General features: G+C 42.0%; 1 protein-coding gene across 2 annotated transcripts; it reads right to left on the bottom strand.

The window, feature by feature from the left end:
• Positions 1 to 80,483: 80,483 nt before the first annotated feature.
• ENTREP1 (endosomal transmembrane epsin interactor 1) lies at positions 80,484 to 143,370 on the bottom strand. Of its 2 annotated transcripts, XM_060100889.1 has the most exons (11): positions 142,842 to 143,370; positions 132,415 to 132,471; positions 105,946 to 106,056; positions 98,422 to 98,550; positions 96,806 to 96,913; positions 96,552 to 96,685; positions 89,820 to 89,949; positions 89,568 to 89,646; positions 88,116 to 88,268; positions 85,577 to 85,869; positions 80,484 to 82,623 (listed from the first exon to the last, which is right to left on the bottom strand). In XM_060100889.1, exons 1-11 carry the CDS (start codon positions 143,259 to 143,261, stop codon positions 82,420 to 82,422), a joined length of 1,818 nt encoding a protein of 605 aa, XP_059956872.1. In that variant the 5' UTR covers positions 143,262 to 143,370; the 3' UTR covers positions 80,484 to 82,419. The 2 variants fall into 2 exon arrangements, with proteins under 2 accessions (XP_059956872.1, XP_059956873.1); XM_060100890.1 differs by lacking the exon at positions 132,415 to 132,471 and having other exon boundaries at positions 142,842 to 143,008.
• Positions 143,371 to 144,179: the final 809 nt, after the last annotated feature.

The following is a 144,179-nucleotide window of genomic DNA, read 5'->3' as shown; positions in this document are numbered from 1 at the left end:
TAAGGAGACATCAGGTTTTGGGGGTTTATCCGTGCACATTCCACTCTGATTTATAACCGAGGACCAACACTGGCAGGAAGGTCTGTTTCCCTAGTTATCAGATTTGGAAAAGCAGAACTGCTGCCGCCCTCTGACCGTTACGTGCAACAGCATATTTTCAACCTGTGTTATGGGTCACTTACTATGGACCAGTACTGGAGAGCTTTAAATGAAACCTGGCCTCAAAGTGTCTTGAGGGAAGAATGGCCAAAATAGTTCAAAATGTCCCACATACTTCAAGAAAATCTTTTCAAGAGCTAAGCTATACTCACAGTTTGAAGAAAAAAAGGTCATGCCAGAAAACTCAATTTCATGGGATTATGAGACGCATGCAAATCCAACCACAAAGAGGTATCAGCTCACACTAGGCAGAATAAACATCAGCAAGAAAACTACAAACAATAAATGCTGAAGGTGTTGTGGAGAAGTGCATACCCTCAACTTCAAGTGGGACGTAACCTACTAAGAGCCACTAATGAGAACAGAATGCGGGTGCCTTTGCAAGGTAAACATTTGGCTACCATAAGATCCAGCAAGCTCACTCCTGGGCCTATAACGTAAGAAGACAGAATTGGACAGACACAGGCAGGCAAATGTGCATTGCTGCAGTATTACAATAGCCAAGACATGGAAGCAACCAAAAAGTCCATCAACAGATGAGTGGACAAAGAAGAAGTGGTACATGTACAGACAGAATATTAGCCAAGCAAAAATAAAAAAAGGACACATAGGGCTTCCCTGGTGGCGCAGTGGTTGAGAGTCCGCCTGCCAATGTAGGGGACAGAGGTTCGTGCCCTGGTCCGGGAAGATCCCACATGCCACAGAACGGCTGGGCCCGTGAGCCATGGCCGCTGAGCCTGTGCATCCAGAGCCTGTGCTCCACAACGGGAGAGGCCACAACAGTGAGAGGCCTGTGTACACAAAAAAAAAGGACACAATGACATTTTCAGCACTGTAGATGAGTCTACAGGTAATGACATTTTCAGCACTGTAGATGAGTCTACAGGTAATCACGCAACTTGTAGCAAGTCAGAAAGAGAAAGACACATGTTTTATGATATAAGTTATAGGGGTTACCTAAAAATTGATTCCAGTGAAGACATTGCCAGAGAAAACGGCAATCACAGATTCATTAAACAAACTTATGGTTCACCAATGGAAAGGTGAGGATTGGTTACATTAGGATATTGGGGTTAACAGACATATACAGACACAGGTGAAATATATAATCACCAAAAACCTGCGGAATACCAAGAGAAGACTACTCAACATTCTGTCATAACGTACATGGGAAAAGGATCCCAGGAAGAATAGTCATATGTATATGTTTACAAGAACCACATCTTGCACACCTAGACCAAGCAAAGCATTGTAATCAAACTTGCTGTGATAAAAATATTAATTAAATTAAAAAAACGAACTAGAAGTAGTGGGACATAAACTTAAGGGGCTTTTTCCTGGCACATTCCATTCTAAATTACAACCTAGAACATGACTTCCATTGAGGTGCTGTTTCCCTAGTAAGCAGATTTGGCAAAGGAGAACTGCTGCCACCTTGTGGCTGTTGGACACAACAGCAGGTTTAAACCCAGCGGTAATGGTCAGTTGATATTCAAAATAATTGCAGGCGTGTAAATGACACCTGACCTGAAAAAAAATCCTGGGGTCGTATATCAACCAAAAAATTCGAAAGATGTCCACATTTCAAAACGACCGTTTCAAGAGGCATATTTTATGAACATTTGTCTTCAGATTATTTTTCTATCTTTTTTTTTCTTAAAAAACGGGAATGGAGGGCCTCCCTGGTGGCGCAGTGGTTGAGAGTCCGCCTGCCGATGCAGGGGATACGGGTTCGTGCCCCGGTCTGGGAGGATCCCATATGCCGCGGAGCGGCTGGGCCCGTGAGCCATGGCCGCTGGGCCTGCGCGTCCGGAGCCTGTGCTCCGCAACGGGAGAGGCCACAACAGTGAGAGGCCCACATACCGCAAAAAAAAAAAAAAAAAAAAAAACGGGAATGGAAAAAGGCTGAACATCAGGAATTAATAAAGCCATGTAAATGCAGTGTACAAAAACGTTCACCTCACAGCCATCAGAATGATCATCAACATAAAAGTCTAGAAAGAATAAATGCTAAAGGGATTTTAGCGAACTGCATACCCTTTAGCTGCTGGTGGGATGTAACCGGCTAAGAGCCAGTAGTGAGAACAGAATGGAGGTGCATTTAAAGGTAAAAATTGAGCTACCATGTGATCTGCTAGGCCCACTGATGGGACTATCACCCGAGTAAACCAGAATAAAAAAGACACAGGCTGACAATCCTGCACTTCAGCAACATGTACCATAGCAAAGATCTGGAAGACACCAAAATGTCCACCAACAGAAAATGTAGCAAGCAGAAGACGTCCATGTACACAATGGAATATTAGCGATGCAAAAGTATGGAACAGTGCCGTTGGCACCACTATGGAAGCATTTAGAGATAATCACACTACTTGAATTAAGAAAGAAACCGAAAGACAGATATCCTATGACATCACTTGTAGCTGTTACCTAAAAGTTGATACCCATGAAATAATTTCCAAGAGAAGGACACACATAGATTCAGAAAGCCAAATTATGTTTAACCAAATGGAAAGGTGTAGGGATTGTATGAATTAGGTTATGGGGTTTAACAGACATGTACTAATACATATGATATATACAATCACAAAATACCTATGGAATACGAAGAGAGGTCTACTCAACACTCTAATAACATACACGGGAAAGGATCCAAAGAGGAATAGACAGATACATTGATAGGATGAACCAGAATCGGTACACCCAAGAGAATCTACATTTTTATCAAATTTGCTCTGTTAATTCATAAAAATTAAATTTCAAAAGCAAACAAAAATTTAGCAGCTATAAGATCCTGCGCATTTGTGCAGGCACATTCCACTCTAATTTGCAGCTTACTAACATGATTTCCAGGAAAGCTCTGTTGCCCAAAACCCCAGAGTTGGAAATGAAGAAATGCCGCCTTGTGGCCGTTTCCCGCAAGGGCAGCTTTAAACCCACAGCTAATGGTCACTTAACATTCACAAGGATTCAGGCCTCTAAAGAACACCTGCCGTCAAAAAATGTCCTGAGGTAGGGAATGGCCAAAAAAATTCAAAACTGGCAAAATTTTCAAGGAGATAGTATGGAGGGGAAAGTTTTACTCACTCTTTTTCAACAATGAGGAAAATGGATAAAAGCTCAACATCAGGAATCATTAGACTCATGAAAATCTAACCTCCAAAACGGTTTCAACTCACACATGTCAACTACCATCAGCAAAAAGTTTACAAACAATAAATGCTGAAGGGGATTTAGAGAACTGTGTACCCTCTAGCTGCTGGTGAGATGTAAAGTGGTAACAGCCAATACTGAGAACAGAAAGGAGCTGCGTTTAAAAGTAAAACTTGAGCCACCATTCCATTCAGCAGGCCCACCGATGAGCCTCTCACCTGAGAAGTCCAGAGTCGAGAAGGCACAGGCTTCAACAGCTGCACTGCAGGAACTTTCACAATAGCCAAGACACGGAAGCAACCAAAATGTCCATAAACGAATGAATGGATAAAGAAGAAGTAGTCCATGTACACAATGGAATATTAGCCATGGAAAACAATGAAACGCTTCTCTTTGAGGCACCATAGATGAGCCTAGAGATAATCACAGAACATGAGGTAAGTCGGAAAGCAAAAGACATATCTTATGATACCACTTATAGGCGTTATCTAAGAACTGACACACATGAACATATTTCCACAGAGAAAGACACTCACAGACTTAGAAAACAAACTATGCTTATCTAAAAAGAAAGGTGGGGGGAATGGAAAAATTAAGAGTACACTTACCATACGTGTACAGATACCTATTAAATACATATATCAAAAAGACCGAACATATAGCAAGGGAGGTCAATGGAACACTCTGCAATAATTTACATGGGAAGTGGATCTGTACGTGAACATATATATGTAATGTACAAATGAACCAGATTGTGTACACCTAGGACAAACAATATTCTAATCATTACCGCGATAAAAAAATTAAAACAAGAAGTAATGTGACATAAACTTATGGGGGTTTTTCCTGGCACATTCCATTGTAATTTACAACCTAGGAACAGGACTTCCAGAAAGGCTCTGCTGCCCTAGTAACCAGATTTGGGAATGGAGAAATGTTGCCGCCTTGTGGCCGTTTCCCACAACAGCAGCTTTAAGCCCAGTGCTAACGGTCACTAAATATTCACACTCATTGCGGGCCTGTAAATGACACCTGCCGTCAAAAACAAAAACAAAACCCTGGGGTCGAAAATAGACCAAGAAATTCAAAAGAGGGCCACCTTCCAAGAAGGCAATTTCAACCGGTCTATTGTACTCACTGTTTGTTTTGTTTGTTTGCTTAACAGAAATTTAAAACGGTGTGGAAAATGCTGAACATTAGGAATAATTAAACACATGCAAATCCAAATTACAAAAACCTATCAGCTCACACCAGTCAGAAGGGCAATCAGCAAAAATTCTGCAAACAATAAATGCTGAAGGGGTTGTGGAGAAATGCCTACCCTTGGTTCAACGTGGAACATGATAAGAGCCAGTAATGAAAACACAAAGGAGGTGCCTTGAAAAGGTAAATATTGAGCTACCATTCAATCAAGCATACCCACTTCTGGGCCTATCGCCTGAGAGGATGTGAATCAAAAGGTCACAGGCTGGGCTTCACTCGTGGCGCAGTGGTTGAGAGTCCGCCTGCCGATGCAGGGGACACGGTTCGTGCCCCGGTCCGGGAAGAACCCACATGCTGCGGAGCGGCTAGTCCCATGAGCTATGGCTGCTGGGCCTGCGTGTCGGGAGCCTGTGCTCTGCAACGGGAGGGGCCACGGCAGTGAGAGGCCCACGTACCGCAAAAAATAAGAATAATAATAAAGAAACAGGCCGGCAATCCTGCACTCCAGCAATATTTACCATAGCCAACACTTGGAAGCAATGAAAATGTCCATCAACAGAGGAATTCACAAAGAAGAAGTGGTCCATGTACACACCGGAATATGACTCCAATAAAAAAATATAAATTCATTTTAAAAAACAAAGATAAGTAAGGAGACATCAGGTTTTGGGGGTTTATCCGGGCACATTCCCCTCTAATTTATAACCGAGGACCAACACTGGCAGGAAGGTCGGATTCCCTAGTTACCAGATTGGGAAGAGCAGAAATGCTGCCGCCCTCTGGCCGTTACCTGCAACAGCAGCTTTAAAACCTGTGTTAAGGGTCACCTCCTATGCACCAGTACTGGAGGGCTGTAAATGAAACCTGCCCTCAAAGTGTCTTGAGGGAAGTAATGGCCAAAATAGTTCAAAATGTCACACATACTTCAAGAAAACAATTTGAAGAGCTAAGCTGTACTCACAGTTTGAAGAAAACAAGGACATGCCAGAAAGCTCAATTTCAAGGGATTATGAGACGCATGCAAATCCAACCACAAAGAGGTATCAGCTCACACTAGTCAGAATAAACATCAGCAAAAAAAACTACAAACAATAAATGCTGAAGGTGTTGTGGAGAAGTGCGTACCCTCAACTTCAAGTGGGACGTAACCTGGTAAGAGCCACTAATGAGAACAGAATGGAGGTGCCGTTATAAGGTAAACATTTGGCTACCGTAAGATCCAGCAGGCCCACTCCTGGGCCTATAACGTAAGAAGACAGAATTGGAAAGACACAGGCAGGCAAATGTGCATTGCTGCAGTATTACAATAGCCAAGACATGGAAGCAACCAAAAAGTCCATCAACAGATGAGTGGACAAAGAAGAACTGGTACATGTACAGACGGAATATTAGCCAAGGAAAAAAAGGACACAATGTCATTTGCAGCACTGTAGATGAGTCTACAGGTAATCACGCAACATGTAGTAAGTCAGAAAGAGAAAGACACATAGTTTATGGTATCACTTATAGGTGTTACCTAAAAATTGATACCAGTGAAGATATTTCCACAGAGAAGGGCAATCACAGATTCATTAAACAAACTTATGGTTCACCAATGGAAAGGTGTGAGGATTGGTTACATTCGGTCATTGGGGTTAAGAGACATATACAAACACAGGTGAAATATATAATCACCAAAAACCTACGGAATACCAAGAGAAGACTACTCAACATTCTGTCATAACGTACATGGGAAAAGGATCCCAGGAAGAATAGACATAGGTATATGTGTAAAAGAACCACATCTTGCACACCTAGAACAAGCAAAGCATTGTAATCAAACTTGCTGTGATAAAAAATATAAATTCAATTAAAAAAACGAACAAGAAGTAGTGGGACATAAACTTAAGGGGCTTTTTCCTGGCAAATTCCATTCTAAATTACAACCTAGAACACGACTTCCATTGACGTTCTCTTGCCCTAGTAACCAGATTTAGTAAAGGAGAGCTGCTGCCACCTTGTGGCCGTTTCACACAACAGCAGCTTTTAACCCAGTGCTAATGGTCAGTTGATATTCAAAATAATTGCAGGCGTGTAAATGACACCTGCCCTGAAAACAAATCCTGGGGTCGTATATCGACCAAAAAATTCGAAAGACGTCCACATTTCAAAACGACAGTTTCAAGAGGCATATTTTATGCACATTTGTCTTATGATTCTTTCTTTTTCTTTCTTTCTTTCTTTCTTTCGTTAAAAAAACGGGAATGGAAAAAGGCTGAACATCAGGAATTAATAAAGCCATGCAAATCCAGTGTACAAAAACGTTCACCTCACGGCCGTCAGAATGATCATCAGCAAGAAAACTCTACAAAAAATAAGTGCTGAAGGGGTTTTAGAGAACTGCATACCCTTTAGCTGCTGGTGGGATGTAACCTGGTAAGAGCCAGTAGTGAGAACAGAATGGAGGTGCGTTTAAAGGTAAAAATTGAGCTACCATGTGATCTGGTAGGCCCACTGATGGGCCTATCACCTGAGTAGACCAGAATCAAAAAGAAACAGCCTGCCAGGCCTTCAATTCAGCAACATGTACCATAGCCAAGACCTGGAAGAAACCAAAATGTCCACCAACAGAAAAATGTACCAAGAAGAAGTCGTCCATGTACACAATGGACTATTAGCCATGAAAAAGCATGGAACAGTGCCGTTGCCACCACTACAGAAGGATCTAGAGATAATCACCCAACTTGAAGTAAGAAAGAAACCGAAAGACAGATATCCTATGACATCACTTATACGTGTTACCTAAAACTTGATACCCATGAAATAATTTCCAAGAGAAGGACACGCATAGATTCAGAAAACCAAATTATGTATAACCAAATGGAAAGGTGTAGGGAATGTATGAATTAGGTTATGGGGTTCAACAGACATGTACTAATGCATATGATATATATATAATCACAAAATACCTATGGAATACGAAGAGAGGTCTACTCAACACTCTATAATAACATACATGGGAAAGGATCCAAAGAGGAATAGACAGATACATTGATAGGATGAACCAGAAACTGTACACCCAGGAGAATCTACATTTTTATCAAATTTGCTCTGATCATTCATAAAAATTAAATTTCAAAAGCAAACAACAATTTAGGAGATATAAGCCCTTGGGGGTTTGTGCTGGCACATTCCACTCTAATTTGCAGCGTTCTAACATGATGTCCAGGAAAGCTCTGTTGCCCCAAATCCCAGAGTTGGAAATGAAGAAATGCTGCCCGCCTTGTGGCCATTTCCCACAAGGGCGGCTTTAAACCCACAGCTAATGGTCACTTAACATTCACAAGGACTCAGGGCTCTAAAGGACACCTGCCATCAAAAAATGTCCTGAGGTAGGGAATGGCCAAAAAAATTCAAAACTGGCAAAATTTTCAAGGAGATAGTATGGAGGGGAAAGTTTTACTCACTCTTTTTCAACAATGAGGAAAATGGATAAAAGCTCAACATCAGGAATCATTAGACTCATGAAAATCTAACCTCCAAAACGGTTTCAACTCACACATGTCAACTACCAACAGCAAAAAGTTTACAAACAATAAATGCTGAAGGGGATTTAGAGAACTGTGTACCCTCTAGCTGCTGGTGAGATGTAAACTGGTAACAGCCAATACTGAGAACAGAAAGGAGCTGCGTTTAAAAGTAAACATTGAGCCACCATTCCATTCAGCAGGCCCACTGCTGAGCCTCTCACCTGAGAAGTCCAGAGTCGAGAAGGCACAGGGTTCAACAGTTGTACTGCACGCAGGAATCTTCACAATAGCAAAGACACGGAAGCAACCAAAATGTTATTCATCAACAGATGAACGGATAAACAAGAAGTAGTCCATGGACACAATGGAATATTAACTATGGAAAACAATGAAACACTGCTCTTTGAGGCACAACAGATGAGCCTAGAGATAATCACAGAACATGAGGTAAGTCGGAAAGCAAAAGACATATCTTATGATACCACTTATAGGCGTTATCTAAGAACTGACACAAATGAACATATTTCCACAGAGAAAGACACTCACAGACTTAGAAAACAAACTATGCTTATCTAAAAGGAAAGGTGGAGGGAATGGATAAATTAAGATTAGGGTTCCCATACGTGTACAAATACCTATTAAATACATATATCAAAAAGACCAACCATATAGCAAGGGAGGTCTATGGAACACTCTGCAATAATTTACATGGGAAGAGGATCTGTACATTAATATACACATATATACTTATACGTATATATATATATGTAATGTACAAATAAACCACATTGTGTCCACCTAGCACAAACAATATTCTAATCATTACCCCGATTAAAAAAAATTAAAACCATGAACAAGATGTAATGTGACATAAATCTATGGGCTTTTTCCTGGCACATTCCATTGTAATTTACAACCTAGGAACAGGACTTCCAGAAAGGCTCTGCTGCCCTAGTAACCAGATTTGGGAATGGAGAAATGCTGCCGCCTTGTGGCCGTTTCCTACAACAGCAGCTTTACACTCAGTGCTAATGGTCACTAAATATTCACACTCATTGCAGGCGTGTAAATGACACCGGCCCTCAAAAAAAAAAATCCTGGGGTCGAAAATCGACCATAAAAGTCAAAAGTGGGCAAGCTTCCCAGAAGTCCAATTTCAAGGGGTTTATTGTATTCACAGGATTTTTCTGTTTTTCTTTAACAGAAATAAAAAAAGGGGTGGAAAATTGTGGAATATTAGGAATTATTAAAGACATGCAAATCCAAATTACAAAAACCTATCAGCTCACACCAGTCAGGATGGCCATCAACAAAAATTCTGCAAACAATAAATGCTGAAGGGGTTGTGGAGAAATGCGTACCCTCGGTACAACGTGGGACATGGTAAGAGCCAGTAATGAAAACACAAATGACGTACCTTGAAAAGGTAAATATTTATCTACCATTCAATCAAGCACACCCACTGCTGGGCATATCGCCCGAGAGGATGAGAATCAAAAAGACACAGGCTGGGGCCTCCCTGGTGGCGCAAGTGGTTGAGAGTCCGCCTGCCGATGCAGGGGATACGGGTTCGTGCCCCGGTCTGGGAGGATCCCATGTGCCGCGGAGCGGCTGGGCCCGTGAGCCATGGCCGCTGAGCCTGCGCGTCCGGAGCCTGCGCGTCCGGAGCCTGTGCTCCGCGACGGGGGAGGCCACAACAGTGAGAGGCCCGCATACCGCAAAAAAAAAAAAAAAAAAAAAAAAAAAAAAAAAAAAAAAAAAAAAAAAAAAAAGACACAGGCTGGCAATCCTGCACTCCAGCAATATTTACCATAGCCAACACTTGGAAGCAATGAAAATGTCCATCAACAGAGGAATTCACAAAGAAGAAGTGGTCCATGTACACACCGGAATATGACTCCAATAAAAAAATATAAATTGAAATCGACAGTAACACAATCATAGTAGGGGACTTTAACACCCCACTTTCACCAATGGACAGGTCATCCAAAATGAAAATAAATAATGAAACACAAGCTTTAAATGATACATTAAACAAGATGGACTTAATTGATATTTATAGGACATTCCATCCAAAAACAACAGAATACACATTTTTCTCAAGTGCTCATGGAACATTCTCCAGGATAGATCATATCTTGGGTCACAAATCAAGCCTTGGTAAATTTAAGAAAATTGAAATTGTATCAAGTATCTTTTCCGACCACAATGCTATGAGACTAGATATCAATTACAGGAAAAGAGCTGTAAAACATACAAACACATGGAGACTAAACAATACACTACTTAATAACGAAGTGATCACTGAAGAAATCAAAGAGGAAATTTAAAAATACCTAGAAACAAATGACAATGGAGACACGACGACCCAAAACCTATGGGATGCAGCAAAAGCAGTTCTAAGAGGGAAGTTTATGGCAATACAATCCCACCTTAAGAAACAGGAAATATCTCGAATAAACAACCTAACCTTGCACCTAAAGCAATTAGAGAAAGAAGAACAAAAACATCCCAAAGTTAGCAGAAGGAAAGAAATCATAAAAATCAGATCAGAAATAAATGAAAAAGAAATGAAGGAAACGATAGCAAAGATCAATAAAACTAAAAGCTGGTTCTTTGAGAAGATAAACAAAATTGATAAACCATTAGCCAGACTCATCAAGAAAAAAAGGGAGAAGACTCAAATCAATAGAATTAGAAATGCAAAAGGAGAAGTAACAACTGACACTGCAGAAATACAAAAGATCATGAGAGATTACTATAAGCAACTCTATGCCAATAAAATGGACAACCTGGAAGAAATGGACAAATTCTTAGAAATGCACAACCTTCCAAGACTGAATCAGGAAGAAATAGAAAATATGAACAGACCAATCACAAGCACTGAAATTGAAACTGTGGTTAAAAATCTTCCAACAAACAAAAGCCCAGGACCAGATGGCTTCACAGGCGAATTCTATCAAGCATTTAGAGAAGAGCTAACACCTATCCTTCTCAAACTCTTCCAAAATATAGCAGAGGGAGGAACACTCCCAAACTCATTCTACGAGGCCACCATCACCTTGATACCAAAACCAGACAAGGATGTCACAAAGAAAGAAAACTACAGGCCAATATCACTGATGAACATAGATGCAAAAATCCTCAACAAAATACTAGCAAACAGAATCCAACAGCACATTAAAAGGATCATACACCATGATCAAGTGGGGTTTATTCCAGGAATGCAAGGATTCTTCAATATACGCAAATCAATCAATGTGATACACTATATTAACAAATTGAAGGAGAAAAACCATATGATCATCTCAATAGATGCAGAGAAAGCTTTTGACAAAATTCAACACCCATTTATGATAACCCTGCAGAAAGTAGGCATAGAGGGAACTTTCCTCAACATAATAAAGGCCATATATGACAAACCCACAGCCAGCATCGTCCTCAATGGTGAAAAACTGAAACCATTTCCACTAAGTTCAGGAAGAAGACAAGGTTGCCCACTCTCACCACTCTTATTCAACCTAGTTTTGGAAGTTTTAGCCACAGCAATCAGAGAAGAAAAGGAAATAAAAGGAATCCAAATGGGAAAAGAAGAAGTAAAGCTGTCACTGTTTGCAGATGACATGATACTATACATAGAGAATCCTAAAGATGCTACCAGAAAACTACTAGAGCTAATCAATGAATTTGGTAAAGTTGCAGGATACAAAATTAATGCACAGAAATCTCTGGCATTCCTATATACTAATGACGAAAAATCTGAAAGTGAAATCAAGGAAACACTCCCATTTACCATTGCAACAAAAAGAATAAAATATCTAGGAATAAACCTACCTAAGGAGACAAAAGACCTGTATGCAGAAAATTATAAGACACTGATGAAAGAAATTAAAGATGATACAAATAGATGGAGAGATGTACCATGTTCTTGGATTGGAAGAATCAACATTGTGAAAATGACTCTACTACCCAAAGCAATCTACAGATTCAATGCAATCCCTATCAAACTACCAATGGCATTTTTCACAGAACTAGAACAAAAAATTTCACAATTTGTATGGAAACACAAAAGACCCCGAATAGCCAAAGCAATCTTGAGAACGAAAAACGGAGCTGGAGGAATCAGGCTCCCTGACTTCAGAGTATACTACAAAGCTACAGTAATCAAGACAGTATGGTACTGGCACAAAAACAGAAATATAGATCAATGGAACAGGATAGAAAGCCCAGAGATAAACCCACGGACATATGGTCACCTTATCTTTGATAAAGGAGGCAGGAATGTACAGTGGAGAAAGGACAGTCTCTTCAATAAGTGGTGCTGGGAAAACTGGACAGGGACATGTAAAAGTATGAGATTAGATCACTCCCTAACACCATACACAAAAATTAGCTCAAAATGGATTAAAGACCTAAATGTAAGGCCAGACACTATCAAACTCCTAGAGGAAAACATAGGCAGAACACTCTATGACATAAATCACAGCAAGATCCTTTTTGACCCACCTCCTAGAGAAATAGAAATAAAGACAAAAATAAACACATGGGACCTAATGAAACTTCAAAGCTTTTGCACAGCAAAGGAAACCATAAACAAGACGAAAAGACAACCCTCAGAATGGGAGAAAATATTTGCAAATGAAGCAACTGACAAAGGATTAATCTCCAAAATTTATAAGCAGCTCATGCAGCTCAATAGCAAAAAAACAAACAACCCAATCCAAAAATGGGCAGAAGACCTAAATAGACATTTCTCCACAGAAGATATACAGACAGCCAACAAACACATGAAAGGATGCTCAACATCTTTACTCATTAGAGAAATGCAAATCAAAACTACAATGAGATATCATCTCACACCAGTCAGAATGGCCATCATCAAAAAATCTAGAAACAATAAATGCTGGAGAGGGTGTGGAAAAAAGGGAACACTCTTGCACTGCTGGTGGGAATGTGAATTGGTACAGCCACTATGGAGAACGGTATGGAGGTTCCTTAAAAAACTACAAATAGAACTACCATATGACCCAGCAATCCCACTACTGGGCATATACCCTGAGAAAACCATAATTCAAAAAGAGACATGTACCAAAATGTTCATAGCAGCCCTATTTACAATAGCCCGGAGATGGAAACAACCTAAGTGTCCATCATCGGATGAATGGATAAAGAAGATGTGGCACATATATACAATGGAATATTACTCAGCCATAAAAAGAAATGAAATTGAGCTATTTGTAATGAGGTGGATGGACCTAGAGTCTGTCATACAGAGTGAAGTAAGTCAGAAAGAGAAAGACAAATACTGTATGCTGACACATATATATGGAATTTAAGAAAAAAATGTCATCAAGAACATAGGGGTAAGACAGGAATAAAGACACAGACCTACTAGAGCATGGACTTGAGGATATGGGGAGGGGGAAGGGTAAGCTGTGACAAAGTGAAAGAGCGGCATGGACATATATACACTACCAAACGTAAGGTAGATAGCTAGTGGGAAGCAGCCGCATAGCACAGGGAGATCAGCTCGGTTCTTTGTGACCGCCTGGAGGGGTGGGATAGGGAGGGTGGGAGGGAGACGCAAAAGGGAGGGGATATGGGAACATATGTATATGTATAACTGATTAAATTTGTAAAATAAAAAATATATATATATAAATTCATTTTAAAAAACAAAGATAAGTAAGGAGACATCAGGTTTTGGGGGTTTATCCGGGCACATTCCCCTCTAATTTATAACCGAGGACCAACACTGGCAGGAAGGTCGGATTCCCTAGTTACCAGATTGGGAAGAGCAGAAATGCTGCCGCCCTCTGGCCGTTACCTGCAACAGCAGCTTTAAAACCTGTGTTAAGGGTCACTTCCTATGCACCAGTACTGGAGGGCTGTAAATGAAACCTGCCCTCAAAGTGTCTTGAGGGAAGTAATGGCCAAAATAGTTCAAAATGTCACACATACTTCAAGAAAACAATTTGAAGAGCTAAGCTGTACTCACAGTTTGAAGAAAACAAGGACATGCCAGAAAGCTCAATTTCAAGGGATTATGAGACGCATGCAAATCCAACCACAAAGAGGTATCAGCTCACACTAGTCAGAATAAACATCAGCAAAAAAAAACTACAAACAATAAATGCTGAAGGTGTTGTGGAGAAGTGCGTACCCTCAACTTTAAGTGGGATGTAACTTACTAAGAGCGACTAATGAGAACGGAATGCGGGTGCCTTTGCAAGGTAAACATTTGGCTACCATAAGATCCAGCAGGCCCACTCCTGGGCCTATAACCTAAGAAGACAGAATTGGAAAGACACAAGCAGGCAAATGTGCATTGCTGCAGTATTACAACAGCCAAGACACGGAAGCAACCAAAAAGTCAATCACCAGATGAATGGATAAAGAAGAAGTGGTCCATATACACAATGGAATATTAGCCATGGAAAACAATGAAAAACTGCTCTGTGAGGCACCATAGATGAGCCGAGAGATAATCACAGAACATGAGGTAAGTCGGAAAGCAAAAAATATATCCTATGATATCACTTATAGGCATTATCTAACAACTGACACAAATGAACACATTTCCACAGAAAGACACTCACAGACTTAGACAAAAAACTATGCTTATCTAAAATGAAAGTTGGGGGGAATGGAAAAATGAAGATTACACTTACCATACGTGTACAAATACCTATTAAATACATATATCAAAAAGACCGAACATATAGCAAGGGACTCTATGGAACACTCTGCAATAATTTACATGGGAAGTGGATCTGTACATGAATATATATATATGTAATGTACAAATGAACCAGATTGTGTATACGTAGGACAAACTATATTCTAATCATTACCCTGATTTAAACAATTAAAACAAAGAACAAGAAGTAATGTGACATAAACTTATGGGGGTTTTTCCTGGCACATTCCATTGTAATTTACAACCTAGGAACAGGACTTCCAGAAAGGCTCTGCTGCCCTAGTAACCAGATTTGGGAATGGAGAAATGCTGCCACATTGTGGCCGTTACCCACAACAGCAGCTTTAAGCCCAGTGCTAATGGTCACTAAATATTACACTCATTTCAGGCCTGTAAATGACACCTGCCCTCAAAAAAAAACCCTGGGGTCGAGAATAGACCAAAAAATTCAAAAGAGGGCAACCTTCCAAGAAGGCAATTTCAACAGGTCTATTGTACTCACCGTTATTTTTGTTTGTTTGTTTCACAGAAATTAAAAATGGTGTAGAAAATGCTGAACATTCAGAATAATTAAAGACATGCAAATCCAAATTATAGAAACCTATCAGCTCACACCAGTCAGAAGGGCAATCAGCAAAAATTCTGCAAACAATAAATGCTGAAGCGGTTGTAGAGAAACGCCTAACCTTGGTTCCACATGGAACCTGGTAAGAGCCAGTAATGGAAACACAAAGGAGGTGCCTTGAAAAGGTAAATATTGAGCTACCATTCAATCAAGCATACCCTCCTCTGGGCCTATCGCCTGAGAGGATGTGAAACAAAAGGTCACAGGCTGGGCTTCACTGGTGGCGCAGTGGTTGAGAGTACGCCTGCCGATGCAGGGGACACGGGTTCGTGCCCAGGTCCGGGAAGATCCGACATGCTGTGGAGTAGCTAGTCCCATGAGCTATGGCTGCTGGGCTAGCGTGTCCGGAGCCTGTGCTCTGCAACAGGAGGGGCGACGGCAGTCAGAGGCCCATATACCGCAAAAAAAAAAAAAAGAAACAGGCTGGCAATCCTGCACTCCAGCAATATTTACCATAGCCAACACTTGGAAGCAACGAAAATGTCCATCAACAGAGTAATTTAGAAAGAAGAAGTGGTCCATGTACACACTGGTATATGACTCCAATAAAAAAAATATAAATTCATTTTAAAAAACAAAGATAAGTAAGGAGACATCAGGTTTTGGGGGTTTATCCGTGCACATTCCACTCTGATTTATAACCGAGGACCAACACTGGCAGGAAGGTCTGTTTCCCTAGTTATCAGATTTGGAAAAGCAGAACTGCTGCCGCCCTCTGACCGTTACGTGCAACAGCATATTTTCAACCTGTGTTATGGGTCACTTACTATGGACCAGTACTGGAGAGCTTTAAATGAAACCTGGCCTCAAAGTGTCTTGAGGGAAGAATGGCCAAAATAGTTCAAAATGTCCCACATACTTCAAGAAAATCTTTTCAAGAGCTAAGCTATACTCACAGTTTGAAGAAAAAAAGGTCATGCCAGAAAACTCAATTTCATGGGATTATGAGACGCATGCAAATCCAACCACAAAGAGGTATCAGCTCACACTAGGCAGAATAAACATCAGCAAGAAAACTACAAACAATAAATGCTGAAGGTGTTGTGGAGAAGTGCATACCCTCAACTTCAAGTGGGACGTAACCTACTAAGAGCCACTAATGAGAACAGAATGCGGGTGCCTTTGCAAGGTAAACATTTGGCTACCATAAGATCCAGCAAGCTCACTCCTGGGCCTATAACGTAAGAAGACAGAATTGGACAGACACAGGCAGGCAAATGTGCATTGCTGCAGTATTACAATAGCCAAGACATGGAAGCAACCAAAAAGTCCATCAACAGATGAGTGGACAAAGAAGAAGTGGTACATGTACAGACAGAATATTAGCCAAGCAAAAATAAAAAAAGGACACATAGGGCTTCCCTGGTGGCGCAGTGGTTGAGAGTCCGCCTGCCAATGCAGGGGACAGAGGTTCGTGCCCTGGTCCGGGAAGATCCCACATGCCACAGAACGGCTGGGCCCGTGAGCCATGGCCGCTGAGCCTGTGCATCCAGAGCCTGTGCTCCACAACGGGAGAGGCCACAACAGTGAGAGGCCTGTGTACGCAAAAAAAAGGGACACAATGACATTTTCAGCACTGTAGATGAGTCTACAGGTAATCACGCAACTTGTAGCAAGTCAGAAAGAGAAAGACACATGTTTTATGATATGTTATAGGGGTTACCTAAAAATTGATTCCAGTGAAGACATTGCCAGAGAAAACGGCAATCACAGATTCATTAAACAAACTTATGGTTCACCAATGGAAAGGTGAGGATTGGTTACATTAGGATATTGGGGTTAACAGACATATACAGACACAGGTGAAATATATAATCACCAAAAACCTGCGGAATACCAAGAGAAGACTACTCAACATTCTGTCATAACGTACATGGGAAAAGGATCCCAGGAAGAATAGTCATATGTATATGTTTACAAGAACCACATCTTGCACACCTAGACCAAGCAAAGCATTGTAATCAAACTTGCTGTGATAAAAATATTAATTAAATTAAAAAAACGAACTAGAAGTAGTGGGACATAAACTTAAGGGGCTTTTTCCTGGCACATTCCATTCTAAATTACAACCTAGAACATGACTTCCATTGAGGTGCTGTTTCCCTAGTAAGCAGATTTGGCAAAGGAGAACTGCTGCCACCTTGTGGCTGTTGCACACAACAGCAGGTTTAAACCCAGCGGTAATGGTCAGTTGATATTCAAAATAATTGCAGGCGTGTAAATGACACCTGACCTGAAAAAAAATCCTGGGGTCGTATATCAACCAAAAAATTCGAAAGATGTCCACATTTCAAAACGACCGTTTCAAGAGGCATATTTTATGAACATGTGTCTTCAGATTATTTTTCTATCTTTTTTTTTCTTAAAAAACGGGAATGGAAAAAGGCTGAACATCAGGAATTAATAAAGCCATGTAAATGCAGTGTACAAAAACGTTCACCTCACAGCCATCAGAATGATCATCAACATAAAAGTCTAGAAAGAATAAATGCTAAAGGGATTTTAGCGAACTGCATACCCTTTAGCTGCTGGTGGGATGTAACCGGCTAAGAGCCAGTAGTGAGAACAGAATGGAGGTGCATTTAAAGGTAAAAATTGAGCTACCATGTGATCTGCTAGGCCCACTGATGGGACTATCACCCGAGTAAACCAGAATAAAAAAGACACAGGCTGACAATCCTGCACTTCAGCAACATGTACCATAGCAAAGATCTGGAAGACACCAAAACGTCCACCAACAGAAAATGTAGCAAGCAGAAGACGTCCATGTACACAATGGAATATTAGCGATGCAAAAGTATGGAACAGTGCCGTTGGCACCACTATGGAAGCATTTAGAGATAATCACACTACTTGAATTAAGAAAGAAACCGAAAGACAGATATCCTATGACATCACTTGTAGCTGTTACCTAAAAGTTGATACCCATGAAATAATTTCCAAGAGAAGGACACACATAGATTCAGAAAGCCAAATTATGTTTAACCAAATGGAAAGGTGTAGGGATTGTATGAATTAGGTTATGGGGTTTAACAGACATGTACTAATACATATGATATATACAATCACAAAATACCTATGGAATACGAAGAGAGGTCTACTCAACACTCTAATAACATACACGGGAAAGGATCCAAAGAGGAATAGACAGATACATTGATAGGATGAACCAGAATCGGTACACCCAAGAGAATCTACATTTTTATCAAATTTGCTCTGTTAATTCATAAAAATTAAATTTCAAAAGCAAACAAAAATTTAGCAGCTATAAGATCCTGCGCATTTGTGCAGGCACATTCCACTCTAATTTGCAGCTTACTAACATGATTTCCAGGAAAGCTCTGTTGCCCAAAACCCCAGAGTTGGAAATGAAGAAATGCTGCCGCCTTGTGGCCGCTTCCCGCAAGGGCAGCTTTAAACCCACAGCTAATGGTCACTTAACATTCACAAGGATTCAGGCCTCTAAAGAACACCTGCCGTCAAAAAATGTCCTGAGGTAGGGAATGGCCAAAAAAATTCAAAACTGGCAAAATTTTCAAGGAGATAGTATGGAGGGGAAAGTTTTACTCACTCTTTTTCAACAATGAGGAAAATGGATAAAAGCTCAACATCAGGAATCATTAGACTCATGAAAATCTAACCTCCAAAACGGTTTCAACTCACACATGTCAACTACCATCAGCAAAAAGTTTACAAACAATAAATGCTGAAGGGGATTTAGAGAACTGTGTACCCTCTAGCTGCTGGTGAGATGTAAAGTGGTAACAGCCAATACTGAGAACAGAAAGGAGCTGCGTTTAAAAGTAAAACTTGAGCCACCATTCCATTCAGCAGGCCCACCGATGAGCCTCTCACCTGAGAAGTCCAGAGTCGAGAAGGCACAGGCTTCAACAGCTGCACTGCAGGAACTTTCACAATAGCCAAGACACGGAAGCAACCAAAATGTCCATAAACGAATGAATGGATAAAGAAGAAGTAGTCCATGTACACAATGGGATATTAGCCATGGAAAACAATGAAACGCTTCTCTTTGAGGCACCATAGATGAGCCTAGAGATAATCACAGAACATGAGGTAAGTCGGAAAGCAAAAGACATATCTTATGATACCACTTATAGGCGTTATCTAAGAACTGACACACATGAACATATTTCCACAGAGAAAGACACTCACAGACTTAGAAAACAAACTATGCTTATCTAAAAAGAAAGGTGGGGGGAATGGAAAAATTAAGAGTACACTTACCATACGTGTACAGATACCTATTAAATACATATATCAAAAAGACCGAACATATAGCAAGGGAGGTCAATGGAACACTCTGCAATAATTTACATGGGAAGTGGATCTGTACGTGAACATATATATGTAATGTACAAATGAACCAGATTGTGTACACCTAGGACAAACAATATTCTAATCATTACCGCGATAAAAAAATTAAAACAAGAAGTAATGTGACATAAACTTATGGGGGTTTTTCCTGGCACATTCCATTGTAATTTACAACCTAGGAACAGGACTTCCAGAAAGGCTCTGCTGCCCTAGTAACCAGATTTGGGAATGGAGAAATGTTGCCGCCTTGTGGCCGTTTCCCACAACAGCAGCTTTAAGCCCAGTGCTAACGGTCACTAAATATTCACACTCATTGCGGGCCTGTAAATGACACCTGCCGTCAAAAACAAAAACAAAAACAAAAACCTGGGGTCGAAAATAGACCAAAAAATTCAAAAGAGGGCCACCTTCCAAGAAGGCAATTTCAACAGGTCTATTGTACTCACCGTTATTTTTGTTTGTTTGCTTAACAGAAATTTAAAACGGTGTAGAAAATGCTGAACATTAGGAATAATTAAACACATGCAAATCCAAATTACAAAAACCTATCAGCTCACACCAGTCAGAAGGGCAATCAGCAAAAATTCTGCAAACAATAAATGCTGAAGCGGTTGTAGAGAAACGCCTAACCTTGGTTCCACATGGAACCTGGTAAGAGCCAGTAATGAAAACACAAAGGAGGTGCCTTGAAAAGGTAAATATTGAGCTACCATTCAATCAAGCATACCCACTTCTGGGCCTATCGCCTGCGAGGATGTGAATCAAAAGGTCACAGGCTGGGCTTCACTCGTGGCGCAGTGGTTGAGAGTCCGCCTGCCGATGCAGGGGACACGGGTTCGTGCCCCGGTCCGGGAAGAACCCACATGCTGCGGAGCGGCTAGTCCCATGAGCTATGGCTGCTGGGCCTGCGTGTCGGGAGCCTGTGCTCTGCAACGGGAGGGGCCACGGCAGTGAGAGGCCCACGTACCGCAAAAAATAAGAATAATAATAAAGAAACAGGCCGGCAATCCTGCACTCCAGCAATATTTACCATAGCCAACACTTGGAAGCAATGAAAATGTCCATCAACAGAGGAATTCACAAAGAAGAAGTGGTCCATGTACACACCGGAATATGACTCCAATAAAAAAATATAAATTCATTTTAAAAAACAAAGATAAGTAAGGAGACATCAGGTTTTGGGGGTTTATCCGGGCACATTCCCCTCTAATTTATAACCGAGGACCAACACTGGCAGGAAGGTCGGATTCCCTAGTTACCAGATTGGGAAGAGCAGAAATGCTGCCGCCCTCTGGCCGTTACCTGCAACAGCAGCTTTAAAACCTGTGTTAAGGGTCACTTCCTATGCACCAGTACTGGAGGGCTGTAAATGAAACCTGCCCTCAAAGTGTCTTGAGGGAAGTAATGGCCAAAATAGTTCAAAATGTCACACATACTTCAAGAAAACAATTTGAAGAGCTAAGCTGTACTCACAGTTTGAAGAAAACAAGGACATGCCAGAAAGCTCAATTTCAAGGGATTATGAGACGCATGCAAATCCAACCACAAAGAGGTATCAGCTCACACTAGTCAGAATAAACATCAGCAAAAAAAACTACAAACAATAAATGCTGAAGGTGTTGTGGAGAAGTGCGTACCCTCAACTTCAAGTGGGACGTAACCTGGTAAGAGCCACTAATGAGAACAGAATGGAGGTGCCGTTATAAGGTAAACATTTGGCTACCGTAAGATCCAGCAGGCCCACTCCTGGGCCTATAACGTAAGAAGACAGAATTGGAAAGACACAGGCAGGCAAATGTGCATTGCTGCAGTATTACAATAGCCAAGACATGGAAGCAACCAAAAAGTCCATCAACAGATGAGTGGACAAAGAAGAACTGGTACGTGTACAGACGGAATATTAGCCAAGGAAAAAAAGGACACAATGTCATTTGCAGCACTGTAGATGAGTCTACAGGTAATCACGCAACATGTAGTAAGTCAGAAAGAGAAAGACACATAGTGTATGGTATCACTTATAGGTGTTACCTAAAAATTGATACCAGTGAAGATATTTCCACAGAGAAGGGCAATCACAGATTCATTAAACAAACTTATGGTTCACCAATGGAAAGGTGTGAGGATTGGATACATTCGGTCATTGGGGTTAAGAGACATATACAAACACAGGTGAAATATATAATCACCAAAAACCTACGGAATACCAAGAGAAGACTACTCAACATTCTGTCATAACGTACATGGGAAAAGGATCCCAGGAAGAATAGACATAGGTATATGTGTAAAAGAACCACATCTTGCACACCTAGAACAAGCAAAGCATTGTAATCAAACTTGCTGTGATAAAAAATATAAATTCAATTAAAAAAACGAACAAGAAGTAGTGGGACATAAACTTAAGGGGCTTTTTCCTGGCAAATTCCATTCTAAATTACAACCTAGAACACGACTTCCATTGACGTTCTCTTGCCCTAGTAACCAGATTTAGTAAAGGAGAGCTGCTGCCACCTTGTGGCCGTTTCACACAACAGCAGCTTTTAACCCAGTGCTAATGGTCAGTTGATATTCAAAATAATTGCAGGCGTGTAAATGACACCTGCCCTGAAAACAAATCCTGGGGTCGTATAACGACCAAAAAATTCGAAAGACGTCCACATTTCAAAACGACAGTTTCAAGAGGCATATTTTATGCGCATTTGTCTTATGATTCTTTCTTTTTCTTTCTTTCTTTCTTTCTTTCGTTAAAAAAACGGGAATGGAAAAAGGCTGAACATCAGGAATTAATAAAGCCATGCAAATCCAGTGTACAAAAACGTTCACCTCACGGCCGTCAGAATGATCATCAGCAAGAAAACTCTACAAAAAATAAGTGCTGAAGGGGTTTTAGAGAACTGCATACCCTTTAGCTGCTGGTGGGATGTAACCTGGTAAGAGCCAGTAGTGAGAACAGAACGGAGGTGCGTTTAAAGGTAAAAATTGAGCTACCATGTGATCTGGTAGGCCCACTGATGGGCCTATCACCTGAGTAGACCAGAATCAAAAAGAAACAGCCTGCCAGGCCTTCAATTCAGCAACATGTACCATAGCCAAGACCTGGAAGAAACCAAAATGTCCACCAACAGAAAAATGTACCAAGAAGAAGTCGTCCATGTACACAATGGACTATTAGCCATGAAAAAGCATGGAACAGTGCCGTTGCCACCACTACAGAAGGATCTAGAGATAATCACCCAACTTGAAGTAAGAAAGAAACCGAAAGACAGATATCCTATGACATCACTTATACGTGTTACCTAAAACTTGATACCCATGAAATAATTTCCAAGAGAAGGACACGCATAGATTCAGAAAACCAAATTATGTATAACCAAATGGAAAGGTGTAGGGAATGTATGAATTAGGTTATGGGGTTCAACAGACATGTACTAATGCGTATGATATATATATATATATATATAATCACAAAATACCTATGGAATACGAAGAGAGGTCTACTCAACACTCTATAATAACATACATGGGAAAGGATCCAAAGAGGAATAGACAGATACATTGATAGGATGAACCAGAAACTGTACACCCAGGAGAATCTACATTTTTATCAAATTTGCTCTGATCATTCATAAAAATTAAATTTCAAAAGCAAACAACAATTTAGGAGATATAAGCCCTTGGGGGTTTGCGCTGGCACATTCCACTCTAATTTGCAGCGTTCTAACATGATGTCCAGGAAAGCTCTGTTGCCCCAAATCCCAGAGTTGGAAATGAAGAAATGCTGCCCGCCTTGTGGCCGTTTCCCACAAGGGCGGCTTTAAACCCACAGCTAATGGTCACTTAACATTCACAAGGACTCAGGGCTCTAAAGGACACCTGCCGTCAAAAAATGTCCTGAGGTAGGGAATGGCCAAAAAAATTCAAAACTGGCAAAATTTTCAAGGAGATAGTATGGAGGGGAAAGTTTTACTCACTCTTTTTCAACAATGAGGAAAATGGATAAAAGCTCAACATCAGGAATCATTAGACTCATGAAAATCTAACCTCCAAAACGGTTTCAACTCACACATGTCAACTACCAACAGCAAAAAGTTTACAAACAATAAATGCTGAAGGGGATTTAGAGAACTGTGTACCCTCTAGCTGCTGGTGAGATGTAAACTGGTAACAGCCAATACTGAGAACAGAAAGGAGCTGCGTTTAAAAGTAAACATTGAGCCACCATTCCATTCAGCAGGCCCACTGCTGAGCCTCTCACCTGAGAAGACCAGAGTCGAGAAGGCACAGGGTTCAACAGTTGTACTGCACGCAGGAATCTTCACAATAGCAAAGACACGGAAGCAACCAAAATGTTATTCATCAACAGATGAACGGATAAACAAGAAGTAGTCCATGGACACAATGGAATATTAACTATGGAAAACAATGAAACACTGCTCTTTGAGGCACAACAGATGAGCCTAGAGATAATCACAGAACATGAGGTAAGTCGGAAAGCAAAAGACATATCTTATGATACCACTTATAGGCGTTATCTAAGAACTGACACACATGAACATATTTCCACAGAGAAAGACACTCACAGACTTAGAAAACAAACTATGCTTATCTAAAAGGAAAGGTGGAGGGAATGGATAAATTAAGATTAGGGTTCCCATACGTGTACAAATACCTATTAAATACATATATCAAAAAGACCAACCATATAGCAAGGGAGGTCTATGGAACACTCTGCAATAATTTACATGGGAAGAGGATCTGTACATTAATATACACATATATACATATACGTATATATATATGTAATGTACAAATAAACCACATTGTGTCCACCTAGCACAAACAATATTCTAATCATTACCCCGATTAAAAAAAATTAAAACCATGAACAAGATGTAATGTGACATAAATCTATGGGCTTTTTCCTGGCACATTCCATTGTAATTTACAACCTAGGAACAGGACTTCCAGAAAGGCTCTGCTGCCCCAGTTACCAGATTTGGGAATGGAGAAATGCTGCCGCCTTGTGGCCGTTTCCCACAACAGCAGCTTTAAGCCCAGTGCTAATGGTCACTAAATATTCACACTCATTGCGGGCCTGTAAATGACACCTGCCCTCAAAAAAAAAAAAAACCTGGGGTCGAAAATAGACCAAAAAATTCAAAAGAGGGCCGCCTTCCAAGAAGGCAATTTCAACCGGTCTATTGTACTCACCATTTGTTTTGTGTGTTTGTTTAACAGAAATTTAAAACGGTGTGGAAAATGCTGAACATTAGGAATAATTAAACACATGCAAATCCAAATTACAAAAACCTATCAGCTCACACCAGTCAGAAGGGCAATCAGCAAAAATTCTTCAAACAATAAATGCTGAAGGGGTTGTGGAGAAATGCCTACCCTTGGTTCAACGTGGAACATGGTAAGAGCCAGTAATGAAAACACAAAGGAGGTGCCTTGAAAAGGTAAATATTGAGCTACCATTCAATCAAGCATACCCACTTCTGGGCCTATCGCCTGAGAGGATGTGAATCAAAAGGTCACAGGCTGGGCTTCACTCGTGGCGCAGTGGTTGAGAGTCCGCCTGCCGATGCAGGGGACATGGGTTCGTGCCCCGGTCCGGGAGGAACCCACATGCTGCAGAGCGGCTAGTCCCATGAGCTATGGCTGCTGGGCCTGCGTGTCCGGAGCCTGTGCTCTGCAACGGGAGGGGCCACGGCAGTGAGAGGCCCATGTACCACAAAAAATAAGAATAATAATAAACAGGCTGGCAATCTTGCACTCCAACAATATTTACCATAGCCAACACTTGGAAGCAATGAAAATGTCCATCAACAGAGGAATTCACAAAGAAGTAGTGGTCCATGTACACACTGGAATATGACTCCAATAAAAACTATAAATTCATTTTAAAAAACAAATATAAGTAAGGAGACATCAGGTTTTGGGGGTTTATCCGGGCACATTCCCCTCTAATTTATACCCGAGGACCAACGCTGGCAGGAAGGTCTGTTTCCCTAGTTACCAGATTGGGAAAAGCAGAAATGCTGAAGCCCTCTGGCCGTTACCTGCAACAGCAGCTTTAAAACCTGTGCTAAATGTCACTTCATATGCACAAGTACAGGAGGGCCGAAAATGAAACCTGCTCTCTTAATGTCTTGAGGGAGGTAATGGCCAAAAGATTTCAAAATGTGCCACATACTTCAAGAAAACAATTTGAAGAGGTAAGCTATACTCACAGTTTGAAGAAAAAAAGGACATGCCTGAAAGCTCAGTTTCAGGGGATTATGAAGCACATGCAAATCCAAGCAAAAAGAGGTATCAGCACACACCTGTCAGGAAAAACTTCAGCAGAAAAACTACAAACAATAAATGCTGAAGGGTTTTTGGAGAAGTGCATCCCCTCAACTTTAAGTGGGACGTAACCTGGTAAGAGCCACTAATGAGAACAGAATGGAGGTGCCTTTACAAGGTAAACATTTTGCTCCCATATGATCCAGCAGGACCACTCATGGGCCTATAAACTAAGAAGCCAAAATGGGAAAGACACAGGCAGGAAAATGTGCACTGCAAGAGTATTACAATAGCCAAGACATGGAAGCAACCAAAAAGTCCATCAACAGATGAGTGGACAAAGATGAACTGGTACATATACAGATGGAACATTAGCCAAGGAAAACATAACACAATGCCATTTGCAGCACCACAGATGAGTCTACAGGTAATCACGTAACTTGTAGTAAGTCAGAATGCAAAAGACACATATCCTATTATATCACTTATAGGTGTTCCCTATAAGTTGATACCAGTGAAGATATTTCCACAGAGAAAGGCAATCACAGATTCATTAAACAAACTTATGGTTCACCAATGGAAAGGTGTGAGGATTGGATACATTAAGATATTGGGATTAACAGATATACAAACACAGGTGAAGTGTATAATCACCAAAGACCTACGGAATACCAAGAGAAGACTACTCAACTTTGTGTCATAACCTACATGGGAAAAGTATCCGAAGAAGAATAGATATATGTATATCTGTAAAAGAACCACACCTTGCACACCTAGAACAATCAAAACCTTGTAATCAAACTTGCTGTGATAAAAAATAAAAATTAAATTATAAAAAAGAACAAGAAGTAGTGAGACAGAAACAGAAGGGGCTTTTTCCTGGCACATTTCCATTGTCATTTACAACCTAGAACACGACTTGCTTTGAGGCTCTGTTGCCCTAGTAACCAGATTTGGTAAAGGAGAAGTGCTGCCTCCTTGTGGGCATTTCACACAACAGCAGCTCTAAACCCAGCGCTAATGGTAACTTGATATTCAAAATAATTGCTGTCCTGTAAATGACACATGCCCTCAAATCCTTGGGTCATAAATCAAGCAAAAGACCCAAAAGACATGCATATTTTAAGAGGCATATTTTATGCACACTTTGTCTTCTCTTTTTGTTTCTTTCTTTTTTTGTTAAAAAAAGGGCATGAAAAAAGGCTCAACATCAGGAATTAATAAAGCCATGCAAATCCTGTCTACAAAAACGTTCACCTCACAGGCGTCAGAATGATCATCAGCAAAAAAGTCTACAAAGAATAAATGCTGAAGGGGTTTTAGAGAACTGAGTACCCTCTAGCTGCTGGTGGGATGTAACCTGGTAAGAGCCAGTAGTGAGAACAGAATGGAGGTGCATTTAAAGGTAAAAATTGAGCTACCGTGTGATCTGGTAGGCCCACTGATGGGCCTATCACCTGAGTACACCAGAATCAAAAACACACAGGCTGGCAATCCTGCACTGCTGCAACATGTACCATAGCCAAGACCTGGAAGAAACCAAAATGTCCATCAACAGAAACATGCACCAAAAAGAAGTCGTCCATGTACAGAATGGAATATTAGCGATGGAAAACCATGGAACAGTGCCGTTGGCATCACCATATAAGGATGTAGAGATAATCACCCAACTTGAAGTAAGAAGGAAACCGAAAGATATCCTATGACATCACTTATAGGTGTTACTTAAAACTTGATACACATGAAATAACTTCCAAGAGAATGACATGCATAGATTTAGAAAATCAAATTATGTTTAACCTAATGGAAAGGTTTAAGGAATGTATGAATTAGATTATGTGGGTTAATAGACATGTACTCATACATATGAAATATATAATCATAAATACCTATGGAATACCAAGAGAGGTCTACTCAACTCTCTATAGTAACATACATGGGAAAGGATCCAAAGAGGAATAAGCAGATACATTGATATGATGAACCAGATTCTGTACATCTGGGAGAATCTACATTTTTATCAAATTTGTTCTGATAATTAATAAAAATTAAATTAAAAAAACAAACAACAATTAAAGAGATATAAGCTATTGGGGGTTTGTGCTGGCACATTCCACTCTAATTTGCAGCCTACTAACACGATTTCCGGGAAGCTCTGTTGCCCAAAAACCCAGAGTTCGAAATGTAGAAATGCTGCTCCCTTTTGCCCGTTCTTGCAAGAGCAGCTTTAAACCTACAGCTAACAGTTACTTAACATTCTCAAGGACTCAGGGCTGTAAAGAACACCTGCTGTCAAAAAATGTCCTGATGTAGGGAATGGACAAAAAAATTCCAAACTGGCAAAATTTTTAAGGAGATAGTGTGGAGAGTTATGTTTCATTCACTCTTTTTCAAAAAAAAGGAAAATGGATAAAATCTCAACATCAGCAATTATTAGACTCATGAAAATCTAACCTACAAAAAGGGTTCAAGTCACACAAGTCAACTACCATCAGCAAAGTCTACAAACAATAAATGCCGAAGGGGTTCTATAGAAATGTGTACCCTATAGCTTCTGGTGAGATGTAAAGTGGTAAAATCCAATAATGAGAACAGAAAGGAGCTGCGTTTAAAAGTAAAAATTGAGACACTTTTCCATTCAGCAGGCCCGCCGCTGAGCCTCTCACCTGAAAAGACCAGAGTCGAGAAGGCACATGCTGCAACAGCTGCACTGCAGGAATTTTCACAAGAGCCAAGACATGGAAGCAACCAAAATGTCCATCACCAGATGAATGGCTAAAGATGAAGTGGTCCATGTACGGAATGGAATATTAGCCACGGAAAACAATAAAACACTGCTCTTTGAGACACCATATATGAGCCTAGAGATAATCATGGAACATGAGGTAAGTCGGAAAGCAAAAAACATATCCTATATCACTTACAGGCGTTATCTAACAACTGACACAAATGAACATATTTCCACAGAGAAAGACACTCACAGACTTAGAAAATTAACTATGCTTATGTAAAAGGAAAGGTTGGGGGAATGGAAAAATTAAGATTAGGGTTACCATACATGTACAAATACATACCTATTAAACAAATATATCAAAAAGACTGACCATATAGCAAGGGAGGTCTACGGAACACTCTGCAATAATTTACATGGGAAGTGGATCTGTACATGAATATATATGTGTAATGTACAAATGAACCAGATTGTGTACACCTAGGATAAACAATATTCTAATCATTACCCCGATTTAAAAAAATTAAAACATCGAACATGTAGTAATGTGACATAAACTTATGGGGTTTTTCCTTTCACATTCCATTCTAATTTACAACCTAAGAACAGGACTTCCTGAAAGTCTCTGCTGCCCTAGTAACCAGATTTGGGAATGGAGAAATGCTGCCACCTTGTGCCCGTTTCCCACAACAGCAGCTTTAAACTCGGTGCTAATGGTCACTAAATATTCACACTCATTGCAGGCCTCTAAATGACACCTGCCCTCAAAAAATATCCTGGGGTCGAAAATCGATCAAAAAATTCATATGAGGGCTACCTTTCAAGAAGACAATTTCAAGAGGTTTATTGAACTCAAAATGTTTTTCTTCTTTTGTTTAACAGAAATTAAAAATGTCATGGGAAAATGCTGAACATTAGGCATTATTAAAGACATGCAAATCAAAATTACAAAAACCTATACAGTCACACCAATCAGAATGGCCGTCAGCAGAAAATGTGCAAACAATGCTGAAGTGGTTATGCAGAAATGTGTAACCCTCGGTTCTAAGTGAGACGTGGGAAGAGCCAGTAATTAAAACACAATGGAGGTTCCTTGAAAAAGTAAACATTGAGCTACCATTAAATCAAGCATACCCACTACTGGGCCTATCGCCTGAGAGGATGAGAATGAAAAATACACAGGTGGGCAATCCTGCACTCCAGCAATATTTACCATAGCCAACACTTGGAAGCAATGAAAATGTCCATCAACAGACGAGTGCAGAAAATAGAAGTGGTCCATGTACACAATGGAATCAGACTCCAGTAAAAAATATAAATTCAATTTAAAAAACAAACATCAGTAGGGAGACATCAGCTTTTGGGGGTTAATCCGGGCACATTCCTATCTAATTTATTACCGAGGAACACCACTGACAGGAATGTCTGTTTCCCTAGTTATCAGAGAGGGGAACGCAGAAATGCTGCCACCCTCTGGCTGTTACCTGCAACAGCCGCTTTAAAACCTGTGCTAATGGTCAGTTAATATGCACGAGTACTGCAGGGCTGTAAATTAAACCTGCCCTAGAAATGTCTTGAAGGAGATAATGGCCAAAATACTTCAAAATGTGGCACAGACTTCAGGAAAACTATTTGGAGAGGTAAGTTTTAGTCATTGTTTGAAAAAAAAAAGGGACATGCCTGAAAGTTCAATTTGAAGGTATTAGGAGACGCATGCAAATCCAACCAAAAAGAAGTATCAGCTCACACTAGTCAGAATAACCATCAGCAAAAACTACAAATAGTAGATGCTGAAGGGGTTGTAGAGAAGTGCATACCCTCAACTTTAAGTGAGACATAACCTGGTAAGAGCCACTAATGAGAACAGAATGGAGGTGCCTTTACAAGGTAAACATTGAGCTACCATATGATCCAGCATGTCCACCCCTAGGCCTATAATCTATGAAGACAGAGTTGGAAAGACACAGGCAGGCAAATCTGCATTGTAGCAGTATTACAACAGCCAAGACATTGAAGCAACCAAAAAGTCCATCAACAGATGAGTGGACAAAGATGAACTGGTACATGTACAGATGGAATATTAGCCAAGGAAAAAAAATGACACAATGCCATTTGCAGCACCATAGATGAGTCTACAGGTAATCACGCAAGTTGTAGTAAGTCAGAAAGTGAAAGACACATATCGTATGGTATCACTTATAGGTGTTACCTAAAAATTGATACCAGTGAAGATATGTCCACAGAGAAAGGCAATCACAGACTCATTAAATGAACTTATGGTTCACCAATGGAAAGGTGTGAGGATTGGATACATTAGGATATTGGGGTTAACACACATATACAAACACAGACCTATGGAATACCGAAAGAAGACTACTCAACTTTGTGTCATAAGCTACATGGGAAAAGGATCCGAAGAAGGATATATGTATCCGTGTAAAAGAAGCACATCTTGCACACGCGGAACAAAGAAACCATTGTAATCAAACATGCTGTCATAAAAAATTAAAATTAAATTTTTTTAAAAAATGAAAAAGTAATAATGAGACTTTGGGCTTCCCTGGTGGCAATGTGGTTGAGAGTCCACCTGCAGATGCAGGGGACACGGATTTGTATCCCGGTTAGGGATGATCCCACATGCCACGGAGCGGCTGCGCCCGTGAGCCGCGGCCGCTGAGCCTGTGCATCTGGAGCCTGTGCTCTGCAACGGGAGAGGCCACAAAAGTGAAAGGCCCGCGTACCGCAAAAAAAAAAAAAAAGTAGAGAGAGATAAACTTAAGGGGCTTTTTCCTGGCACATTCCATTCTAATTTACAACCTAGAACACAACTTCCATTAAGGGTCTGTTGCCATAGTGACCAGATTTGATAAGGAGAAATCCTGCCGCCTTGTGGCCGTTTCACACAACAGCAGCTTTAAACCCAGCGCTAATGGTCACTTAATATTCAAAACAATAGCAGTCCTGTAAATCACACCTGCCCTCAAAACAAATCCTGGGGTTGTAAATCGACCAAGAAATTCAAAAGACCTCCACATTTCAAGAACACAATTTCAAGAGGCATATTTTACGCACAGATTGTCTTTTACATCTTCTTTTTATTTTTTAAAAAATGAGGGTATGAAGAAATGCTGAACATCAGGAATTAATAAAGCCATGCAAATCCAACCTACAGAAACGTTCACCTCACAGCCGTCAGAATGATCATCAGCAAAATGTCTACAAAGAATAAATGCTGAAGGGGTTTTAGAGATCTGTGTATCCTCTAGCTTCTGGAGGGATGTAAACTGGTAACAGCCATTAGTGAGAACAGAATGGAAGTGCATTTAAAGGAAAAATTGAGCGAACATGTGATCTGGTAGGCCCTTTGATGCTCTTATCATCTGAGCGGACTAGAATCAAAAAGACACAGGCTGGCAATCCTGCACTGCAGCAACATTTAACATAGCCAAGACTTGGAAGAAACCAAAATGTCCATCAACAGAAAAATGCACAAAGAATAAGTGGTCCATGTACACATGGAATATTAGCCATGGAATAGAATGAAACAGTGCCATTTGCACCACCATAGAAAGACCTACAGATAAACACTGAAATTGAAGTAAGGAAATAACCGAAAAACAGATATCTTATGATATCACTTATAAGTGTTACCTAAAAATTGATACCCATGAAATTATTTCCAAGAGAAGGACATTCATGGATTAAGAAAACAAAATTATATTTAACCAAATGGAAAAGCATAAGGAATGGATGATGTAGGATATGGGGGTTAACAGACATGTACTAACACATATGAAATATATATCACAAAATACCTATGGAATACCAAGAGAGGTGTACTCAACACTCTGTAATAGCCTACACAGGAATGGATCCAAAGATGAATAGTTAGATACATAGATATAATGAATCAGATTCTGTACACCTGAAACGACATTTTTATGAAATTTGCTCTGATAATGAATAAAAATTATATTTAAAAAACAAACACAACATAAGGAGATTTAAGCTCTTGGGGGTTTGCCCTGGCACATTCCACTCTAACTTGCAGCCTACTAACATGATTTCCAGGAAATCTCTGTTGCCCAAAAACCCAGAATTGGCTATGTAGAAATGCTGCCGCCTTGTGGCCGTTTCCCACAAGAGTGGCTTTAAACCCACAGCTAACACTCACTTAACATTCACAAGGACTCAGGGCTGTAAAGGACAAAGGACAAAAATTATCCTGAGGTAGGGAATGACCAAAAAAATTCACAACTGGCAAATTTTTCAAAAAGATAGTATGAAGAGGTAAGTTTTACACACTCATTTTTTAAAAAAGGAAAATGGATAAAAGCTCAACATCAGGAATTATTAGACTCATGCAAATCTAATCTATGAAAAGGTTTCAACTCACATCAGTCAAATGACCATCAGCAAAATATCTACAAACAATAAATGCTGATAGCACAGGGAGATCAGCTCCGTGCTTTGTGACCGCCTGGAGGGGTGGGATAGGGAGGGTGGGAGGGAGATGCAAAAGGGAGGGGATACGGGAACATATGTATATGTATAACTGATTAAATTTGTTATAAAGCAAAAAATAAAAAATAAAAATTAAAAAAATTAAAAAAATAAAAAAGAAAGTGAGTCCAGCAATAAAAAGCTGGGTAAGGTTAAGACAACTACCTCGAAAGGAAGCAAGGCTACAAAAAAAAAAAAAACAATAAATGCTGAAGGGGTTTTAGAGAACTGTGTACCCTGTAGCTGCTGGTGAGATGTAAAGTGGTAAGATCCAGTAATGAGAACAGAAAGGAGATGCGTTTAAAAGTAAAAATTGAGATGCCATTCGATCCAGCACGCCCACTACTGGGCCTATCACCTAAGAGCCAACTCGAGAAGACACAGGCTGACAAAGCTGTACTGAAGCAATATTCAAAATAGCCAAGACATGGAAGCAGCCAAAATGTCAATCAACAGATGAATGGACAAAGAAGAAGTGGTCCAGGTACCTAATGGAAGATTAGCTTTCGAAAAAAAATGAACAATGCCGTTTTCATGACTACAGGTGAGTCTAGAAATAATCATATTAGGTTAAGTCAAAGTGTATGATATATAGCCTATGATATAATTTATAGATCTTAAGATTCCTACCAATGAACATATTTCCAAAGGAAAAGACACTCAGAGATGTATAAAACAAACTAATGGTTAACCAAAGTGAAATGTGGGAAGATGGATAAATTAGGATTATGGGGTTAACATACATACACTGATGTATGTTACATGTATATAAACTTTCAATATATAAAACATAAATTATATAATCACTAATACATATAAATTATATAATCACCAAACACCTACCAAATACCGAGGAATGTCTACTCAACACTCTGTAATAACCGACATGGTAACAGGATCCAAAGATCAACAGATATATGTATGAAAAATTGATCAGAATCAGTACATCCAGAGAATCATGACACTCTAATAAAATTTACTCCAATAGGGGCTTCCCTGGTGGTGCATTGGTTGAGAATCTGCTTGCCAATGCAGGGGACACGGGTTTCAGCACTGGTCTGGGAAGATCCCACATGCCACAGAGCAACTAGGCCCGTGAGCCACAACTACTGAGCCTGCGCGTCTGAAGCCTGTGCTCCGCAACAAGAGAGGCTGCGATAGTGAGAGGCCCGCACACCGCGATGAAGAGTGGTCCCCGCTTGCCACAACTAGAGAAAGCCCTCGCACAGAAACGAAGACCCAACACAGCCATAAATAAATAAATAAATCTTAAAGGCAAAGAAGAAAGGAGAAATTGTAGATAGAGTAAGGATCTAGTTTTTAAAAATTTACTCTTATAAAAAACATAAAATAAATTTAAAAAACATAAGTAGGAGACATAAGCTTTTGGGAGTTTGTCCTGGAACATTCCACTACAATTTGCAACCTAGGAACACAACTTCCAGGAAGGCTCTCCTGCCCTTGTAACCAAGTAACCAAGCTGGGAATGTAGAAATCTGCCGCCTTGTGGCCAATTCTCGCAACAGCAGCTTTAATCCCAGTGTTATTGGTCACTTAATATTCACAAGGACTGCAGGGCTTTAAATGACACCTGCCCTCAAAAAATATCCTGCGGTCAGGAATGGACCTTAATATGCAAAACAGTAGAAAATCTGGAGAAGACCATTTCAAGAGGTAAATTTCCTCACAGTGTTTTTTTTAAAGGACATGAAAAAATGTTCAACATCAAGAATTATTAGGGACATGCAAATTTAAACTATAAAAAGGTATTACCTCACAGTAGTCTGAATGGCATCAGAGAAAAATGTCTGCAAACAATAAATGCTGAATGGGTTTCCGAGAATGGATACACTCTTATGCTGTTGCTGGGATGTAAACTGGTAACAGCCACTAATCAGAACAGAATGAAGGTGCCTTTAAAGGTAACAATTGAGCTACTATGTGATCCTGCCAAACTACTAATGGGCCTGTAACCCGAGAACACCAGAATTCAGAAAGACACAGGTACCCAAAAGTGCTCTTCAGCAATACTTACAATAGCCAGACATGGATGCAAGCAAAATGTCCAAGTACAGATGAATGGACAAAGAAGTGGTACATGTACACAATCAAATATTAGCCATGGAAAAGATAAAACAATGCCTTTTCCAGCACCACTGATGAACCTAGGGGTAATCATACTACGTAAAGTAAGTCACAAAAAGAAAGACAAATATCCAATGATATCATTTACTAGTGTTATCTAAAAATTGATATCCATGAACATATTTCCACTGAGAAAGACCCATACAGACTTTGAAAAAGGTGAAAGGAATGGAAGACTTAGGATGTTGAGGTTAACATGCATTTAATAATTCATATAAAATATATAATCAAGAAGGACCTACTGGATGCCAAGGGAGGTCTACTCAACTCTCTCTAATGACCAACATGGGAAAGAATCTAAACCTGATTAGATATATGTATACATATGAATGATCCAGATTCTGTACACCTAGAACAAACACAACACTGTAATCAAATTTACTCTGATAAGAAATAAAAATTAAATTAAACAAGAAGTAATGTGACACAAGATTTTGGGTATTTGTCCTGGCACTTTACACTCCAATTTACAACATAGGAAGAGGAATTCCACTAAGCTTCTCTTTTCCCTAGCAATCAAGTTGAGTATGAATAAATTTCGCTGCCTTGTTGCCCTTTCCTGCAACTTCAACTTTAAAAACAATGCTTATGGGTACTTAATATTCACAAGGACCGTTGGGCTGTAAATGACACCCACAAACAGGAAATGTCCAGGGGTAGGTAAGCAAAATAAATTCTAAAGGAACAGACTTTCAAGATCCTATTTCAATAGGTAAATTTTACACTGTTTAAAAGAAAATCACTTGAAAAGATGCTCTAATTCCTGTATTATTAGCGTCATGGAAATCAAAACTACAATGAGGGATCACTTCACATGAGTAAGAATAGCCATCATCGAAAAGTCTACAAACAATAAATGCTTGAGAGGTTGTAGAAAAAAGGGAACCCTCCTATGCTGCTGTTGGGATCTAACGTGGTAACAGCCACTATAAATAATAGTATGGAGGTGCCTTTACAAGATAAAATTAGAGGTACCATATGATCCAGCAGTCCCACTCCCAGGCGTATAACATGAGAAAACCAGAATTGGAAAACACACATGCACCCATATGTGTACTGCAGCACAATTTACAATGTCTAAGACATGGAATCAACCAAAATATCCATCAGCTGATGGATGGATAAAGAAGTGGTACATGTTCACAGTGAAATATTACTCAGAAATGAAAAAGAATGAAGGAATTCCATTTGCAGCATCATGGATAGAATTAGAGATAATCATACGAAGTGAAGTAAGTCAGAAAGAGAAAGTCAAATATCAGATGATACTACTTATAGCTGAAATTTAAAAATTGATACCAATGAACTAATTTACAAGAGAGAAACAGGCACTTTCCAGGTGGTCCGATGGTTAAGAATCTGAGCTTCCACTTCAGAGGACATGGGTGCGATCCCTGGTGTTGGGAGAACTAATATCACGCATGCCTCGCAGTACAGCCAAACATAAAATAAAAGAGAGAGAAACAGACTCACAAACTTAGAAAACAAACTTATGGTTACCCAATGAGAAAGGTGGACAGAAGGAATAAATCAGGAGGCTGGGAAAAATATTTGCACACTAATACATATAAAATAGATTATCAACAAGGACCTACTGTATAACAAAGGGAAATCTACTCAACACTCTCTAATAACCTATATGGGAAAAGAATCTGAAGATGAATAGACACATGAATATACATAACTGAACAAGATTCTGTACGCCTACCACAAACAGCATATTTTAAATCAACTTTACTCCAATAAAAAAGAAAAATTAAATTAAAACAAGGGCTTCCCTGGTGGCGCAGTGGTTGAGAGTCCGCCTGCCGATGCAGGGGATACGGGTTCGTGCCCTGTTCCGGTAAGATCCCACATGCCGCGGAGCGGCTGGGCCCGTGAGCCATGGCTGCTGAGCCTGCGTGTCCGGGGCCTGTGCTCCGCAACGGGAGAGGCCACAACAGTGAGAGGCCCACGTACAGAAAAAAAAAAAAAAAAAAAAAAATTAAAAACAAGAAGTAACAAAACAGAAGATTTGGGGTGTTTGTTCTGCCACAGCCCACACTAATTTACAATCCAGGAGCCCGTCTTCCACAGTGGGTCTTCTTACCCAAGTAATCAGAGAGGGGCATGAAGGAAATCCTACCATCTGTGCCCATTTCCACAACGGCAACTTTAAAACATGTGCTTATGGGCACTTCATAGTCACAAGGACTGCCAGGGTGTAAATGACACCTGCCCTTAACAAATGTCCTGTGGTAGTTATTGAACAAAAATTCAAAATAGTCAGACTTTCAAAAAGCCAATATCAGCTGTAACTTTTTCTCACAGTGTTTAAAAAAAACATGCAGAGATGCTCAAAATCTCGAATTATTAGACACATGTAGACAAAACTACAACAAGGTATCACCTCGCACAGTCGGAATGGCCATCATCAAAAAGCTTACAAACCATAAATGCTGTAGAGGACACGGAGAAAAGGAAACCCTCCTATGCTGTTGGTGAGATGTAAGCTGGTAAGAGCCACTATAAAGCACACTATGGAGATGCCTTAAAAAGTAAAAATACAGCTACCATATCATCCAGCAGTCCTACTTCTGGGCGTACATCTGCAGAAAGCCAGAATTCAAAAAGACAAAAGCACCCAAACCCAAACATGCACTGCAGCACTATTTACAATAGCCAAGACATGGAGGCAACCAAAATGTCCATCAACAGATGAATGGATGATGAAGAAGTGGTACATGTACACAATCAAATATTACTCAGAAATGAAAAAGGATGATCATCTCTAGGTCCATTCCTGTTGCTGCAAATGGCATTATTTCATTCTAAGTGAAGTAATTCAGATAGAAAAGACAAATATCATATGATATCACTTAGAGTGGAGTCTAAAAAATGATAGAAATGAACAAATTTATAAAACGGAAACAAACCAACAGACTTCAGATATCCTTCACTGAGAAAAATTTTTAAATCTGTTACCAATCATTAAATGTCAACCTGAAAAATGTAAGCAATAAATAACATTGTAAAGGTATTAATTGTCCCCAAATTAACCTATACCAGGCATTAGCAAACTAAACCTGGAGATCACATCCAGCCTATCACCTTCTTTTGTAAATTAAATTTAATGAATGACCCACAAGAAAACCCATAATGTGATGTCAGGTCAAACCTCTCAACATGGCTATTATTCCAAAGTCTATAAATATGAAATGTTGTTCATGACATGGAGAAGGGAATACTAGCACACTGTTGGTGAGACTGTAAATTGGTACACCCACTATGAAAAGAATATGGAGGTCCTGAGAAAAGCTACAAGTAGAACTATCATATTAGCCAACAATTCCACTGCTTGGTATATGTCCAAAGAAAACGAAGACACCAATTTGACAAGATACATGCATCCCAGTGTTCATAGCAGCATTATTTACAATTGCCAACATATGGAAGCAAACTAAATGTCCATCAACAGATGAGTGGATAAAGAAGATGTGGCATGTATACACAATAGACTATTACTCAGCCATTAAAAAGGATCAAATTCTGCTATTTGCAACAACGTGGATAGGCCTAGAATATTTATACCTACTTAAATAAGTTAGAGAAAGACACATACTCTATGTTCTCCCTTCTCTGTAGAATCTAAAAATGCAAGAAAGGAATGTATATAACAAAAGAGAAATAGACTCACAGAGAACAAATTAGTGGTTACTGGTGGGGCGAGTGAAGGGGGGGAGGGAAAGACAGTAGTTTGTTTCTCTAAATCCAATATCCCTACGTATGAAATAAACAAGGATATATAGTACAACACAGGGAAATATAGCCATTATTTTGTAATCTCTTTAGTGGAGCATGATCTATAAAAATATTCAATCCATATGTTGTACCACTCAGACTAATGTAATATTGTAAATCAACTATACTTCAATTTAAATAATCCATAGGGTGGCTGAATGGATTAAAGAAAGTTCAATTATACTGTGTACAAGAGATTCATGTTAACTCTAATCCATATATAGCATAAAATTGAATGATTGGGGGCTTCCCTGGTGGCGCAGTGGTTGAGAGTCTGCCTGCCGATGCAGGAGACGTGGGTTCGTGCCCCGCTCCGGGAAGATCCCACATGCCGCGGGGCGGCTGGGCCCGTGAGCCATGGCCGCTGAACCTGCACGTCCGGAGCCTGTGCTCCGCAATGGGAGAGGTCACAACAGTGCGAGGCCCGCGTACCGGGAAAAAAAAAATTGAATGATTGGGAAAAAATACTCCATGAAAATGATACTTGCCTGACTAGTCTATTATGAGGTAAAAAAGACTTGAAGTCAAACCTCTCAAAGGAAAGAAGGTTATCATATAATGATAAATGGATTAATTCATCACGAAATCAGGACAATTATAAATACGTATGTATCCAGCTTTGCAGCCTCTCAACATATAAAGAATATATTAACCCACGTGAAGGGGATAATGTGCAGAAATAAAATAATGGTAAGAAACATCTATACCCAACTTTCAACACTGTATAGATCATCCGGACAGAATATCAATCAGGAAACACTGAACTTGAACACACACTTGATATCAAATGAACCTAACATACGTCTACAGTATATTCCACTCAACAGCAGCAAACTTTCCATTGTTCTTAAGTACACATAGAACATTGCCTAGGGTAGATCCTATGTTAAGCCACAAAACAAGTCTTCAAAAATCCAAGAATATTGAAATCATATCAAGGATCATTTCCAACCACAATGGTATGAAACTGAAATTCAATATTAAAAAGAATAATTGAAAATTCAAGAACACTTAGAAATTGAACAATAAGCTCCTGAATAGCCAATGCATACAGGAATAAATCAAAAGGGAAATTTAAAAGAAATCTTAAAGCAAACAAAATTGGAAACAGAAAGTACCTAAATTTATGGAATACAGGAACAAGACTGCAATTCAAAGAGTTATGTTTACAGTAATGCATATCTTTTCAAAGAATTCTTGAGAGGGGATCACGATGATAGAGTGGGAAGATACTGAGCTCCCCTCCTGCCATGGAAACACCCAAATTACAACAACTTACACGGAAATTATCTCTGAAGACTAGCAGGGAACGTTTTCCACAACTAAACATATAAGGAAGGAGAAACCACAAGGCAGGTAGGAGGACTGGAAACACAGTCTAATTGGAACCCACACGTGGAGCACAGTGGCCCACAGCTGGAAGATATCACAATTGCCTAAGTCCTCCACATGGAGGGAAGGGTCTGAGCCCGGCACCAGGCTGCTCAGCCCAGGGTTCCTGCACTAGAAGAAAAGAACACAGCAGGTCTGGCTTTGAAAACCTGCAGGGCTCATTTTCAGGAAAGCTAGAGGCTAAAGAAAACTGAGACTTTGCTCTCATAGGGCACACACAAATCTCACATGTTCTCAGTCCCTGTGCAGAGCCAATAGTGTGAAAGACACGTGTGTCAGACCCACTTGCTAATCTCGGAGAGCTTCTTGGAAAGGCAAGAGGCAGCTGGGACTCCCACTAGGAACTGAGACATTGGCAAGCAACATTTTACAGTCTAATTAGAATCAGGGGCCTGCCCCATTTACCACCATGCCCATAGCACTCCTGCACCAGAAGCCCTCACAACCAGACACACTGGGAGCCTACCCTGTCTGCCTGTGCACCTGGAGCACCACACAGCCACCCATAATGGAGGGCTGCCTTGGCTATCAGCACACCCACAGCAATCACACACTGTGGGGGCTCACAGCCATTTAGGCCAGGGCCCAACATTGCCTACCAGCTTGTCTACAGCAGTTGGCCCTGCTGTAAGAGAAAGGTGTGTGCAGCCCACACAGGGGACACCCCTGGAGCATGTGGCTCAGCTGGCCAGAGGACAATGTGCTGCTGGGCCCTATCAGTCATCTCCTATAGAAGGTCACTTCTCTGAGGCCCGGGAATGTAACAACCTGAAACTAGTGAATAGAAATGCACAGAGAATTAGGAAACATAAGGAAATAGAGGAATATGTTACAAATGAAGTAACAAGACACGACATCGAAAAAGAACTGAATAAAACAGGGATAAGCATTCTACCCAATAAAAAAAAGTGTTCACAGTAATGATTATAAAGATGCTCACCCAAGTCAGGAGAAGAATAGATGGACACAGTGAGAATTTCAACAAAGAGTAATAACATGTCAAAAAGAACCAAACAGTGAACAAAACAATAAAAGAGATTAAAACACACACACACACACACACACACACACACACGAGAGAAGCCACATTATATTATATGATACAGAAGAACAGATCAGTGAAATGGAAAACAGAGTAGTGAAAATCACCCAAACTGAATAGCACAAAGAAAAAACAATTAAGACTATAGGTAGGGCTTCCCTGGTGGCGCAGTGGTTGAGAGTCCGCCTGCCGATGCAGGGGACATGGGTTCGTGCCCCGGTTTGGGAAGATCCCACATGCCGTGGAGCGGCTGGGCCCGTGCGCCATGGCCGCTGAGCCTGCGCATCCGGAGCCTGTGCTCCGCAACGGGAGAGGCCACAGCAGTGAGAAGCCTGCGTACCACACACACACACAAAAAAAGACTATAGGTAAAGGGACCTCTGAGACAACATCAAGAATATTAACATGAGCATTACAGGGGCCCCAGAACGAGGAGAAGGGAGGAACTGGCAGAGAAATTATTAGAGGATATAGTAAATGATAACTTTCCTAAACTGGGGAAGGAAACACACATCCTGGTCCAGGAAACACAGAGTCCCAAACAAGATGAAGACAAACAGGTCCACACCAAGACATATTATAAAGCACCAAAAATTTAAAAATTTAAAGAGGGATCACAGAAGTAGTGAAATAAAATGATCTAGTTATGTTCAAGGTATTCCCATAAGACTGTCAGATGACTTATCAGCAGAATTTGCAGACTAGGAAGGAATGATAGGATATATTCAATGGGCTAAAAAGAAAAAGTCTACAACAGGAATACTCTACCAGCAAGATTATGATTCAGAATTGAAGGAGAGGGCTTATCTGATGGCACAGTGGTTGACAATCTGCCTGCCAATGCAGGGGACATGGGTTTGAGCCCTGAGCCAGGAAGATCCCAAATGCCACAGAGCAACTAAGACTGTGTGCCACAACTACTGAGCCTGTTCTCTAGAGCCCATGAGCCACAACTACTGAAGCCTGAGCACCTAGAACCCATGTTCCGCAACAAGAAGAGCCACTGCAATGAGAAGCCCATGCACCACAATGAAGAGTAGCCTCCACTTGCCACAACTAGAGAAAAGCCCATGCACTGCAATGAAGACCAAAGACAGCCAAAAATAACTAACTAAATAAATTTATGGAAAAAAAGAACTGAAGGAGAGATGAAGAGTTTCCCAGACTATTTCTGATCTGATTTTTATTATTTCTTTCCTTCTGCTAACTTTGGGGGATTTTTGTTCTTCTATCTCTAATTGCTTTAGGTGCAAGGTCAGGTTGTTTATTCGAGATGTTTCCTGTTTCTTAAGGTGGGATTGTATTGCTATAAACTTCCCTCTTAGAACGGCTTTTGCTGCGTCCCATAGGTTTTGGGTCATCGTGTCTCCACTGTCGTTTGTTTCTAGGTATTTTTTATTTCCTCTTTGATTTCTTCAGTGATCACTTCATTATTAAGTAGTGTACTGTTTAGCCTCCATGTATTTGTAGTTTTTACACATCTTTTGCTGTAATTGATATGTAGTCTCGTAGCATTGTGGTCGGAAAAGATACTTGATACAATTTCAATTCTCTTAAATTTACCAAGGCTTGATTTGTGACCCAAGATAAGATCTATCCTGGAGAATGTTCCATGAGCACTTGAGAAAAATGTGTATTCTGTTGTTTTTGGATGGAATGTCCTATAAATATCAATTAAGTCCCTCTTGTTTAATGTATCATTTAAAGCTTGTGTTTCCTTATTTATTTTCATTTTGGATGATCTGTCCATGGTGAAAGTGGGGTGCTGAAGTCCCCTACTATGAATGTGTTACTGTCGATTTCCCCTTTTATGGCTGTTAGTATTTGCCTTATGTATTGAGGTGCTCCTATGTTGGGTGCATAAATATTTACAATTGTTATATCTTCTTCTTGGATCGATCCCTTGATCATTATGCAGTGTGTTTATTTGTCTCTTCTAATGTTCTTTATTTTAAAGTCTATTTTGTCTGATATGAGAATTGCTACTCCAGCTTTCTTTTGATTTCCATTTGTATGGAATATCTTTTTCCATCCCCTTACTTTCAGTCTGTATGTGTCTCAGGTCTGAAGTGGGTCTCTTGTAGACAGCATATATATGGGTCTTGTTTTTGTATCCATTCAGCCAATCTGTGTCTTTTGGTGGGAGCATTTATCCATTTACATTTAAGGTAATTATCGATATGCATGTTCCTATTCCCATTTTCTTAATTGTTTTGGGTTCGTTATTGTAGGTATTTTCCTTCTGTTGTGCTTCTTGCCTAGAGAACTTCCTTTAGCATTTGTTGTAAAGCTGGTTTGGTGGTGCTGAACTCTCTCAGCTTTTGCTTGTCTGTAAAAGTTTTAATTTCTCCATCAAATCTGAATGAGATCCTTGCTGGGTAGAGTAATCTTGGTTGCAGGTTTTTCTCCTTCATCACTTTAAATATGTCCTGCCAGTCCCTTCTGGCTTGCAGATTTTCTGCTGAAAGATCAGCTGTTAACCTTATGGGGATTCCCTTGTGTGTTATTTGTTGTTTTTCCCTTGCTGCTTTTAATATATTTTCTTTGTGTTTAATTTTTGACAGTTTGATTAATATGTGTCTTGGCGTATTTCTCCTTGGATTTATTCTGTATGGGACCCTTTGTGTCTCCTGGACTTGTTTAACTATTTCCTTTCCCATATTAGGGAAGTTTTCAACTATAATCTCTTCAAATATTTTCTCAGTCCCTTTCTTTATCTCTTCTTCTTCTGGAACCCCTATAATTCGAATGTTGGTATGTTTAATGTTGTCCCAGAGGTCTCTGAGACTGTCTTCTGTTCTTTTCATTCTTTTTTCTTTATTCTGCTCTGCAGCAGTTATTTCCACTATTTTATCTTCCACATCACTTATCCATTCTTCTGCCTCAGTTATTCTGCTATTGATCCCATCTAGAGTATTTTTAATTTCATTTATTGTGTTGCTCATCGTTGCTTGATTCATCTTTAGTTCTTCTAGGTCCTTCTTAACTGTTTATTGCATTTTGTCTATTCTATTTCCAAGATTTTAGATCAATCAAATCAAATCAACATGATACACCATATTAACAAATTGAAGGAGAAAAACCATATGATCATCTCAATAGATGCAGAGAAAGCTTTCGACAAAATTCAACCCCCATTTATGATAAAAACCCTCCAGAAAGTAGGCATAGAGGGAACTTTCCTCAACATAATAAAGCCCATATATGTCAAACCCACAGCCAACATCATCCTCAATGGTGAAAAATTGAAACCATTTCCACTAAGATCAGAAACAAGACAAGGTTGCCCACTCTCACCACTCTTATTCAACCTAGTTTTGGAAGTTTTAGCGACAGCAATCAGAGAAGAAAAGGAAATAAAAGGAATCCAAATTGGAAAAGAAGAAGTAAAGCTGTTACTGTTTGCAGATGACATGATACTATACATAGAGAATCCTAAAGATGCTACCAGAAAACTACTAGAGCTAATCAATGAATTTGGTAAAGTTGCAGGATACAAAATTAATGCACAGAAATCTCTTGTATTCCTATACGCTAATGATGAAAAATCTGAAAGTGAAATCAAGAAAACACTCCCATTTACCATTGCAACAAAAAGAATAAAATATCTAAGAATAAACCTACCTAAGGAGACAAATGACCTGTATGCAGAAAATTATAAGACACTGATGAAAGAAATTAAAGATGATACAAATAGATGGAGAGATGTACCATGTTCTTGGATTGGAAGGATCAACATTGTGAAAATGATTCTACTGCCCAAAGCAATCTACAGATTCAATGCAATCCCTATCAAACGACCACTGGCATTTTTCACAGAACTAGAACAAAAAATTTTGCAATTTGTATGGAAACACAAAAGACCCTGAATAGCCAAAGCAATCTTGACAACAAAAAACGGAACTGGAGGAATCAGGCTCCCTGACTTCAGACTCTACTACAAAGCTACAGTAATCAAGACAGTATGGTACTGGCACAAAAACAGGAAGATACATCAATGGAACAGGATAGAAAGCCCAGAGATAAACCCACACACATATGGTCATCTTATCTTTGATAAAGGAGGCAGGAATGTACAGTGGAGAAAGGACAGCCTCTTCAATAAGTGGTGCTGGGAAAACTGGACAGCTACATGTAAAAGTATGAGATTAGATCACTCCCTAACACCATACACAAAACTAAGCTCAAAATGGATTAGAGACCTAAATGTAAGGCCAGAAACTATCAAACTCTTAGAGGAAAACATAGGCAGAACACTCTATGACATAAATCACAGCAAGATCCTTTTGACCCACCTCCTAGAAAAATGGAAATAAAAACTAAAATAAACAAATGGGACCTAATGAAACTTCAAAGCTTTTGCACAGCAAAGGAAACCATAAACAAGACCAAAAGACAACCCTCAGAATGGGAGAAAATATTTGCTAATGAAGCAACTGACAAAGGATTAATCTGAAAAACATACAAGCAATTCATGCAGCTCAATATCAAGAAAACAAACAACCCATTCCAAAAATGGGCAGGAGACCTAAACAGACATTTCTCCAAAGAAGATATACAGATTGCCAACAAACATATGACAATGCTCAACATCATTAATCATTAGAGAAATGCAAATCAAAACTACAATGAGATATCATCTCACTCCAGTCAGAATGGCCGTCATCAAAAAATCTACAAACAATAAGTGTTGGAGAGAGTGTGGGGAAAAGGGAACACTCTTGCACTGCTGGTGGGAATGTGAATTGATACAGCCACTATGGAGAACAGTATGGAGGTTCCTTTAAAAACTACAAATAGAACTACAATATGACACAACAGTCCCCCAACTGGGCATATACCCTTAGAAAACCATAATTTAAACAGAGTCATGTAGCACAATGTTCATTGCAGCTCTATTTACAATAGCCAGGACATGGAAGCAACCTAAGTGTCCATCAACTGATGAGTTGATAAAGAAGATGTGGCACATATATACAATGGAATATTACTCAGCCATAAAAAGAAATGAAATTGAGTTATTTGTAGTGAGGTGGATGGACCTAGAGTATGTCATACAGAGTGAAGTAAGTCAGAAAGAGAAAAACAAATACCATGTACTAACACATATATATGGAATCTAAGAAACAAAAAAAGTCATGTAGTGCCTAAGGGTAAGATGGGAATAAAGACACAGACCTACTAGAGCATGGAATTGAGGATATGGGGAAGGGGAAGGGTAAGCTGTGACAAAGTGAGAGAGTGGCATGGACCTATATACACTACCAACGTTAAATAGTTAGTGGGAAGTAGCCGCATAACACAGGGAGATCAGCTAGGTGGTTTGTGACCACCTAGAGGGGTGGCATAGGGAGGGTGGGAGGGAGGAAGATGCAAGAGGGAAGAGATATGGGAACATATGTATATGTATAACTGATTCACTTTGTTGTAAAGCAGAAACTAACACACCATTGTAAAGCAATTATATTCCAATAAAGATATTTTTAAGAAAAGAAATTAGAAACTAAAAATTAAAAAAAAAGAATGCTCAGCATCATTAATCATTAGAGAAATGTAAATCAAAGCTACAATGAGATATCGTCTCACACCGGTCAGAATGGCCATCATCAAAAAATCTACAAGCAGGGCTTCCCTGGTGGTGCAGTGGTTGAGAATCTGCCTGCCAATGCAGGGGACACGGGTTCGAGCCCTGGTCTGGGAAGATCCCACATGCCGCGGAGCAACTAGGCCCGTGAGCCACAACTACTGAGCCTGCGCGTCTGGAGCTTGTGTTCCGCAACAAGACAGGCCACGGCAGTGAGAGGCCCGTGCACCGCAATGAAGAGTGGCCCCTGCTTGCCGCAACTAGAGAAAGCCCACGGACAGAAACGAAGACCCAACACAGCCAAAAATAAATATATAAATATAACTTGTTTTAAAAAATCTAGAAACAATAAATGCTGGAGAGGGTGTGGAGAAAAGGGAACCCTCTTGCACTGTTGTTGGGAATGTAAATTGATACAGCCACTATGGAGAACAGTATGGAGGTTCCTTAACAAACTACAAATAGAACTACTAAACGACCCAGCAATCCCACTACCGGGCATATACCCTGAGAAAACCATAATTCAAAAAAGAGTCATGTACCACAATTTTCATTGCAGCTCTATTTCCAATAGCCAGGACATGGAAGCAAGCTAAGTGTCCATCGACAGATGAATGGATAAAGAAGATGTGGCACATATATACAATGGAATATTACTCAGCCATAAAAAGAAACAAAATTGAGTTATTTGTAGTGAGGTGGATGGACCTAGAGTCTGTCATATAGAGTGAAGTACGTCAGAAAGAGAAAAACAAATATCATATATTAACGTATATATGTGGAATTTAGAAAAACAATGGTCATGAAGAACCTAGGGGCAAGACGGGAATAAACACACAGACCTACTAGAGAACGGACTTGAGGACACGGGGAGGGGGAAGGGTAAGCTGGGATAAAGTGAGAGAGTTGCATGGACGTATATACACTACCAAACGTAAAATAGATAGCTAGTGGGAAGCAGCTGCATAGCACAGGGAGAACAGCTCGGTGCTTTGTGACCACCTAGAGGGGTGGGATAGAGAGGGTGGGATAGGGAGGGTGGGAGGGAGATGCAAGAGGGAGGGGATATGGTGATATATGTATACATGTAGCTGATTCACTTTGTTATACAGCAGAAACTAACACACCATTGTAAAGCAATTATACTCCAATAAAGATGTTAAAAATTAAAAAATTAAAAAATAATCAAATTAAAAATGGTTAAAATGGTAAATTTTATATTATGTATAGTTTACCAAAACTTTTAAGATAAAAATACACAGGATGGAATGAGTTTGGAGGTAGTATTTTATATGGAATGGCTAGAGAAGGCCTCAGTGAGAGGAAGTAAGGTGGGGCCCTGTAGATGTCTAGGGGATGAGGGTTCCAAAGAAGGGACAGCACACACAAAGGCCCTGAGGCCCCCTCTTGCAGGGAAGGCTGTAGGGCGGCATAGCTGGAGCAGAGAGAGGGAGTCAGCAAGTGGTTGGAGATGAACTCACTCCAGTGGGGTAAAGTGCCATAGTGGTGAATGTAGGTGAGGGTAAGTTCTTTGGTGCCACGTGAGCACACATGCACAAACATACACACACACACTCCCCTAATCGTTTCCACACAAACCCCTTTGCTCCATCACACTCATCTCACACTCCTCATCACCTCCTCTGTGCTCCCATCAGTAGCAGGAGCTAGGAATTGGCACCCTCCGGTGATGTAACATTGGAAATGCCAAATCCAGATGACTAACTGGATCCCAGATGGTTACTGAGTGAATGAGGAATCTTAGCCACCCATTGCAGGCCCCTTGCTTCCAAATAAGGAAACCAAAGTCCCTGGGACTTCCCTGGCGGTCCAGCAGTTAGGACTCTGTACTTTCACTGCCGAGAGTGCAAGTTCGGTCCCTGGTCAGGGAGCTAACATCCCGCGTGCCACAACACGGAAACAGAAGTCCTGAATAGGAACAGGACTCATCCGAAGCCACGCAGTGAGTAGTCAGCTAGAAACCCACTCCCTGGCTCCCAGCCTACTGCTCCTTTGTGTAATCCCAGCTGCTGACCAATGGGGTAGGGGCAGGCTCATCTTCCTATTGGCCAGGCTGGGAGCTGCCTAGGGCAGGCTGAGCACACTGCCGTGACCTCAGCCTTGGGCCACCTCCAGGGTCTTTGTGAGAGCTGGGCAGAAAAGCACAGAAAACTGCTGGTAGCCCATCACTTCTGCTAGGCTGGGAGAAGCCACTCCAGGAGGGCTGAGGGTGACAGTGTGAGAGGCAGAAGGTGGGAATCACAGCCTCATCGCTACTCTGCACCCCCTTCCCCAGAGCCCACTCCACACTCTGCTCCTATCGGCCACCTTACCAGCGGCCTAACTATATGACAGCTCTCTTTCCCCTCCACTAAAGAGTTTCTTATGGGTAGGGACCAAATTTTTCTCAACTTTGTAGTCATGGTGGGTTATAATTAGAAGAAGAGTCATAGACAAGGATTTGAATTATAGCTCAGGTTTTGTATTAATTATATTCTCACTGTGTTACCCTGGGCAAGTTAATTAACTACTCTGAGCAACTATGTCTTCATCTGTACAATAGGCACAGCTTGGCTCAGCTCTTAAGATTAGAGATTCTGTCCTTGAAGCATTAACGTGCAATAGAGGCAGGCATTAGGTACAAAGTACAGACCTGGTCCTGGAGGGAAAGTGTCAGGGAACTCTTTTCTGAGGAGGTGATATCTCTGCAGGGTTTTGAAGGTGCTATAGGAACTTGCCAGGTGCCACGGCTGGGGAGAACAGTCCATGCAGAGGCATGGAGGCCTGGAAGAATGTGGTAAGAGGATCCAAAAGCACTTGGTACTATGAAAGCATGGCGTGGTGACTTTCCACCGTGTCAACTTAGCTAAGCTGGAACTTGGTTTTCCAGACTTCTCTTCCCTGTGTGATTCCAAATTAGGGTTTTCCACAAGAGAATGAGTGAGATTTGGATGGCAGATATGAAGCAGCAGCCAAAATGCACTGAAAATGTAGCAGAGAGCTGGATGCTGCTGCAGCACACACACAGTATCCCTGGGCTGCTGGTCCCCACAGTTGGCTCAGGGCGAAGACTGTCCAGCGGCTCCTGCAGGTCCTCTTCTAGCCTTTCTGATTCCTGGGCTAGGTGTGTATTTACAATACATGTGTACATATACGTGTGTATATATGTGTGCACACACACACACATATATTCCCTCCAGAGAGCCGGTTGTTAAACCCTTACCAGCACACCTGCTCCAGTCCAGCTTCTCCAGTTGGCTTGTACCATCTCCAAGCTTACTTGTGGGAGTGATCCTGCAAAGCTTTATTCATAAAATAAACAATAATCTTTTTATGGCCCATATGAGAGCAAAGTATCAACAAACCTTGGTGAGTCTTGGTCACAGCACTAGATGGGCAGGCTCTGTGGAGTCCCCAGGGCCTGCCTTGGCAAGGTGAGAAGAGAGATGCATTCTGGGTGACATCTGAGGGTTCCTTGGGTGCATTGGCCTCAGAGCAAAACAAAATGTTGCCACTCACCAGGGTTTAATAAATTCTAACCAGCCCCACTAACAGTCATAATGAGAACTTGCATTCTTTGACCACCTCTAAGATGCCAGGCATATGAGTTGCATGTATGTTACATCATTTCATCGCACAGCAATATCACAAAGCAGATACTGATGAAGAATCTGAACTCAGATGTGGTAGGTAAGTTGCCCAAAGTACCAGAGTGATGATTTCAACTCAATCCTGGCTATGCAGTGCCACTCACTCTTCCTGCAGGAGCGTGTGGTCAGAGGCGTGGCCTGCAGGTACACAGGTACCTGGACTGCCAAGCAGGATGCTCATCCCAAGATGGCACCTACAGGGGGCTTGGTGGCAGGGGGATTGGATGGGGGGTAAGGTCAGAGGGCCAGGGAGATAGATATGCAGCCACCTTAGAATAGGGGGTAAGAACAGGATGTTTGGGGCCACAGGGAGCACAGTCAAGTCACAGTGTGTCAGGAAAGGTTGGCTACACTTAGGTTTTGAGGCCCATGCAGTCCAGACAGGAACAAGTCCATATGCAGCTTCATGGTATTTCATTTATTTCACTCTTCACTAAAGAGTAACTCTGGGGGAGGGCACACACAAATTCTACCTGTGCTGCTATTTGCCAGCTTCCATTCTCACACCTGAGACTTCCTTAGTCCATTTCTTCAACTTCTGAGCTTGGTGCCAACCACTGTGGTGGGAACTGAGGATGCAGGGTTGGACCAGAGGCACCATCTGTGCCCGGGGGCTCACAGCAAGGGCCCAGCATCAGCTGTGTGGCTGGACGGTGGGTAAGTGCGTGGTGAGTTCTGGTTCCCTTACTACCTGGGCCCTCACCAGCACGGAGGCATTTGGTAAATTACTTCATCTTATTGTGCTTCAGTATCCTCATCTGAGAAATGGGACATGCTAGCAGTGCTTACCACTGAGGGTATCTCTGAAGTGTAAATGACATAAACAGATGAGGGACTTGGAATGGAGCCTGGCTGTAGTAAGCACTCCGTGGGTGTCACCAGTGATTGTCCCAGGAGAGTCTCAGTGGCCGGCATCTTCATCTGGGGTCCCCATTAAGATACTCAGAATCACCCCGTCTGGAGGTGAGCCAGGCATCTCTGTGGTGTGTCTGGCTCTCCTGGCCTCCTGCGATTGCTGGGCTGATCTGTGATATTCTACAGCCCCCTGGTGGGCCTTATGGGAGTATAGCAACTAATTCAATAAACTCCATGATTCTGATTCTAGAGGGAACAAAGTCTGAGGGCTGGCATGGTCTAGATTTCACTCCCCATGCATTGCTCAGGGCCTACGTTATCCTCATTTCTCTTTAGTAAAAGAAAAAGTAGTCAGTAGCTATTCCCTTGGCTTATCCATAGTGGGTGAAGACAGGGCACGGAATAAACCCTTCCTGTTCTATTGCTTTGCTCAAGTTACTGCCATGCAAAAATAGATTAGGTGGAGAGGAAATATCTGGCTGGAACCAGGAGGCAGGGGAGGGGTCTCCACCAACCCCACCCTGAGTTCCAGAACCTTCCATCCAGCACAGTGGCTCTCATTGGCCAGGGTTCCAGGGGTCCCATCCAATCCAGCAGGGGGTGGGGGCACTCTGCAGTTTTGGACACCAGAAGCAAGGGACATCTAGGGAGCCACAAGCACAGCTCATCCCGTGGATGTGTTGACAACCGCCTGGAGTTGCCTTCTTAGTGGATGCTGGATATGGGATGCCCAGAAATCCCCCAAGCGGAAACCACCGACACCACCCTTGGACTTGTGCTTCCCCAACCAGAACCAGTCCTGCAACTGCTACCAGAGCGTCTAGGGCACCGTGCTGGATCCAGCACATCAAGGATGGCACTTTCACACACTCTTGGAGGGATCAGCCCCGGCAAACCCCAGCCTCCCTTCTGCCAGGGTCCCCGCCTCAGTTACCCACCTCCACTCCCAATCTCTAAGCCACAAATAGAGTCATGTTATTCCTGCAAACACAGAAACCAACAAATCACGTGGGAATAGAATACTTTAAAGTGGATTCTAAATGCACCAAGAAGCCTAGCCACCTAATGGCATTTACTAAACAATGGTAAATCTGATGGTCTTTTGGTGGTGAAAGAAATGTTTGGGTTCTTTATTCAGATTATGGTCATTCATTCAGCCAATTAGCATTTATTTAGGGTTAATTCTGTGCCAGGAACTGGGGACACCACAGCGAACAATACAGACAAAATCCCTGCTCTCCTGCAATTTGTGTTCTAGTGGAAGAGACAAAAAATAAAAAGTAAGGGGCTTCCCTGGTGGCACAGTGGCTGAGAGTCCGCCTGCCGATGCAGGGGACACGGGTTCGTGCCCTGGTCCCAGAAGATCCCACATGCCGCGGAGCGGCTGGGCCTGTGAGCTATGGCCGCTGAGCCTACGCGTCCGGAGCCTGTGCTCCGCAGCGGGAGAGGCCACAACAGTGAGAGGCCCGCGTAGTGCAAAAAAATTAAATTAAATTAAATTAAAAAATAAAAAGTAAGTAAAATATATAGTTATTTGAAGTCGTGACATAGGCTAGGGAGTAAAATTAAGCAGGGAAACCATAGGAGTGCCAGAGGGCTCCAGTTTTGGAGGCTGGGGGGGGCGTAGGGGGGAGGGAGAGGAGGCTTCACTGATAAGGGGACGTTTGAGTTAAGACTGATGGAGGTGAGGGGGCAAGTGATCAGAAAGCATTCCAGGCAGGGAGAGGGCAAGTACAAAGGCCCTGAGGTAGGAACACGTGGACATGTTTAGAAATAGGGAGGAAGTCAGAGCAGCCTGAGCAGAGGGAGAGGGTAAGAGAAAACCAAGCCAGAAATAATCCCAGGGTAGGGTGGGAGCTTTACGTGGGGCCTTGTAAGTGACTCCAGGGTTCTGGATTTATTCTGAGCCAGGTGGGAGCCATTGGAGGGTTCTGACCAGAGGAATGTTTTAACAGGACTGCTCTGGCTCCTTCGTGGAGAAGGGATTGAAAGAGGTGATGCTTTAGTCCTTTTATAGTCTTCCTCTCACACCCTATCTGCTAGCAAGTTCTCCCAATTCTGCTTCCAAAGTATGTAGTCCTCTAAATCAGGTTCCTAAGGACAGGCTTTTCAATTATATTAAGTCGTTATTTTAATTTTTAATTTTTATTTATAACCAATTTTTCTGATTACAAAACATGCATATTCATCTAAAATTTTTCAAAAATTTAGAAAACTGAGAAGAAAATGGCAATCACATGTACTCTCAGTACCCAGAGAGAATCATGAGGAACTTTTTGGTATGTTTCCTTTCAGACTGTGTACTGTGTTTGTGCTGTGTTCCTAGATCCTACTTCTTTCGTTTAACATTCTATCATAAACTCTTCCCCAGGCCAGTAAGAATTCTTTGAAACCATATTTAATGGCAATATACTGTTCTATCACATATATAATTTTTTTAATTTTTTTTTTTTTTTTTTTTTTTTTTTGCGGTACGCGGGCCTCTCACTGTTGTGGCCTCTCCCCGTTGCAGAGCACAGGCTCCGGACGCGCAGGCTCAGCGGCCATGGCTCACGGGCCCAGCCGCTCCGCGGTATGTGGGATCTTCCCGGACCGGGGCACGAACCCGTGTCCCCTGCATCGGCAGGCGGACTCTCAACCACTGCGCCACCAGGGAAGCCCAATTTTTTAAATTTTAATGCAGAATATTTTAACTAGTCTTCTTGCTGGACAGTAGGCCTATTTCAATTTTTTTTCTTGGTATTTCAAACTGTGCCACAATCATTCTCTTTGCTCTGAAATCCTAAACCTTTCCTAACAGTATTAGCAATAACATTTCAACAAAGGTTCATATTTCCAGTTTTTTCCACTCTAACCTATGCTCCCTGCTGCTTCTGGGTTCTGTTAGGGGCTCCCATATGTCTGTAGGATAAAGTCCAATCACCTTAGCAAGGCATTCCTGGGCCTTTACAAGCCTGGTTCTAACTCTTCATCCTGCCTCTTCTGCAACTCCTCACTGCTTCTGGATACTATCTTTTCTCCATGTACAGCTTTTCCCGTTGCCACTTCATTCTCTGCCTGTAACGCCCTTGCTGCCTGTGGAAACCCTCTTTAATCTTCTGTGGCCCCTTCCAGGACAACTTGCTTGCTGTTGTGTGATGCCTTGAGTACTTTTTACAGCATTTATTACACTGTGCTGTAATGTATCTTTAATCCACCGCTCTTCCCTGCTCCTCTATGAGTGCCTTGTGGGTGGGGACTGTGTCTGTCTTGCTCACTTCTTTACCCATTACACCTAGCAGAGTGCCTGGCACATGGTAGAGAACACAGGTATTTGTTCAAAGAATGGTCACCAATTGGCTAGGGGTTTACCAACGTGGCAGAAGTTTCATTGTCTTATGTCAGTAGCACCACCTCCTGGACGTAAATGGTTGTGGCACGAGCCACATCTGAATCCGACCATGTTACTCATGACCTCTACTGTGCCCTCCTTAGAACAAGCCACTGCCATCATTACCTGGATTAATGCAGCAGCCTCCTAACTGGTCTCCCATTTGCTCTCTTCTGTCCACCTACCCCTCCAACCGTAGGCAGAATGAACCCGTTAACATGGCAAAAGAATGTTAACCCCCTGCTCAAATCCTTCCAACTGGGACTCATCACACGTAGGCTAAAACCAAGGGCCTTAGATCCCTCCTACACTGTTGGTGGGAATGTAAACTGGTGCAGCCACTGTGGAAAACAGTATGGAGGCTTCTCAAAAAACTAAAAATAGAACTACCATATGACCCAGCAAGTCCACTTCTGAGTATATAGCTGAAAAAAACGAAAACACTAACTCAAAAAGATACATGTACCCTTAATGTTCATTGCAGCATTATTTACAGTAGCCAAGATAAGAAGGCAATCTAAGGGTCCATTAACAGATGAATGAAGAAGATACTGTGTGTGTGTATATATAATATATATATATATATATATATATATATATATATACACACACACCATTTACACCATATATATATGCCATATCTTATTTATTCATTCATCTGTTAATGAATATGTATATATCTGTATACACACACACACACACGCACACAATGGAATGCTACTCAGCCATAAAAAAAGAACGAAATTTTGCATTTGCAGCAATATGGATGGACTTGGAATGCATTATCCTAGGTGAAATAAGAAAGAGAAAGACAAATAATATATGGTATCACATGTGGAATCTAAAAAATAAAACAAACTAGTGAATATAACAGAAAAGCTCACTCATAGATATAGAGAACAAACTAGTGGTTACCAGAGGGGAGAGGGAAAGGGGGAGGGGCAAAATAGGGGTAGAGGATTAAGAGGTACAACCTATTATGTATAATCTACAAACACACATTGTAAAACACAGGGAATAGAGCCAATATTTTATAATAATTATAAATGGAGTATAACCTTTAAAAATTGTGAATCACTATATTGTACACCAGTAATTTATATAATACCGTACATCAACTATACTCAATAGAAAATAAATAAAATTAACCCAAGAGCCTTACAACAGCTGACATGACCTGGTCCCTGGCTACCTCTCTGATCTCATTTCCTATCAATCTATTTTTTTTTTGCTAACTCCATTCCATTCACAATACTCCTTGAGCACACACCAAGAGCACTCCTACCTCAGGGCCTTTGCCCTTCCTCTACCTGCTCCCATGTGGCTCATTCTCATTTCATCCAGATTCCTGCTGAAATGTCACCTCAACAAAGAGGATTTCCCTGAGCACTTCCTCTAGTGCAGCAGGGCCTAACCTGGTCACTCTGTCCGAAGCAGCAATGCTCATCACCTCCTAACCCTTTATCATGCTTTATTTTTCTTAATAGTCCTTACTATCATTGCTGTTATTTTAATTTTTTTTAATCTGGCTCCTTTCACTCAAATATAATTTGTTTTAGGAAGCAAATATAACACTGATACCTAAACCAGATATAAAGAAATATACAGAGAAGTACTGTTCATAAATATCATTGTTAACTTTCTGAATAAAATATTAGCAAACACAGTGAATCTAAAACCACATTCAGAAAATAGTACACCATGAATAAGAGGGATTTATTCAATAATGCAAGGTGACTCACTATTAGAAATCCATTAACATCATAGTCCACATTAAAAAAAAATCTAAAGGGAAAAATAATGATTATCCCTATCAAGCCTGAGAAAAATTTAACACCCTTTCATGAAAAAAACAAAAACAAAAAACAAACAAGAAAAACAGACAAGAACTTAGGAACTGAGGTATAAGTATACCTCAACATGATAGAATGCATATACTTTCATCCTAAATCTCTTATTTAATGAGGAAGCATCAGAGGCATTTCCTCTAAGATCAGGAACAAAGCAAGGATGTCAATGATCTCTATTACTCTCCAACACTGTACTAGAGATATCAGCTAATGCAATTAGACAAGAGAAATCAAGTCAAGTTATAAGAACTGGTTGTTGGGCTGCACCAAGCTATAAGAACTGGTTGTAGGCCTACAAGGCCTGTACACAGCCAGCTTCAAGACCAAAGAAAGAGTCAGCAACAAACATCAAAGGTTTAATGGATAGGGGGAGCTTACATGCCTGAAGCAAGGTCCTGGAGTGACACTTCACCATGGGTGGTGGATGGCAGGCAGGGCATGGGGGCAGGCTTCACTACTGGGGAGAAGGGTAGATTGCCATTTGTAGAAGAAACTGACCTCAGGTTGACTTGTTGATTACCAGGGAAACTAGCAGAGAGTCACATCCTTCACTGCCACCCTGATAAGAACAGTCACTAGCTGGGGCCTGAGGCTAGTAGGTAGGAAGTTCAGACATGTGAGTAGGGTATAGGTGAAGCAAGCACTGGTTGAGTAAAGGATGTACAGAGAGCAAAAGAACAGCCACATTCTTGAGTTCAGGAGCACCACAAAACTGGGGGAAACAGAGACTCCACTCTTGGGGGGTGCACACAAGTTTTCACATACACTGGGACACAGCATAAAGCAGTAACTCCATAGGAGTCGGGGCTGGAACTACCTATGAGTCTTGGAGGGTCTCCTGGGGAGGGGGTGTCGGCTATGGCTCACTGTGGGGGGCAAGGACACTGGTGGCAGATGTCACAGTGTGAGCTCTCCCAGAGGGTGCCATTTTGGCATCAAGACCTGGCCCTACCCAACAGCCTGCAGGCTCCAGCGCTGTAATGCCTCAGGACAAACAACCAGCAGGATAGAAACACAGACCCACCCATCAGCAGACAGGGTGCCTAAAGTCATACTGAGCTCACAGTCACCTATAAACACACCTCTTGCCACAACTCTGCCCACCAGAGGGACAAGACCCAGCTCCACCCGCCAGTAGGCAGGCACCAGTCCCTCCCACCAAGAAGCCTGCACAAGTCTCAGGACCAATTTCACCCACCAGAGGGCAGACACCAGAAGAGAGAGGAGCTACGATCCTCCAGCCAGTGGAAAGCAGACCACAAACACAGAAAGTTAGACAAAATGAGGTGGCAGAGAAATATGTTTTAGATGAAGGAACAAGATAAAAACCCATAAGAACAAAGAAATGAAAAGGAGATAGGCAACCTACCCGAAAAAGAATTTAGAGTAATGATAGTAAAGATGATCCAAGATCTCGGAAAAAGAGGCACAGACAGAGAAGTTACAAGAGATGTTTATCAAAGAGCTAGAATATTTAAAGAACAAACAAACAGAGATGAACAATACAATAACTGGAATGAAAAATATACTAGAAAGAATCAATAGCAGAATAACTGAGGCAGAAGAATGAATAAGTGAGCTGGAAGACAGAATGGTGAAAATCATTGCCTCGGAATAGAATAAAGAAAAACAAAAAAGAAAAGAAATGAGGACAGTCTCAGAGATCTCTGGGAAACATTAAATGCAGCAACATTCACAATATACGGGTCCCAGAAGAAGAGACAGAGAAAGGGCCTGAGAAAAATTTGAAGAGATTACAGTTGAAAACTTCCCTAACATGAGAAAGGAAACACTCAACTCCAGGAAGTGCAGAGAGTCCCATACAAGATAAAACCAAGGAGGAACATGCCAAGACACATATTAATCAAACTGACAAAAATTAAAGACAAAGAAAAACTATTAAAAGCAACAAGGGAAAAGCAACAAATAATATACAAAGGAATCCCCATAAGGTTATCAGCTGATTTTTTTTCAGCAGAAACTCTACAGGCCAGAAGGGAGTGGCATGATATATTTTAAAGCGATGAGAGGGAAAAACCTACAACCAAGAATACACTACCCAGCAAGACTCTTGTTCACATTCAACAGAGAAATCAAAAGTTTTCCAGACAAACAAAAGCTAAGAGAAGTCAGCACCACCAAACCAGCATTACAACAAATCCTAAAGGAATTTCTCTAGGTGGAATAGAAAAGGCCACAACTAGAATCAAGAAAATTTCGAATGAGGAGGCTCACCAGTAAAGGCAAGCATAAAGTAAAGGTAGGAAGTCATCCACTCACAAATATGATATCAAAACCAGCAATCAGGGCTTCCCTGGTGGCACAGTTGTTGAGAGTCCACCTGCCAATGCAGGGGACAGGGGTTCATGCCCCGGTCCAGGAGGATCCCACATGCCACGGAGTGGCTGGGCCCGTGAGCCATGGCCGCTGAGCCTGCGCGTCCAGAGCCTGTGCTCTGCAACGGGAGAGGCCACAACAGTGAGAGGCCCACGTACAGAAAAAAAAAAAAAAAAAACAGCAATCAAGAGAAGATAAGAGTACAAATTCAGGATATTGGAAATTTATTTGAAATTAGATCACTAACTTAAAACAATCTTGTACACATATAGACTGCTATATCAAAACCTCATGGGAACCCAAACCAAAAATCTACAATAGATACACACACACACACACACACACACATACACATATACACACACAAGCAATCTAAACACATCACTAAAAATAGATATCAAATCACAAGAGAAGAAAACAAAAGAGGAAGGGAAGAAAAAGGATCTTCAAAAACAAACCAAAAACAATTAACAGAATGGCAATAAGAACATTCATATCTATAATTAACTTAAACATAAATGGATTAAATGTTCCAACCAAAAGACACAGACCAGCTGAATGAATTAAAAAAAAACAAGAACTCTATATATGCTGTCTATAAGAAACCCACTTCAGATCTAGGGACACAAACAGACTGCCAGTGAGGGGATGGAGAAAGGCATTCCATGCAAATGGAAATCAAAAGAAAGCTGGAGTAATAATACTCATATCAGACAAAATAGACTTTAAAATAAAGACTGTAACAAGAGACAAAAATGAACACCACATAATGATCAAAGATCACTCAAAGAAGAAGATATAACAATTGTAAATATATAGGTACCCAACATAGAAGCACCTCAATATATAAGACAAATGTTAACACCCATAAAAGAATAAACTGATAGTAACACAATAATAGTAATACCACACTCTCATTAATGGGCAGATCATACAAACAGAAAATCAATAAGGAAACATAGGCCTTAAATGACACAGTAGACCAGATGGCCTTAATTGATATTTGTAGTACATTCCATCCAAAAGCAGCAGAATACACTTTCTTATCAAGTGCACATGGAAGATTCTTCAGGATAGATCACATCTTGGGCCACAAATCAAGCCTCATTAAATTTAAGAAAACTGAAGTCATATCAAGCATCTTTTCTGACCACAATGCTATGAGATTAGAAATCAATTACAGAAAAAAAAACTGTAAAAAACACAAACACATGGAGGCTAAACAATATATTACTAAACAACCAATGGATCACTGAAGAAATCAATGAGGAAATCAAAAAATACCTAGAGATAAATGACAATGAAAACACGACAGTCCAAAACCTTTGGGTTGCAGCAAAAGCATTTCTAAGAGGGAAGTTTATAGCAATACAATCTTACCTCACAAAACATGAAAAATCTCAAATAAACAACATAACATTACACCTAAAGCAACTAGAGAAAGAAGAACAAACAAAACCCGAAGTTAGTAGAAGGAAAGATATCATAAAGATCAGGGCAGGAATAAATGAAATAGAGAGGAAGAAAACAATAGCAAAGATCAATGAAACTAAAAGCTCGTTCTTTGAGAAGATAAACAAAATTGATAAACCTTTAACCAGACTCACCAAGAAAAAAAAGACAGAGGACTCAAATCAATAAAATTAGAAATTAAAAAGTAGTTACAACTGACACCACAGAAATACAAAGGATCATAAGAGACTACTACAAACAACTATATGACAATAAACTGGACAACCTAGAAGAAATAGACAAATTCTTAGGAAGGTACAACCATCTAAGACTGAATCAGGAAAAAAAAAAGAAAATATGAACAGGTGAATCACAAGTACTGAAATTGAAACAGTGATTAAAAATCTTCCAACAGGGCTTCCTTGGTGGTGCAGTGGTTGAGAGCCCGCCTGCCAATGCAGGGGACGTGGGTTCGTGCCCCAGTCCGGGAAGATCCCACATGCCGCGGAGCAGCTGGGCCTGTGAGCCATGGCCGCTGAGCCTGCGCATCCGGAGCCTGTGCTCCGCAATGGGAGAGGCCACAGCAGTGAGAGGCCCGTGTACCGAAAAAAAAAAATCTTCCAACAAACAAAAGTCCAGGACCACATGGCCTCACAGGTGAATTCTATCAAACATTTAGAGAAGAGTTAACACCTATCCTTCTGAGACTATTCCAAAAAATTGCTGAAGAAGGAACACTCCCAAATTCATTCTATGAGGCCACCATCACCCTGAAACAAAATCAGACAAAGATACCACAAAAAAAGAAAATTACAGGCCAATATCACTGATGAACATAGATGCAAAAATCCTCAACAAAATACTAGCAAACCAAATCCAACAATACATTAAAAGGATCATACACCATGATCAAGTGGGATTTACCGCAGTGATTCAAGGATTCTTCAAAATCCACAGATCAATCAATGTGGTACACCACATTAACAAACGGAAGAATAAAAATTGGATGATCATCTCAATAGATGCAGAAAAAGCTTTTGACAAAATTCAAGACCCATTTATGATGGGTCTCTAGAAAGTGGGAATAGAGGGAACTTACCTCAACATAATAAAGGCCATAGATGACAAACCCACAGTTAACATCATTCTCAACAGTGAAAAGCTGAAAGGATTCCCTAAGATCAGGAACAAGGCAAGGATGTCCACTCTCACCACTTTTATTCAACATAGTTTTGGAATCCCTAGCCATGGCAATCAGAGAAGAAAAAGAAATAAAAGGAATCTAAATTGGAAAAAAAGAAGTAAAACTGTCACTGTTTGCAGATGACATGATACTATACATAGAAAATCCTAAAGATGCTACCAGAAAACTACTAGAGCTCATCAATGAATTTGGTAAAGTTGCAGGATACAAAATTAATACACAGAAATCTGTTGCATTTCTATACACTAACAACAAAAGATCAGAAAGAGAAATTAAGGAAACAATCTCATTTACCATCTCATCAAAAAGAATGAAATACCAAGGAGTAAACCTATCTAAGGAGGCAAAAGACCTGTACTCTGAAAACTATAATATGCAGATGAAAGAAACTGAAGATGACAGAAACAGATGGAGAGATATACCATGTTCTTGGATTGGAAGAAGCAATATTCTGAAAATGACTATACTACCGAAGGCAATCTACAGATTCAATACAATTCCTATCAAATTACCAATTGCGGGCTTCCCTGGTGGCACAGTGGTTGAGAGTCTGCCTGCCAATGCAGGGGACATGGGTTTGTGCCCTGGTCTGGGAAGATCCCACATGCCGCGGAGCGGCTGGGCCCGAGAGCCATGGCCACTGGGCCTGTGCATCTGGAGCCTGTGCTCTGCAACGGGAGAGGCCACAACAGTGAGAGGGCCATGTACCGCAAAAAAAAAAAAAAAAAAAAAAAAAAAAATTACCAGTGGCATTTTTCACAGAAGTAGAACAAAAAATTTCACAATTTGTATGGAAACACAAAAGACCCCGAATAGCCAAAGCAACCCTGAGAAAGATAAACGGAGCTGGAGGAATCAGGCTCCCTGACTTCAGACTCTACTACAAAGCTACAGTAATCAAGACAGTATGGTACTGGCACAAAAACAGAAATATAGATCAATGGAACAGGATAGAAATCCCAGAGATAAACCCACGCAATTACGGTCAACTTATCTTTGATAAAGGAGGCAAGAATATACAATGGAGAAAAGACAGCCTCTTTGATAAGTGATGCTGGGAAAACTGGACAGCTACATGTAAAAGAATGAAATTATAACATTCTCTAACATCACACAAGAAAATAATCTCAAAATGGATCAAAGACCTAAATATAATGTTGGACATGATGAAACTCTTAGAGGAAAACATAGGCAGAACACTCTTTGATATAAATTGCAGCAATATCTTTTTGGATCCATCTCCTAGAGTAACGAAAATAAAAACAAAAATTAAAAAATGGGACCTAATTAAACTTAAAAGCCTCTGCACAGCAAAGGGAACCATCAACAAAATGAAAAGACAACCCACAGAATGGGAGAAAATATTTGCAAATGATGCAACAAGCAAGAGATTAATCTCCAAAATTTACAAGAAGCTCATGTAGCTCTATGTCAAAAAAGAAAAAAAGCAACCCAATCAAAAACGGGCAGATCTAAATAGACATTTCTCCAAAGAAGACATACAGATGATTAAAAAGCACATAAAGAAGATACTCAACATCACTAATTATCAGAGAAATGCAAATCAAAACTACAATGAGGTATCCCCTCACACCAGTCAGAATGTCCATCAAAAACTCTACAAATAATAAATGCTGGAGAGGGTGTGAAGAAAAGAGAACCCTCCTACACTGTTGGTGGGAATGTAAATTAGTGCAGCCACTATGGAGAACAGTATGGAGGTTCCTTAAAAAACTAAAAATAGAACTACTATATGACCCAGCAATCCCATTCCTGGGCATATCCAGAGAAAACCATAATCTGAAAGGATACATGCACCCCAATGTTCATTGCAGCACTATTTACAATAGCCATATATGGAAGCAACCTAAATGTTCATTGACAGAGAAATGCATAAAGAAGATGTGGTACATATATACAATGGAATATTACTCAGCCATTAAAAAAATGAAATAATGCCATCGGCAGCAACATGGATGAACCTAGAGATCATCACAGTAAGTGAAGTAAGTCAGGCAGATAAAGACAAATATCATATGATATCACTCATATGTGAAAACTAAAAAAAATGATACAGGGTTTCCCCATGGCGCAGTGGTTAAGAATCCGCTTGCCAATGCCGGGGACATGGGTTTGAGCCCTGGTCAGGGAACGAAGATCCCACATGCAGCGGGGCAACACAGCTACTGAAGCCCGAGCACCTAGAGACCAGGCTCCGCAACAAGAGAAGCCACTGCAAGGAGAAGCCTGAGCACCACAAAGAAGAGTAGCCCCACTCACCACAACTAGAGAAAGCCTGCACGCAGCAACAAAAACCCAACAAAGCCAAAAATAAATAAAATTAAATCTTTAAAAAAATGATACAGGACTTCCGGGTAAGATGGCGGAAGAGTAAGACGCGGAGATCACCTTCCTCCCCACAGATACACCAGAAATACAGCTACACGTGCAACAACTCCTACAGAACACCTACTGAACGCTGGCAGAAGACCCCAGACCTCCCAAAAGGCAAGAAACTCCCCACATACCTGGGTAGGGCAAAGCAGAGAGATTCCCGCACAGAGGAGTGGTGCCGAGCAGCACTCACCAGCCCGAGAGGCTTGTCTGCTCCCCCGCCGGGGCAGGCGGCGCTGGAGCTGAGGCTCGGGCTTCGGTCAGAGCGCAGGGAGAGGACTGGGGCTGGCGGCGAGAACTCAGCCTGAAGGGGGCTAATGTGCCACAGCTAGCCGGGAGGGAGTCCGGGAAAACTCTGGAGCTGCCGAAGAGGCAGGAGACTTTTTCTTCCCTCTTGGTTTCCTGGTGCGCTAGGAGAGGGGATTAAGAGCGCCGCGTAAAGGAGCTCCAGAGACGGGCACGAGTCGCGGCTGAAAGCGCGGAGCCCAGAGACGGGCGTGGGACGCTGGGGCTGCTGCTGCCGCCGCCAAGAAGCCTGTGTGCGAGCGCAGGTCACTGCCCACACCGCCCTTCCGGGAGCCTGTGCAGCCTGCCACTGCCGGGGTCCCGGGATCCAGGGGCGGCTTCCCTGGGAGAACGCACGGCGCGCCTCGGGCTGGTGCAACGTCACGCCGACCTCTGCCGCTGCAGGCTCGCCCCGCACTCCGTGCCCCTCCCTCCCGCCCGGCCTGAGTGAGCCAGAGTCCCCGAAGAGGCTGCTCCTTTAACCCTGTCCTGTCTGAGCAAAGAACAGACGCCCTCCAGCGACCTACACGCAGAGGCGGGGCCAAATCCAAAGCTGAGACCCAGGAGCTGTGAGAACAAAGAAGAGAAAGGGAAACCTCTCCCAGCAGCCTCAGAAGCAGCGGATTAAAGCTCCACAATCAACTTCATGTACCCTGCATCTGTGGAATACATGAATAGACAACAAATCATCCCAAATTGAGGAGCCAGGAGTCAGTGCTGTGCCTCTGAGGTGGGAGAGCGAACTTCAGGACACTGGTCCACAAGAGACCTCCCAGCTCCACATAATATCAAACGGCGAAAATCTTCCAGAGATCTGCATCTCAACACCAGCACCCAGCTTCACTCAACGACCAGCAAGCTACAGTGCTGGACACCCTATGCCAAACAACTAGCAAGACAGGAACACAACGCCACCCATTAGCAGAGAGGCTGCCTCAAATCATAAAAAGTCCGCAAACACCCCAAAACACACCACCAGACGTGGACCTGCCCACCAGAAAGACAAGATCCAGCCTCATCCACCAGAACACAGGCAGTAGTCCCCTCCACCAAGAAGCCTACACAACCCACTAAACCAACCTTAGCCACTGGGGACAGACACCAAAAACAACGGGAACTACGAACCTGCAGCCTGCAAAAAGGAGACCCCAAACACAGTAACATAAGCAAAATGAGAAGACAGAAAAACACACAGCAGGAGAAGGAGCAAGATAAAAACCCACCAGACCTAACAAATGAAGAGGTAATAGGCAGTCTATCTGAAAAAGAATTCAGAATAATGATGGTAAAGATGATCCAAAATCTTGGAAATAGAATAGACAAAATGCAAGAAACAGTTAACAAGGACCTAGAAGAACTAAAGATGAATCAAGCATCGATTAAAAACACAATACATGAAATAAAAAATACTCTAGATGGGATCAATAGCAGAATAACTGAGGCAGAAGAACGGATAAGTGAGGTGGAAGATAAAATAGTGGAAATAACTGCTGCAGAGCAAAATAAAGAAAAAAGAATGAAAAGAACAGAGGACAGTCTCAGAGACCTCTGGGACAACATTAAACGCACCAACATTCGAATTATAGGGGTTCCAGAAGAAGAAGAGAAAAAGAAAGGGACTGAGAAAATATTTGAAGAGATTATAGTTGAAAACTTCCCTAATATGGGAAAGGAAATAGTTAATCAAGTCCAGGAGGCACAGAGAGTCCCATACAGAATAAATCCAAGGAGAAATACACCAAGACACATATTAATCAAACTGTCAAAAATTAAACACAAAGAAATCATATTAAAAGCAGCAAGGCAAAAACAACAAATAACACACAAGGGAATCCCCATCAGGATAACAGCTGATCTCTCAGCAGAAACTCTACAAGCCAGAAGGGAGTGGCAGGACATACTTAAAGTGATGAAGGAGAAAAACCTGCAACCAAGATTACTCTACCCAGCAAGGATCTCATTCAGATTTGATGGAGAAATTAAAACCTTTACAGACAAGCAAAAGCTGAGAGAGTTCAGCACCACCAAACCAGCTTTACAACAAATGCTAAAGGAACTTCTCTAGGCAAGAAACACAACAGAAGGGAAAGAACTACAATAACGAACCCAAAACAATTAAGAAAATGGGAATAGGAACATACATATCAATAATTACCTTAAATGTAAATGGACTAAATGCTCCCACCAAAAGACACAGACTGGCTGAATGGATACAAAAACAAGACCCATATATATGCTGTCTACAAGAGACCCACTTCAGACCTAGAGACACATACAGACTGAAAGTAAGGGGATGGAAAAAGATATTCCATGCAAATGGAAACCAAAAGAAAGCTGGAGTAGCAATTCTCATATCAGACAAAATAGACTTTAAAATGAAGACTACTAGAAGAGACAAAGAAGGACACTACATAATGATCAAGGGATCAATCCAAGAAGAAGATATAACAATTGTAAATATTTATGCACCAAACATAGGAGCACCTCAATACATAAGGGAAATATTAACAGCCATAAAAGGAGAAATCGACAGTAACACAATCATAGTAGGGGACTTTAACACCCCACTTTCACCAATGGACAGGTCATCCAAAATGAAAATAAATAAAGAAAAAAAAAAAAGAATTATCAGGCATGTATAGAAATTGGAAAATGATACTCATAATGAAGAGAAAAATCAATCAAAGGAGAAAAAACAGACCAGAATTGAAAAAGATGTTGGAAATTGTAGAGATAGATATTAACAAGTCACTATAGATCTTGCAGTCATTAAAAGGATAATGTGAGAATATTATGAACAACTTTAGCCTCATAAATTTGGCAAGGTAGAATAAATGGACCATTTCTTCAAACACCAAAACTCAACTAAGATGAAATAGATCATCTGCATGGTCCTATAACTATGTAAAAAGTTGATTTTTAAAGACCTCACAAAAAAGGAAAAAATGGTTTCACTGGAGAATTCTACCAAAATTTAAAGAATTAACACTGATTTTACACAAGCTCTTCCAGAAAACAGAAGAGGAGAGAATACTCCCCAAATCATTTTATCAGGAAATTATTGCCAAAACCATACCAAGACTGCACAGTGAAAGAAAACTACAGATCAATGTGTCCCATGAACGTAGACATAAAAATCCTCAAAAAATATTAACAAACCAAATTCAACAATCTATAAAAAAATTATACACTATGACTAAGTGAAATGTATTCCAAGTATTCAAAGCTGGCTCAAAATAGAAAATTAGCCAACAAGATACAAAGAAAAAGTAAATGATTATATCAATTGACACAAAACAGGCATTTGACAAAAATCTAATACTCATGAAGGATAAAAAAAATTCTCAGCAAAATAGTAACAGAATGAAGAGCATATACCAAACAAATAAAAAACAAAAAAATACAACCCACAGAAAATATAATACTTAATGATGAAAGACTGAATGATTCCCCTCTTAGATCAGGAAGACAATGATGTTTGCTCTCACCATTCTACTTCAACATAATACTGGAAATTCTACCCACTAAAATAACACAAGAAAGAAAAATTAGAAGCATACAGATCAGAAAGGAAAGAAATAAAACTGTCCCTATATGCAAATGACATGAATGATTGTCTATGTAGGCAATCCAAAGGAATTTACCAATATTATGCATAAAACTAAGTGAGTTCAGCAAAGTAAGAGGATACAAGATCAACACAAAAATCAACCACATTTCTCTATACTAATAATAAAAACATAAAAAAAAAAAAAAAAGATACAAATGAACTTATTTATAAAACAGAAACAAACTTACAGATATTGGGAACAAACTTATGGTTACGAAAGCCGAAATGTGGAGGGGAGGGATAATTCAGGAGCTTGGGATGAACACACAGGCACTACTATGTATAAGATGGATATCCAACAAGGACCTACTGTATAGCTCAGGGAACTCTACTCAAAATTCTGTGATAACCTATATAAGAATCTAAAAAAAATGTATATATGTATAACTGAATCACTTTGCTGTACACCTGAAACTAACACGACATTGTAAATCAGCTATAAGTCAATTTTTTTAAAAAAACCAAAAACTTAGTTTCAAGTTTCCAAAATCTGGAGAGATTATTTTAGATAGACATTCCCCAAACATAATTATTCCTGTAGAGTTTACCTAAAAGCTCTTTTTTTCCCCTTCACCCTTAGAGATCACAAATGATTAAAGTTCCTGAGAGCCCAGGCAAGTCATTTACATCTCAAAGGCACAAGAAGAGAAATACCAGTTTCTTCTAGAGCAGAACAAATTACTTAAACCAATTACAAAAGGCTCACTTGGATGCAATAGCAGAGCCATTAGGGGCCATTGTTCTCCAGATCTCTTGGCAGCCCCCATTCCGCAAGGACAGCCACCACAAGCCCCACATACTGGTGGACGGCCACACTGGGACTTCCCCCGCAACTTTCAGGATCACCCCTGGAACTTCTGGGCCACATGAGCCAGTGGACGGCCCTTGCAACATTCGATTCCCCGTCCTGTATTTCCCGACATCTCAGCGCTCACAGGAGCTTCCTCGGTCTCCTGGCTGCCCCTCCAATTAATGGGCTGCTCCCCGCGGGCCTACAAGGCCTGTACTCGCCCAGCTTCAAGACCGAAGAAAGAACCCGGGGTCAGCGACAGAGACATCAACGGTTTAACCGATGGGGGAACTTACCTGTCTGGAGCAAGGTGCTGGAGCGACACCCCACCATGTGCGGCCAACACTGAGCAGGACGGAAGCAGGCTGCGCTCCCGGGTGGGGAAGGAGACTGCTAGTTATAGGGAGATTGACAGCAGGTGGGCTCATTGGTTACCAGGGAAACCGGCAGAGGGCACGCCCCTCACTGCCCCCTTGATAAGAACAATCCCCAGCTGGGTCCTGGGGCGAGTATGTAAAAAGATCAGTCAGGTGAGTAGAGTATAGTTGAAGCAGGCATTGGGCAAGCAGGGGTTATACAGAGATCAAGAGAACAGCCATCTTGGGTGGCCTGACCATACACTGGTGAATTATGAAGGTTATTGTGAAGATTGCCTGCTCGTAAGATAGCTCTAGAGGGCTCATAATAAATGTTAGTCATGATTACTATTTTGCAGTGATACACTGGTGTTAATGTTTCAATTCCCGTGGGTTCCAGTGGTGTTTCTTTTACCTTCCCATAGGTCTGCAGACAAAAAAAAAAAGGTTGCCTGCCATTTCAGTAAACAAAGAATGTTGCCTGCCGTCAAGTCATCAGTCACTGCAGCTGCCCCTAATTGTGAGCACTGAGGAGAATTCAGGGTGGAGGAAAACAGGATACTAGCTCTAGATAGTTAAGATGTATATCTAAGGAATACTGTCAACGAGCCCAGAACTTTGCACCTTCTCACACATAGAAAAACACTGAAATCATTACCATGAGATGTCTGTTTTTTGTAATGAGTCAGTAGTAATCTTTTTTTTACAACTTTATTGGAGTATAATTGCTTCACAATGGTGTGTTAGTTTCTGCTTTATAACAAAGTGAATCAGTTATACATCTGTTCCCATATCCCTTCCCTCTTGCTTCTCCCTCCCTCCCACCCTCCCTATCCCACCCCTCCAGGCCGTCACAAAGCACCGATCTGATCTCCCTGTGCTATGCGGCTGCTTCCCACTAGCTATCTACCTTACGTTTGGTAGTGTATATATGTCCATGCCTCTCTCTCGCTTTGTCACAGCTTACCCTTCCCCCTCCCCATATCCTCAAGTCCATTCTCAAGTAGGTCTGTGTCTTTATTCCTGTTTTACCCCTAGGTTCTTCATGACTTTTTTTTTCTTATATTCCATATATATGTGTTAGCATACGGTATTTGTCTTTCTCTTTCTGACTTACTTCACTCTGTATGACAGACTCTAGGTCTATCCACCTCATTACAAATAGCTCAATTTCGTTTCTTTTTATGGCTAAGTAATATTCCATCGTATATATGTGCCACATCTTCTTTATCAACTCATCAGTTGATGGACACTCAGGTTGTTTCCATCTCCAGTCTATTGTAAATAGAGCTGCAATGAACATTTTAGTACATGACTCTTTTTGAATTATGGTTTTCTCAGGGTATATGCCCAGTAGTGGGATTGCTGGGTCATACAGTAGTTCTATTTGTAGTTTTTTAAGGAACCTCCATACTGTTCTCCATAGTGGCTGTACCAATTCACATTCCCACTAGCAGTGCAAGAGGGTTCCCTTTTCTCCACACCCTCTCCAGCATTTATTGTTTCTAGATTTTTTGATGATGGCCATTCTGACTGGTGTGAGATGATATCTCATTGTAGTTTTGATTTGTATTTCTCTAATGATTAATGATGTTGAGCATTCTTTCATGTGTTTGTTGGCAGTCTGTATATCTTCTTTGGAGAAATGTCTATTTAGGTCTTCTGCCCATTTTTGGATTGGGTTGTTTGTTCTTTTTGTTATTCAGCTGCATGAGCTGCTTATAAATTTTGGAGATTAATCCTTTGTCAGTTGCTTCATTTGCAAATATTTTCTCCCATTCTGAGGGTTGTCTTTTGGTCTTGTTTATGGTTTCCTTTGCTGTGCAAAAGCTTTGAAGTTTCATTAGGTCCCATTTGTTTATTTTAGTTTTTATTTCCATTTCTCTAAGAGGTGGGTCAAAAAGGATCTTGCTGTGATTTATGTCATAGAGTGTTCTGCCTATGTTTTCCTCTAAGAGTTTGATAGTTTCTGGCCTTACATTTAGGTCTCTAATCCATTTTGAGCTTAGTTTTGTGTATGGTGTTAGGGAGTGATCTAATCTCATACTTTTACATGTAGCTGTCCAGTTTTCCCAGCACCACTTATTGAAGAGGCTGTCCTTTCTCCACTGTACATTCCTGCCTCCTTTATCAAAGATAAGATGACCATATGTGTGTGGGTTTATCTCTGGGCTTTCTATCCTGTTCCATTGATGTATCTTCCTGTTTTTGTGCCAGTACCATACTGTCTTGATTACTGTAGCTTTGTAGTAGAGTCTGAAGTCAGGGAGCCTGATTCCTCCAGTTCCGTTTTTTGTTGTCAAGATTGCTTTGGCTATTCGGGGTCTTTTGTGTTTCCATATAGATTGTGAAATTTTTTGTTCTAGTTCTGTGAAAAATGCCAGTGGTAGTTTGATAGGGACTGCATTGAATCTGTAGATTGCTTTGGGTAGTAGAGTCATTTTCTCAATGTTGATCCTTCCAATCCAAGAACATGGTACATCTCTCCATCTATTTGTATCATCTTTAATTTCTTTCATCAGTGTCTTATAATTTTCTGCATACAGGTCTTTTGTCTCCTTAGGTAGGTTTATTCCTAGGTATTTTATTCTTTTTGTTGCAATGGTAAATGGGAGTGTTTTCTTGATTTCACTTTCAGATTTTTCATCATTAGTGTATAGGAATACAAGAGATTTCTGTGCATTAATTCTGTATCCTGCTACTTTACCAAATTCATTGATTAGCTCTAGTAGTTTTCTGGTAGCATCTTTAGGATTCTCTATGTATAGTATCATATATCTGAAAACAGTGACCTCTTTACTTCTTCTTTTCTGATTTGGATTCCTTTTATTTCCTTCTCTTCTCTGATTGCTGTGGCTAAAACTTCCAAAACTATGTTGAATAAGAGTGGTGAGAGTGGGCAACCTTGTCTTGTTCCTGATCTTAGTTGAAATGGTTTCAGTTTTTCGCCATTGAGGATGATGCTGGCTGTGGGTTTGTCATATATGGCCCTTATTATCTTGAGGAAAGTTCCCTCTATGCCTACTTTCTGCAGGGTTTTTATCATAAATGGGTGTTGAATTTTGTCAATAGCTTTCTCTGCATCTATTGAGATGATCGTATGGTTTTTCTCCTTCAATTTGTTAATATGGTGTATCACGTTGATTGATTTGCATATATTGAAGAATCCTTGCATTCCTGGAATAAACCCCACTTGATCATGGTGTATGATCCTTTTAATGTGCTGTTGGATTCTGTTTGCTAGTATTTTGTTGAGGATTTTTGCATCTATGTTCATCAGTGATATTGGGCTGTAGTTTTCTTTCTTTGTGACATCCTTGCCTGGTTTTGGTATCAGAGTGATGGTGGCCTCACAGAATGAGTTTGGGAGTGTTCCTCCCTCTGCTATAATTTGGAAGAGTTTGAGAAGGATAGGTGTTAGCTCTTCTCTAAATGTTTGATAGAATTCGCCTGTGAAGCCATCTGGTCTTGGGCTTTTGTTTGTTAAAAGATTTTTAATCACAGTTTCAATTTCAGTGCTTGTGATTGGTCTGTTCATATTTTCTATTTCTTCCTGATTCAGTCTTGCCAGGTTGTGCATTTCTAAGAATTTGTCCATTTCTTCCAGGTTGTCCATTTTATTGGCATAGAGTTGCTTATAGTAATCTCTCATGATCTTTTGTATTTCTGCAGTGTCAGTTGTTACTTCTCCTTTTTCATTTCTACTTCTATTGATTTGAGTCTTCTCCCTTTTTTTCTTGATGAGTCTGGCTAATGGTTTATCAATTTTGTTTATCTTCTGAAAGAATCAGCTTTTAGTTTTATTGATCTTTGCTATCATTTCCTTCATTTCTTTTTCATTTATTTCTGATCTGATTTTTATTATTTCTTTCCTTCTGCTAATTTTGGGGGATTTTTGTTCTTCTATCTCTAATTGCTTTAGGTGCAAGGTCAGGATGTTTATTCAAGATGTTTCCTGTTTCTTAAGGTGGGATTGTATTGCTATATACTTCCCTCTTAGAACTGCTTTTGCTGCATCCCATAGGTTTGGGGTCGTTGTGTCTCCACTGTCGTTTGTTTCTAGATATATTTTTTATTTCCTCTTTGATTTCTTCAGTGATCACTTTGTTATTAAGTAGTGTACTGTTTAGCCTCCATGTATTTGTATTTTTTACAGATCTTCTCCTGTAATTGATATCTAGTCTCATAGTGTTGTGGTCGGAAAAGATACTTGATACAATTTCAATTCTCTTAAATTTACCAAGGCTGGATTTGTGACCCAAGATATGATCTATCCTGGAGAATGTTCCATGAGCACTTGAGAAAAATGTGTATTCTGTTGTTTTTGGATGAAATGTCCTATAAATATCAACTAAGTCCATCTTGTTTAATGTATCATTTAAAGCTTGTGTTTCCTTATTTATTTTCATTTTGGATGATCTGTCCATGGTGAAAGTGGGGTGTTGAAGTCCCCTACTATGAATGTGTTACTGTCGATCTCCCCTTTTATGGCTGTTAGTATTTGCCTAATGTATTGAGGTGCTCTTATGTTGGGTGCATAGATATTTACAATTGTTATATCTTCTTCTTGGATCGATCCCTTGATCATTATGTAGTGTTCTTCTTTGTCTCTTCTAATAGTTTTTATTTTAAAGTCTATTTTGTCTGATATAAGAATTGTTACTCCAGCTTTCTTTTGGTTTCCATTTGCATGGAATATCTTTTTCCATCCCCTTACTTTCAGTCTGTATGTGTCTCTAGGTCTGAAGTAGGTCTCTTGTAGACAGCATATATATGGGTCTTTTTTTTGTATCCGTTCAGCCAGTCTGTGTCTTTTGGTGGGAGCATTTAGTCCATTTACATTTAAGGTAATTATCAATATGTATTTTCCTATTCCCATTTTCTTAATTGTTTTGGGTTCGTTATTGTAGGTATTTTCCTTCTGTTGTGTTTCTTGCCTAGAGAAGTTCCTTTAGCATTTGTTATAAAGCTGGTTTGGTGGTGCTGAACTCTCTCAGCTTTTGCTTGTCTGTAAAAGTTTTAATTTCTCCATCAAATCTGAATGAGATCCTTGCTGGGTAGAGTAATCTTGGTTGCAGGTTTTTCTCCTTCATCACTTTAAATATGTCCTGCCAGTCCCTTCTGGCTTGCAGATTTTCTGCTGAAAGATCAGCTGTTAACCTTATGGGGATTCCCTTGTGTGTTATTTGTTGTTTTTCCCTTGCTGCTTTTAATATATTTTCTTTGTGTTTAATTTTTGACAGTTTGATTAATATGTGTCTTGGCGTATTTCTCCTTGGATTTATTCTGTATGGGACTCTCTGTGTCTCCTGGACTTGTTTAACTATTTCCTTTCCCATATTAGGGAAGTTTTCAACTATAATCTCTTCAAATATTTTCTCAGTCCCTTTCTTTTTCTCTTCTTCTTCTGGAACCCCTATAATTCAAATGTTGGTGCATTTAACGTTGTTCCAGAGGTCTCTGAGACTCTCCTCAGTTCTTTCATTCTTTTTTCTTTATTCTGCTCTGCAGTAGTTACTTCCGCTAGTTTATCTTCCACGTCACTTATCCGTTCTTCTGTCTCAGTTATTCTGCTATTGATCCCATCTAGAGTATTTTTAATTTCATTTATTGTGTTGTTCATCATTGCTTGTTTCATCTTTAGTTCTTCTAGGTCCTTGTTAAATGTTTCTTGCATTTTGTCTATTATATTTCCAAGATTTTGGATCATCCTTACTATCATTATTCTGAATTCTTTTTCAGGTAGACTGCCTATTTCCTCTTCATTTGTTAGGTCTGGTGGGTTTTTACCTTGCTCCTTCATCTTCTGTGTGTTTCTCTGTCTTCTCATTTTGCTTATCTTACTGTGTTTGTGGTCTCCTTTTTGCAGGCTGCAGGTCCGTAGTTCCCGTTTTTGGTGTCTGTCCCCAGTGGCTAAGTTTGGTTCAGTGGGTTGTGTAGGCTTCCTGGTGGAGGGGACTAGTGCCTGTGTTCTGGTGGATGAGGTTGGATCTTGTCTTTCTGGTGGGCAGGTCCATGTCTGGTGGTGTGTTTTGGGGTCTCTGTGGACTTTTTATGATTTTAGGCAGCCTCTCTGCTAATGGGTGGGGTTGTGTTCCTGTCTTGCTAGTTGTTTGGCATAGGGTGTCCAGCACTGTAGCTTGCTGGTTGTTGAGTGAAGCTGGGTGCTGATGTTGAGATGGAGATCTCTGGGAGATTTTTGCCGTTTGACATTATGTGGAGCCGGGGGGTTCTCTTGTGGACCAGTGTCCTGAAGTTGGCTCTCCCACCTCAGAGGCACAGCACTGACTCCTGGCTGCAGCACCAAGAGCCATTCATCCACACGGCTCAGAATAAAAAGGAGAAAAAGTAGAAAGAAAGAATTAGTAGAAGAAGAAAGAAAGAAAGAAAGAAAGAAAGAAAGAAAGGGGGAGGGAGGGAGGAAGGAGGGAAGGAAGGAAGTAAAAAAGAAAGAAAGAAGATAAAGTAAAATAAAATAAAGTATGATAAAATATAATAAAGTTATTAAAATAAAAAATAATTACTAAGAAAAAAATAAAATAAAATAAACAGACGGATAGAACCCTGGGACAAATGGTGGAAGCAAAGCTATACAGACAAAATCTCACACAGAAGCATAAACATACACACTCAGAAAAAGAGGAAAAGGGGAAAAAAATCAAATCTTGCTCTCAAAGTCCACCTCCTCAATTTGGGATGATTCGTTGTCTCTTCATGTATTCCACAGATGCAGGGTACACCAAGATGATTGTGGAGATTTAATCCGCTGCTTCTGAGGCTGCTGCCCTTTCTCTTCTTTGTTCGCACAGCTCCCGGGTCTCAGCTTTGGATTTGGCCCCACCTCTGCATGTAGGTCGCCGGAGGGCGTCTGTTCTTCCCTCAGACAGGACGGGGTTAAAGGAGCAGCCGCTTCAGGGGCTCTGGCTCACTCAGGCCGGGGGGAGGGAGGGGTACAGAGGCGGGGCAAGCCTGCGGCGGCAGAGGGCATCGTGACGTTGCACCAGCCCGAGGCGCGCCGAGCGCTCTCCCGGGGAAGCCATCCCTGGATCCCGGGACCCCGGCAGTGACAGGCTGCACAGGCTCCCTGGAAGGGGGGCGTGGACAGTGACCTGCGCTCGCACACAGGCCTCTTGCCGGTGGCAGCAGCAGCCCCAGCGTGCCACTCCCGTCTCTGGGCTCCGCGCTTTTAGCCGCAGCTCGCACCCGTCTCTGGAGCACCTTTAAGCAGCGCTCTTAATCCCCTCTCCTGGAGCACCAGGAAACAAAGAGGGAAGAAAAAGTCTCTTGCCTCTTCGGCAGGTCCAGACTTCCCCGGACTCCGTCCCGTCTAGCCGTGGTGCACTCAACCCCTGCAGACTGTGTTCACGCCACCAACCCTAGTCCTCTCCCTGCGTTCCGACCGAAGCCCGAGCCTCAGCTCCCAGCCCCGCCCGCCGCGGCGGGCGAGCAGACAAGCCTCTCGGGCTGGTGAGTGCCGGTCGGCACCGATCCTCTATGCGGGAATCTCTCCGCTTTGCCCTCCGCACCCCTGTTGCTGTGCTCTCCTCCGCGGCTCCGAAGCTTCACCCCGCCCCCCCCCGCCACCCGCAGTCTCCGCCCGCGAAGGGGCTCCTAGTGTGTGGAAACCTTTCCTCCTTCACGGCTCCCTTCCACTGGTGCAGGTCCCATCCCTATTCTTTTGTCTCTGTTTTTTCTTTTTTCTTTTGCCCTACCCAGGTACGTGGGGAGTTTCTTGCCTTTTGGGAGGTCTGAGGTCTTCTGCCAGCGTTCAGTAGGTGTTCTGTAGGAGTTGTTCCACGTGTAGCTGTATTTCTGGTGTATCTGTGGGGAGGAAGGTGATCTCCGCGTCTTACTCTTCCGCCATCTTCCCCGGAAGTCCCCGTAGTAATCTTTTGATGTTGTACTACATGTTTTTTTCAACAAAAACTTGTATATATCCTGGCCCCTACCTTACCTCTTTGGAACAGTCCCTCAGAGCTATCAGAAGCAGGCAAGAGAAATGTAACTTTGCGTTTATTATTATAATTGTGGTCTGTCCCCCTCTCACCACTCAGCATTCTCTCAGCACCTGGCTCACTGCTTGCTACTCCGTAGCTCAATAAATACCAGCTGAATGAATGAGAGGATGAAAGCTCCTGCAGAGAGAGAGAAATGGAAGAAATGTGGTACATTCTTGCCCCAGATTTGGCTTCCCTTGCAGAACCCCAGAGATGAAAACCATGTAAACAAAGATGCCCTTGTTCAGGCCCCTAGCCTTGCCCACCCTTTGTTGTTCTCTTCTGCATCCAGCCATGCCTGGGGGGAGGTGGAGATGCATTCCTTTATTCTGCTTCCCCAATTCCTCTCCTGCTGGGTGGAGGCAACAGTTGCCCCTTTCCTCTGCCAGTTTTTCCTAACCCTGAGGGATTCACCAAAGCCTGAGGCCTTCTCGGTGTGGGCTTCTCTGTGAGGGGAGCCTTAGCTGTCAGCCACCCTTGGAGACACGTGGGTGCAGAGGGAAGGGTGTCTTCCTGCCCTCCCCTTCCCAGTCCATTAATCCCTCCCCCTCCATCAATGTCCACACAGAATCACACAGAACTGGGAAACTCAGGCTAGAATGAGAACCCCAACCAGAACCACTCAAAGTGTGGGCTGCACATGAGCCAAGAGCTCTTTGTTCCTGGTCCCTAACAAGAGCAAGTTCAGATTGAGGGTGTTTTGAAATGTTAACTGGGTAGAGTTCTATTATGACTGTTGAATCTAATAATTTAATAAGGGGGTTGAATGAGCCACTAAGCCACCGAAAGATATGGAGGAAACAAATGCATATAGACTAAGTGCAAGAAGTCAATTGGAAGAAGCTCTCTGCTGTGTGTTCCAACGATATGACATTTTGGAAAAGGCAAAACTATGGAGGCAGTAAAAGGACGAGTGGTGGCCAGGGGTTGCAGGGAGGGAGGGATGAATTGGGGGAGCACTGAGGATGTTTAGGGCAGAGAAACTATTCTGTATAATATTATAATGGTAGATACGTCATTATTCATTTGTTAAAACCCACAGAATATACAACACCGAGAGTGAACCCTTGTGTAAACTATGGATTTGGGGTGATAATGATGCATCAATGTAGGCTGGATTATGACGCATGTACAACTCTGGTGAGGGATGTTGACTGTGGAGGAGACTGTGCTTGTGTGGGGGCAGGAGGTCTATGAGAACACTCAGTTTGGCTGTGAACCTAAAACTGCTCTTAAAAATAAAGTTTATTTAATACAAGGTTGGGGTGGGTTGTATTTTGTATGTCTTTTTTTATATTACGGTTATTTCTTTTTCCTGGCAAATCAGTGCTATGGACCGAATGTTTATGTCCCCTCAAAATCCATATGTTGAAGCCCTAATCCCCAGTGTGATGGTTTTTGAATGTGGGACCTTTGGCAAATGACTGGGTTTAGATGAGGTCATGAGGTGAAGCTCCCACGAGGGGACTAGTGCCCTTTAAGAAGATGAAGAGACCAGAGCCCTCTCTCTCTACCACGTGAGGACACAGCAAAAAGGTGGCTGTCTGCAAGCCAGGAAGGTGGCTGTTCTCACCAGATGCTGAATCTTCCAGCACTTTGGACTTCCCAGCTTCCAGTACTGTGAGAAATAAATAATTCTGTTGGTTAAGCCACCCACTCTACAGTATGCTGTTATAGCAGCTTGAGCTAAGATAGCTTTCAGTCAGTTTGTTATAGTTTACAAAAGTTTTTGGTCTGTGACAGATTGGAGGGGAAAAAACTGATTCTCTATCCCAAATAGTTTGAGAAGCTCTGACCTGCACCAACAGCCCCAGTCCAGGAGCCGGAAGCACTGGTCTCCTGCTGCTGCTCTGTATTTAGCTCTCTGCCTCGTTTCCCCATCTGCAAACTGAAGGGTAGAGTGACCAGACCTAGCAAATGTGGCTGTTCAGCAAATGCTGGTTCTTTCGGTAAATATGGGCAACCTCAGGCAGTTAGGGGCCATGGACCCCTTCCCTACCCCTCACTGTTCGTTGGGACATTCCAGAGAAAGCAAGTCTTGGGGAAGTTCTGCCAGCCAGACACAAAAGCTCACTGGCAAGTCTGCACGGAATAGGTTGTAAACTTGGGCAAGTCTTGCTCTGTCTGAGGACACTGGGACACACAACTTGCGTGAAAGGTTGAGGCAGAGGCAACAGCATTCTGGAGGAGCAGCCTGTATCCTGCTCCATGCCAGTCCACTCCATGCCAGTCTCCTGAAGTGGGGACCAGCCTCTCACTCTGCACTGGTGCAGAGGTAACACCGACTGTCCAGTGTTTCTAGCTAGCAAGATCTTGAACATCACTTATTTCCCCAGTGAAAACGTTTTCCAAACACCTCTCATGCCAATTAGTCAACCTTCTGGTGTAATTTTTTTTTTTTTTTTTTTTTTTGCAGTACGCGGGCCTCTCACTGTTGTGGCCTCTCCCGTTGCGGAGCACAGGCTCTGGACGCGCAGGCTCAGCGGCCATGGCTCACGGGCCCAGCCGCTCCGCGGCATGTGGGATCTTCCCAGACCGGGGCACGAACCCGCGTCCCCTGCATCAGCAGGCGGACTCTCAACCACTACGCCACCAGGGAAGCCCTTCTGGAGTAATTTTGATAAGTACCTTTGAGATGTTTTGTTACCACGTCTGGACTGGATTCTTAAGGTGCTCTAAGTGCAAAAGAGCTGCCCTCCGTGGTACATTCAGTTATACATACACATAAATAGCACATTATTAATGCCTACGTATTTTATAGTATATTACTGGGAACTATAGTCACTATTTTATAATAACCTAAAAGGGAAAAGAATCTAAAAAAGAATAAATGAAGGGGACTTCCCTGACAGTCCAGTGGTTAAGACTTCACCTTCCAATGCAGGGGGTGTGGGTTCAATCCCTGGTCGGGGAGCTAAGATCCCACATGCCTCACGGCCAAAAAACCGAAACATAAAACAGAAGCAATATTGTAACAGATTCAACAAAGACTTTAAAAATGGTCCACAACAGAAAAAAATCTTTAAAAAAACTATAACAATCATTTTTCTATACACCTGAAATTAACACAACATTGTAAATCAACTATACTTCAATTAAAAAGTAAAATTAAAAAATTTTTAAAAAGTAAAAATAAATGAGAATAAAAATAAAATAAATAATTTTTAAAGTATATTACACCCAGCAAACTAATAGGGAGATGAATTGCGTGGCCTCTAAGTTCCCTCCCAGGGCAAATATATATTGTAATATATAATATATATTTTTTACTTTAATATTCCTTGAAGACAAAAGTCAGTTATCTGAGTTCACCAATACCTTCAGACCATGGAAATACATGGGACTATCCCCAGGCTGAGGGGCAATTCTTCAAAGCTGAGATAGGTCTGCACTTCCTGCTGATAGGCATCAAGTGATGCCCTCAGTTTCTGTGTTCCCCCAGAACACAGAGCCGCCCCAGCTCCGTGCCTCTGGTCTTTCCCCTCTTCTTTACTCAGTGCCCTGACCTCACCCCAATTCCCACTCTGGCCTTGTTTGTTGTCTTGGAGCTGGGGAAGTCTGTGCTTCCACGAACCAAGCTAGAAGTCTCAGCAACCATCTTCTCACAGAAACATGAAATGGCAAACTGCTACTATTTGGGAGGTCAAGGAATGGAGTGCTTTCTGGAGACGGGTGGCTTGGGTGAGAATGGCATCTCTAGCACTTAACTTGCGAGTGATCTTGGGCAAGTTACTGAACCTCATTTTCCTCATCTTTAAAATGGGGACAATCACAGCTTCCACCTCTTAGGCTGTTGCGAGGGTGACATGAGACTGTCAAGCCCCCAGCACAGTACCCGGAGCCCAGGCGGTACCCGACAAGGACAGCCAGCCTCTCAGTGTACGGCCTCTTTGTTTAGCTCCTCACTGCCACTTTATCCCATATCCTGACCTAAACTAGTCACCACGTGGCATGGTGATCATCTGAAATGTAATTAAACCTGCACTCTTCTGTTGCAACCTCTTCCATCATATCTCACTGTTAGCAGAAAAATCCAGCCAGAGGCTCCTCTCACCTCTCCCCTCGCTCGGGCCTGCAATTACCGTGGTCCTTGCACTGGCCGTTCCCTCTGCCTGGAACACTCTTCCCTGACCCTCAAAGTCAAGTCCAGTTCAAATGTCATTTCCTCAAAGAAGCCCTCTCTAATGGCCCCATCCTCCTTAGCACTAATCCTCAATCTGTAATCACTTTACTGATTTATTGCTCATGACCCCACGAGAAGGCAGCTCAGTGAAGCCAAGCACTGACTGAATGGATAAAGGATGCATTGTTATCCATGGGGCTTGGGTGCTTTTGAGATTAAGCTGCTTTGGTGGCCTGCCCGGACCTGACCCCCTGGCCATCACTGTTGCAAGTTCCAAACCCATTGTAAGGTAAGGCCTGGCCACCTAAGCATAAACAAATGTTGCACAGTGAACCCGGAAGTCCAAGGTAAACACTTTTATTCTCAGTTCTGCCTTAGCTGTCTCTAGTTTTGCAAGCATGAATAAATGGAATCAACAAGAATCCTCTCCCTCAATGTCTTTCAATAAAATCTGTCACCAAACAAGTTTCCTGTTTTTCCTAAAGAGAGTGTGATTTGAAAGTGACCTAATATGAGGCTTGACCATCACAGTATATCAGGGTTAATCATCCTGCTTCCGTGCCACTCTCACTTGGCAGCAAATAGCCGCCCAGCAGATCTGCCCTTCCAGCCAGGTAAAGAACTCAGTGAGGAAGGGAGCCGCGAGGGGTGAGGCGGGCACAGAATCCTGAGCCGTTTCCGCCCAGAGCAGGGCAGACCTGGGCAGAGAAGGAGATGCGGCTTCATTCACGGCCTCCAACTCCGCACATCCAAAAGCCAAATGGGTCCGGAATAACTTGTCATTCCTCCTCAAGTGCCCTTGGCCGGCAGAAAGGGGAGCCAAAGAGAGGGAATAAATGTTCTCCAGAGTGCCCCCTTTCTGAGGAGTACCCAGAGGGGGACCCCTACTCCCAGCCAGGAAACTACAGGGTTAGGAAGGGGATCCATCCCCTCAGAGGCCCTGGGTGCCTTCCAGGGCCCATCTTTCTTCCTGCTCCTCAGGAGCCCGGGCCCCGCAGCTTCACAGGACAGTCTCTCGGATGACGCCAATGAGGCTGTGTGGCCTCTCAGCCTCCGCTCGCCGGGGCCTCCTCTCGGCTCTCGGCCTCCCCGCGGGGACAAAGGTGCTCAGATCTCCGCAACTCCGCAGGTGCAGCAGGCCAGGCTGTCTCCTCGAGGGCAGCACAAGGGCCCTGGAAGTGCTGGGCTGCATCGGGCCCATGATCTTTGGGAGAATAAACAGGGTGACAAAGAGGTTAGGCTTCACCAGATGTGGTCCTCAGACCTGCCTCCTACATTTATCCATGTAATATTTAGTTTAGTTGCCTTGGGAAAGAAAAAAGGGTGTTTTCCCAAGGTGGAACCCACTTGGAATTCCAGGAAGTCTCTTAACATGTTGGCTCTTTCCTGAAGTTCCTAAGAAATACCCCCAATTTTCTATTGTTTCAGCTGTAGACCTACCATGTTTAACTATTTGTCAATTGCAATTTCCTGCTTTATATTTAACATTCTTCTCATCACTTTTTTCCCAATTTCCCTGTGGTCTAAGCCAGTGATTCTCACTGGGTCTGCACATCATGAGAGGGGAGGGGAGCCTGTCAGAAAAGTAGATTCCCTGCTCCCCCCTAGCAATTCTGACATGGGAATCTGGAACGGGGCTTGGGCATCTGTATTTTTTTTTTTTTTTGTGGTACGCGGGCCTCTCACTGTTGTGGCCTCTCCCGTTGTGGAGCACAGGCTCCGGACGCGCAGGCTCAGCAGCCATGGCTCACGGGCCCAGCCGCTCCGCAGTACGTGGGACCCTCCCGGACCGGGGCACGAACCCGCGTCCCCTGCATCGGCAGGCAGACTCTCAACCACTGCGCCACCAGGGAAGCCCTGGGCATCTGTATTTTTAACAAGAACTCAGGTGATCCCGATATACTTGAAAATTGTATAACCACCGGTCTGCTTAAGTTTATAAAATGTCAGCTACAACTAATGGTGCTTCTAATTGATCTGATAGCTCTCCAATTAAGAAAAAAACATGATAAACAACATAAAAACTAGGCCAATTTATTTGTAAAAGCTGTTAAGAATGTTTCTACTGCTAGATCTATTTTGCAATGCAGCACATACATAACTTTAAATATATCATATAACAGTAAAAATGGGCAATCCCCAATCCAACTGAGATTGATAAGAGGAGAACTGCTGTGTACATACAGTTTTTAAAATTACACAGTCATGTCTGTATGACCTATATTGCTGTTAGCACGTTGGGAAAAACTCAAGTGCTTTATTATCATCTAACATCACAGAACAATCATTGGGATGTCTTTTTGTTTAGTTTCCACCATTCTGAGATTTTAAGGTCATTAAAAGGTTAATCCCCCCAAAAGATGGGACATCAAATTTTTCTAACACTCTGTTATTATATTTGTCTTTAAGGCTGTCTTTGTTTCCTGAGTAAGAAGAAAATTCCAACATTCATAGATGTCTACTGTTATTACATGGTAAGTTAGGACAAGTGGTTTGGATATTGGTAAAAAATTAAAATGGATCTAAAAACACATCCCAATAATACTAGAGAAGGTGAAAATGTACAAAGCTGGGTAGAGTCAGAAATAAAAGCTCCCTTGCCCTTGTCCCTGTCTCCTTCTGTCTGGGGGATGGTGTGGCATTATGATACCTCACCACTGGGATCCAGTTCTGGAAGCCCCGGCAGATGGCCCAGAGTCTACTGCCACAACCCCTGTACCTGAACGTTGGTCCAGTCTGTGCACAAAGACCTCGCAAACGTTTATAGTGATAGCATCTGTTGAACTATAACTGCTTGTTCTTTTTCCCCAAAGCTATTTTCCATCAAGCAAGACTTTGCAGAAGGTCCAGACCAACAGCTCTGCAGATGCTCCAGCTCTTACCTCACCAGAACTTGGCAGCTCCAAATACTTGCTTCTGTTTTTCAGGCAATTGGGGTAAACAGAGGGAAGGAGGCAGGGAATAACATCTGGAGGAGATCAGGGACATGTGCGTGTAAATCTCTCTCCTACACAGGCTACCAACTGGAGCCTGACCTAGGACTACTGGTTGACCACTTTTTAAGAAAGTGAACAACAAAAGGGCCCATGGTTCATGTACCTCTTCACACGAGTAATCAGACTGTTCTCCCCGCCATGGTCCCCTGAGGGATGGGACAGAATCTGGCTTCTGGCTTCTGTAAGAAGAGGCCAGCAGGTGGGAAGGGGAACAGAAAGGAAAGTGAGATGGGGATTTGTTCAATCTGCCTGAAAAACGTACCTAGGATCCAGTATCTGGCAATGACCCTGAGAACCAGGCCAACTCAACTCAAGAAGTATTTGATGGGCACGTAATACCCACAGGCACAGCCAAGTAACACCCGTGAGCCACTGTGCACTGAGGTCTCCAATGGCCACCCCACAGACATGGAGCTACATGGAGCTACAAACACCCAAAAGGTAAACGCTGCTTTTGAAAGATGTGGGTGAGGAAAGCTGCGGCCCATTCCCACTTCTCATCAGAGGGAAATTCCATTCACTCAGAGATACGGATGTAGAGACCACCTAGTCCAACACTTCACTTTAAAGATGAGAAACCTGACACGCAAGTGGAATATTTACGCGCCTGGTTTTATCTTTTCACAGGCTACTTGTTTGGGGATTGCCGTGTGTTTTTTAATAAATGGAAAGGAAAAGATGTTTGTTCCTTTAAGTCTATCAGCTTAGGTAATCTTGCCAAACATTTCATGGGAACGTGAACGGCTCCCAGAATCTTGCCAGTATTAAAATTCGCATATGTCCATCATTGTCGAAGGGCTGAAAAAACATGCCAGATCAAGGGAAACGTTCAACTTAGGAAATGGAATGTTAAATGTACTCCACACTGCCCATAGCCCTTGCTTTCATCCCTGAGCTGCTCCCTTTTCTTTTTTCCAAGCATGCTTCCATATCTCGGAAAAATCGGTTTCCCTTCTCTTGGGCCAAGAAGGCTGTGGCAAAGTCACATGTGAAAAGGAAGCACGCAACTTCCTCCTCTCCTTCCCCAGACCTCCTAACCCCATTCCCCTTGATACAGTGACCATGAACTTTCTGTGCCTTCGACAGGAAACCGGAGAAGCCGCTTCAGCTGCTATGGAAACAAGTCATCTGATTCATGCCTGATATTAATAATAAAACTACCTGTTCTAGAAAACTGGCACTTGTGATGGCTTCCTCCATGTGCTCCTCGTCGGACTTCAAAACAGATTTAATGTTTTCTACAAGTTCATGGATGTCCGGGGTCATGCTGCAGGAGGACTGCTCCAGGAACCTCGCCACCAGCAGCTTGGTGTCCATGTAAGATTTGTAATCTATTAAAGACCTTGGTCTGCATCTCGAAGCTCGGGATCTCAACCCTCTTCTCAAGGTCACCGCAGCCAAGTCTGGTCTTCCCTCAGTCTGAGTCGCGGCTTCACAACTGAGCACGGGGACGGCTGTGGGAAGAGACAAACAACAAGCACCTTTTGGCCAAGCCCCGTGAGCTCACATCTGTACTTGAAACAGCACAAACCAAGAAACTCCATGTGGAAAACATGTGACAAATGCTGACAGCCATGCACATCTTGCTTTTCCTCTTGCAGGAGGAAAAAAAAAAAAAACCCAACTATGACACGAGCTTACTCCCTGAAGTGTAATTTCAATAGGACACGTCCCCTGAATATTTTATTGTGCCACATAAAACACAACCATCAAGGTAAAGACAGATGACAGAGAAGAGCATCCAGAATGCAAATCATGATGGAGCAGCGGTTTCATGGGGTGATCACCAATATATAGGGATGGTTTGGGCAGGCAGAAAACACATGGTTGACTGATGGAAGAATGTTCTGGAGAGAGGATGAAGAAGCCAATGGAAGAGAGGAACTGAGGAGAGACGAAACTTGTGGGATGAATGGAATGCTCTGCTCACATTGACTGTACCTTTGTCCTAAACATCCTCAGGGGCACTGTACTGACTTATAGTATCGACGTCACACCATGGCTGGGAGGTGGCGCTAGGGCTGACTATTACAGAAAGAGAAATCTAGTGCAGAAAAAGTACACGTCATTCTGGAAGTCAACAGAGGGCCTGGGAAATCCACCACAGGCTAATTTCCACAACTACTACTTCAGCAAGGGTATAAGGACTGGCAGAACATTACTGCACTGGCAGATGGGTGAAGTGAAATCAGGCCTGGTCTCCACATGCTCATAAGCCAGCCAGCAGCCTTCAGTGTACACGACACTGGAGATATCAGTCTGTGAAGGTCTGACAAGCAGGAATTTAGATATTCAAGGAAGAAGGGAGGCAGGGGGTGGGAAGACAGGTGGAGGAAGGGGAGCATTCCTTTTCCTCTGGAGAAAGGCAGGCATGAGGAGTTCTAAACAGGGGTTGGCAGCCGTCTTCCTCGGCTGCCACGTGCACATCACAGAGAACCTGACTCTTCGGGGAACACTCACTACACCCACTCATGTGTGAGGACAGAGTCAGGGACTCCACTGTCGCTTGAAGGCGACCTGGTCCCTTCCACAGCAGAGGGCTCCAACGGGTAAACACGTGTCATCCTTGCCCCTGCAGCGCTGCAGAAGGGGAGCGGGTTCTGGAAAGATCTCGTTAAGCTGTGTAGACAGCCAAGTTCCTGTGGAAGCTGCAGGTGGCCATCCCGAGTCCTCAGCTTGCCAGGTGGGGCAGAGGACCCCACGGTGAAGACAGGTCCGGGGAGCTGAGGGGCCAGAGGGCACTCAGTCCCGGGCAGGATTCCTCCCCGCTCAGAAGCCGCTGGAGAGACAAGAGGAGTGTTCCCTCTGGCTCCCACACGGTCAGTCCAGAGCTGTAGCAAACAACACAGGCTGTCAGGGGGACAGAATACAACTAGGAGGTGACGTGGGGCCCGGGACAGAGCAGGACCAGAGGGTTTGCAAAGCTGTATTTGCATAGAGCTTGAAGACAGCATAGGCAACTTGTTAGAACAGGTCACTGAAAGAAGCCTGTGCTGGTAGGATTACAGACTTTCATTTTCTTCCTTTATTTCCTCTATTTTTTACAATTCTCTACAAGGAAGAGGTATTAGAAGATGTTCAGGCAGTCATATATTCAGAAAAGAAGATTCAATGTCATTTTCAGTTTAAAATTTTTTTTAATTAAAAAAATTGTAACTATTAAAATTTAAAATTATTCAAATAACATCTATACACAAACAAACTCAAAACAGAAAGGGAGAGAGATGGAGTGTGAGAGCTTCACTCTATCCAAAGTTCTTAAAGCAAGGTCAGATTTAAATAATTCAATCTACTCATACACAGTAAAAAGATAACTAGTGTTGAATTACAGAAGAGGGGGGTAAAAAATACACCCCTTTGACTTTTTCCTGGAGAGAGAATGTTCATTCCCACAGGACTGGGAGCATCTAGGAATCAGAACTAGGTTTGCATTGTCTTCTTCGTTTGGTACCCAGCACAGTATCACGTGCAACCAAATGCTTCTGATGACAGTGACTTGACAAGAAAAATTCTTACCAGCCTTAAAAGACATGGTAGATGCCTATCCTTAACGTGCATGCAGAATACCTGATTTTCCCAAGACCTGTTAGCCCCCTCCAAGCTCTCTCTTGAACCCCAGGGCCTTGGGTGGCCAGAGCCACTCGGCACCTATAGGCAAACAAGCACAGCGCCCTGCGAAGAACTTGGGAAATGACATCACCTCTCTCTGCAGAATGATGAAGCACAGGGTCACTCTTGGATCTTGTCCTCGGGGGCTGGAGAGCTCTCCGGCTCCTCGCCGGACGTAGCTGGTTGGAGCTGGGAGTTGATATGGATGCGCTTTCTTCTCCAGGTGTGTTAGGAATGTCCCCACCTGATTTTTTTTTTAAAGAGGAGAAACAGAAATCATTTCTGTTCAGCTGGCACCTTCAAAATGTTGGGCAGGAAACACCTGTGAGCCCAAACCTTCTGGGACAAGGGTAATACAGTTCATAATATTTGCTTAGGCTGTGGGCCCAGTAAGTTTTTATCCTGCAGCACCGTGGGAGATGCTGCCTCCTCAAACTACCCCTCCACACCTAAAACAAACAAACAAAAAGCTTTAAATCCAGGAGCAGAAAAAGAAGTCATGCTAAAATGCCTAAAGGTGCTTGGCGTCTTCTCCAGCGGAGCAGCCTGGTGCAGCGCTGGAAAGGTCCTAGCCGTTTTACCCTTTCTGACAACTCAGGCTGACCTTGATTAGGTGGAAGGTGATACGGGTACAGGTGGGGTGGGGCTGCAGGCCAAATGCAGGCAGAGGGTGTGTCTACGGGCTAGGCTGGGAAACTCCCGGAAAGCCAAGTTAAAGAGCCAGTGGCCACTAAATGAATCAGTCAAACCACTCTGGAACTGGATGACTGCTGTTCAGGAAAATAAAGTCCCATCACTTGTGAGCCTGACTCGTGGTTTGGGAAACTTTTTTAAGAAATGGAAGAATTAAAAACGTACTTAGGAAACAGAACCCTGCTGCATAATTCTACTTAAGATGGAAGGTGAACAGAGCAGAAACCCATTCTAAATGGCGCTGCTGAAAAATTACCTCCACCTAAAATAGCTGAAAGTTGATCCATTATTTATCACCATTTGCAATTTTGTCCTGTGGACAGTTCTCTGGGCCATTTAAAACCTCTCCAAAGAGAGAAAGCGGTAACAATGTTCCCTTAAGTTACAAGGATAATTGTAAACGGACTCTAGTATTTAATGCAGGATTGCAAATCAGCATTCAGTACATGTGAAGGCAGTATGACCTGGGTCCTTGGTTATAAATGAGCAAATCACTCTGCAATAGGTAAAACTCTTTTTGTCTCTTTACAAGAGCTTATCTTATTTTAACAGGAGAAAAAAAATCTTAGATCAGAAAACACAGGAAAACCAAATTAAACTCTGTAATCCATTTCTGAAAAGTCTGGTTATTCATAAAAGATTCTAAAGATATCTTTATTTCTGTTCACATATTATTTCCTACTTGTAAGCCCTAAGAGTTTATAATATTTTTATATCCAGAAGAAAGGATATAGCTTGAACCATTTGCTCCAAGAATATCTGACCTCCAACAAAATATAGTACAGATGATTATTCTACCATTTTTAGTCTATTGAATCATGAGTTTGGGCAGCAATAATGTATTTATTACCTTGAATCACTGGCATGCTGATCGGTTCCAAAGGGCTGGTGGCAGCTTCTGATCCTTCTGGCATTTGGAATGAAGATCCCTGCAACACAGGAAAAAAGAGGGTTGTCTGTGGATATTCAACTCAACCATCATCTGGACTGGAGTGAACCTGAAAAGATCTACAGGGCATGGTCCCTTCCCCACCCCGCTCTCTGTGTGGCTGCTTTTCCTACTTGCCATCAATGTACCAAAGAGAAACGCTATGGACAGTACCTGCTGCTGGTCCATCTGGCTCACCACAGCTTCATAGGGAGGTGGGGGGTCCAGAGGACAGAACACTTCCACGCCTTTGATTCGCGCTCCATAGATATGCGGCAGTGGTATAACATCAGGACCAACCATCCTAGGAAGAGCATCCTGGCATCAGGAAGCATGTTCTGGCCATCTGATGGTAGTGGCTCCAGCATACTGGCCTTTTCCTCTAGAGGGTTATCCACTGACAATGGGGAAAATCACTCGCCACTCCACGCTACAACCTCCTGGTCCAGGAGCAGGGGAATAACCTAAGCTGCTCTCTGATGGAGTGCCCAGAATTCTTAGGCAAGTGACAACATAGAAAATGCAATACCATCATTCCTTTTAAATTTACTAGTCAAAAAGCAAACAACAATCCATAAGGGACAGAAAGCGAATTAGTGGTTGCACAGGGGTTTGGGGAAAGGTGGGGACGGGGAGTGACTGCTTAATGGGTACGGGGTCTCCTTGGAGGTGAGGAAAATGCTTTAGAACTAGACGGAAGTGATGGTTGCACCATATTGTGAATGTACTAAATGCCACTGAATTGTACACTTTCAAAAGATTAATTTCATGTCATGTGAATTTTACCTCAATAAAAAAAAAAAAACAACTAAGGATTCAGGGAAACTCAATTATTTGTTACATTAGTACATGACAAAAGTTTCTTGCCCGGGTTTCCCTCATGTCTGATTCATGGTAGAAACTCACTATTTGTTAAATAAATGTTTGAAATAATGAATACATTTTTCAAAAAAAAAAGTGAACAACATCACAGCTCAGAGACAAAGCAGCAATGCTGCAGGAGGAATCACAGAGTACCTCTTCCTAAAGGTGGTCATTCAACAAACACTGATGGAGCGCTTGCTGTAGCTGTGGCTGTTGGCCTGTGGGTTAGAGACCTTTGATAGCAAAAAATAAAAACAAAAAACCCACAAGATTTTCCACCAGCATTCACAGAAGGTTACACACACACACACAAATTATCTAGATAACAAAGAACCTAAATTTGAAAACGACAGTTAAAAATACATGAAAGTTTGTATCTTATGACAAAACTTCCAGTTATAAAATACATGCAGATAAGTCCTGGGGATGTAATGCACGGCATGGTGACTATGGTTAATAATACTGCATGATGTATTTGAAAGTTGTTAAGAGAGTAGGTTGTAAAAGTTCTCATCACAAGAAAAAAAAAAACTTGGGCTTCCCTGGTGGCGCAGTGGTTGAGAGTCCGCGTGCCGATGCAGGAGACACGGGTTCGTGCCCCAGTCCGGGAAGATCCCACATGCCACGGAGCGGCTGGGCCCGTGAGCCATGGCCGCTGAGCCTGCGCGTCCGGAGCCTGTGCTCCGCAACGGGAGAGGCCACAACAGTGAAGAGGCCCGTGTACCGCAAAAAAAAAACAAAAAACAAACTTGTAACTATATGTAGTGATGGGTTAACTAGATTTATTGTGGTGATCATTTTACAATATATACAAGTGTTAAATCATTACTTGTTTACCTGTAACTAATACAATGTTACATGTCAATTATATCACAATTAAAAAAAACTGTACTCAGGCCATGAAGTGTTGGAGAATGAAAAAAAGATAATAGCAAAAGTTTAACGTTTGACTTGAAATGCAAAAATCGTCATAAACTAAAGGAGATTGATGAAAAGACAAATTCTGGGGCCAGCTGCCTACAAGGGACTGCTTTTGTTTTGTTCTGTTTTAGAAAGGTGCTCTCTGCATTTATGGTTGTTTCATTTGTGCCCATTTACAAAAATGCAATTGGTGGAAGAAAAAAATTGAAAAAGATGTGATATTCTGTCTTCCTAACAATAAAACTTCTGGAGTTCTGGGATTTAGAAGGATGAGACTCCTACAGCCTGAATGAAAAAGTGAGAAAGTGCTCCCCTTTTTTCCTGCATCTTTATTCAAAAACAAGACTCTCAGCTCGTGCTTGACCTGAGAGGAAAGGAGAAGGTCACGGGCTGGCACCCCAGGCAGGGATGTGTGCAGGCTCAGCACATCTGAGGAGAGGTACCTGCAGGAATGGTCCCTCCCTAGCCTGGCTGGGAGGGGTCCTGGTAAAGTCATCAAGAAAGGGATATTCTTCTCCTTTAGAGGAGGACTTGCCCATGGGTTTCACGCCAACTCTCCATTCCAGCTGAAGCTGTTTAAGAACTATAAACACCAAGCGACTCCAGGAATACAGACCCTTCGTGGACCTGACTTTGAAGACTTTCCCGACCAATGAACAAGGCAACTTGTTTTACTCACTGAGACCTATGCACTCCTTCCTTCGGCTCCAGAGGGCCAATCTTTAATCCTTAATTACCATAATCCTGTGAGCATCTTTCCGGCACTTACAAACGCTTGCCTGTCCCCCCTCAGCCAACTCCCCATGCGTTTCTTCACTGCGGTGTCCTTGCCTGGCAAGTTCATCCCCCAGCTCTGCTTGTTAGCTCTGGTGCTGTATATTTCATGTTCCCAACCCAGTGGCTACCTGTATGTTCCTATAGAAGAGAGAGGGCTTGCTTAGGACCAAGAAGTGGGAGGAACGGGCTTCACTTTAGATCCTAAGCTACTACAGAATCTCTTCAAGAAGGAAAACTGGGGGGAGAAAGGGGGTACACTTTATCTAAATTGGCTGCAAAATGAATGGCTTCTATGGTGGTTATTACAATGACCAGCAAAGCCTCATTTAGATGGAAGATGCTGCTAGAGTTGATGTAGAAGGAAAGTTCCTTTCCTATTAAGCAACTTTTCCTTATTTGTACCACCTTTGGGTAAATGAGGATCCATGGAGGGAAATAGGTCTGTTTGCTACAGGTTTTGTTCGTGATCCTTTATGGTACTCAACCCAGCTATAGAGTAGAATCACCCAGGAGGGTTCCTAAACTGGGCATGGCCCAGGCCTTACCTCTAGAAATTCTGCCCTAGTTGCCTGTGGTGGGGCCCAGGTATCTGTATGCTGTCAGTGCTCCCAGGTGGTTCCAAGGCACAGCCAGGACTGAGACCACTGCTAAGCAAAATGGATTATGGTGGCTGAAATCAAAACCCTGTTATATCTGGGAAAGGTGATCAAACTTTTACTGAAAATGAGTGTCTTTAGAAAACTGTTGCCTGATAAGGTAGGGGTAAGATTAAGGGCTAAATGTTTCTTAAGAGTAAGAAACGTGCCAAGAACATCTGAAACCATGCAACTAACAATGGTAGAGCACGGTCTAAGCTTTTGTTTGTAGAAAGATTTTTTTTAGCCCATTTTCTCATAACAATCCTCTCAGGAGTCACATGACAAGGCAGGTGAATGAGGAAGCTGAGGCTCAGAAATGGTAAGAGATCCACCCAAGGTGACCCTTTTAAGAGACTCCAGAGTCTGGGCTTATTCAAATTCATCCCAAAGTCTCCAGGAAACCTTCGCTGGTTCATGCTCATGAGACCTGAAGATGAACAGGAAACCCAAACAGATCATGCAAAACACGTTCTGCTTTGATGCTCCAAATAGGCCCTGAGAACTTATCCGAGGTTGATGGAGCAACTAATATGACCTTGACCAAAGAACGATCCTCCTCTGTGTGCTGAGAGGGCTTGGCCCTTCCACGGGGCACATGTTGGTAGGGGTGTGGAGTGGGGAGTGAGGCAGGGTCGCCCAGCCCAACAGCTGAGCACAGAGTCAAGCCTAGGCACAGCCCAGCTCCACTTGAGTTTGGGTTTTGAAGTTCATTTGGAAAGGAAATGGGTGGGCCTTGTTGCTTTCACCTTTAAGAAATGCCCAGGTCAACCTGGCTCCCGTGCACTCATCTTCAGTTTTCTCTAGCAGGTAACATCCCCACAGTATAACCAGGTCCACATTCACGAAATAGGCTGGAGACTTTCCTTTTTGACTCCTGGCTCAAGCCAATTTCTGAGACTGGGGGACTCCCTGGAGCAGAGGAGATGGGGTACACAGCCCCCTCCAGTACTTACAAATTGGTTCACAAAGTAGATAACCATCTTTGGATAGAAGCCTTGACTGCAATCAGGCTTCTATTTATGAGAGTAACTTGAGAAGCCCTTTTTCAAGGAGATACCAATGCATGAAATGGTTGTATTTATAGAAGTTAAATAAAGCTCTTCTGAGAGGTCCTAATACCTTACAGGAAAAGGGGAGCCTGTATTACGTGAAAACTCTTAACATAACTGATTGTGGAAATATTAATGAAAACATCTGTAAATATTCTTGCCTGCCTGCTTATAAGAAAGAAAATTACCAATTGGGGTTAAACAGCTAGTGTCTATGATGTTGATTTATACTGAGAATCTAGCAAAGTCAGTCAAATTTAAAAATATCTCTGATAGAATATATATCTAAAGGTGAATAAATTTAGCCATTTAAAAAAGGAGAGTGGGCAAGGGGCAGAGGGGGAGACAGGGGCATGGGATTAAGAGACACAAACCACTATGTATAAAATAGATAAGCAACACAAAATATTGTACAGCACAGGGAAATATAGCCATTGTTTGGTAATAACTTTAAATGGAATATAACTACAAAAATATTGACTATGTTGTACACCTGAAACTAATATAATATTGTACATCAACTACAATTTTAAAAATATACATAAAATGTTAAAAAAATAAAAGAGAAAGTGGGCTGCATTCAGATATTGGTAGAATTTTAGAAAATGAGGCTCTTTGCCCATTGGAGGTATGAGCTAGTGCTCCAGGTATATACTTTAGGCCAAGCATTCTTTTTCTCTCAAGGGTGTTCTGCATAACCCCCTCCCCCATGTTCCTCTGGGAAGTTCTGGTTGGTAGAGCCCTTGATGACAAGCTTGTCTGTCTTCTTCCAACTCAGATTTGGCCAGGGGCTGGCTCAGAGCTCAGAGGAGCAAATCCAGGGATGCACCCAGATCCTCAAAGACCCACAGTGATAAGCATGACTATGGAGGTGCAGAGAAGAGAAAGGAAAGAGGGAAGAAGGGTGGGGGATCCCACAGGTCAGCACTACTTCTAAACCCACATGAGTTACTTTCCCTTTCTGCCACAGCATGAAATTAAATGTCTGTTGCCTCCTCTTAGGTCAACCAAGTGCTCACCCACAACCTCAGAGAGCCAAGGAACTCTCCTTGAAGAGGGCATTTCTCTCCCCAACCATGAAGTAACAGGCACTTTTACTGTCTGTCCTTCAATGTGCACTCTGCAGACAGCCTGAGATTGGGCTACGTTTTTAGCAAATGTGTCCTATGGTACACAAAGAATATGTGTTTTGTTGCTATGTCCCTCTGGCCTCTGTAATTCTTGGCTCATTTCCTAAAAGACTAGCAAAGCCATCCTGGCCCCTGAAGCTTCGAAAAGACTAGCAAAGCCATCCTGGCCCCTGAAGCTTCGAAATTCCAGTCCACCAGTCCCTGTACAACAGGGAGGCTGAGCTGTCCCCCAGGCCATCTGTCCAGCCAGCTGAGTCCCTTCCAGCTTTGTGGTCATCTCTTATTTCCGCCGAGGTGGGTGGGCAGGGGAGGGGCTAGAGTGGGGTTTAGACACGAGTTTGGGGGACAAGTCAGGAAGATAACCCATTGAAAAGAACATTAACAGTGTCTGGGTGGGAGCTCCCACTGGTGACCTCTTTCAAAATGACATGTGGCTGCCCTGAGCACTAGAAAATGGATTTCCAAAAACCCCAAGGCTGACACCAAATTTGTTTGACAACTCTCCACGTGTACCTCAGGGTTAAAAAGTAGAAATTCCAAGCCCTCTCAATAGCAAGGGAAAGACACTATTCTTTCTTGTAGAATTCAGAGATTTGTTTTTTAGAAGTTTAAATGTAGGGTTTAAGTTTAAATGTAGGGTTGCTTTAGCCTTTAAATTCGGACTAAGATCATCACTTCATCCTGGAAGCCAACCCTGACCAGCTGACTCTTCCTTCAAGCTCTCTGCAGCCCACTCACCAGTCTAGGTTAGGTAGACCTCCTCTTGCATTCAAAATCTCCCTTTTGAGTACTACTGTGATCCTTTCAACACTCATTTTTAATGACCTAGACTGTGAGCCCCCGACAGGGGGAGGAAATTGGTATAACTCATTTTGAATTCCAATAACCCAGCACAGTAACTAGTAAGCAGCAGAGGATGGATTAAATGTTTGATGAATGAATAAATGAAGTCATTCTTTAGAATGGAACAATTCTAGAAGTGGCTAACAACCAAATGAATGCATGCAGCACTTCATTCTACAAACAATGATTTCTGAGATTTAAGAAACAGACGATCAAATTTCGAGCTAGAATTTGAAAAGGAGAATAAACACAGTACCTATTTTTTTTCTAGACCAAGGAGATATAATTAATAATTAATCTTTTTTTAATGGCTGGGAAGAAGTTCGTGATTTGAGGACCTGCTGATGGTTTACAATGAATATCGATTTGGCCCGACTGAGAGCGTTTCCAGGGCAACAGCAGTTTTCAATCATGTCAAATTACAGCAGTTATCTCACTGGGTGTCAGTTTTCCTAAGAAGCTAATTGAAATTGAAAAACTATATCCTTAGGTCACAGTTTGACTTTGGTTTCATGCAATTTGTCAGACCAAAAAAGAGAGAGAAAAACCGGACGATCCTGGAAAATAATACAATGTCTAGATTTCGGAGAGAAGTCAGAGCCCATGCTGTGAGTTCTGGAGACCCTTTGGCCTCAAAACTGAGAGCAGCCCAGAGACCTGGGCGGGGGTATGTAGGGAGGATACCTGCGGTTCGTCCGGGGTGTGCACGAGTAAAACGTGGCGAAATAGGAAGGGGGAGGCACGGGGGGCACAAAGTCGTCAGGGTCTGGGATGCGTCTGTGCTCCTCCACTTCTTCCGCAGAAATCTGGGATTCATCCTAATGAAACAGCACCTCGGTTAGTCAACAGCTCAGGGAGAAAAGCAACGGATGACACGAAAAGGTCCGAGGGTGGGATCAGTGGAGTCACAGACGCCCTGCCACCTCGCATGGACTTACGATGCAGGATCTTCTGGCTGCAAAGATCTGCAGGTAGCGAAGGGCGGCTGCCACCAAGCAGACGGTGGTGGTCAGGGCATTCAAGGCACACAGGGCGAAAAGGACTTTCTGGAACCAGGAAACAAGGACGCACCTGAGTACCTCAAAACTGAGGACCAGAATGCAACATAAAAACTTTAAAAAATCATAATAATACTGCCCCAAGGAAGACAAGTCCCATGAGAAAATGCATGTAAAGGACTTAGGTGGTGTTTGGCTCATGCTGGGTGCCAAACAAACGCTGGTTATTATTAACACTGTCATGCAACAGTGTGTACTTCTTAATTTTAAAAACTTATCTTAGAAGATTCCTGTCCCGGGCAGACCTGGTAGTACCGTATTTCTTTTTGCATCAGAATCCTGTCTGGAAATATCCCTTCCAGGAAAGTACTGAATTTCTCTTCTGAAGTCAGTGTCCCCAGTGATAGCAAATCCCAACCTCCCCCCTCCCACAGACTCCCACCAGGACAGCACGCTGCTTAATTCGTGGCCACTGATTCTATTTCAGGAGCCGCTGGCAGAGCTGCCCTGGACACCCAGTGAGGACAACACAGGGGGCAGGCTGGCCCGAGTGTCAACAGGGCTTGTCTCCTCTGAACACGTCTCAAAATAGCAGCAAAGCCAATTCCAAAAGTTTCTGTTGCCACAGTCCTGGCTGCTTAGCGAGGCTTTCCCCAAGCAAAGTCCTGGCTCAGAAAGTCTGGGAGTGACTCAGCTACCGAAAATCCAGAAGCCAACGAAAGAAGGCCATTTTCACATCCTCCAAAACTCAGAGAGCTGACAGCTTCTCTCTCTTTGCTTAGAGACTCCTCTTCCCCACAAGAAAATAAACCCAAAACAAAGATCTAAAGAAAGCCATCAGGGACGGACCATCCAAAATCTAATATCTCAGGGTTCACCAACTGAGCTTGTCACTCACTGGGCTAACAGACCTTAAGTCAGGACATGATTTTTATCCAATTCCCTAATAAAGGTTAATTTTGTATTTCTCTTCAGCTGGTATCATTTGTTTTTCATCTCTTTTGCTTAGTATAGTTGTGGCCTATTAAACAAGAAGTAGTGTCTTGAATTTCTCTTGTATTTTCTGGCCAGTATATCTCCTTAGTCTATGTGTTTTAGAACGGCAGCACTCAACAGCCTACAGGATTCATTTAAGCCAACAAAGGAGCACTAGAACAATAACAAATGGGCATGGACTTCAGAGGTTCTGCTAAAACTACATCTTATACGTGTAGCTACATCATGGGTGTGTATGTGTGCATATGTGTGCATGCATAGGTATATGTAAATTCACATACATACACATATACATGTGTATGCATTTAGGCTCCTTTACATTTTTTACTAGCTTATAATTCTTGAGCACAAAGAAGCTATCCATTCATAACTTAAGAGAAACACAATAATCTGTGGGTTCTCAATTCTGTCTCTAGGTCACTGATAAGGAGTCTCTCATATCTGCTTTCAACAGGATTATTTGAAGGAGGTAAAAGAGGAGGAATATTTCAGGGAGCTTTGCCTTCCTTGGGGTCTCTGTGGTGTAGTTACTGGTGGGGGGTGGAATCTATTCCAGATACCTTGAGTAGAAGGTGAACAGCACTACAAGGCTGAACTGGGAAGAGTTTCAAGGCATTTTCTTTGTCTGTGCATTTGGCTGGTTGAAATTCTTCACAACAGAAGCAAATCTTGCCTTCACCGAAGTCCACCTTAAGGGGAAAAGGCAGAACAACAATTTAACTATTAAGTAAAAATACACAGGCCACACCATGGAACACCAATCCTACAGAATGAGATATGGCAGGGTTCAGTGTCAGGCAAAGTCTACATCAGTCAGGACAGCCTAGGGTATGCTGTGGTAACAACCAGCCCCAAAATTTCAGTGGCTCAATCAACCAAGGTTATTTCTTGACTACGCTACATGTGCACTGCAAGTCAGCAGAGGGCTCTGCTCATCATATTCCCTTAGGGACCGAAGTTGATGGAGCATCCACTATCTGAGGATTGAGGGTCACTATGCTAGAGATATGGAGAGCACATGATGAATTGCACATTGGCACTTAAAGCAGGTTTACAAGGTAAAAGGTAGGACACTCAGTTAAATTTGAATTCAGATAAACAGGTCATTCCTTAGGGTCAGTATGTCCCAAATATTGCATGAGATATGTTTATAGTAAAAAACGATTACTCTTTATTTGAAATTCAAATTTAGTTTGGTGTCCTGTGTTTTCACTTGCTAAATCTGGTCACCCTAGCTTAAATCTTCCTCTTGGAAATGACACTCCTCACATGAGCTCAGTTTCATTTCCAAAGTAAATCATATGGCTCCACTTAATCCAAGAGGGCAAGGAAGTTCAATCTACCATGTTCCTGGAAGAAGCACAGGTCTATTTGGTGAACAGTAGCCCTAAACCATGGAGGCTTAAAGAGATCTCTTAGTTCACATCTTCAGTGTGTTCATAGATTCTAGTAGAAGTTTTCTTTTCTTTATTTGAAGTGATACAATTACTGATGAGTAATCTCATATATTTTTAGTGAGATGCTTTGCAAACTTTGGGTCACTCTTCCAAGTTTCCATTGAGTCAGGGTGGGAACATATGTACTAGCTGACTTGGGCTAATAAGACCCATAATTTGGGAGCAGAGGTTCATTCTTACTTGCTCTGCAGCTTGAGCTGTTAAAGTTGGCTATTCTATTTTGGCTAAAAAGAAAGGCCACACCTCTTTCATACTTGTTAAATTAAATAGGCGGCTTTGACTTCACTAGCTGCAAAATTCTTCAGGAATCTTTAAGAATGACTGAACATTTACAATGCTTTTGTTGCTTAACAGAAAAAAAAAGCCTTTTTTCTCATTGAATTAAGATTCTTATCCTCTAGTCATAGTGGAAAATTTCATCGTATTTTCCATATTAGGAGGAAACTTAGTTCCTTCTAATATAAGTTGACTAGGAAGCCAAAGGGAAAAATTTGTACCACTGGATTACACAATTTTTGGTTTGGTTTTCTTTTTCTTTTGAACTGCAATTTACATACACAGATCATAAGCATACCGTTCAAGGAATTTAGAGCCATGCATATACCTCTGTAACCCAAACCTTTATCAACATACAGAACATACCATCACCAGAGAAAATTCCTTCATGTCCCTTCCTATCGATCCCTGCCCACACCCTCCAAAGAGACAACCACTGTTTGGATATTTTTTCCATATCGATTAGTTTTGCCTCTTCCAGAATTCCATGAATCCTAGAACATTTTTTATTCCTTGTCCTTAAATCATATTGAACGGGATGCATTACTAAAATAAACACTGATGTCCAGATTTTATATAAATTTTGCCTCTGATACAAAGAATTACAACTAGAGTTACCTCGATGGCCTCCATAATCTATCAATTCACAACCACTTTGGTTTCTGTCTTTTCCTAGTTTGTCCACAGAGATTGTTATCTCAGCAACATCCCCACACCTAGATCTACGACTCCACACACAAAGGCACAAGGCTGTTTCTATTTGAATTTTCCTTTCATTGTCTCACATTTTTGAAGGTACATCCTGCTGCTAATATCTAGATTCCTGGCTTCTAAAGGAAAACTACTGTGGACATTCAGACAGGACTTCCCTAGGCAGGTGGGAACTATTCTTTCCCTCAGGGATCGCTGACTTTCTCTTGGCTGCTCTTCCATAGTTAGTAATATCCTTACATCAGGCTAAATTCAGAAGGTAAATATTACTCCCAATGGGCTTCCTCCTTGAAAGTCTCCTGCTGAGAACTTCCTGTTTTAATATTAACAGCATTATTTAGTATAACAAAGAAGCACCTAATAGAGATGATTCATTCTTCTCATGTCTCCATTCTGTTCATGTACACAAGGCCCTCTCTCACCAAGCAGGAACCAAGCTCACGTTTTTCAATGCGACACAGTGCAATTTCCATTTCTTATATTGTATAAGCCTCAAGGTCTTACCTGAGGACTTCACCTCCCTTAGGTAAGACTAGGTGTCATCTTACAAAGTACTCCCTTCCCACATGAGTCCATTCTTAATCCAAGGCATTATTTTAAGACAGAAGCCAATCCTGTGTGGGCCGCACATACACAGCTGCATTAGTCACACAACACCGGACATCCAAATATACAGAAACCTCAGCTCTCTAGAAACTTTGGATGGCAAAATTTTCCAGATAAGTGATAATTAATCCCTTTAAACAAAGGATCTTATCTGAAAGTTAATCACTATGCAAACAATAATGAATATCTATCACTGTGCCCAGCTGACATAAGAAACCCCTGAGGCTTCATACAAAATGATTCTAGGCAACCGAGCCTTTTGTGTTCCTCATTCTTCCTGTTCCTGACCCTTCATCTGCCTTCTTAATCCCATCTGCCCAATATTTCTGAAAACATATTCTAACTTCTCTTCAATGTCTTTAACCATTTGCAAACAACCCTGTTCGAATCTCCCCATTCTTAAATGAAAAACATCCCTCTCTCCTACTTGATGCTATTACCTGAAGCTGTCAGATCCTCTCCTTCCTCCCGTCATCAATCACTATTATGGCTCTCTATCCTAGCTGCACATTAGAATCTTCTGGGAAGTTTTCCCAAAAATGACGATGCCATCTTTAGCAACTAGGGAACTGCAAATTAAAGTAACGATGAGATCTCAACTTAGCCCCATCAGACTGGCAAAAAATTAGAGTAACACTTGTTGTAGGTAGAGGGTTACTGGTAGAAATGTAAGTTAAAGCTCTTTAATAAAGGAACTGTCCATACATTTTAAATTAAATATACTTATTCCCAACCACCTCGGAAAACTGTTGAGCAGTTTCTTTTAAAGTTAGACATACATTTACCACATGGCCCAGCAATTCCATACTTATGTATTTACTCAAGAGAAATGAAAACAGGCCCCCCAAAAAACATTATACAAAAATGTTCACAACAACTTTGTTCATAACACCCCTAAACTGGAAACAACCCAAATGCCCATCAACAGGAGAACTGATAAAACCAATTGTGCTATTTTTATACAATGAAATATTGCCCTGATTAAAAAAAAAAGAGAGAAGGGAAGATCAAACAACTGATATGACCCAAAAACATGGATGAATCTCAAAAACATCATGCTGAGCTAAATAAGTCAGACACAAAAAGGTACATACCACATGACTCCACCTGCATGAAGTTCAAGAACAGGCAAAACTAATCTATGGTGAAAGAAACTGGAACACTGGTTGCCTATGAAAGAGTTGAGACTGCCTGAAAGAAGACAGCAAATAACTTTCTAAAGTGATAAAAATGCTCTAGATTTTGTCTGGGGTGTATACATGAGTGTATTTGTCATGATGAATGTATACTTTGGTCAAAACTTAATGAACTGCACACTTGAGATCTGGTCATTTAGCTATAGATTTTATCTCAGTTTTTAAAAAAAATGGATAGAATCATCAAATGGTTGAAAGTGCTACAAAAAAGAATGAGACAAACAGAAGAACAATCCTTGTCCTGGGAGCCTACTCCACTTAGGTCACAGCCCCGACGGAGATCTGCAGGATAGTATTCATAGCAGTACTGCTTCTATCTGTCAAAACCCAAACCACAACAGACAACAAGAAAATAGAGAACTGACTTGTTCAAAGGAAAAAAGGGTGTTAGACTGTACCTAATACGTCTTTAAGTGAGAAAAACAATATGCAGGGAAGTGGATACAAAAGCTCCCATTTCTGAAGAATAAGTCGTGAACAACCCCACCTCATACACATCTACGTAAGGTTACATGAGCATGAAACAAGGAAATCCCCCAGCTTGTTACCGTGGACTCAGGGTGACTGGTGTAGATGGCGAGGCAAAGAGGGAAGGAGAGCATCCCTTCCTCAGAAAGACTCCACTTGCCAAATATGTTCCCTAATGAAAAACAATTACAATATGGTCCTGTTGATGAAAAATTAGGTGTGTTTTTATCCATAAAGACATGCAAAAAACCTGTCAAATGGTTAACTATGATGTCCCCAGATAGTGAGATTTCAAATGATTTTTGAGTTCCATCCTACACTTTTATGGCTTGTCCAATTATATAATCAGAAACAATCCCAGAGTTGGTTTTGTGGTGGGAAAAATTTTTAATTAAAAATACACTTTAAAACTTAAAAAAATACTGATGCTAAGACCCCCACTCCAGGGCAGTTGAGAATCTCTGAGTATGGGGCCTAAGTCTGGGTATTCTTTAAAAAGTTCCAGGCTTCCCTGGTGGCGCAGTGGTTGAGAGTCTGCCTGCCAACGTAGGGGACGCGGGTTCGTGCCCCGCTCTGGGAGGATCCCACATGCCGCGGAGCAGCTGGGCCCGTGAGCCATGGCCGCTGAGCCTGCGCGTCCGGAGCCTGTGCTCCGCAACGGGAGGGGCCACAACAGTGAGAGGCCCGCGTACAGCAAAAAAAAAAAAAAAAAAAAAAAACCCAGGTGATTCTAACAGGGAGTCAGGGTAGAGAAGCACAGAATTTCTCAGAAGAGTCAACCATATAGACCCAACAGTGATCTAACCACTCAGGCTAACTAACTACTAACTAACCACTGCCCTTGGAATCCTCTCCTCTCCTGGCTTCGACCCACTCCCTTTATTTATTTATTGTTCAAGGCTCATCTCAAATACCTACGTTCCAGGTATCCTTTTCCCGTCTTCCCAAGAGTAGAAATCCTTCTTCTTTTGCACCCCCAGAGCACTGTGTCTCACTCTGATGGCTGATCACAGACTCCCTTGCTTTGCAGTTGGGCATTTATTCATTCCCTCAACAAACACTGATCAAGCACCTGCCATGGTTATCCCACTCCTCTAGCTACGTGATAAACGTCTAGGTCAGAAATGATGTCTGACTTTTCTTTCTACTATCTGCAGTTTCTAGCATGGAGTCTTGCATATAATAGATGCTACTCTTTTATCGAACTATCTTTTAAAATATTATGACTTTTCACTTCTAGCCTGTGTCTGTTCTCTTTGCCCCTTCCAATTTTCTGTGTAATTAGTAACAGGAAGAACAAACCTTGTTTAAAATTTATTTTCTGGGGACTCTATGTATGTAAAGAAGTCTGTGGGAGGTGCTGTTGAAAACTCCCAAGAAAATACAGAGCCAGACACCGTCCTCAGGAAGATTCCAGACCAGTAGAAGAGAGAAGAAAGGTGTATGAATACCTTTAGTCCAAAAAAGGAAAGAGAAATACTTCAGAGATGTACAGATAGGACTTCTGGAAGATTACCTTCCCTGGGGATCAGGGAGTATTTCCGTAAGAAGATCATCGGTGAATGAGGCTTTAAAAGGCTGACACCATTTGGATGAACAGGGAAGTAAGGGACAGGGAATGGTCGGGGGAGAGACAGCATTGTCAGAAACAGGAAAGTAGGGCAGGAGCCTGGGTAATGACATGCAGGCTTGGGCTCCATTACAGGGAGTGTGAGTTGCTGCAGCAGGAGAGCAGGATGAGGGCAAATGATACAGGGCCTTAAAAACCAGAAAACACTGTGAGCCTGTGCTTCCAAAACTTACGCTTATTAAGTGAGGGAATGACAAAAATCAAAGAAATTTGTGAAGGGTTTTTAAGGAAGAGCAATAGGTTTTTAGTGAGTCCAGGAGGAGCCTTCCTATCTGGGAGGGCCATGAGTCTCACTGCAAGGACCTGGTCACAGTGTTTTGAGCAATGTGGCAGCCTTCTTCACTTGCATCCTGCTGGTTTTGAAAGGGCGAGATTGCCATGGAACCAAGTTCCAAATAGATGAGGTTTACTACAACCTGTAAAGAGTCCACTTCTTTTGCTTTGTGCCACAGGGAGATATTTGTTACAGAAAAGTCCTCTTAAAAAGTTCAGAGATGGCCAACAATTCCACCTTCCGGGCATATATTCCAGAGAACTGACCCATTTCCGTGGCAGCATTGTTCACAATAGCCAAAAGGTGGAAAGAACCCAAGTGTCCTCCGATGGGTGAAGGGTAAACAAAATGTGTCCTGTATATACAGTGGAATATTATCCAGCTTTAAAAAGGAAGGAAATTCTGATACCTACTACAACATGCGTACATACTGAGCATGTTATGCTAACTGAAATAAGACAAATACTGTATGATTCCACTTACATCTGGTAACAAGAGCAGTCAAATCCACAGCGTCAGAGAGTGGTTGTTGGGCTTCCCTGGTGGCGCAGTGGTTGAGAGTCCGCCTGCCAATGCAGGGGACATGGGTTCGTGCCCCAGTCTGGGAAGATCCCACATGCTGCAGAGCGGCTAGGCCCGTGAGCCATGGCCGCTGAGCCTGCATGTCCGGAGCCTGTGCTCCGCAACGGGAGAGGCCACAACAGTGAGAGGCCCTCGAACCGCAAAAAAAAAAAAAAAAAGAAAGAAAGAGTGGTTGCCGGAGGCCAGGGGGAGGAGGGGATGGGAAGAGTTCTAGAGATCGGTTACATAACAATGTGAATGTACTTAACACTACTGAGTGGTTAAGATGCTAAATTTTTTGCTATGGGTATTTTACTACAACAGTTAAAAATCAGGAAAAAATAGAAATTGACGTAGTACAGGTCCATAACCTCTTATCCACAATTCTGAAATCCAAAAAGCTCTGGAAACCAAAAATTCTGGATTACATTCTGTTGTCCAGACTCCACTGGGACGCTACAGAATAAACAGTATATGCGTCACATTTATCTTCTAAAAATTGTAAAAACTCTGAATGCTGAAACACACCTGGCCTCCAAAGGTTTCAGGTAAAGGACTGCTGACCTAAATTCTGATAATATCCATTTTTCCTCTTTAGATGAGAGCAGATAGATATTGATTGTGGACAACTGATCCATCTATTCACTAACTAATGATGCATTTTATTACTGTGGTTCTGGGGTTCTCCTAGCTGGCCCCTGCTTTGGGAAAAAAAAATTGACAACCTGAGTAAAATACTTAGCAGGAAGCTCTTTGTTTTGTTTTCCTGCTTCCTTTTACCAACTTCAGGTTTCATTTTAAGATGCTGCCTGGTCCTGGGTGTTGCCAGCCACACACTGGCACCCGGGAAAGCCGGGCAGGCCAGGGTCGGCCCAGGTGCACAGTGATGATTCAGAACTGCTTACCAGATCACACCTGGGCACACTGGACACGAACTGGGCCCCTTGGCAGCCTAGGATAAATCCGGCTAAATTCAGGAGGACACACACCACAGAGAGCAGCACAAAGAGGTTCACCTGAAACAGCAAGAGAAGAAGCAGTTAGAAAAAAGACCGTGGGTAAATTCAGAGATAGTTTTGTCTGAGTAAAAAACTCATATTCTTTCCCTAGAGGAAACATTAAAAAAAGTCAGAACAATGTTTTTAATGTACAAACTTTTTTTTTCATTTTTTAGAATGTTTTAAATTGTGCTGAGGAATGTCCCTGACCCTCAAGTCTTCTCAGTTTCCAGTCCCTATTTTTCTCGCTCTTTGCAAATGAGGGAGTTCTGTTAGCTGTACACTACTTTAAGCCATGGCTATTTCCTCCTTGAGCCATTGTTATTTCTTTCCGACTTTTACAGGATCATGGTAACTAGACAAATGGAGAATTCTAGAATATAAGTGGAACCCAGGAAAATCAAGGAGCTCAGAGCCATTACCAGACAGAAATCACAGTATGTGTGAAAATAAAGATAAGTCTTTTTTCAGTTCCAAGCAGTGTTGGTACTAAAGAAAAGGTGTGCAGTGATCTTCCATGTACTTGTATCCAAAGTCAAATATTACAAATATTACCCTAAATGATTAAGAATTGACAGAAATCAACCAAGAAGCCAGTATTTACTTAGGGCAAATTAGAGACTACAAAGGCTTTTCAACCTGAGAACTCTGATTATTGTCAAAATCAAACCTTAATGTAAATATAAAAGACTGGAGCTAATGATTATCAGTGTTAGAACCAAGCATCATTTCAGGTAGCTGATATGTCAGAATCGGCTGGCAAACGAGTTCACACGTGAACTCTACTACAGAAAGCTCATCCTTTATTGCTGGTATTCCAAGAAGCTTGAAAGTATCTCCCCAGACCCAGGTTATGAGTCAATATTTAGTATCATATGATGCCACTTTTCTTAAGAGGAATTCTTCCTTCCTCTCCAAGAGGAGCATATGAATTATAAATACCAAGTGACTCCAGGAATCCAGACCCTTGCTGGACTTGACTGAAGACTCTTTCCTGACCAATGAACAAGGCGACTCATTTTTCACTGAGGAATCTGGCTTCTGCTTCTCTCCTTTTTTGTTAATTTGTAAAAGGACTATGTGCCCTGCCATCAAATCTTGAGGAAAAAGCTGGAAGCGGCTACTGTGTTACTGTTTCCCAGGCTAGATTCTTCCAGGTCTGTAGTACTTGACTTGCACTGTGCCCCCTTGCAAGAGCCCCCTCTTGCACTGCCAAAGTTTTTTGGGAAATGAGAATGCATAATTGGCAAAAGACAGGACACAGTCTTCTAACATGGGCTTCTTTTATGCCCTGGCAGTAGCTACTCAAAGAGACCTAATACATCTGGAAACTTCACACCCAGCAACACAATTATTGTTACTATGGGGAAATCTTGAACTTGACTTTAGAAAATTTTTTAATGCAATATCAGATGCCTTAAAAAGAAAACATGGTTATAATCCTTATGCCTACCAGCCCACCACTAATCTTCATAACTGAAAATTAGCAGCATCAGATATAGAATGGATGAGAGTCCATTATCCAACACTGGATCCCAAATCTCTCCATTAAAATCTTAAATCCAGCTCATCAAAAGACACCATTAAGAAATCAATATAGGATTTCCCTGGTGGTGCAGTGGTTAAGAATCTGCCTGCCAATGCAGGGGACACAGGTTCGAGCCCTGGTCCGGGAAGATCCCACACGCCGCGGAGCAACTAAGCCGTGCACCTCAACTACTGAGCCTGTGCTCTAGAGCCCACGTGCCACAACTACTGAAGCCCACGTGCTTAGAGCCTGTGCTCTGCAACAAGAGAAGCCACCACAACGAGAAGCCCACGTGCTGCAACGAAGAGTAGCCCCCCACTCATGGCAACTAGAGAAAGCCCACGCACAGCAGCGAAGACCCAACGCAGCCAAAAATAAAATATATATATATATATAAGCTTTTTTTTAAACAAAAAAAGGGTAGTTGCCTGTTTTAGGGAGAAGGCGTGGAGCGAGGGGACTGACTGGGAAGAGATAAGGGAATTTTCTGGAGTGATAAAAATGTTCTATATCTTGTTTTGGGTATTGGCTACATGGGTGTATCCAACTGCTAAAACTTAGCTAACTGAATACTTATGATCTGGGATTTATATAAATTATATTTAATATATATTTTTCAAATAAGGAAGAGAATCCTGAGTTCAGCTGCCAAGACAGGAGTGTGAGATCATATAGTGAATATGATCTACTTCTAAAATGTCAGAACAAAAAAAACAAGATGAGAGAAGGCCCCAGGGATTCACTGTATGGTGGGCTTGGCTTCTCTCCTACACTGGAGGGGCTGCTAATGAGAAGTTAAAGCCGCAGCACCAGAATGCCGCCCTGCAAACCCCAGAATGAGGACATGGGCCAAGGCACACAGGCTGTGTACAAAATAGCCATGCACTGTTCCCCAAATTTATCCCTAAATTTGGCTTTTTTATTACTATTATTAAAACTCTGGCCAAACACTGGCCAAATGATCATCTAATTACAGTAAGTCCCCTACATACAAATGAGGTCCGTTCGGAGAGCGTGTTGGTAAGTCCGATTTGTTCATAAGTCCAGCAGAGTTAGCTTAGGTACCCAACTAACACAATCAGCTGTATGGTAGTGTACTGTAATAGGTTTATAATACTTTTCACACAAATAATATATAAAAAACCAACCAACACAAAAAATAACGAAAACTTTTTTTTTTTTTTTGCTGTACACAGGCCTCTCACTGTTGTGGCCTCTCCGGCTGTGGAGCACAGGCTCCGGATGCTCAGGCTCAGCGGCCATGGCTTACGGGCCCAGCCGCTCCATGGCATGTGGGATCTTCCCGGACCGGGGCACGAACCCGTGTCCCCTACATCGGCAGGCGGACTCTCAACCACTGCACCACCAGGGAAGCCCAAGAAAACATTTTTAATCTTACAGCACAGTACCTTGAAAAGTACAGTACAACAGCGGCATACAGGGGCTGGCATTCAAGTGAACAGGCAAGAAGAGTTACTGACTGGAGGAGGGAGAGGAGGTGGGAGACGGTAGAGCTGAAGGATCGTCAGCAACAGGAGACGGAGGGCAAGCTGCCATTTCACTCATGCCTGAATGCATGTTCGCATCTTTGAAAGTTCTCAGCTTGAAGGTTCATAGGTAGGGGACTTACCGTACTCTAGTGTAGACCACTGTGGTATATATCAGACATGGCAGATATTAGGATACCAAGCATATCTCTTTCAGAGGTTGGATCAGGCTCAACCGTACAAAATATTGGAGTTATAAGGGGTTCAGGATATACAGGGACCTTCAGAATGGACCCCTCTGGCTTTCACCTAGTTATAATGGTATAACATCCAGGACTCAAATATGCATCCGAACCATCACCAGATGGCATCCCCTTAAACAGAAGACAGTGAAAGATCAGCTACTAGTAAAGAACATCATAGTCACAAAGCCCACACAGCTATACCTGGAAAAGGGAAGAATTTCTCATATTTTCTTCTATTGTCATCATTCTTGCCTTTAAAAAAATCATTGCAGGTGATTTGAGTTTCTCTTTGTGGAAGACACCAGAATTTGGGATCAGGCTTTCCCCTTGCTTGCTGTGATATCTTAGACAACCTCCATGAAACTCACTTTTCTCATCTGTTAAAAAGGTCTATTGTCCTACTGGGAGAAAATATTTGCAAATGATGCAACTGACAAGGGCTTAATTTCCAAAATAAACAAATAGCTCATACAACTCAACAATAACAACAAAATAACCCAGTTGAAAAATGGGCAGAAGACCTAAATTGACATTTCTTCAAAGAAGACATACAGATGGCCAACATATGCATGAAAAGATGCTCAACATTGCTAATTATTAGAGAAATGCAAATCAAAACTACAATGAGGTACCACCTCACACCGGTCAGAATGGCCATCATCAAAAAGTCTACAAACAATAAATGCTGGAGAGGGTGTGGAGAAAAGGAAATCCTCCTACATTGTCAGTGGGAATGTAAATTGGTGCAGCCACTATGGAAAACAGCATGGAGGTTCTTCAAAAAACTAAAAACAGAGTTGCCATATGATCCAGCAATGCCACTCCTGGGCATATTCTGGACAAAACTATAAATCAAAAAGATACACGCATCCCTATGTTCATAGCATCACTATTTACAATAGCCAAGACATGGAAGCAATCTAAATGTCCATGGACAGATGAGTGGATAAAGAAGATGCGGTACATATATACAATGGAATAGTACCCAGCCATAAAGAAGAATGAAATAGTGCCATTTGCAGCAACATGGATAACCTAGAGATTACCATAAGTCAGAAAGAGAAAGACAAATACCATATGATATCACTTATCTATAGAATCTAAAATATGACACAGGGCTTCCCTGGTGGCTCAGTGGTTAAGAATCCGTCTGCCAATGCAGGGGACACAGGTTTGAGCTCTGGTCCAGGAAGATCCCACATGCCGCGGAGCAACTAAGCCCACGCACCACAACTACTGAGCCTGCGCTCTAGAGCCCATAAGCCACGAATACTGAGCCCACGTGCCACAATTACTGAAGCCTGCATGCCTAGAGCCCGTGCTCCACAACAAGAGAAGCCACCACAATGAGAAGCCCACGCACCACAATGAAGAGTAGTCCCCACTCCCCGCAACTAGGGAAAGCCTGCAGCAGCAACGAAGACCCAACACAGTCAAAGATAAATAAATAAATTTATTTAAAAAAATAAAATAAAGTGAAATAAAATATGACACAAATGAACTTACCTACGAAACAGAAACAGGCTCACAGACATAGAGAACAGAATTGTGGTTGCCAAGGGGGAGCGAGGGGGAGGGAGAGATGGATTGGGAATTTGAGATTAGCAGATGTAAACTCAATATTATACACATAATGGATAAACAAGGCCCTACTGTAGAGCACAGGGAACTATATTCAATATCCTATGATAAACCATAATGGAAAAGAATATGAAAAAGAATGTGTATATATGTATAACTGAATCATTTTGCGGTACAGCAGAAATTAACACAACATTGTAAATCAACTATACTTCAACAAAATAGGTTAAAAAAAAAGTCTATCATCCTAGGTACCTCCCAAGATTAATGAGAGACTCACACAAAATGATGTATATGAAAATCTTCTGTATCCCACAAAATGCTAGGCAACCAGTTTTACTATTACTAATAATAGGCATTTCCTCTTTAGGGGAGCAGCTTTTTATTATAAAACGAATTTCACTCGGTCTGATACCAGCACCTTGTATCTTACACTTGTGATGCACCTGAATTTGTGGCGGATGGAAAGGATATATACAAACTGTAAGAATGATCTGTAGGTATACTGTTTCCAAAACTTTTCCATAATTCTGAGACCTGCTTTAGGAACTCACTCCACCACGCTGACCATTGTCACGTGTGTGGGGTGTCTCCTGTTGGCCCCTCCAGATCCTCTCTCTACTCTTCACTCCATCCCCTCCTCCCAGGGAGACTGACCCGCGGACCATATCACTGGGGCTCCTTTGCCCTCTGGTGGCTGGTTTGGTTCAGCCAATGGGGAGGCCTGGCAGAAGATCCAAGGGACGGAGGAGAGTGAGGCTGGGGTGTTTTTCTCCTGGTTCCCTCTCTGCAGCCTCAGGATGGCTGTGTCCCTCATGGAAAGCCACAGGTCCTCTCAAGGTCTCAAGGGGTCTCTCTGTACATGATCCCGACTTCCAGATTCTGACCACTGTTCTCCCATCAGGACTAGGGATGGTAACAGCTTCACTGTCCCCAACACCCTGCACAGACCTTTGTGAACAGGCCCTTAATTAACTGCTTGTCAAGTTACAGTTTTATTGTCATCTATGTTTTACCAAGACCTTAACTAATAACAACTTCTCTATAAAATTTTTCCTTACATTTAACCTAATTTTTTTCTGCTCTTTAAGCTTAGCTCCTATTGTTCTCACTTCAAATTCAACATTACTTGTTCAATGAAGTGAACCCCATGGGTTACAGTCCCTGAATTCTACTGAAGCCAATTCATCACTGGGTTTTACCATCAAGAAAAAGAAAAGCCCAGAGTTGATGGAGAGATGTCTTCCTAGAACTTGTACTTTAGACATGAAAGACAGTGGGACTCAGAAAGTAGAGAGCTTGCCTCACTGCAGCCTGTGGCTTTTAAGGGTAAAATGCAAAATCCAGGATCCAAAGAGCTGGTCCTCTCACAAGGACAGGCAACATGAGTTAAGCCTTTTATGTTTTTGGTTTTATTGTTACTAACTTGAATCATGAATATCTTCTGATACTTATATACCCGGTAGCTTGACACAAAAGGTATGTTTTTCAATTGAGTATTTGGAATTCACCTTGACACTGATCTCTTGCAACTGTGCCCCGAGTTCATTCCAGGTCTCAATTAAATGACCCAATAAAACAATGTCTGGGGAACCTGAAGCTATCCAAGAAGAAGCATCACCTTCAGTTTGCCCATTCCTACCTGCTAAGAAAGTTCCTCATAATCTCCATCACATAACATCATTAAATAATTATGCCTATCACAGCTTGGTATTGATGAGTGTCTTTTTTGATACAAGATTTCATTCTCTAAATAGACTGACCTTTCCCTGCTGCTTAAGGACTTTCACTTTGCTTTTTACTTCCCTACTGCTCCAAGCTCAAGGTGCATCTGAAAAGTCAACTATGTATGTTTAAATAAACAGTTCCAGTAATTGTGTGAAGGTAGAGTAGCTTAAAAATGAATGAGTTTAGTGAATTGAGCTTAAGCATTTAGTTCTACTAATTCCTGAAAACCCATTAAAATGGCAATAAATGAAATATTTTAAATGCAGAAATCCATAAGGACAGAGAGAACAGAAAAATGGCAGTACAATTTTAGAAGTTAGAAAACCAGTGGGCAAGCATAAATGGACTCAGTGGTCCTGAGAAAACTCAATCTCCTACAACAGCAATGAGGAAAGCCAAAACAGCAGAATTTATTCCTCAGAATCTCCAAATGTTCAGAAACGGGTGGCAGCAGATACCTCTGGATATGAAAGTGAGGCTAGAAAAGGACTGATTGCGAGTCTAAGAAACAATTAGAAAATGGCACAACCACTATGGGGAACTATTGGCAGTTTCTAATAAAGTTAAATATCTACCACCCTATGACCCAGCAATTCATTTTTAGGTATATACATCAGTGTATATGCCTAGAAAAAGACATGTACAAGAATGTTCATAGCGACTGGTTCACAATAGCCAAAAACTAGAAACAATCCAAACGTCTAAGAATAGGAGAACAGACGAACAAATTGCAGTACACTCATAAATGAAATAAAACCCACTGCTGTGGTTTGAATGTTTGTGTCCCCCAAAATTCGTAAATTGAAATCCTAATCCCAAAGCGATGGTATAGGAGCTGGGGCCTTTGGGAGGTAATTAGGTCATGAGGGCAGAGTCAGTGGGCAAGCATAAATTGACTCAGTGGTCCTGAGAAAACTGAATCCTACAATAGCAAGGAGGAAAGCCAAAACAACAGAATTTATTCCTCATGAATGAGATTAGTGAACTTGTGTATGTGTGTGTATTTTTTTTCTATTTAAATATCAAAAGCTTGCCAAATTCTTTCCTTTAGAAACTTCTCAAAAACTTTTAATTCAAAAAATACTACCCACTGCCTCAGAATCCTTTTCTTTCACACTTTCTTTCTTCTTTTTTTTTTTTTTTTTTTTTTTTTGCGGTACGCGGGCCTCTCACTGCTGTGGCCTCTCCCGTTGCGGAGCACAGGCTCCGGATGCGCAGGCCCAGCGGCCATGGCTCACGGGCCCAGCCGCTCCGCGGCATATGGGATCCTCCCAGACCGGGGCACGAACTCGTATCCCCTGCATCGGCAGGCGGACTCTCAACCACTGCGCCACCAGGGAGGCCCTCTTTCTTCTTTTAATTTCCCAAGAAAATATCACTGCTACCCATTTAGTCACTATGCCTTTTTTCCCCCACAGGCACTCTTTGGATACTGCTCAAAAATAAACGAAAAACAGAATACACTTTTCTCCAGTGGGGCACCAAAACATAGGTGGTCTTAAATATTACTGAATGAATGAATCAATCAATCAATGAACAAATGAAAGAAAATTGATTCTTATTATAAACACTACATGGAGGTATCATACATCCTTACTAATATTCTGCAACATATACAGACAGGCCCTGAAAGGCAAACACCAGATTAACTCTCACTGCTTGCATGAAAATGGCTACTGCTACTGCTCCTGGTGGGAACTCACCACTTCCTGGGGCATGAAGATGGGACTTCTGTCCCATCCCTTTGTAGGGAGGAGTGGGGGTGGTGGGTGAGTGGGTGGAAGAACAAAGCACCCAGTCCTTAGAATTCAGGTTACATTTTCCCATTGAAACAAGAACATTCTGTGATCTGGCTGGGAACGTGACCAACATTCTAACATATATGTCCTCAGAGACAAGAAGTCCAAGCTCCAAACCACTGATCGGTCACCGGTTAATAAGACGAATGTCATAGGACCCATGACAATGAACATAACCACTTATTTGACTCTTAACATTTACAATTTTAATTCAGTTTGGAGAAGCATGTTAATACAAAGGTGTAGAATCCTGAGTAAAGTTATCTGAATACAACACCAATGACACCAGGGAAAAAAATCGAAGACAAGACACCAAACTAAAACCTTCCTGAACTAGTTTAGCAAAATGAATCTTCTGATAGACCGCTCAGCACCATGGCAACCAACAAAACATAGTAAATGACAGCGACTCACAAAGCCCAGCCTCCTGCTGCTCTAAAGCCGTTTAGGGAGCTCACACATGCGCTGACTTGGTTTGCCAGGGCGCCTTTAATCCTCAGATCCCAAGGGAACCTGCTCCTGGGCTTCACTCCCTTGACATCTTTTAAACTTCTTCCAGAAGCTTGACAGATATATTACCAACGTCCAGACTGGTTCTCCCTGCCAACAAGCCAAACACAGGTCCGTGGCTGTGAACAGAACCAGCTGTCTCTCTTTTCTCTCAGAGATGTTTAAGTGTCAGATTTACTCATGTTATGGCTATCCCAGATTTTCTTTTTATAAAATATTTAAAGTGTAATAACAGTTATTTTGAAGTCCTTTTTCAACAGTAGTGAAGGGCTTCTTCCTCTCCCCACCAGAGTGAGACACACATTTTCACTAGTTTGGGACACAGCTTCAAGGTGAGCTAAAAGCACTTATAACTGAGAGGTGCAAATTCCTGAGGAAAATATACAAACCTCAGGGTATTTTCAAGGCTCCAGCTTGTGAGAGGAAATTCTGCCTTACCTGGGGTCCTCCCTGCCCTGTTCTCTTGCAGATCCCCCATCCCCCAGGGCGGCCTTTCAGCACATTGCACCCCTCATTTCTCAGGAAAGTGACTCTTCTCATGACCCAGGCAATCAGGAGTAGCAGAGAAGGGGGCGTCCTCATCATGTGTCTGGCTCCATAATTCCCTGGTACAACTTAGGCAGCTCTGCCACTCTAAATTAATACATTCTCATCAGGAATGTGGCAGAGGACCAGGAGGAAAATATCCGAATGAGAGTCTCAAGAGAAATAAGCAGAGGATGACATGACACAGGGGATGTACTCTTCGAACAAGCTGAAAGGGTCAGGAACGTGGTCTGCTCTGCCCCTGGGGAATAAGGTGGCAGAAGTCAGTTTGCATTTGAAGATAAGAAAGGCAGCAGAAAGTTTTAAGCAAAATTGCAGATCTATGATTCTTAAGACTTCACGTTCCTTCTAAGTTATTCTTCTCTTTCATCTATGCATCTCTACTCTTCGTTCTTTCCCTGCTTCTAGCCCCTTCTCCACTGCTCTTAGTTTCTCAAGGTTCAGCAAATTAGAGAGTCAGATCTTAGGACTTCCCAACAATGAAGAACGAGGCTCTTGAGAAACTATCCAGAGCCAACAGTCCTCAAAGACAGCTGCCATCAAGTCCTTCCCTCTGTACTTTACAGGCTGTTCCTCACGTCAAGAGGTGAAGACTAATACATACAATGGAATATTATCCAGCCTTAAAAAGGAAGTACTGACACATGCTACAGCACGAATGAACCTTGAAAACAGTACGCTAAGTAAAATAAGCCAGATACAAAGGACACATATTGTATGACTGCAATTATATGAGGTCCCTGGAGTCATCAAATTCATAGAGACAGAAAGCAGAATGGTAATTACCAGGGGAGAATGGGGGGTTATGGTTGAATGGGTGCAGAGTTTCTGTTGGGGATGATGAAACAGTTCTGGAAATGGATAGTAGTGATGGTGGCACAGCGTTGTGAATGTACTTAATGTCATTGAACTCTATACATTTAAATGTTAAAATTGTAAAATTTAAAATATGGGGCTTCCCTGGTGGTGCAGTGGTTGAGAGTCCACCTGCCGATGCAGGGGACACGGGTTCATGCCCCGGTCAGGGAAGATCCCACATGCCGCGGAGCGGCTGGGCCCGTGAGCCATGGCCACTGAGTCTGCACGTCTGGAGCCTGTGCTCCGCAACGGGAGAGGCCACAACAGTGAGAGGCCCGCGTACTGCAAAAAAAACACACAAAAAACAAACTTAAATATGTAGATTTTACTCACAAAAGAAAAAAAAAAGAGAGGAAAAGAGGTAGAGTCCAATTTCCAATTCCCCTCCCCTTGATTCTAAGGTGGTCTTGGGAACTTGTTTGACTAAGAGAATGTAGCAGGAGTGACATTCTGGTACATCCAGGCTAGACGGTAAGATGACGCCTGGGCCACCTGGGCCTTTTGGAACACTCATTACAGACAGTCCCTCTCAGAACCCAGTCTCCATGCTGGGTGGCTGTTACAGGAGGAGGTCACATGTCCATGCTCTAGTTAACAGCCCTTGCTGGGCTCCCAGCCGTGTCTTTTATATATATGTACTGAAATATTGAAGGAGGAAATGTGAAGGCTGGGATTTATGTGAAAACAACACAGTGGTAAGGGAGAAGAGAAATGGATGGTTAGGGGTGTAGGGGAGACAAGCTTGAACATGTGTAGCTGGGCAATGAGTACAAGGTGGGGGGTTGCTGTGTTTCTCTCACATTAAGAGTATATTTGAAATTTCCCATATCAAAGGAAGAGGAGGAGGAGGAGAGGAAGGAGGAAGAAAAGGAGGAGAAGGGAAGGAGATGCGGGGGGAGAGAAGATAAAGAAACCAACTGGACTCATCTCTTCACAAAGTCAATTCCTGGAAAAAGAAAAAAAAAGTGGCAGGAAGAGTATTCTAGAATACATAAGACTAAAGAGACAGAATAGTCAAATAAAATGACTGAACCTTGACTGGGTCCTGGATTTTGAAGAACAGAACAGGGTCACATAGGAGTATTCACTTTTGAATGATCCGTCAAGCTGTACACATATACATACACAAATATGCACAAATCATACTTCAGCTGAAAAGCTTTTTGATGAATAAAAAATTATATAACATTTTGGAATAATTGGGAAAGTTTAAATATGGGCTGAATATTAGATGACACTAGGAAATTACAAATAATTTTCTTACTTATGATAATGTTATTACAGTGAGGTAGAAGAATGTCTTATTTTTAGGAGATGCCTCCTAGAGCATACAGGGGTGAAGTACCATGAAGTCTGAAACTTTGAAATACTTCAATGTAAAATATTTATATATAAACATAGCAAGTAAGGCAAAACATTAAAAGCTATTGAATCTAAGTGGAAGGTATATGAGAATTCATTATTTACTCAACTTTTCTGTAAGTTTGAGAATTTTCATAATAAAACATTAAAAAAATATTGAAGAGGCTTTTGCAGGTGCAAAAGTAACAAGAAGCAGAAGCATGTGCCCACCAGCTATTACTAATGAACTTCTTTATAAAAGAGCTGAGTTATGTGCCTGGGGATACAGGGGTCCTGGTGGAATAGTCCCTCCAAGTCAAGTCTTCTTTTTGGTATAACAGAGTCATCTACTTCTCTCAAGCACACCTTAAAATAAAGCCTATCCATCACGAAGGCCCGCTCACCTGCACAGAGCTCCCAGCAATCCTCCCACCCCTTAACAGACAAGCCTGCTGTGGAAACAGACCCAAAAAGCAAGGGTAGTGATTAAGAACATGGACTCTAGATAGAAACCACCTGAAATTGCAACCCAACTCTGTCACTTCTAGCTGTGTGACCTTGGGCAAATTACTTAACCTATCTGTGCCTTGGTTTCCTCAGAATGAGGATACTAATAACATCTTATAGGATTAGTGGGTGCATCTTACTTATGTGTTTACTATTGTTTACTATTACTATTGTTTACTATTATTTACTATTACTATTCTTATTATAAATTATTACAAACATTAAAAATATTACCAACCTAGTTCTTCAGTCACAACTAGAATTTATGAATAATCAAGGAACAACAGACATTCAAAAATCTAACAGCACCAAACAAGAAGGACCAAGATGTCAACCAGAACTACTGACCCCCATGGAGGAAACACTGATTACTCAGAGAATAGAAAAGAAAAAGACAAAGAAATAAAAAGTATAAGACTTTGAAAAGTTAAGAAACAAAGATGAGCAATTCAAGAGGTCCAACATCTAACTATGAGATGTTCTAGAAAAATAGAACAGAGCAAATGGAGGGAAGGAAATAATCAAAGAAACAGCAAAGAAAATTGCTTGGTGTTGAAGAAAGACACGTCTTCAAATTTTAAAAAACTCAAATACTCAACGGAAAAATAGTCAAAAAGTATGAAGGAAACAAGACCCACACCTAAATATACCTTCATGTAATTTCAGAAGACTGTCAGAAAAATTATCTGAAACTTGGAAATGGGCAAAAGAGATTATTGGGTATTCCATTTACTTATTTAGTTATTTGATTGGCTATTTTATAACTCTGTAGAGGCAGAGTTTAAGTTGCAGATTTTTTTTTCAGTAAAGATGGAAATAAATTCTGTCCAATGGAACAGAAAACCTCAAAAGTTACTGTTTATGGCTCTGCTGGACATCAACCAGTTTTGTATCTATCCCAGTAATCTCCTCCTAACATCACCTATAAATACTTAGCTCCTCAAATGTTCTTTGAACCAGTTTTCCCTCATTACTGACACATGTTCATTTTATATTTGCCTAAGAGTCATGATTTTATCTTTTTGAAAATTAAACTTTATCAATACGAAGATAAAGAAAAGATCCTAAAAGCTTCCAGATAGAAAGAAAGGGGCTACCCACTAAGGAACAAGAATCAGGTCAGCATCAGTGACAGAAGTCATCAAGCACTGCCTTCAAATTTTGGAAGGAAAATCATTTTGAACCCAAAATTCTATATGTAGCCAAACTATCATTCAAGTGGGAGGGCAAAACAAAGACACATCAAGACATTCAAACCCTTAGAGAGCTCGTTTCCCTCACATTCTTCATGAAAACTTTTATTTGAGAATATTCTCTGGCAAAATGAAAAAGGAATTCAAGAAAAAAGAATGCATGAGGCTTGAGATCTAAGAAACAATGGCTCTAATCCAAGAATACCAAGAAAAGAAATATTTAGATGACATCTGTATAGGAGACCTAGAAAACAATTAAGTCCAAACTGGAATAGGAAGTTAATAGTCTTAGAAATGTCCAAAGGAGAAAGTGAAACAACTAGCAAAAAGTATGATTAAGAAGCTAGATAGGGCTTCCCTGGTGGTGCAGTGGTTGAGAGCCCGCCTGCCGATGCAGGGGACACGGGTTCGTGCCCTGGTCTGGAAAGATCCCACATGCCGCTGAGCAGCTAGGCCTGTGAGCCATGGCCGCTGAGCCTGCGCGTCCGGAGCACCGCAACGGGAGAGGCCACAACAGTGAGAGGCCCACGTACCGCAAAAAAAAAAAAAAAAAAAAAATAAGCTAGATAAGTAAAACTCACACTTAGAGTCAGCTGATTTTCAACAAGGGTTCCAAGATAATTCAATGAGGAAAAAACAGGCTCTTCAACAAGTGGTGCTGGGACAACTGGATATCCACCTGCAAAAGAATGAACTCGAACCACTGACACACTGTATGCAAAAATTAACTCAAAATAGATTATAGACCTAAGTATAAGCTAAAACAATCAAACTCCTAGAAGAAAATATAGGAGTAAATCTCCATGACCTTAGATTAGACCAGCCTTCTTAGATATGACAGAACAGCAACAAAAGAACTTCATGAAAATTAAGAACTTTTGTGTTTCAAATGACACCACAGAAAAAGTTGAAAGACAATCCATAGAATGAGAGAAAATATTTGCACATCATATATCTGATAAGGGACTTGAAAAGGGAAATTGGATAATTTTGTTAGTTGTGATAATGTTACTATGGTGAGGTATGGTGAGGCAAAGGATCTGAATAGACATTTCTCCAAAGAAGACATGCAAATGACCAGTAAACACATGAAAATTCTCAACATCAAATCAAAAACACAATGAGATACCACTTCACACCCATAAAGATGGCTATAATTAAAAATAAAATAGTAAGTATTGGCAAAGATTCAGAGAAATTGGAACCCGCATACACTGCTGATGGGAATGTAAAATGACACAGTTGCTTTGGGAAACTGTTCTTCAAAATGTTAAACTTGGAGTTACTATATGACTCAGCAATTCCACCCCAAGGCATATAGCCAAGAGAAATGAAAACATGTCCACAAAAAAACTAATGTTCACAGCACCATTATTCATAGTAGACAGAAAGTGGGAATGTATATCAACTGATGAATAGATAAACTGTGGTATATCCATCAATGGAATAGTATTCAACAATAAAAAGGGGGAAAAGTACTGATACATGCTACAATATGATGAACCTTAAAAATATTGTGCTTGCATGAGGGAGGGGATGTGGGAACAGATGTATATGTATGACTGATTCACTTTGTTATAAAGCAGAAACTAATAAAAAAAATGGAAAAAAATATATTGTGCTAAAAAAATACTAAGTGAAAGAAGCCAGTTACAAAGGATCACATTATATGATTCTGTTTGTTTGAAATACGCAGAATACACAAATTTATAGAGACAGACAGTGCATTAGTGGTTTCCTAGGGTGGGAATATTGAGAGGAAATGAGGAGTGACTTCTAATGGGTACAGGGTTTCTTTTTGGGGTGATGTGAAAATGTTCCACAATTGATGGTGGTGATGTTTGTGCATATCTGTGAACATGCCATTGAACTGTACAGTTTAAATGTGTGAATGTTGTGGTATGCCAATTACATCTCCATAAAGCTGTTTAAAAATACAAGAAGAAGCTACATGATCTCTGAGATTAGGCACCTTTTTTGCCAACAAGAAAAAAAAGAGTCATTTAGAAACTCTAAGAAAAACGTCACTCTATATATCAGTCATGGTCCAAAGCTGAAGCAAACTAAAATATGACATGATGCTAAGCAAATGACAGAGAATAAAAAAGAATAATAGATTTGACTTGGCTGCTTGAAACTGTTCTCTCTCCAGATCCAATCATTCTTCCTGGTGCTACAGAAAATAATGCAGCTGATCCTTTGAACAAGCAGGACTCATGGGCGTCAGCAGAAAACCACTTTGCTTCCACCCTCACCCGGGCGATGTTCACGCCCACTTTGTAGGGCTGAACCCTTAGATGAAATCTGAGGCTGGGCCCATGACTCTCCTCTGGTCAACATCAGATACAAAAAGTCCTCCAGTAACTTCAAGTCACAAAAAGTCCCATTTTGGTAATTAAAATGTCCAGACCTGTGTCCCAGTCAAAACTTGAAACTGCATTTAAATTTCGGCTTCTTTCCTTCTCATCAGGCTCCTTCTTGTAGGCAGCAAACACGTCGGCAGTAGGAAAGGCAGTGAAAAGATATAATCTCCTCTATTTCCTTGTTTTATGTGTCCACTTCTCCTGAGCCTGCCGGCCACAGCTCTGACATTCTGGAGAGGAGGGAGCAAGGGGGAGGCCAGGCCAAGTGCATAAACAAGGTGGGGGGCAGGAAGAGTTCCCTTGATTGTTCACAACCGGCCTTGGCAAGTGTTTACAGGAGACTCTCCTGAATGAGGCTTCCGTTGGCTCCTCTGAGATACCCATTTTTGAACCTGCAGTTCCCTTAATGTGGGCATCTGTCAGGGCAGGCCCGGCCTCTCTCTCCTCTGGTCCCCTCACTCCTCTAAGGGGCTCCCTGGGGCAGGGAGCTCACCCCAGGCCTACTCTCTCTTACAGGGCCCACCCATCTGGTCAGCTGGAAGTACACTTCTTGGGCTTGGTCTGTGAAAGTACAATTATTTCCCAGCTGCAGTCTTTAACTCTCAGGTCACAAGGACTCCAGCCAGCCCTTTAAATTCCCCAGGCAGGAGTCTGACACCAGTCCAGTCAACCACTGTGAGACCTGTCTCAGGTTCTCCAGTGCTTATCTTTAAGCACCGCTCCCCTCCCCCATGCAGGGGTGGAACTTAAAATGCCGCAGCAATTCAGTAACTTTCTCCAAACATTTGTCTCTTTAACCCCTAATCCTTTTATAGGCTGGGGGATGGAGATCAGCTAAGGGCTGCAAAGCTGGTTTCACCCAGAAGCTTTACAAGTCCTGCTTAGATAGTCTAACACACACTGGAACGTGGGAGCTGTTGGCATGGGTTGTATTTTGGCTTCAGGTGAATCTGGAAAGCAAGAATCCAATTCTAACCTCCTATTTCAATCACATTCATATAATGAAAATACTATAAATGCTATTATCGGTTTTCACTCTTTTAGAAACAATTTACAGACAAAATCTGAATGGTATGACATAGTTTAAGAGTAAAATGTTAACGTTAAATCACTGCCCATATAAAGGAAATGAATGGTGTTACCATCAACAGGAGGTAAAAGGGGGAAAGAAGAAGAGCTAACTGCTAATTTCTTCATCTTATAAAAGAGAGAATCAATAGGCGGACTGCTACTAAAAGCATGACCTTATGCAGATCGTTATGTGAACAGGGTTTCCTATGTCAGACACGGTGAAAGTATTTGTCTCTCCAATTGAAAATGCCCTGTATTTCCTGTGATATTTATTGGAATCACTCTATAAGGTACTGTATTATGTGTGTAATTATAACAGTTATTTTTATTTGAGATGGGAGAGTTTTTAATCTTTGTAATTACTGCATAATAAATTTTGTTAGAACAAAAAAAAAGAGAATCAAAAGATACTGTCCAAAGTTAATGAATTAAGAAACAGAACTTTATAATATTATTTAAAATTATAAAGCCATCAATAGGAGAAATAAAAATTATTTTCAAATAAAAATAACTTCAATAGGAGAGAATGTGTCACCCATGCCTCCCTTTTAGTGAGATGGAGACAACTGCCAGGGGCACTAAAAGCAGAAAGAAATTAAAATGGTTAATTTGGGGGAGTGTGGTGAGGTTTGGATGCTGGGAAAAATGCACAGAGGTCTAATTATTACTTTCAATAAGAGTAAGAAGGCTAATGAGCTCCCCCTTTTTTAAATAAAAAAGATTCTTTTCCTCTTAAAAGGCACTTAGTTAATTATAAAATGTCACAATGTCACAGTGGTATGTTTGAAATATATATATATGCTGTCTATGTATGTGTGTGTATATATCCTATATACACATGTTTGATACATATACATATACTGTGTCATGTATGTATATCATATATAAATAAATATAGATATAGAAATAAATAGGGAAAAGCCTCAGAGAGGTGATTTATTTATTATGCCCTAAACTATACATCTAATTATGGAACCCCAATCAGATCCAGGTCTGACTCAAATCTACACTCCATCAACATGCAGAATACCTGCTAATAATACACAATGTCCCTTTATAAATTATTCTTTTCTGTTCACTAAAGAGCTCTACAAGGCAACCCTTTGTATCCTCGTTGAGAAGTGACAGCTTGTCAGACCCAATTCCACCACCACCACCCCCGACAACTGCCCCCACCAGCTCATCTACCTAACACTTTCCACCCAAGTCAAGCACAAACCATAAATCAATCTAACTTGAGCACCCACTGGATTTCTTGTTCTTCAACTGAGTTACCATAAATGAGCAAATGTTTACAATGAATCTCTTTAGTTTTGAACTAGTTTTAAAAAAATTCTTGTAAAAGCAACATTCACAGAAGAAAAAAAATCATGGTCCCACAGCAGTCGGAGTTTCCGATTATGTTATGAACAACAGAAACCAACTCAGACTAAATAAGCAGGCTATCGGGTAGTTCATAGAATCCACAGGAACCAGGCTCAGAAATCTGGGAGGGAGCCAAGGGAAGCTGGGTGCTGGGACCTCTACCAAGGTCATGCCACAGGAAAGCCAGGTCACTGGATGCCAGCCTTGGACACAGGTTGCCTCTTTTGCCTAATGAATTCTAAGCTGCCCCGGCTATTCTGCATCAAGGGCTCCAGCTTCCAAGTCCTGGGCCGGAGCTTCAGTGGTGGGGAGGTCACGGCTCACACCCTGGCTGCCGGCATTCAGGAGTGTAAGCGTCTAGCCTCAGAAGCTTCCAGCCAGAGACAGGATCCTGCCTCTCATCAGGACACAGAAGGGCAGATAAACAAACGCCCCAGAAAGAGAGTTCAGATATGTAGGTACTGGCAGCCAGAACCCAAACAAAATAGGGAAACTAAAACATCCTCCACTTCACACAACACATGTCCTCTCCAGACATAAAGTGGAAAGTCAGTCTCCTTCCTTCCCATTCCCAATGCACTCAACAGAGGTGCCTACTGTAAACAGTTTCTTGTATATCTTTTCAAGAATTTTTCATGTAACTACAAACACACGTATGATCCCCCACATGTTTTTAAAAAACACAAGGGGTACCACACACATTATTCCGCAACTTTTCACACGACATCTATTTTAAGATGCTCCCTGATTCAAAATGGTCTTCTCCCGTGCCCCAAATCATTCACAGTCCATGTAGTTGTCTCACAGTCATATTCAGAAATTGATCACTATGGCCTGTTGGGCTCAGAATGCAGGATGGTCAGAAGGCCCTTCAGCAACCCAGACGCACACATACTACAGTATGTCTGAAATACACTTCCAAAAACTTCAGCACAGACAGTGTGATATCATGTACATATGGACTGGTCCAAGCTACACCCTCAGGACGATTAAGAATTCAAATTCCAGGATACTCAGCATTTATGAAAAAAGCCATACTCCAGAAGCTGCTGCTTTTATCTTTATCTCCCAAAAACAGCCAAGCAGCTTTGCTAAATTAGCAGAGTGACAATGGAAATAAGTTGTCCGATTGATGAAATTATTTGTCTGCTTAATTAGCATAATGGATGTTAAGAATGGGTCCTCCAATCCAAAAAAAAAAATGGTTCTGACGAACCTAAGGGCAGGACAAGAATAAAGAAGCAGACGTAGAGAATAGACTTGAGGACACAGGGAGGGGGAAGGGTAAACTGTGACGAAGTGAGAGAGTGGCATGGACATATATACACTACCAAATGTAAAATAGATAGCTAGTGGGAAGCAGCCACATAGCACAGGGAGATCAGCTCGGTGCTTTGTGACCACCTAGATGGGTGGGAGGGAGACTCAAGAAGGAGGGGATATGGGGATATATGTATACATACAGCTGATTCACTTTGCTATACAGCAGAAACTAACACAACATTGTAAAGCAATTATACTCCAATAACGATGTTAAAAAAAAAAAAGAATGGGTCCTCCATGAAATTTATGATGAGAACTAAAACCAACATAATTTCCATTCCCTGTGCTAATTCTGGGACTGGCCATACTCTTCTGACCCTATAATAAACAATACTGAGAACAAGCAAAGATAACTTAGCTACTTGCTCCGAGAAATACTTGCTTCTCAAAGGTAAGATTGTGAACCAACTAAAATAGTTATCAAAACTAACAACTTACTCATCAAATTTGCTTCAAGGCCCTCCCCTCCATTTGCCCACCAATCCAAAGCTATTATCTCATAGGTTCTGCCCAAGTCCAGTCAATTCCCTATCTTGCAAGACTCACCTTAAAATCACCCAGCCGGGGTCCTAAAACTCTATAAATATCCTCTCTTAGACTCACTCCTTCTGAGAACTGCCAGTAAGGTGTTCTCCCTTACTTCAGCAGGTCCAATAAACTTAGCTTTGCTCAATCAACGGGATTTCAGGGAATCAACAGTGGTATTCAAGACAAGGGGATGCAACAAATACTACACGTAAAAAAAACCCTCACTTCATACCTGCAGAAATCAAGAGATTTCCCTGAGATCATCCAATAATTAGTGGTAACATGTCAGCATTAAAATGCAGGTTTCTTGAACTCTCAAACCAGGGAGCTCATTCCAAATGACTGACAACCATGAAATATTCCTGAAAGAACCAGACTGCACAAGCCAGAGCTTCAGAGTTCCTCTTATAAATGTACAGATTCCTAATCTGTGCCTAGGTATTCTGCTCCCTCCTGTTCTTTTATCATCAGGAATGAAAGGGCCACCATCTGTCCCACGGCATAACCCACCTATAAGAATTTTCTGACTATCTGGTGAGACTAGTTCCTCAATCTCTTTTGACAAAGTGTCTGGACATTTCATGACCCTCCCTTTGAGGCACAATAAGATGGAAAGAACCTGGATCCCCAAATGGAGCAGGACCATCTTACCAGCCTAGCCTACTTGAACTGTTAGCTGAGGGGTAATAAGGTATCTGTGTATCATACTGATGCCATTTTTTAGTCTCTTTGGGGAATGAGGGAGGCTTTACCCTAAATACTATAATCTTGAAGTTAGAAGAGAAACTGATGGATCATTTTCTAAAAACAGCCAATTCATCTACCTCTTCTGTTCTTAGTCTAGGGTTCAAATCAACAGGACCTGCAGTTGAGAATAAACCACATACGTGATCCAAGAACCTCACCAGGGAAGAACCTTCATTCTTTATGCTAAAGGATAAAGCTGTCTTTTATCAGCTTGAAGGTCATATTCATCCTCTCTGTTCCAAACTGACAAGAAAAATAAAAATAACTATAGCTCAAATTACCACTTCATAAGCAACCAAAACTGTAGGCAGAATGCCTGGCTGGGCTTTCACAGTGGCAATTCTTACCAAATGTACCACCAAAGGAAAACATCTTGTTACCGAAGCTGTTGCCCCAGAATCAGACCCCTGCCCCTCCCTCAAATAGAAACCAATGAGTCTTAATCTAAGCTTCAGGAGGAAGCTGCAAAGAAAAAAAAAAAAAAGAACTGGTTAGAACCAAATAGGCCCAAGATGACGGAAGATTTGACTTCTAGTAGATCTTGAGCCTCATTATACGTTCGTTGTAATACATCAGCAGGTTATGACACACCCACCAGCACCATGACAGTTGACGACTGCCATGACAACAACTGGAAAAGCCCACATAACGACTGAAAAGGAGAGCTGCAACAGTTCCAGGTCCAAACCACACTCTGATTCTCGAATAACTCATGAGTGTTCTTCCCACTCTTTCTAATTCCCTCCCTCCTTTTACCTTGACCCTCCTATATATTTGGTGTCTCTCCCCCAAATTGGGTTGAGAAGTGGATTTGAGAACTAGGTTCCCTCTTCTCCATCCTTTGGCCATTGAATAAAGCTTGTGCTGTTCCAGGGTGGGAAGGAGGCTTAAGAGGGAGGGGATATGGGGATATCTGTATACATATAGCTGATTCACTTTGTGATACAGCAGAAACTAACACACCATTATAAAGCAATTATACTCTAATAAAGATGTGAAAAAAATAAAATAAAAATAAAAACATCTTTATAGTTAAAAAAAAAAGCTTGTGCTGTTCCAGTCTCAGCATCAGTTTTGTTACTGGCTGTGCAAATCCAATAGGAGAAAGAACCTCCCTGGCAGAGACAGGGGGTCTCCACCCCGGCTAGGACACCAGCCTGTGTCCAGTCCACCAATTCAGTAACTATCTTATCAAGGCAATTCTGTTTTCCACCTGAGGTGCCTAAGTAAGGCAATCTTTGAGGTCATTCCCAGCACTGAGTCTGTGATTTCTAAACAAGTCTAAAACATTTTATTAGAATGAAAACTGAATGATATCTAGAAAATATAAGGACATTCTTTTAAAATGGAAAATGTTTGCTCTTGATGGAAAATACACAAGTATTCTTGATAGAATACCATACACACACACATACACACACAGATGCGTGCACATGCACACACCCCCAACCTTAATCCCAGTCACAGCCCAAAATAGCTACAAACATTCACAAAGTGTCTCCCAAAATTATTATTTTGTTCTGGACACCTGAGTATTCTGTCAGTAGAAAGAAGAAGACCCAGTGAATGAAATCTTCCAACTCTGAGTTTCCATGAAAACTTGAGTTTGAAGGAACTAGGTCAAACTGACCTTCTTTGTTCAAACCAGTATAAACCTGATGTAATCACTGAAACAAACACAAAGAGGGAGCACAAATGTAAACGCTCTCAAAAGGAAGTGTTCAAATGTTCTGGACACCCAACAACTTAAAATGAGAACAGCTTGCCTCTTGAAAGCCCCGAAAGAGACCAACCAGCCCCCTCCCAAACTTCACTACCAAAATACTCTCTAACCACCCTGAAGTGGTGGTAAAAGGTGGTAAATACAAAGTTCAAGTGAACAAAAACAAGTGAGAAAAATTTAAGACAAATGTAAAAGAGAAACTTTGAGAACTAACCCAGAATCTGAATTTCTTACTGGTTGCCAAATTAATGCCACCGTTCAAACGTAAGTGTGTCCTGAGCACAGTGGTCCTGGGGAGAGACCCCTGTCCTCACAGAACTGACTGACCATCTACTGGGGGAGACAGGTGAGGCGCACTCAGGCTACTTACAGACCAAGAAGAAGCCAGTATTCAGTGCTGGGACCCGGTGAGGGGCGCAGAGGAGGGGTCACTGCAGTCAGGGTGGTCAAGGAAGGTCTCTCTCTTGAGATGACTGCTGAGCTGAGACCCAGAAGAGAAGAAGGCAGCCAAGCAAACAGCTAGGGAAAGAAGGTCCTAGGTTTGTGAAGGACAGCCTGGCTGTGTCAGAGTCAGAAGGCGCCCCTGTAGGTCGAGTGTGGGACGTGAATGGCGGTAGGGCTGTGACTCTGACCAGCCCAGCCCGGGTCTGCAAAAACACACGGGCACTTCTGGCTTCTCTAATGAACACAGCCTCCCACTCAAATCATCTGATGGCATATTCCCTAAACTCAGAAAGGGGGATGCGTGGGGAACAACAAAAAAAAAGGTAAAGTATCCATTGAGGGTCACTAGATTATCCTCTGTTCAGAAAAGAAAACTAGACTCAGAGAAGCTAAGTGGCTTGCACAGAGTGACATAGCTCTTCTGTAAATGAACTAGGACTCAAACTAGGAGTGTCTGACTGGTGCGTCAGTTTCTTTCATGTGGCTTTTTAACATAACAAAAGCATTTGGCAGAGGTTATAATGATATACTACTAAGATTCCCGTGGACTGCTTTTTCCTCTATGATACTGACTAAGGCTCAAATGACCTACTGATATACTCAGAAAGTTTCCCTTGCACAATTCCTGCCAATTAATTTATCTTCTTTATAAACTGATGTTAATTAACATTTCAAAATGATCACTAAATGACCTTCTAAATACATAATTCTTAACAGTCAAAACTTCGAAGCTCAGATGTCCAACAGGCTTATGACTGAGGGTAATTCAGAAATATGACAAAATGCTGCGTAGCAATTCTAAGTTATAGGCATGTGGACTCCTCGTACAGGGAAACATAATAGCTACTAATGTGAACTTAATTTCATATTAAACAGAAAAAGCAGAGCACAACATGGTATGTACAAACTGGTTACAACTTTGTGACAAAGTACATATACTTAACAAGGATGAGAAATACATTTTTTATTAAGGTCATTTTCATTTAAAGTTGCTTGAGCTCACATAATAAATTTACAAGGGCACCTTTCCAAAAGAAAACAATGTTTAAGAAAGAAATATTTTAAAAGGTGGACTTTCTTAATATCTGTCTAGAACAAGCACTCATATTCTCTTCACCATTAGGAATTTTAAAAGTACAAATAGCATTAGATGAGATAGTTTTCTGATTTTAAATACCTGAGGTTCGTATTACTGAGCATTTCAATACTGACCCAATGGAAAAGGACAGTGCAAAGATGACGCCCAGAACCAAACATTAGTATAAACATTGAACACCATCAAAAATTTTTCTGCAGTGACTGTAAACCTAGAGAGTTGTTGTAAAACAAACCCCAAGCACTCATAACTCATGCCATAAGACTCATCCAAAGCCTCATTTTCTCCTATCCTGCTAATATATTAAAATGCTGTATCAATCATTTACTCCTGGAAATATTAACAAAGTTTCACCAAATGCAATAATTGATGGACCTGTAAAATGTTGCCTGCATTGTCTTGTGGGTCTGAAAACTCTTCAGTTTTTCAAGGTCGTCAACACAGTATTGGTCTCCATTATTCTTACTGTATCCTGAAATGTGCTTCATCTCCTTGTATTTAAGAATTTAACTAGTTTTATATTTGTTACCCATCACTTAGCAAACAGTGGTCTAAAGGACAGCCTGGCTGCGTCATGTATATAAATGGAATGAATTCAGAAAATTATTTAACCCTATTTCAAAATGGATGGGAGAAAAATAAGAGATGCTATACAGAAAAATAAATTTTTTAAGCATACTTCAAATTGAATTTCCTAAATCCTCTACCTCATCCTTGTAAGTTGGCCTCTCCATTGGCATTTGTCTATCTTTTTTATAGTATTCCCTGAATCAAAAGGACATAAATAAAAATAAAGGATGGGAACTTACTAAATGCCATCAAATTGTACACTTTAAAATGGTTAATTTTATACTATGTGAATTTTACCTGAATAACTAAAAAAAGGATAAAGTCAACAATATATGTCTCTATTACAATGAAAATATAATATAGGTGTGATAAAGAGAGAATATAGGAAATCTAAGCAAGGAAATTCTGAGATTGCCCAACCCAAGTACTGTAACAATAAAAAATAATGTATTCATGATTTAAGCTGAGATTTGCTTTGAAAGAATGTGGAGGAAAAAAGAATGTGGAAGGGATGGGGAATGGGTAAGGGTCTAACTGAACAAGATTGGCTAAGGATTGATAATTGTTGAAGCTGGATGACTGGTACAGGGAGTTCATTATATCATTCCCTTCACTTTTGTGTACGTTCAAAATGCCCAGAGTAAGCCGTTTAGTGGGTTTTTTTTAAGACTATTATTTTTAATTAATTAATTAATTAATTAATTTGGCTGCTTAGGGTTATTACTTGCAGCACGCGGGCTCTTCGTTGCGCCACACAGGCTTCTCTCTAGTTGTGGCACGGGGGCTCCAGAGTATACAGTCTCAGTAGTTGCGGCACACAGGCTTAGCTTCTCCGCGGCATGTGGGATATTAGTTCCCTGACCAGGGATCGAACCCGTGTCCCCTGCATTGGAAGGCAGATTCTTTTTTTTTTTTTTTTTTAATTTTATTTTTGGCTGCATTGGGTCTTCATTGCTGTGTGTGGGCTTTCTCTAGTCGCAGTGAGCAGGGGCTGCTCTTCGTTGCAGTGTGCAGGCTTCTCATTGTGGTGGCTTCTTTTGTTGCAGAGCACGGGCTCTAGGCAAGCGGGCTTCAGTAGTTGCAGTGCATGGGCTCAGTAGTTGTGGCACGTGGGCTCAGTAGTTGTGGCTTGCGGGCTCTAGAGAGTAGACTCAGTAGTAGCACATGGGCTTAGTTGCTCCACGGCATGTGGGATCTTCCTGGACCAGAGTTCAAACCCGTGTCCACTGCACTGGCAGGTGGATTCTTAACCACTGCGTCACCAGGGAAGTCCCGGAAGGTAGATTCTTAACCACTGGACCACCAGGGAAGTCCCAGCCATTTAGTTTTGTTTTGCTTTTTTTTTTTTTTTGCGGAACGCGGGCCTCTCACTGCTGTGGCCTCTTCCCTTGCGGAGCACAGGCTCTGGACGAGCAGGCTCAGCGGCCATGGCTCACGGGCCCAGCCGCTCCGCGGCATGCGGGATCCTCCCGGACCGGGGCACAAACCCATGTCCCCTGCATCGGCAGGCGGACTCTCCACCACTGCGCCACCAGGGAAGCCCTTGCTTTGCTTTTGTTATATCTTTACAATAGATCTAATCCTGGAACTTGAAACACATGTATAGAATTGGGTGTATAAGAAGCTTAAAGTGAATCAGAAAAGCAGCAAAATTATCTTCTTACTTTACTGTCATGAGAACATCTGGCTTCTAATATTGTCCATTGTTAACTTCTTTTTTTAATGAACGAGGAAGCTTTAGCACTTCCTCAACAATTTATTTCAACATACTTCATAAACAGCACATTTTACAAAGGGTAAAAATTTATAAGATCAGTACATACCAGGAGTATCATAGGCCGTTTCCAAGTTGTTAATCCTATGATTCCAGAGAGTATCACCTACAAGGATAAACAGGATCATAAATCCAGAAAAGGGACCAATTCCAATAAACTAATCCCCAGTCTCTGAAGTATATATTTTTTTAAAATACTGAAATTTCAAAAGCTTCTAACTCAAACATTTAATATTCCTGCTGATTGTATGAGCCCTGGTATATGGTTTTAGAGTATCTTTCTTGTCCAAGTTCCTGAAACTTTTTCACTGACTACGTATGTTTTTTCTTAAGGTCGGTTAAGAACATACGAACAGAAACTAGCCTATCCTCTGAGTTAAGGAATCAGTATTTCCTATCCAGGTTTCCTGCCCCCAGTAGCACCTAATCTGTCACCAGAGTCAGCCGCATAAAAAGAATGTCTGGCTGCAACCCTCCCTTCATTTGGTGGGTACCCATCCTTCACAGGACGAGTCAATTCCTCAAAATGGTAAACAAGGCCTTTTAGGATCTTCCCCTGCCTACTTCGCAAGCCTGGTTTCCATGTACTCCTGACCCACCCTCCTTCCAGGCATACTTGTCCTTCCTCAGACTGGCCAGGCTCTAGACATTCCAGGACTTTGTGCTTCTCTTTGTCACAGAGTCCTCTCTTCCCAACTCCCCTCCTAGCTGCCTGAGAACTCCTATGCATTCTGCAAGGCCCCAACACACAGTCATCACCTCCGATAAGCCATATTAATCTTAACACCCCACACTCCTGTAAGCCCTCTACATATAACTTTTTCCCCAAAAAAAACTCATTGCATTTTTGTCTTGCCCACTGACTGTGAATGCCTGTCCTGTCTCTCTGAATCCCCAGCTCCTAGCAAAATGCTTGTCACATGATTGGTAATTAGTAAATGTTCCTGAACTTTTATTCCTCAAAGGCAGAGGGACTACAGTGAGAAATATCTCATGTTGCAAAATGACACGTCAATAAACAATAACCTAAAATCCTCAGTAAAGAAGAACCAGCATTTTGCCAAAACGTAATCTGGAAGACAACATCAGCCTTTTGAATAACACAGTTCACTAAGCAGTTAGGAAAGGATAAGCAAAGTAATTATTCAGCCCAGGGTCACTCTGATGACCTTTGTGTATGTAATAAAGTGCATCTGCTGAAAGCAGTTATGAGGATTTTCTTTCAAGTGCACCTTACACCAAAATCACTCAAATGCACCATTTCACAATAACTATTTATTTAACTACAAATCAGTAAGGATTACAGTGCTACTTGAAACCCAAAGCTCACAGGCCTACCTGCGATACTCTCTGTTCTCCATTTATTGACTGAGGGTAATCATTTCACAACAAACCAGTAGAGGACAAGTCTACCCATTTATATCAAGGACCAAATAACATATATGGGCAGACAAGAGACAATTTCTTTGTATCACGTCTATGTTTTTTTCCGTTGCAGAGCACAGGCTCAGGACACACAGGCTCAGCGGCCGTGGCTCACAGGCCCAGCCACTCCGCGGCATGTGGGATTCTCCCGGACCGGGGCACGAACCCGCATCCCCCGCACCGGCAGGCGGACTCCCAACCACTGCACCACAAGGGAAGCCCTCATGTCTATGTTTAAACATACTATCAGCTGCCTGCTCACTGGGCACTATATCCTTTCATCATCTTAAATTCAATAGGATATTTCCTTCCTCTAAACGATTTCTTCCTGGAAACACACTTGATGGGGCTTGTCTAGAGGGTACGGGTGACATCTACTTACAAATTGGAACTTGGAATCCATGAGATCTTGGGGTCCAGGTTCCTTACTTGGCTTTGAATTATACACACACATGCACAGGGGTATGATATTTACAAAAAAAAAAAAAAAATCATAAAAGATACTCTTCCTCCTCTTCTTTTTCTCTCTCAACAAATACTTCACTGGAAATCACTTCATGTTTACTGGACTAGCTCTCATTCATTTCCATTTAATGTTTACATAATATTCCTTTGTACAACCACTACCTAATGTATTCAATCATTTCCATATTCATGGATATTCACTCTTTTTCCAGTTTTTTGCCCCCAAACAATATTGCAGTAAACATCATGGCCATATAGCCTTACAAACAAGTGCTTTTTATCTCTGCTGAATAAAGTCCCAGGAGTAGCACTGCTAAGTTGAAAGGGGCACGTGTATAATAAGTACATAAATAAATAAAATGTTTTTAATAGATCATGACAGATACAATTATCATTTCAAATGAAGAGTCTCTGGGACAAAAGAACTAAGCTTTCTTTCTTTCTTTTTAAACTCAAGAATTTAATTTATTTTTTATTTATTTATTTATCTTTGGCTGTGCCGGGTCTTAGTTGCGGCATGCAGGATCTTCGTTGCCACATGCGGGATCTCTAGTTGCAGCATGCGGAATCTTTAATTCTGGAATGCATTATCTTTAGTTGTGGCATGTGGAATCTTTAGTTGTGGTGTGCGGGATCTAGTTCCCTGAGCAGGGATCAAAGCAGGGCCCTCTGCATTGGGAGCACAGAGTCTTTTTTTCTTTAAAGATTTTTTTGATGTGGAACATTTTTAAAGGCTTTATTGAATTTGTTACCATATTGCTTCTGCTTTATGTTTTGGTTTTTTGGCCCCGAGGCATGTGGGATCTTAGCTCCCGACCAGGGATCGAACCCGCACTCCCTGCACTGGAAGGAGAAGTCTTAACCACTGTACCGCCAGAGAAGTCCCCTAAGCTAGATAGTTTTCTTCCTCCCTCCCTCCCTCCCTCCCTTTCTCTTTAGAGAGGACTTTGCATATATGAGCAAACTAAATTTAAAACATACTTGTTGGGACTTCCCTGATGGCGCAGTGGTTAAGAATCTGCCTGCCAAAGCAGGAGACAGGGGTTTGAGCCCAGGTCTGGGAAGATCCCACATGCTGCAGAGCAACTAAGCCCATGTGCCACAACTACTGAGCCTGCACTCTAGAGCCCGTGAGCCACAACTACTGAAGCCCGCGTGCCTAGAGCCCATGCTCCGCAACAAGAGAACACTGCAATGAGATGTCCACACACCGCAACAAAGAGTAGCCCCCGCTCGCCGCAACTAGAGAAAGCCCGCGCGCAGCAATGAAGACCCAACGTAGCCAAATAAATTAATTAAAAAAATAATAATTGTTAAAAATGTACAAAATGTATTTGACATATAAGAAATATCAACAGGGGCTTCCCTGGTGGCACACTGGTTAAGAATCCGCCTGCCAATGCAGGGAACGTGGGTTCGATCCCTGGTCCAGTTAGATCCCACATGCCTCGGAGCAACTAAGCCCGTGCGCCACAACTACTGAGCCTGCGCTCTAGAGCCTGTGAGCCACAACTACTGAGCCCACGTGCCACAACTACTGAAGCCCATGCACCTGGAGCCCGTGCTCCGCAACAAGAGAAGCCACCGCAATGTGAAGCCCACGCACCGCAAAGAAGATTAGCCTCTGCTCGCTGCAACTAGAGAAAGCCCGCACACAGCAACGAAGACCCAACACAGCCAAAAATAAATAAATAAAAAATAAGATAAATTTAAAAAAAAAGAAATATCAACAATCTCAAAATATATGTGACAAAGAAACTTAAGACCTCAGTAGGAAGAAATATAAAGCTTATTGAGCAATATTAAAGACACAAATAAATCAAGACGTACCACATTCATGGGTTGGAAGACAAAATACTTAAAGATATCATTTCCATTTGAATTGTTTTGTAGACTCAGCACACACAAATGTTAAATTTCAACAGGATTTTTGTAAACCACCCTTCTTTATAGGGTGCTTCAAGAATCTAAATTCTAGTTGTAGGTGGGAGTTGTAGTTCCATCCACCTCAGTCCTGAACCCTGCAACAAAGGCACACACCAACTTCTACTCAATTTCTCCCATTCTTCAAGATTAAGTAAGCCCAACACACTTGGGGAACCCCGTGAGTGGTGAGATAGAGAAGGGGAAGCAGAGGAAGTAGGAAGCCTCTGGAATGTGGAATAAAAGTGCTGCAGCTGGGGATGAATCCTTTAAGAGCTCAAGACTGAAGGGAATGGAGGTTCACATTTCGGGGGGGGGGGTGCAATTCATGACTGGGGAGAGAGGATAGGGAAGTGAAAGAGGAGGAGGCAGAGTATTCAATGCCTCCGCTTCCATCAATGGCAGCAGCAGCTGGAGCTCCATCAGAAGGGACTCAAGATCCCTTGACACTGGCCTTCCATTACCTCATCATGCTATTACTTGTTCACTTGTGTTCTACACTCACTTGCAATCTCATGAGGGCTCGGATCTCTGAATATTCACTCAAGTACCACTAAAGGCTGCTAGAGGCACTCAATTAGTTATGGCAAGAGTCAACGAACAACTGAGTGGATGATGAATAAATGAATGAATGAAGGTCAAAAACAGGAGATGAACTTGCTCAAAGATGACTATGTAAGCCTAAACGTATTTTTCACTCCTGTGCTTCTTAAAAGAGTACATCAACAGCAAAAAGCAACTCCATCAGCATGATTTCCACCCAGTGCAAGATGCAACTTGCTCAGAATAAACAGGCGAGAACCTATTTTCTAACACCAAATTATCTCTATATCACTATAATGAGATTTATTACAATTTTGGTTTCACTCACTTGTGACCCATTCTTTGTAGCTTATGGGGAAAAGCAGAGGCCTTTCTTTTTTTCTGATATTGCAAAGAAGGATGCTAAGATACTCCAGGCAAGAATCACTGTTACCCACCATATGTGGTGAATGTGCCTTAACTTTCCAGCTTAAAAATCAAATCATTAAAGTCAAAAGCATATAATTCTACTACCTTATTTTTCTGTGTTAATCCATTAACATACCTTAGGGCAAAAATGTTCTGAATTGTTTGTCAAAAGTTGCCGTATCTAAACACAGAGTTAAAAAGAGCCATGTTACAGGTGTCCCATATTTACAATATTCACACTTCTTAATAACCTATCTTGCCCTATAGCTTTTACACTGCATATATTTTTTAAATGTATGTGTGCATGTATCATTCTTTATCTGCCCAGGGTAACTCAGTAAAAGATCTGACAAAGTGGACAACTGGGTATTTCTCATGTATGCTTGTTGGTTACCACAATGTCCCATCAAAAAACAAACAAACAAAAAAAAACTAGCCTGTTCACCTTACCTTAATTAAATATTGCCTTGATGTTTAAAAAACATTGATAGACGTTCTAGTATGTGCCAGGCCTGGGGCTAGGACTCAGCAACGAAGCATCTTCCTAAATGTTCTCTAATTACACTCTCACAAAATCAATTCTGAGGCAAGAATCATCCCACCCATTTTACAGATGAGTAACTGAGGTTGAGAGGCTCAATGACTTGCTCAAGAACTTATCATCATGGATGGACCTAGAGACTGTCATACTGAGTGAAGTAAGTCAGAAAGAGAAAAACAAATATCATATATTAACGCATATATGTGGAATCTGAAGAAATTGGTATAGATGATCTTATTTACAAAGCAGAAATAGAGACACAGACGTAGAGAAGAACAAACATATGCATACCAAGGGGGAAAGGGGGTGGGGTGGGAGGAATTGGGAGATTGGGATTGACATATATACACTACTGATACTAGGTATAAAATAGATAACTAATGAGAGCCTACTGTATAGCACAGGGAACTCTACTCAGTGCTCTGTAGGGACCTAAATGGGAAGGAAGTCCAAAGAGGGGATATATGTATACGTATAGCTGATTCACTTTGCTGTACAGTATAAACTAACACAATATTGTAAACCAATTATACTCCAATAAAAAAAAGAACTTATCATGTGACTCTGCTGTTGTGTAAAATAAAGGACCAAAGAAAATTAAATTCATCTCAAAAGTTATACTTAAAAATACTCCTTCAATATTAAAGTAGTATTTGATGATTATGATAGAAAAAAATGTACTTACTGTTGTTTAACTGGTAGAGACTTTAGAATTTTTGTGTTAGTTTCCACTCTGGACCATTCATGCTTTTTTTTACATTCTGTCATTGTAAATTTTTTTTAATAGGTTTACCTTAAGGTTCACCAGTGTCTGTCTCTTTATAAGGAACTGGAATCTTGCCAAAGAATCACAGACTCGAGGGAGGGGGGACCATGAGTTCAGGTCAGTGACTTCAATAGAGAGACATGAATGTATGTAGATGATAAAGGTTATTAGGGCCCCCAGAGAAGAACAAAAAACAATAACTAATTCTCTACCACTTGCCTGAAATATCTCCCAAGGATCATATACGTCATCAGAGTCAGGAATTTTGTTTTTTGAGGGAGACACGAACCAATGCAACTCTCTCTACTCTTTCATTAATCTAAAACAGTATGGTAGGCTGGTCTCCCGTAGTCCCAGTGGAATCTAACTAATATTAACTAACTATGCCTCCAAATCAGGAGCCAGGATAGCGTGGCCTGAACACAGACATGGAGATCCTCCCTCTGCCCTCACCTGGGTCAAACTTCAGCATGTTTTTAAAGTGTCTACTCGCTTAGTTTCATGAACTTTGGGAATAATAATAGATTGAGTCATTAACCAAGGACACCAGCAAGAAAATAAATGATCACAGAGTGCTCAGAAACAATGGGCACATTAAAAACACTCCCTTCAAAGTTGCTGAAAGTAAGTAAGTAAAGTATGGGAAAAGAGTCTTTATAGGACTTGTTAATTCTCAAACATATATTACAATAGATAAAATACACCTTCAAGGTTCAGACAAGTGAAGGAAGACTCCAAATCTCGGGCTCAAGGTGAGAATAACACAGCGGCATATATGGAAAAATATTCTTGAACTATAGTGTGTTTGACAAAATAGTCCTTTCAAATGAATATATTTGTCCCTTATGAGCAAAATTTTTGCTGCAACCAAAAGATTTGCTGACTTAGTTGATACAGCAGACTCAGGCATATAATGGTCATTCAAAGCTTGAAATATGAGGATATCCTTCTACTGTGTTCCTACGTGGGTTTGAAGTAACCTTAGACTTAAGCTGGCACTGCCACTCAACTACCTACTTTCATATGCCAGTCAAACTTCTGAGAGATAAATAAAACATGGTATAGCAACACAATAGGATCTCATTTGGCCATAAACAGGAATGAAGTAGTGATACATGTCACAACATGGATGTACCTTGAAAATGTTATGCCAAGTGAAAGAAGCCAGTCACAAAGGACCATTTGTTGTATGATCCCATTTTTATGAAATGGCCAGAATAACAAATCCATAGAGACAGAAAGTAAATTGATCAGTGGTTGCTTAGGGATAATGGAGTAAGGAAGAAATGGGGTATGACTGTTAATGGGTACAGGGTTTCTTTTGGGGGGTGATGAAAATTTTCTAAAATTGATTGTGGAGATGGTTGCAAAACTGTGAATTTAATAAAAATCATTGAACTGCACACTTTAAATGGGTGATATAAGTAGATTTAAATGGAATGTGAATTATATCTCAAAAAAGCTGTCATAAAAAAAATACTCTGCAGTCCTCAAGTCATAATTTTTAAGCTTTTCTCATAAAAACTTTAGTTTAGCTGTCTTTAAATTAGTTACAACATGCTATCAAGCTCCTTCCTTTTAACTATTAAGCCCCTTTCTTTTAGAAATACATTCTGAAATATTTAATGCTGAAACTACAATACTGGAGATTTGCCTTAAAATAATCCAGTGGGTGTTACCAAGGGGGAGTGGGTGTGAGTATACAGTGACCATGTAAATGTTGATAACTACTGAAGCTGGGTGACGGGTCAATGGGGGTTCTTTCTATATTTGTTGAGATTTAAAATTTTCACAATAAAATTTTAAAGGTAGAGTGGGGTTCTTAAGAGTTCCTGGTCACTTCTCTGCTGTCTCTCAAGTCCACTTATATTTTCTTTCTAAAAACATACATGTATTGAAATATTTACAGGTGTAATGATGTGATGTCTGAGATTTGTTTCAAAATAACGTGGGAAGTGAATCTGACAAACGGACTAGAGGGCACGCTGAAGCTAATTTCTACCCTGCTTAGAACACCCTTCCTTCTGGAGTTATCAGAACACATAGAGGGAATTCCCTGGTGGTGCAGTGGTTAGGACTCAGCGCTTTCACTGCCGAGAGCCCGGGGAACTAAAATCCCACAAGCTGCCCAGTGCAGCCAAAAAAAAAAGAACACATAGAGCAGGCAGCAGAGCCAGAAAGAGGTAGGTACAGGAGATAAAACAACTGTTAGAGCTGGGTGAGGGGTATATGAAGAAGATTCATTGTACGGTGTTTGAATAAATTTAAAATTTTCCATAAAGCAGAGTTAAAAAAAAATATCTCTCACACACATAAATTCAAAAGGTATGCTACTGCTGAGACTTTTTTCCTGCAACACCAGGAAAGTCATGGGACTTAATGCCATTCTCAAATCCTATTCAGTTGTTCTGGACATGTACTATCTGTTGGTTCTGTTGTCACTTTGCAAATTCTGAGGACAACCTCAGAAACAGGCCACAACAAATAAGAATAACAAACAGTTGCAAGTTTGCATATAGGGTTGGGGGCACAATGTGGGAAAAGGACCCTGTGGAAGAGACTCAGTTCCAAATCACTCATTCTTTCCCTGCTCTGGTTTGCCGAGTCCCAGAGACAAGGATGTGCCCAGCCAGCAGGCCCAAGCTAGCAGCCTTTATCTTCTGGCTGATTCCTCTTTTTTTTTTTTTTTAAATAGTTCATCAAATCTAACTATGGCTTGACTGACATCTAAAGTATATTTACCTCTGAAATAATTCACAATAGTACACTGATTTAGGGGTTTAATTTTAGGAGGGAAAAAATAGTTTTCAATAATCCTAAACTAGCTATCTTTGAGAAGACAAGAGATTATGATTTTACAAAGAGCAAATCCCTAAAAATGTATGCAACAGTCACTTCTGGCCCATGGTATTTAGAGAAATAAAATGCAGCCACCATTTGGCTGAATTTAGTCTGACAAGTGGACTAAGGAGCATAACGGATCTAATCCCTACCCTGTTGGGAATACTCCTTTCTGAAGTTTTAAAGGACTCCCAGAGGCCAGTGGGAGAGCCCAAGGGTAGGGCCAGGAGGGTGGGATTCCTCTTACACGATGCACAGATTGTGAATTCCACCCACCACAGTATGATCATCCAGCATCAAAGTATTTCAAAAAGAAGAACAAACTGGCATCAGTTTAAGTATAAAATGTCAGGCCAGGTTCTAGGTACCTAATGTTCTTACAGTTCTTATTCAAACAATTACTTTGGGTTCAGTTAGTTCTCCCTATATTCTTAAAATTTGGTCTTGAATCTGGGTTTGTGTGGACCTGCAAGGACAATTTTCAGCCATTCAAAATACACATTCATTACAGATCTTAGTAAAAACTATAGGCATTACCAGGCTTTTAGATTTAGTTTAGAGAAAGGCCGTTTACTTTAAATATTCATCTTCCACAATCATTCCACGAAAACCTATTTCCAGGTCTCTCAATCCTCAGCAAACCTCAAGACGCAGGATGCCTTGGAAGCTGTGAAATCGTTAGGAGGCAGGGATGAGCAGCCACCAGTTTCCATAAACGCTCGAGGGCAGCAGCCTTTTGCCCCAGAACAGCCTTCCCTGTCGGAGGAGGCAGGGCCGGTAGGGCCTGTACCGGAGCGGGGCAGACATCTCCGGCTAGTTGGGACTTGGGCAAGCTCATCCACGATGGGTTCGGGTTCTGGAGAATTAAATTCTGCCCATCAGTCTGCGTGGCTCCAGGAACCTAGTGCGGGCTTAGGGCCCTCCTTTAATGACCAAGTACGTGGGTGCGTTCACACACCCTGTTATTACCTCCTAAACTCGTCCCCAGATACAGTGGAGCTACCCTACACCACCAGACACTTCACATTTACTTGTGCCTTAGTGCGGAATAAAAACAAATGACGTGCACCAACCTGTCACTTCATCCATCCCACAAATACTCCTACTATGTGCCAGGCACTGTTGATACATCAGTGAACAAAACAGATCAAGATCCTTGCCCTCCCCGTGCGGACCTTGTCAGCGAAGTAAATACTCAACAGCTGAAAGAAGTTTACTCATTTTCTTCCCGCTTTTTTGTCACCCACCCCCATCCTTCCAATCTCCCAAAGAGCCGGAAATCGGGTTTATTCTATTAGTTTGACAGAAACAACAAACCCTTTAGCCTACAAGGAATAGACACTGTCCAGGTGCAACCCAATTCACCCCAGAATTCCTCTCTCTCTTACCCCCTTTTTTTCCCCCCAGCCTCAACGCCTCCAAAAACTTCAACTGGCCTGAGGGGCTGTGCTCCCGAAGGGCAGCCCTGGGGCGATCAATCACGGGGCAGTGGAGGCGAACGGCCCGAGCCCCCCGCTCCCCGGGTGGGCCCTGCCGAGGCGAGCGGGGCACGCGCGGCACTCACCGAGGAGCCGGCCCAGAACGGGCACGAGTTCTTCACCTGCGGGGAGCTGCTCAGCGACAGCGCCCCAAAGCTGAGTGCCACCATGCAGCAGCCCAGGATCAGCTGCAGCAGACCGAGCGACAACAGCGGGCGAGCGGGCAGCAGCGCCGAGCCCGGGGCCGCGGCGGCGGCGGCGGCGGCGGCGGCCCGGCGGGAGGAGAGCACGGGCGGCGGGGCCAGCACCCCGGCGGCGGCGGCGGTGGCCGCGCAGCGAGGCCGCGCCGGGGGCTGCAGCGCGGCCCGGGGCCAGCGCGGCCGTAGCGGGGGCAGCGGCGGCTCCTGGGCGGCGGCGGCCGCGGCGCCCGGGCCCCCGGCCTGCGGCCCGCCCGAGAGCCCAGCCACAGGGCAGCAGGAGCCCGGGAGCACCACGGGCAGGGACATGGACGGGCGGGGAAGGAGCGGCCGGTGGCGGCGGTAAGAGGACGCGGAGCGGAGCCGCGGGCGCCGCGCACTGGGCAAGCGGGCGGGCTCCGAGGCCCAGGGGGAGGGAAGGAAATGCGCAGGGCCCAACCACTTGCTGCTGCTGCTGCCGCCGCCCCGACTCCCGCCGGCCGCACCCACCTGCCAGCCGGCGGGTCCGCCTCCGGCCGCCCGGGCGCGCCCCACTCCCACCCGGGCACACCCACGCGCGCCCTTCGCTCACGCCGCGCAGCGCCGCCACCCTATGGGGTCCGGCCGAACCCACGCTCGCTCCCCGGTCTCCAGGAAAGGTGCCTGCCCTAGTATTTAAAATTGGTCCCTCGGGCTAGGAGGGAACGGCGGTCAGGGCGCTGAGGTACAGGCAGCCGAAGGTCTGAGACTGTCCCCACCCGCCAAGCTGGGGTGGGACAGGAGCGCCGCCAAAGTGCTGTGGACCCTCGGCCCCTTCAGGTCCAGCCCAGAGACTCTGGCAACCTTTAATACGAAGGGAGCCTGGCTTTAAACTTTTTCCCCCGGGGAGGGAGGATGGCAGGAAGAGGAGTTGTGGGTGACTTGGTGGGAAAAGTATAAGGCTCAGGGCTTCGGGGAAGGACAACGCAGAGCGAAGTTACCGTTCGCGTGGGGCTTCCGGGCGCTGACATTGTGCTGCGGCCCCTCCGCCTGGAAGTTGGGGCGTGGTGGGGGGGGGGCGGGGAGTGCTTTCCCGGCACCAGAGTAGGAGCGAGCAGCAGCCCAAGGTTACCTTGGAAGTATCCAGCCTCCAGAAAGAAAGAAGCGGGGGCGGCCCGGAGCGCGTGGCAAGGGTTACACTCTGTGGCCGACTCATCTTGACTCATGAGCTGTGTTAGGCATCACCTGGTAGAACGTAGAATCCCAAAC

Source organism: Mesoplodon densirostris, chromosome 6 (genome assembly GCF_025265405.1).
Source record: "Mesoplodon densirostris isolate mMesDen1 chromosome 6, mMesDen1 primary haplotype, whole genome shotgun sequence".
Lineage (NCBI taxonomy): Eukaryota > Metazoa > Chordata > Mammalia > Artiodactyla > Ziphiidae > Mesoplodon > Mesoplodon densirostris.
This window is presented reverse-complemented; position numbering and strand designations above follow the sequence as displayed.

What these genes read in the sequence shown, in the direction of transcription:
- ENTREP1 (XM_060100889.1), bottom strand. Translation starts at nt 143,261, where the DNA reads ATGTCCCTGCCCGTGGTGCTCCCGGGCTCCTGCTGCCCTGTGGCTGGG. An exon ending in CAGCCAGAAGATCCTGCATC is followed by an intron (nt 96,686 to 96,805) that starts GTAAGTCCATGC and finishes CTGTTTCATTAG; the next exon opens with GATGAATCCCAGATTTCTGC. An exon ending in GCCAGATGGACCAGCAGCAG is followed by an intron (nt 89,647 to 89,819) that starts GTACTGTCCATA and finishes CCTGTGTTGCAG; the next exon opens with GGATCTTCATTCCAAATGCC.